Source organism: Mucor mucedo, assembly GCF_025094135.1.
Source record: "Mucor mucedo strain NRRL 3635 chromosome Unknown EV154scaffold_98, whole genome shotgun sequence".
NCBI lineage: Eukaryota > Fungi > Mucoromycota > Mucoromycetes > Mucorales > Mucoraceae > Mucor > Mucor mucedo.
This window is the reverse complement of record NW_026252382.1, coordinates 1-136,104: the sequence shown is the minus strand read 5'-3', so window position 1 is coordinate 136,104 and position 136,104 is coordinate 1. Positions and strand designations below refer to the sequence as shown.

General features: G+C 36.6%; 37 protein-coding genes across 37 annotated transcripts; 21 read left to right on the top strand and 16 right to left on the bottom strand.

Moving 5' to 3' along the window:
• Positions 1–17,280: 17,280 nt before the first annotated feature.
• EV154DRAFT_484730 (uncharacterized protein) lies at positions 17,281–19,424 on the top strand (the record flags this gene model as incomplete). Its single annotated transcript, XM_051598684.1, has 4 exons — positions 17,281–17,356; positions 17,380–17,631; positions 18,220–18,443; positions 19,332–19,424. The coding sequence occupies 4 exons, from the start codon at positions 17,281–17,283 to the stop codon at positions 19,422–19,424; spliced, it is 645 nt and encodes a 214-aa protein (XP_051454243.1).
• Positions 19,425–24,722: 5,298 nt separating this feature from the next.
• EV154DRAFT_484729 (uncharacterized protein) lies at positions 24,723–25,214 on the top strand (the record flags this gene model as incomplete). The annotated part of the gene is made up of 1 exon (XM_051598683.1): positions 24,723–25,214. One exon carries the CDS (start codon positions 24,723–24,725, stop codon positions 25,212–25,214), a length of 492 nt encoding a protein of 163 aa, XP_051454242.1.
• A 7,786-nt stretch (positions 25,215–33,000) lies between these two features.
• On the bottom strand, positions 33,001–35,639 carry EV154DRAFT_519821 (uncharacterized protein; the record flags this gene model as incomplete). The annotated part of the gene is made up of 3 exons (XM_051602766.1): positions 33,001–33,365; positions 33,984–35,528; positions 35,609–35,639. 3 exons carry the CDS (start codon positions 35,637–35,639, stop codon positions 33,001–33,003), a joined length of 1,941 nt encoding a protein of 646 aa, XP_051454241.1.
• Positions 35,640–38,961: 3,322 nt separating this feature from the next.
• EV154DRAFT_426813 (uncharacterized protein) lies at positions 38,962–39,909 on the bottom strand (the record flags this gene model as incomplete). Its single annotated transcript, XM_051596319.1, has 1 exon — positions 38,962–39,909. The coding sequence occupies one exon, from the start codon at positions 39,907–39,909 to the stop codon at positions 38,962–38,964; it is 948 nt and encodes a 315-aa protein (XP_051454240.1).
• Positions 39,910–42,449: 2,540 nt separating this feature from the next.
• EV154DRAFT_484726 (uncharacterized protein) lies at positions 42,450–44,131 on the bottom strand (the record flags this gene model as incomplete). The annotated part of the gene is made up of 2 exons (XM_051598682.1): positions 42,450–42,960; positions 43,461–44,131. 2 exons carry the CDS (start codon positions 44,129–44,131, stop codon positions 42,450–42,452), a joined length of 1,182 nt encoding a protein of 393 aa, XP_051454239.1.
• A 682-nt stretch (positions 44,132–44,813) lies between these two features.
• EV154DRAFT_595183 (uncharacterized protein) lies at positions 44,814–47,046 on the bottom strand (the record flags this gene model as incomplete). The annotated part of the gene is made up of 2 exons (XM_051606995.1): positions 46,841–47,046; positions 44,814–46,306 (listed from the first exon to the last, which is right to left on the bottom strand). The coding sequence occupies exons 1-2, from the start codon at positions 46,884–46,886 to the stop codon at positions 44,814–44,816; spliced, it is 1,539 nt and encodes a 512-aa protein (XP_051454238.1). The 5' UTR covers positions 46,887–47,046.
• Positions 47,047–60,021: 12,975 nt separating this feature from the next.
• EV154DRAFT_484724 (uncharacterized protein) lies at positions 60,022–61,061 on the bottom strand (the record flags this gene model as incomplete). Its single annotated transcript, XM_051598681.1, has 5 exons — positions 60,022–60,117; positions 60,325–60,385; positions 60,473–60,507; positions 60,637–60,715; positions 60,952–61,061. 5 exons carry the CDS (start codon positions 61,059–61,061, stop codon positions 60,022–60,024), a joined length of 381 nt encoding a protein of 126 aa, XP_051454237.1.
• A 275-nt stretch (positions 61,062–61,336) lies between these two features.
• Positions 61,337–62,430, top strand: EV154DRAFT_554355 (uncharacterized protein; the record flags this gene model as incomplete). Its single annotated transcript, XM_051605184.1, has 4 exons — positions 61,337–61,650; positions 61,704–61,769; positions 61,827–61,888; positions 62,369–62,430. The coding sequence occupies exons 1-4, from the start codon at positions 61,421–61,423 to the stop codon at positions 62,428–62,430; spliced, it is 420 nt and encodes a 139-aa protein (XP_051454236.1). The 5' UTR covers positions 61,337–61,420.
• A 301-nt stretch (positions 62,431–62,731) lies between these two features.
• On the top strand, positions 62,732–64,894 carry EV154DRAFT_519804 (Nedd8 activating enzyme E1 subunit 1). Its single transcript, XM_051602765.1, has 10 exons — positions 62,732–62,832; positions 62,883–62,986; positions 63,052–63,215; positions 63,278–63,467; positions 63,536–63,846; positions 63,897–63,956; positions 64,025–64,340; positions 64,400–64,489; positions 64,543–64,669; positions 64,721–64,894. Exons 1-10 carry the CDS (start codon positions 62,783–62,785, stop codon positions 64,878–64,880), a joined length of 1,572 nt encoding a protein of 523 aa, XP_051454235.1. The 5' UTR covers positions 62,732–62,782; the 3' UTR covers positions 64,881–64,894.
• On the bottom strand, positions 64,895–66,997 carry EV154DRAFT_519798 (hexokinase-domain-containing protein). Its single transcript, XM_051602764.1, has 4 exons — positions 66,634–66,997; positions 66,412–66,567; positions 66,180–66,289; positions 64,895–66,109 (listed from the first exon to the last, which is right to left on the bottom strand). Exons 1-4 carry the CDS (start codon positions 66,851–66,853, stop codon positions 65,150–65,152), a joined length of 1,446 nt encoding a protein of 481 aa, XP_051454234.1. The 5' UTR covers positions 66,854–66,997; the 3' UTR covers positions 64,895–65,149.
• Positions 66,998–68,673: 1,676 nt separating this feature from the next.
• EV154DRAFT_539598 (P-loop containing nucleoside triphosphate hydrolase protein) lies at positions 68,674–72,117 on the top strand (the record flags this gene model as incomplete). The annotated part of the gene is made up of 7 exons (XM_051604354.1): positions 68,674–68,920; positions 68,975–69,636; positions 69,692–69,842; positions 69,898–69,960; positions 70,235–71,280; positions 71,344–71,808; positions 71,878–72,117. The coding sequence occupies 7 exons, from the start codon at positions 68,674–68,676 to the stop codon at positions 72,115–72,117; spliced, it is 2,874 nt and encodes a 957-aa protein (XP_051454233.1).
• Positions 72,118–72,168: 51 nt separating this feature from the next.
• Positions 72,169–74,098, bottom strand: EV154DRAFT_519795 (surface antigen-domain-containing protein). Its single transcript, XM_051602763.1, has 6 exons — positions 74,048–74,098; positions 73,918–73,986; positions 73,494–73,820; positions 73,329–73,421; positions 73,024–73,241; positions 72,169–72,954 (listed from the first exon to the last, which is right to left on the bottom strand). Exons 1-6 carry the CDS (start codon positions 74,060–74,062, stop codon positions 72,234–72,236), a joined length of 1,443 nt encoding a protein of 480 aa, XP_051454232.1. The 5' UTR covers positions 74,063–74,098; the 3' UTR covers positions 72,169–72,233.
• A 389-nt stretch (positions 74,099–74,487) lies between these two features.
• EV154DRAFT_605324 (nucleolar protein 14) lies at positions 74,488–77,628 on the top strand. Its single transcript, XM_051607466.1, has 4 exons — positions 74,488–74,845; positions 74,945–75,355; positions 75,431–76,711; positions 76,799–77,628. Exons 1-4 carry the CDS (start codon positions 74,534–74,536, stop codon positions 77,573–77,575), a joined length of 2,781 nt encoding a protein of 926 aa, XP_051454231.1. The 5' UTR covers positions 74,488–74,533; the 3' UTR covers positions 77,576–77,628.
• A 1,285-nt stretch (positions 77,629–78,913) lies between these two features.
• On the top strand, positions 78,914–79,879 carry EV154DRAFT_426819 (uncharacterized protein; the record flags this gene model as incomplete). The annotated part of the gene is made up of 2 exons (XM_051596321.1): positions 78,914–79,394; positions 79,464–79,879. The coding sequence occupies 2 exons, from the start codon at positions 78,914–78,916 to the stop codon at positions 79,877–79,879; spliced, it is 897 nt and encodes a 298-aa protein (XP_051454230.1).
• A 2,866-nt stretch (positions 79,880–82,745) lies between these two features.
• EV154DRAFT_545198 (nucleoside phosphatase family-domain-containing protein) lies at positions 82,746–87,111 on the top strand. Its single transcript, XM_051604641.1, has 12 exons — positions 82,746–82,954; positions 83,092–83,152; positions 83,217–83,289; positions 83,360–83,446; positions 83,523–83,540; positions 83,607–83,721; positions 83,792–84,067; positions 84,150–84,240; positions 84,326–84,980; positions 85,057–85,252; positions 85,507–85,709; positions 85,784–87,111. Exons 1-12 carry the CDS (start codon positions 82,776–82,778, stop codon positions 87,016–87,018), a joined length of 3,189 nt encoding a protein of 1,062 aa, XP_051454229.1. The 5' UTR covers positions 82,746–82,775; the 3' UTR covers positions 87,019–87,111.
• A 745-nt stretch (positions 87,112–87,856) lies between these two features.
• EV154DRAFT_539592 (uncharacterized protein) lies at positions 87,857–90,983 on the bottom strand (the record flags this gene model as incomplete). Its single annotated transcript, XM_051604353.1, has 13 exons — positions 87,857–87,911; positions 87,970–88,040; positions 88,118–88,570; positions 88,851–89,021; positions 89,241–89,533; positions 89,604–89,640; positions 89,727–89,750; positions 89,812–89,937; positions 90,003–90,106; positions 90,165–90,256; positions 90,458–90,596; positions 90,817–90,919; positions 90,969–90,983. The coding sequence occupies 13 exons, from the start codon at positions 90,981–90,983 to the stop codon at positions 87,857–87,859; spliced, it is 1,683 nt and encodes a 560-aa protein (XP_051454228.1).
• Positions 90,946–92,212, bottom strand: EV154DRAFT_329253 (uncharacterized protein). Its single transcript, XM_051594987.1, has 5 exons — positions 91,795–92,212; positions 91,587–91,709; positions 91,365–91,479; positions 91,180–91,301; positions 90,946–91,096 (listed from the first exon to the last, which is right to left on the bottom strand). The coding sequence occupies exons 1-5, from the start codon at positions 92,100–92,102 to the stop codon at positions 91,039–91,041; spliced, it is 726 nt and encodes a 241-aa protein (XP_051454227.1). The 5' UTR covers positions 92,103–92,212; the 3' UTR covers positions 90,946–91,038.
• A 217-nt stretch (positions 92,213–92,429) lies between these two features.
• On the bottom strand, positions 92,430–93,153 carry EV154DRAFT_519778 (S25 ribosomal protein). Its single transcript, XM_051602762.1, has 2 exons — positions 93,135–93,153; positions 92,430–92,841 (listed from the first exon to the last, which is right to left on the bottom strand). The coding sequence occupies exons 1-2, from the start codon at positions 93,135–93,137 to the stop codon at positions 92,497–92,499; spliced, it is 348 nt and encodes a 115-aa protein (XP_051454226.1). The 5' UTR covers positions 93,138–93,153; the 3' UTR covers positions 92,430–92,496.
• Positions 93,154–96,390: 3,237 nt separating this feature from the next.
• EV154DRAFT_605318 (uncharacterized protein) lies at positions 96,391–98,540 on the top strand. The gene is made up of 2 exons (XM_051607465.1): positions 96,391–96,496; positions 96,568–98,540. The coding sequence occupies exons 1-2, from the start codon at positions 96,481–96,483 to the stop codon at positions 98,496–98,498; spliced, it is 1,947 nt and encodes a 648-aa protein (XP_051454225.1). The 5' UTR covers positions 96,391–96,480; the 3' UTR covers positions 98,499–98,540.
• A 1,081-nt stretch (positions 98,541–99,621) lies between these two features.
• On the top strand, positions 99,622–100,781 carry EV154DRAFT_554343 (uncharacterized protein; the record flags this gene model as incomplete). The annotated part of the gene is made up of 1 exon (XM_051605183.1): positions 99,622–100,781. The coding sequence occupies exon 1, from the start codon at positions 99,651–99,653 to the stop codon at positions 100,779–100,781; it is 1,131 nt and encodes a 376-aa protein (XP_051454224.1). The 5' UTR covers positions 99,622–99,650.
• Positions 100,782–101,658: 877 nt separating this feature from the next.
• Positions 101,659–103,496, top strand: EV154DRAFT_519775 (uncharacterized protein; the record flags this gene model as incomplete). Its single annotated transcript, XM_051602761.1, has 2 exons — positions 101,659–101,674; positions 101,747–103,496. 2 exons carry the CDS (start codon positions 101,659–101,661, stop codon positions 103,339–103,341), a joined length of 1,611 nt encoding a protein of 536 aa, XP_051454223.1. The 3' UTR covers positions 103,342–103,496.
• Positions 103,497–104,250: 754 nt separating this feature from the next.
• EV154DRAFT_484708 (uncharacterized protein) lies at positions 104,251–106,075 on the top strand (the record flags this gene model as incomplete). Its single annotated transcript, XM_051598680.1, has 2 exons — positions 104,251–104,266; positions 104,343–106,075. 2 exons carry the CDS (start codon positions 104,251–104,253, stop codon positions 106,073–106,075), a joined length of 1,749 nt encoding a protein of 582 aa, XP_051454222.1.
• A 1,088-nt stretch (positions 106,076–107,163) lies between these two features.
• On the top strand, positions 107,164–109,136 carry EV154DRAFT_519771 (uncharacterized protein). Its single transcript, XM_051602760.1, has 2 exons — positions 107,164–107,220; positions 107,296–109,136. Exons 1-2 carry the CDS (start codon positions 107,205–107,207, stop codon positions 109,032–109,034), a joined length of 1,755 nt encoding a protein of 584 aa, XP_051454221.1. The 5' UTR covers positions 107,164–107,204; the 3' UTR covers positions 109,035–109,136.
• Positions 109,137–109,836: 700 nt separating this feature from the next.
• On the top strand, positions 109,837–110,876 carry EV154DRAFT_329075 (RmlC-like cupin domain-containing protein). Its single transcript, XM_051594986.1, has 2 exons — positions 109,837–109,947; positions 110,035–110,876. The coding sequence occupies exons 1-2, from the start codon at positions 109,872–109,874 to the stop codon at positions 110,844–110,846; spliced, it is 888 nt and encodes a 295-aa protein (XP_051454220.1). The 5' UTR covers positions 109,837–109,871; the 3' UTR covers positions 110,847–110,876.
• Positions 110,866–112,368, bottom strand: EV154DRAFT_519768 (pseudouridine synthase). The gene has a single exon (XM_051602759.1). It carries the CDS (start codon positions 112,338–112,340, stop codon positions 110,907–110,909), a length of 1,434 nt encoding a protein of 477 aa, XP_051454219.1. The 5' UTR covers positions 112,341–112,368; the 3' UTR covers positions 110,866–110,906.
• A 139-nt stretch (positions 112,369–112,507) lies between these two features.
• On the top strand, positions 112,508–113,017 carry EV154DRAFT_605311 (uncharacterized protein; the record flags this gene model as incomplete). Its single annotated transcript, XM_051607464.1, has 2 exons — positions 112,508–112,823; positions 112,864–113,017. The coding sequence occupies 2 exons, from the start codon at positions 112,508–112,510 to the stop codon at positions 112,923–112,925; spliced, it is 378 nt and encodes a 125-aa protein (XP_051454218.1). The 3' UTR covers positions 112,926–113,017.
• Positions 113,018–114,162: 1,145 nt separating this feature from the next.
• EV154DRAFT_605310 (uncharacterized protein) lies at positions 114,163–115,609 on the top strand. Its single transcript, XM_051607463.1, has 6 exons — positions 114,163–114,397; positions 114,460–114,897; positions 114,971–115,005; positions 115,090–115,142; positions 115,205–115,353; positions 115,414–115,609. The coding sequence occupies exons 1-6, from the start codon at positions 114,284–114,286 to the stop codon at positions 115,600–115,602; spliced, it is 978 nt and encodes a 325-aa protein (XP_051454217.1). The 5' UTR covers positions 114,163–114,283; the 3' UTR covers positions 115,603–115,609.
• On the top strand, positions 115,610–116,558 carry EV154DRAFT_519762 (uncharacterized protein). Its single transcript, XM_051602758.1, has 3 exons — positions 115,610–116,059; positions 116,136–116,299; positions 116,396–116,558. The coding sequence occupies exons 1-3, from the start codon at positions 115,771–115,773 to the stop codon at positions 116,468–116,470; spliced, it is 528 nt and encodes a 175-aa protein (XP_051454216.1). The 5' UTR covers positions 115,610–115,770; the 3' UTR covers positions 116,471–116,558.
• Positions 116,559–116,747: 189 nt separating this feature from the next.
• Positions 116,748–117,309, top strand: EV154DRAFT_567079 (signal recognition particle, SRP9/SRP14 subunit; the record flags this gene model as incomplete). The annotated part of the gene is made up of 4 exons (XM_051605994.1): positions 116,748–116,816; positions 116,888–116,956; positions 117,032–117,128; positions 117,188–117,309. The coding sequence occupies 4 exons, from the start codon at positions 116,748–116,750 to the stop codon at positions 117,307–117,309; spliced, it is 357 nt and encodes a 118-aa protein (XP_051454215.1).
• Positions 117,310–117,412: 103 nt separating this feature from the next.
• EV154DRAFT_426794 (30S ribosomal protein S21e) lies at positions 117,413–117,810 on the bottom strand (the record flags this gene model as incomplete). Its single annotated transcript, XM_051596318.1, has 3 exons — positions 117,413–117,444; positions 117,521–117,699; positions 117,761–117,810. The coding sequence occupies 3 exons, from the start codon at positions 117,808–117,810 to the stop codon at positions 117,413–117,415; spliced, it is 261 nt and encodes an 86-aa protein (XP_051454214.1).
• A 184-nt stretch (positions 117,811–117,994) lies between these two features.
• On the bottom strand, positions 117,995–118,688 carry EV154DRAFT_519757 (uncharacterized protein). Its single transcript, XM_051602757.1, has 3 exons — positions 118,476–118,688; positions 118,166–118,412; positions 117,995–118,109 (listed from the first exon to the last, which is right to left on the bottom strand). Exons 1-3 carry the CDS (start codon positions 118,561–118,563, stop codon positions 118,058–118,060), a joined length of 387 nt encoding a protein of 128 aa, XP_051454213.1. The 5' UTR covers positions 118,564–118,688; the 3' UTR covers positions 117,995–118,057.
• Positions 118,689–121,975: 3,287 nt separating this feature from the next.
• On the bottom strand, positions 121,976–122,274 carry EV154DRAFT_519754 (uncharacterized protein; the record flags this gene model as incomplete). The annotated part of the gene is made up of 2 exons (XM_051602756.1): positions 121,976–121,997; positions 122,100–122,274. A coding segment is annotated over one exon (175 nt), but the record flags the coding sequence as incomplete, so codon positions are not given.
• Positions 122,275–122,657: 383 nt separating this feature from the next.
• Positions 122,658–123,656, bottom strand: EV154DRAFT_328962 (uncharacterized protein). Its single transcript, XM_051594985.1, has one exon. The coding sequence runs from the start codon at positions 123,410–123,412 to the stop codon at positions 122,942–122,944; it is 471 nt and encodes a 156-aa protein (XP_051454211.1). The 5' UTR covers positions 123,413–123,656; the 3' UTR covers positions 122,658–122,941.
• Positions 123,657–123,816: 160 nt separating this feature from the next.
• Positions 123,817–125,284, top strand: EV154DRAFT_554334 (uncharacterized protein; the record flags this gene model as incomplete). The annotated part of the gene is made up of 9 exons (XM_051605182.1): positions 123,817–124,005; positions 124,059–124,118; positions 124,210–124,356; positions 124,420–124,436; positions 124,493–124,756; positions 124,784–124,795; positions 124,947–125,020; positions 125,053–125,179; positions 125,254–125,284. 9 exons carry the CDS (start codon positions 123,817–123,819, stop codon positions 125,282–125,284), a joined length of 921 nt encoding a protein of 306 aa, XP_051454210.1.
• A 3,384-nt stretch (positions 125,285–128,668) lies between these two features.
• EV154DRAFT_426817 (uncharacterized protein) lies at positions 128,669–129,001 on the top strand (the record flags this gene model as incomplete). Its single annotated transcript, XM_051596320.1, has 1 exon — positions 128,669–129,001. A coding segment is annotated over one exon (333 nt), but the record flags the coding sequence as incomplete, so codon positions are not given.
• A 748-nt stretch (positions 129,002–129,749) lies between these two features.
• On the bottom strand, positions 129,750–132,356 carry EV154DRAFT_554333 (uncharacterized protein). The gene is made up of 6 exons (XM_051605181.1): positions 132,018–132,356; positions 131,841–131,956; positions 131,354–131,444; positions 130,354–130,438; positions 130,001–130,127; positions 129,750–129,977 (listed from the first exon to the last, which is right to left on the bottom strand). The coding sequence occupies exons 1-6, from the start codon at positions 132,075–132,077 to the stop codon at positions 129,833–129,835; spliced, it is 624 nt and encodes a 207-aa protein (XP_051454207.1). The 5' UTR covers positions 132,078–132,356; the 3' UTR covers positions 129,750–129,832.
• On the top strand, positions 132,104–132,338 carry EV154DRAFT_519734 (uncharacterized protein; the record flags this gene model as incomplete). The annotated part of the gene is made up of 1 exon (XM_051602755.1): positions 132,104–132,338. A coding segment is annotated over one exon (198 nt), but the record flags the coding sequence as incomplete, so codon positions are not given.
• Positions 132,357–136,104: the final 3,748 nt, after the last annotated feature.

The following is a 136,104-nucleotide window of genomic DNA, read 5'->3' as shown; positions in this document are numbered from 1 at the left end:
GCTGGGTTGAAGTTTTATTCCAAGAAAAGAATTTTATCAGAATAAAGGGGTTGTAATGTGGTGAGGTCACAGTGACTGATATGTGTAACTCAAGCTATCCAATCGGTATCACAGCCAGTAACAAAGCGTAGAAGAGCCTCTGCCAATCAAACCACCCCATCCCCATATTAAAATATAATCATACAAATAGTTTCAGAAAATGAAATGTAAATTAACCAAGTTCAAAATAAATAAAATTTAAGTCCTCTTACACCCCAATTTCTACGTTTATCAATACTTTCCTTGTTAGTTGGAGAGTAGATTATAGTCAAGAAGGTGCTCAGATAGTTTGATTTATTAAGCCAATAGGTAATTAGAATCCCGTTACAACACTGTGTAATAATCGGACTTATTGGGACTATTTTTAGAAATAGAATTGAATAAGAATTATTCTTTTATTGATATAGAAATGAGCATAATATATATGGTGTTTTTCATAGGGGTAATTTGGCATAGGTTCGGCATAACGGTATTTATATAAGTGAAGATAATAAGTAAATTATCTTCGGCAAAGTATCTGGTAGAACGGGTGATACTTAAACCTCGGCATATATAAGTACAATTTATCCGTGACTTCCTATTCATTACAATCTGACAATATCTACTTTGTAACTAGCTAACGGTTTCTAATTAAACGTTGTTTTTAATTACACCAATTTGCAATGATATGTAAAAGGATATAGTCTCGAATTTATATATTAGGTGCTCTCAAGGTAAAATTCGAAAAGCCGGTGGACCCCTTTTTTGGGTGTGAACGGATTTTTTTTAAATTGGACAAAAAAATGAATTCATCGATCAGGTGATGCCGTGACGGTTCTTCACTTTCAAATTTACTAAAAGACCTGACGTGATTTAATTAAAATAAACAAAATAAAAAACGGTGTTGTAAGGTTTTTGGTATGAAATTTAAAATAAGGGATAAAAAGAAGAATAACAGATGTTTTTATAGTGAGCACCAGAATGTGAAAGTAGTCAACTTATTTAGAAATAGTAATAAAAGGTTATAGCTTTGGATAACTTTAGCGACGAAATCAGTTCAATGCAGAATTCGAAGGAGTAGTAATATACAACTGAATCTTTAATTTGATGATTTAAGTAGGAAGTTATGTTCAAGTATAATTAAAATCTTATTAAATTCAATAACTAGAAATAAGGATTAAGGCGAGACTTAATGACAAATTCAAAGTAAAGTAAAAACTGACTGAAGAAATGTTTATTTGTTTTTTTAGGGGCCCCTTTTATAGAAAAAGGGGAGAAAAGCAGTCAAAAAAATTGGGGGGAGTTTGGGGAAAAACCCAAAGAAAGGAAAAAAGATAGTGTAACAACGGAATATTCCTTTTCGCTTATCTTTATTTTTTTTTAAAGTACCTATTTACCATGAACCCAATTGACGAGACTTTTTTCGATATAATGCAAGATCAACTTTGGATGGGAAATGGTGCTGACCGTTTTGAAGACGAAGATCAATATTTCGATGCCGTGATGGAAGAAATCATTAGAATTGACGAAGAGTTCGATTTAGAAAAGGAAATGCTTGAACAAGAGGTTGCCATTGCCGAAGAAAACATTATTACCGACTATGCTTGTCTTGAAGGCAACTATGACGTCTTTTATTACATCTTCATAAGCAACCCTGGGATGATGACCCGAGAATCGCATAGAAGGGTTGTTAGAACCGAGCGTATGGACACGTACGAAACATACTGGACGATAAAACATCCCAACTTGAACGACAATCGTAACAGCCGCCATAGCTATCAGTGCAAGAAACAGTGTCTATTTGCATGGAACTGGTGCAGGATTTTTAGAAAATTCGTACCTCTTTTTTTTATGAAAAAAGAGAATCCGGTTAAATGGTTTAATCCATCAAAAAATGAAGAGAATGATGTCGTACGCAAAAAGTACCTATGGTGTATGATATCTAATAATGGTTCAAATGGGTATCGCGTTGTAGTGAACAGATTCTTTAAATTCAATATTAAAGTAGTTTTTGGAGACCGTAGTATCAATAAATTCTAATCGATGATCATCTGAAATCACAAAAGGGGTTAGACCAGAACAGTAAGAGCTCTGCAGCAGTTACACTTAAAAAAAACCCTTACACTTAAGAGCACTAAAAACGTAGTGTGTATCTGGATAGATATTTTTTGTTTTCTCTGTACGATTTCTTCCTTGTCAAAATAGCTGGCATTGTTTATTTTATTGAAAAAGGAAAAATGGATGATTGTTGCTACATCAATTTTCAACTTTGGAAAACGTGAAGGCAAGACAAACAAAACGTTCAGGACATTGCTCGAGGCAAAAACCTTAATTTTACATTTTAAGCCCCACTGCTAGGTGCTCTAAAAGTAAAACAGGTTGTTTTAATATGATATGAAGATATCATGAATAATGTAGACTTTCGATAGCAAATGCACTCTTTAATAACGAGGAAAGTAGTTCTGGCGGCAGCTTTATTTAAAAAAAAAAGCAAAAAAAAAAAAAAAAAAAAGGTTCACAGTTAAAAATAAAATTATCATCTCATCATAAAAAAGGTCTTTTTTCCCCTTTCAGATTTTTTTTATTATTTTTTGCCAAAATGATTCTTCATCTTTGTAAATGCGACCAATGCTTAAGAAAAAATCCTCAAGGAGTCGAGCTCCGTATCACCAGCTACAACTACCATTTTGAAAGACAAATGCGTTTCAATGCACTGATGTCTGGCAGTAACAACAGTAAGACATGTCCTTACTTTCTTCAGGTCAAAAACAAAAAAATATTAACAGCCTAAATAGAACGTCGAAGAACGAATGAGGTTGAAGAGAACATTCCCAAAGTTGAGGCAATTGCCGTTGAACAAGGTTCATGCACATTGTTAAAAAAAAAAAAACTTTCATCGCAAACTAATTTTACAAACAGATATCATGAATGACATAAGCAGCAGTAATGTCGAAGAATATGAAGACAATATGGAAGAAGCCGAAGATGTAAGCATGGTAGTTGATGGGGAAGATGACGATGACGATGACGACGAAGGAGAAGAAGAAGAAGAGGAAGTTTGTGCCGATGGGAATATCGAAACAAACGTCGAGAAGAATGTCGATCCTAAAAAAACTGAGGCACAAATCAGAGCAGACATGTATGGATTATTTGCTGCCAGTTTTAAGGTTAAGGAAGGTCTCACCGATAAAGCAGCTGATACCCTTCTTCAGTTTTTGAACATCGCTTTAAAGGACGCCAATGACAGTAATCAACCTGCTTTGCCAAAGTCGTTCAAAACAGTTGAGAAAAAGTTTAATGGTGATTGGGATGCTGGTGTCACCAGATATACGGTTTGCGAAAAATGCCATTCAATCTATGCTCCTGAAGTGACCAAGGTATGATAATTCACGTTCTTAAAATCAACGTCTAATCATTATAATGCAGGATAAAACACCCTCTCAACAATCATGTTCTTTTGTCTCGCTGGATGGTGATGTTTGTGATGAAGTTTTGTTTGAGCAGGTGAAGAAACGTAATGGCAACAGCATCTACAAGCCCAAATTTGTTTACCCCTACAAGTCTCTCAAAAGTTCGTTGCAAGAGTTGATGCTTCGCCCCGAATTCGAATCTACAATGAATGATTGGAGATTAAGAGATGTTGTTCCAGGAACGTATTACGACATATATGATGGTAAAATGTTCAAAACATTGATGGATAAAACCGGCTTTCCATTTTCAACATTGCGAAATCCGTTGTTTCCAACGTTAAATGTCGACTGGTTCCAACCTTTTGATAATGTAAATTATTCTTGTGGTGCTATTTACATGTGCATCAATAATTGGAAAAGAGAAGACCGATTTAAGGAAGAAAACATCATCCTGGTTGGGCTTATGCCTGTTGTAAAAGAGCCAAAACTGGACCGAATCAACACGTACTTGAAACCCTTGGTTGATGAACTTTTAGAATTGGAAAGAGGAGTGATGATGAAAACGGTGGCGAAACCTGATGGGATTAAAATCCATTGTGCTTTGTTGATGTTGGCATGCGATATCCCTGCTTGCAGGAAAGTAGCTGGTTTTGCAGCTCATTCCAGTGGCCATGCGTGTAACAAGTGTGAAGGTCAATTCCCCTTGGTTGAAGGTAGACCTGATTTTTCCGGAATCAACACTGTTGCCAGTAAATGGCCTGAACGATCGAAGGCAAGCAACTTGCGAGCGGCGTTGAGTTGGCGCAATGCCACTACTGAGAAAGAAAGAGAGGACCTCGTGAAGGCAAATGGAACAAGGTATTCCGAACTGCATCGATTGGGGTACTTCAATGTTGTTAGACAAAGCATTATTGATCCCATGCACAATCTTCTTTTGGGGACATGCTCAAGATTTGTGAAGATTTAGAAGGAAGAAGGGTACTTCACCAAAGCCAACTTGGAGAAAATGCAAGTTCTTGCCGACTCGGTTGAATCACCTGCTGGTTTTGAAAGTGTTGATCAAAAGATTGCAAGTGGTTTTACCAACTTTAAGGCTGACAACTGGAAAAGTTGGTGCCTGATGTATTCCCCTTTTGTTTTGACAGGTAAATCTTATTCGTCATAAAAAACGTCTTCTTTATTAACTTTGTAATGCACAGGTATTTTGCCCAAAGAAAACATGAGAAACTGGATGGATTTTGTAAATGCATGCAGATATATTTTGAAAACCGGCATCAAACAATCCGAGGTTGATAAAGCACACGAGCTCTTTTTGGATTTCAATAGAGTAGCGGAAGGTTTATACGGTACCAATTGTCTTGCAATGAATCAGCATCTTCATGGGCATCTTAAGCAGACTATTGAGGATTTTTCAGCACCACATGCATACTGGCTTTTCTCTTTCGAACGTTGCAATGGATATCTGGGATCGTTTAAGAACAACGGAAAAAATGTGGAAATTACGTTCATGAAAAAGTTTTTGGAAAAATACAATCTCCAGCATAACACAATTCGAGCATACAACAAGGCCATTGAATCGCCATCACCATCATCCTCATCCTTCCAACTTCAAAACTAAATGGAAACGTTCTTGCATGAGAGGATTATGATTGGTGGACGCTCCAGTGACCGGGTAAAACGCCAAATTGAAGAAGGGTTTGTTGCAACTGAATTTGCCGAATCTTGTGTCAATTTAGACATTAATGTCACCGGGTCTGAGCCTCTTCCTTTGGGTGTTGTTCCCATGAAAGTTTTAACAAAAACAGTGATGGATGAAAGCCATTATGAATGTCTTTTAGATTTTTATGATGCCGCATATCCAGGGGCTATGGCACTTGGACTGCTGAACTCTGACTTTGTCGCGCCCCCTTTTGGAGCCAGATGGCCAACAACCTCAGTGTATATAGAGAAGTTTGCATCCATTCGGTTAAGTGGAAAAACAATCAACAGTGCCGAAACAAGATAACCCTCTGGCAGCTGCATACAAAGTTTGTTTGTCGGTCAAAACCACGAGAAAGTTGAAGCTTGGCCTGGTAGAGTGCTCTACTTTTTTAGACATAGCCAAAGGGTTTATCAGGGTAATGAGGTTCAGGAAAAGAATCATGTTTTTGCTTTTGTTAGATTTTTCAAGCCTTTGAATAATACGTTCTACAGTAACAAGTATAAGGATCAAGGATTGGAGGTCTGGCAATCTTCGTATAGTGACCTGTGTAGAGATTCTGTGGTTCCTATTTCCCGGATATATTCTCCAATTGCTTTGGCGAAGAAGCCTTCAAGGGATACAGTAGATGACCATAACAATCATATTGTCATTATACCTTTACAAAGGAATGTATTTGATTAGTCTTAAAGGTAATTAAAAAAGAAATAACTATTGTGTCTTGGGTTAAATTATTAAACATTATTACTTTGAATTAGAAATAGAAAAAAGAATTGTTTATTATAAATCATATATATAGTCTTCCTCGTCCCAGCTCCACATATCTTCTGATTCACATCCTTCATGGCTGGGAATATACCCATTGTCCGTCATTGGCGTAGTTTGATTGACTGCATCATAGTCAGGACGAACCATCCACTGATCTACATCAGCAGGTGCTGCTAAATTATGGTAATAGATGGATCTCTTTCTACTCCTCTCATTGACCTTTCGTCCGTGCTTATCAAGAACTTTTAAGATATTCGTAGCCTGTAAAGAAAAAAGGTAAGGAAGTTTGATATAGGAATTATTTCAACTCGAATAATTAATATCTTTATTACCTTATTGCTACGATACATGGGTTTTTTGACATACAACGGCTTCTCGTTATTACTGTCGAACATACCCAATTGATTGGAATCATTATCAGTCTCCTCTTCAGACATGTATTTCAATACAATGAACCGGTTCACTTGTTCCAAAGTCACATTGTTATTTTCAAATTTATCCTTGACGGCAGGCAGATTCAATGCAAGTTTTCTACCTTTCAATTTCTAAATTATAAGGTAAGTTCATGATACGGATCATTTTTTGTCTCAAACTAACGTATTCCTTTCTTTTGTAAAGCTTTTGCTTCACCTTCTTCTCTTCGGCTTTCTTGGCTTCCTCTTGTTTTTCCTCCTCTGTCAAAACGGGGTTAGCCTTCCCACTGTTTTTCCACTCGCGACGCATACTGTTAAATCGAGTTTTTATTCTCATCTCAATTTCATCCTTCAGATCTATCATGCTAGCTTTGTCGTTGATATCGATCATTTTCCCTGTGATTTCAGTATACTTGGACAAAATATGTGCACCAACTATATCGGCAACATTGGGATTATCTCCTTGACAAAATTGGATTTTGACATTAAACTGGTCCTGGTCCTTTAACTTCCTTATTTGTTTTCGAATAGCAGTCTAACAAAAGGTCAAAGTTTGCTCATCATGATATATTTGATTTTACTTACTGTCAGTCTGGTATTGTTATCCTTCTTTTTCTTTTCGATCTCACCGAACTTTTCCACCAAAGTTTCAGTATTAACGGCGCCACCAGTGCCAGTATCTACATTTATTGCAACATCTTCAGAATCAACAAAGTTGGTTGTCTCGTCCAAAGTTTTATTGACAACCATGTCGCGTGGGCGCAATTTGCTGATCGCAGCTGTCTGGTGCTTAAACAAACCTTCAAGTTCTTCTAGTCGGTTTTCCATCAATTGGATTTGATTTTCTGCCACTGATCTGAAGTTATTGTAAAAACCGTCTCGAAGCCTTTCTTCCATGGGATTGAAACAACGTTCGAGAAGAGCTGCCATTTGGTTTCTAAATTTTTCTTCAATTTCCATCTTCTGTTGTTCGAAATTCTGATCAAGTTGAGTTGCAGCTCTATTCATTTCGGCTCTGATGGTTTCCTGAATCAAATTAACAAGTGAACTGTTATCTACCTCGTCACGCGTTCTTTTTTGTGTTGCTTTTTTCATATTTTTGATAGTAAGGTAAGTGAAACACGGTAGTATTACTCTTTTAGTATAATTTATAGTTAAGAGCATCCACGATGGTCACACGTCAAATGTAAAATAAAGTTTTTCGCCTCGAGCAACGACAAAAATGTTTTGTTTGTCTTACCCCAATAAGACCAGTTAATCTTTAATTAATTGAATAAATCATTCCTTCTCCCTTCTTCAAGGAAATAAACATTATTAACTATTATGACAACGACGAGTAAAAAAAAACAACTTTTTTATTGTTTTTTTAGACAGATGCGTATGTTTCTATCAACTGCTGGAGTTGATTTAAATTACTGATTGAACCTTGATTAAACCTTATTTGAACGTCAATTGAATGTCCCTTTTTTTTTCTGATGAAAAAGGATTTATTTTATTTTTCTTTTATTTCTCTTTTATTTTCCTTGTATTTCTCATTTATCTTCCCTGTTACATCTATTACATCTATTTTTTTTTTTAAAAAAAAATTGCTATCAGACTTGCAAGGTAATTATTAAACCACTGTTCTTTTATGCGCTCTAATTATATCATGTATTTTAGATTATGAGGTTGATCAACCATACATCTGTGGATCGAAAGGTGACCTAATATTTTACAAATACTTTTTTTTACCGCTCTGTCTATCCAAAGGTATGGGGTTATGATTACAATTGCCAAGTTTACACAACTCATTGTTTTATTTTCAGTGTCATAATAGTTGGTGTAGGGGATATGTATCCTGATGTATAAATGTCTAACATGGTATGTGATAGAAACGTTTAACTGATGTATTTTTATTCTTAAGTCTAGGAACGGCTGTCGAGAATATCAAGTGAATAATTATGGCTTAAACATGTATGAAGTTCAGCCCTTTTTTTCTAATGTCTTTTACAAACATGTTCTTCACTTTTGGCTGTTCCGACAGGTAACTAATCGGGGGGGGGGGGAGGGGGAGGTTGCGTAAAATAATCATAAAAATAAAGATAAGATTCTTTGGCAATATAAATTGCTAGACCCAAACTGTTCTTTAATCGAGGATTACATTTATAGATGCAATCATTTATTCTATGGCTTTAATATTAAATTTTTTTATAATAAATCGTTTATTTATACATACCTAATTTACCCACTGTCCACACATTGAATTTTCAGCGAACTGATATTTGATCCCTTTTTTTTTTGTCATCCTATTCATCATCTATCTATTTTTATCTCGGAGTTATCTAATCATTATTTTATAAGCAGCAAAGCTTATTCCCAATGCGTCATAGACTACTGATGTAAGACTAACAATAAACTCAATAGATGGGTTTCATGTCCAATCGGATGGCCTTAGTATATCGTCATATATCTTTGTTTAAAGTCAATATTAAAGTTTAAAGTTGTCTTTTCCATGAACATATCCCAAAAATTTGAAAAGACAACTTTAAAATTACATGAAAAAAGTAGAGTATCTCTTGGTTTTCTTTGGGAAAACGACTTGTCTTTCATGGTATTTACTGTAATTATTCTTAAGGTAAAAGCCCTGTTTCTTGCACTGTATAGAGCTCATTATCGAGTCAACAAGTCGACCTTCGAGTGGCTCGTCAATCGTTTGAGTAGATGTGCTGCTTATCTTGGGTCAATTCTGCGTGGTGGTTACTCTGTAGAAGTTCAAGTTGCGTGTGTGCTTTGGAGATTTGCTAACACGCATTTTGGTTATCGAATTGCCGAAACTCATCTTGGAGTAACTGCCGGATCTTTCAATAATTTCACTAACCGATTTATTGATGCCATGTTAGAGATTACTCCCGAACTTATAACATGGCCCATCGAAGATAGACAGAGAGCTTTGAACAATGCTCATGAGTTTGCAGAACTTGGTGTACTTGGTGCAATTGATGGCAAGCTGGTTGTAATCCAAAAACCAGCAATAAATGGAAACGCTTATGTCGATAGAAAGAGTCATGCATCCATGAATTTGATGGCAATTTGTGATGCCCGTACTCGGTTTATGTACCTAAAAACTGGGCATTCCGGTAAGTTCATGTAGAAGGATAAAAAAATGACACAGCAGCTTACCGTTTGTTATTATATTAAGGCAAAAACCATGATGTCAGAGTATTCACAAGCAGCGTGATTTACCACAAAAGTTTATTGGATGCGCCCAGATGGTGTCCTGCAAACACTTATATTTTGGGAGGTAAGTTCATTAATTATTTCAAGGTATACTAAGCATTAACGATGAGACCTAGATTCGGCTTACCCTTTGCTGCCAAATCTCATTGTTCCATTCCATGGCCGACGTGAAAGCACTGCGGAAGAAAACATTTTCAATGCAACCTTTTCTTGTTCTCGAATTAAAATTGGACATGCATTTGGTGGGCTCACGTCCAGGTGGAGATTCCTTTGGAAGCACTTGTATATGCTCAGCGTTGATAGAATGCCTAAAACCATCATATCTTGCTGTGGTTTGCAAAACGTTTGTATAAACCAAAACGATATCGAAGAGGCAATTTTGGATGGAAGCTTGGATTTTGAGGGATTTGCGGAGGCAGACCATCGAAACCAATTTGAAAATGAAGTGAACTTCGAAACTCCGCTTCCTTTCCTCGGTACCGATGCTACCATTGATTCTGCAGGTATGGGCCGTATTAAGGCAATGTCTATCTTAAGAAGAAATAACATCATGAGGGGAACAGATAGACTTGCTTAGTTTTCAAAAGGTTTTATTATATTAAATATATTTTTTATTTAACTATTGTTGTCAGTAGAAGATGAACCAAGATTGGTATCACTATCGCCTCTTCGAATGGCTGCAAGTCTATTCATAATAGTCTCCATATCAGAGATACGTTAACGTCTATCCTCTTCCAAATCGGCCTCTCGTCTACTTCTTGATTCTTCTAGCAGTCGATATCTCTCTCTGGACTCTTGTCGTCTTTTTGTTTGCATATCTTCCAATGCAGTTTGTCAATTACGACTGACCCTTTGCAACATACTGTCAAGGTCACGAATTCTTTGTTCCCTTTCTTCACGTTGCACCGCTGCCATTCGATCCATCATCTCTACACCGAGTTGGCGGGCATGTGCCATATGCTCCTCTGACAGCTGACGAGCAGCCTCGATGGGATCAATAGTTGACGAAGACTGCTCGCCAGAAGTTCGATTATTTCTCGAAGTGCGGGTTGATCTTGGTGGAGGTGGTGCAGATGTAGGTGGAGGTGGAGGTAGTGCGGATGTAGGTGGAGGTGGAGGTAGTGCGGATGTTTGTTGAGGTGTAGGTGATGCGGATGAATATGGAGGTGGAGGTGGTGCGGATGTATATCGAGTTGGGGGTGTTGTGACTGTCGATGCTGGTTGTACTGCGGATGCTGATGTGGGTGTTGGTGTTGATGGTTCGGTTGCTGGTGTTGATGGTTCGGTTGCTGGTGTTGAGGTTGGTGGTGGTGGTGCGGATGAAGGTGTTGATGGTGGTGCAGGTGCAGGTGCTGTTGATGATGATGGTACTGAAGATCCTTCAGGATCAACAGAATCTTCAGTGGGGTATCGATCGGCAAAAGCTTTTTGGATCACAAGTTGATCGACTTCCGTAGGTGTCAAGTACGTAGTTTTGGTACCATTGGATCCAATGGCATCCATTAAATCAACGTCGTTTGATCATCTATATGATCGAATGCCATTTTCCTCCATGTTGACGCTTTCGTAAATTACCTCAGGTTGGGATGCTAGGATCATCCTGAGTGATCTTGGCAATTTCTTCATAGTATGGTACGTCTGGGACAGTTCCACCAACTCCTGTTTCTCTTGCTGCATTTCTGGCTCTGGTGAATCTGCCTTTCATGTCTTTCCACTTGCGTTGCATACTGAGATGCGTGACATTTGCTATGAAAGCTTTGACTGCATCGGTTTTTGCATATTCAGCCAACTTTTCGTTCAAGAGAGCTGCCGAATGACCCAGATAAACTGTTTCAAGGCAGTATCTCCTCTTCTCAACCAGTGATCGTAGGCGCCTGCCATGATCTCAAGAAGGATACAAATTGCAACCTCAGGCCATACGTTGTATGGACGTGAACGCCCATTGTCATCTTCGACATTAGCGTTGCTGTTCTCAGCTTGGGCATTGCTGTTGTTGACAGGAGTGGTGTTGTGCTGAGCAGTAGGTTCAACAAACACAAAGGTGCCAGCGTGTCTGCCACGTCCGCGTCTATCTCCACGTCAATTTCCACGACCACGTCCGCGACCACGTACGTTGTTGGGTGTGCTGTTATTTGCTTCAGTGTTGTTCATAGTAAGGTAAGTGATAAAAAGTAGTAATAAAGTAAAAGGGAGGAAAAAAATAAATAATAAAAATTGTGGATTTAAAAACTTTTGTTATTTTATCATTTCCTTTCAAGCGAATAATTATGAATGTACCTTGACTTTGATCAGATTTTTATATCCACCCATATATGTACGTGTGTTATTTTGCTGATTTTTCGATCGCTTTTTCAAGCAGTTCTTTTACATTTTTTGTAGAAAAACTTGGCAATTTATTTTCGGTTTCCGATCTTGAGAGCACCTATAGAAAACGAACAAAAGAAAACTTTATTTAATAATAAAAATAGTGAATTTATGAATAAGGATCTGTAGTACCTAGTACTACAGTAGTTCCTCGACCATTAGAGAAAGATAGAATCATACCCTTCTCACACCCCATTTCAGCTTGTGACCGCTTGTATCATTTTGTTTACTAAATATCTTTCTATGACTGCTCACCACAATATTGACACAACGGGAAATAAAATATGTCGTACCTTTTCGGTCTCTTACTAATAATTAGAGATAAAATAGAATAGTTCATAATTGTAATTAAATCATCTTTTTGATCTCCTAACTAAATATCTTGTATCTTGGATCGTGTACTATAAGTCTTACGACAAATGTAATCTACACAACCACTTGAAAATCTCAGCTTTTTGGCCTATTAGACGGAGTATGTAATACGTAGTGTAAAAGCCTAAGTATTGGGATGAAAAAAAAGCCAAAATTACCATATTGGGACATGTATAGTATCAAATACTTCTTTAAATAAAAGCATACATCTGCTAATTGAATTAAAGAATTGAATTTTGAAATACTTAAAGAACATATAAAGAAAGAAACAAGGGAATAAAAAAGAGACAGGGAATCTCATTTCGCTGTTTTAGAAAATCAGATTGAACAATGCAACCCTGGTCAAAGCAATTACTAAGGATTTGAAATTTAGACACCCCCAAATTAAATGGAGGGGACCTTATCAAGAACCGATACAAGGAATGGTTTGCATAAGCAGATCCTGAGTTCAACGTCCCATTAAATCATGAATCAAATGACAACTAAGATGGGGTACATGTCGCTCATCGTTCCTGATTTTCGGCTCAATTTCGTGTTTATGGAAAAATAATATTTGATACTCAACTTCTTCGGTGGCAGTTTTTTTATGTAGTCATTTAGAAAAAACATGGCTTAATGATCGCAAATACTATTTTACTCCTTTAGTTGACCGGTTACAAAATAAAGTATCATACTATTTTTGCCACCGCCATTGTTTGGGTGGCATTATTTTTAACTACAGCCTTATCAGGGTAATCAGCTAACCATCCAATCTGACAGGATAGGCATTTATAGGTCTTTTATGTTATTTTCAGTTTTTTAATTTCGGTTTTTTTATTCATTAACGAAGTAATCACAGCTACCAGTGTCCGTCACTGCGGACGCTCGAAATGCAGAGAAATCACACACGGGTTATAAAACCTATCGCGGTATACCTGCACTAGAACGTTTACAGCCAACTATCGTATAACCTTGTCCCTTAAACGTATAGTATTGCCCTATAACTCTTCATTTTCTTGCTTTGTAATTGGATAGATTGTTAATGACAACCCTAATGGTAGGAAACGATTGCCTCCTTTTTTTTATTCCGACAAAAAAACTTTCTCAGACCCTGTTTTGTTGTTAGTCAAAGCACAAGTTTACAATACTCGTTTTAACCGAGAGGGTAGAACAGTCATTCAAAAAGTAAGGAAGAGAAACTATACCAAGAGGTTGAGGAGACTGTTGAAGACGAGCATGCTCGCAATTAAGTTTAATTTAGTAGACGCTTAGTCAGTTTGCTAGTACGGACAGTTTCAAAATAGATCCTTCCAACACTTTTCTTTCAATCGCATTTTGTCGCTCGTTGCTTCTTGGAAAACAGCCTTGCCTCAAGAAACATATTTGACGAGCGAGTGCCGTGACTTTGTTGATATTATCCTTAAAATTATTTGCTAGTGGGTGCTGATATAAGTTTCCGTTAGGATACGGTTAGAGTAATAACAAATCAATACATTTAAGACCACATTAGCTGGACTGTATAGCATTCTTTATATCCTTTGAAAGCTGCTAATGAAAACAAACAGATTTGAAAACAATGTATTTATGCCCCACCATTTATAGAATTACATTCTTAACAATGGTATTTAGGCAAAAGTGGTTGATAAGCAAACTATCAGACATTTTGCTGTTACGCAGTTTTCTCGACTGACGAATGGAGTATTTATGTGTGATGCTCTTGTTAATAAAACCATACAAGGTACATTTAAGCCATTTTCTTCTGCATAATTACTTAGTAGATATGATATCAAAATAAGGACACAGTCCAGATGGAACCTGTTGAGAATTGGCTATTTCTCTACCACTTTGACTGTAATGTTATGCTTAAAACTATTAATGATTGATTCGAATCGAGTCCTTTCGACGTTTACATTTGTGGTAATATCCACATAATTATTCAAAACTTGCAAAAAAAAAAATTTGAATTTGCAGAAGAATGTATCATCACATGTTTTGTTGTTTCGTTGCTGGAGCTGGTAGACCAAAGACATGAAAGATAAATGTTTATTGGTATTTTTTGGATTCAAAATAACTCGTGTTGGTGTCTCTTGAAAAGTTTAAGATACGAATAAAATATTACCAAAGTAGGATTAGAAGAGAATAGTTTTACGGAAACAAATTGCATAAAAAAAAATTGAACTAGTTAAATTTCTTGTTTAATTTGATTGATGTTAAAGTTAACTGAAGTTTTAGAAGTGGAAAAATAAAAATTATTTATAATCAATGGAAAAAACAATGCCGAGGATGCTACTCATAACAACTTTAGTATGCTATCATTAACAATATCTATATGTTGTATTCAGTGCTACGCAAAGTCACTGGCGAAATAACAACGTAACATGTCTTACGTTTGGACACTGGCGTTTTGATACCGTGAGACTTTACATAAGTGGCCGTCTTTAACGTTTTTTTTATGTAGTCCATGATATAGCTATCATTTATCAGTAATGTCAAGATATGAATTTATCGTATGTATAATTTTTTTGTGTGATTTAGCACACTCGTATTGTTGGTGTAAATTTTAAAATTTCCAGTAGTGCTTTGAGGTAATTTTAATTACAAAGCAGTTAAAGAACTAATTGAGATTCTGCATACTATGTTTATTTCAAGAAAAATAGCTTTCAAGTATCTATATAAAGTATCAGTGACTTTGCAACTGTCCTTAGATCAAACGTTGCTAATATCATCCGAATATTTACGTTTCTATCTTTGTTGCCTATTTCATATATGTGTTGTATCCACAGTAATTTTTATTTTTAGACACTTGTATTGTTACTTTACTTTTTTTTTTGTTCATAGTCTATTCAGCCTTACCCATTGTTTTTTTTGACTGCAATCTTATTCTTTATATATATATATAAAAGGACTTCAAAAATATTAGTTTGTTTCTTACATAAATCTGAGTAAGTCTTAATACTTTAAGTCCTAATAATTTAATTTTTATTATAATTACCTGTAATAGTCTTCCGTAAATCAGCATTGTTAGCTATTCCATCTTATATTTAATTATACCCCTAAGAATACCACTCTTATCTGATTTTGTCGTATAAATTACCCTGTTATACATATATTATCTTTTTTAGTTGACAACTGTACTGTTTGGTACTCACTTTTTTAAGAATTTTTATCTTAAACTCTATCTTTATTTGATTGTACTACTTTCAGTGAAACTTGCCAGTAACAGTATTGTTGCAGCCAATAACAATGTGGCTAGTTGTTACACAGGATAGGATCTTTCCTATAAATACGCTTGTTTGTTTTCATTTGTTAATAAATATTCTTTAGTTTTGTCTTCACCTAAATTTGGGATTTATCTTGTAATTGATACTAGTAGTATTTCCTCCGCTTTTTGTTGCTGTTTGTTGTCTATTGTAAATTATACAATCACATCATCTTCTTGCATAAACCCGTCGTAAACTCTTTTCTCTTTGACATCTAAGAACTATATTCTCTTCTCATCTTTTACTGTATTATTATCGATTTGCATATTATTGTCTTATATATATATTTTCTCGTCTAAGATCACTACAGAAATACTCTTAATAAATAATAAAACTAAGTTGACAACTAAAAGTCTGGTGCTCACTATCACAATTGTTATATAATAATAATTGTCCCTTTTTAAATCTAAATCCGTACTAGCCCTATATCATTTTGGTGCTCACTAACAGGGGTCTCTCTCTTTAAATATCTGTAAACCTTAAAAAACCTTAATTCGAACAATCATGAACTCCTTTTCTGATAACACTGTGTTGGGGTATCAACATCATGCTTCCACCACTCATTCTAATAACCCCCGTAATCGCTTAATTGAATTTTTTGGTGATGAAGGAGAGGATTATCGTCATTTTGAAAAAAGACTTGAATCTTACTTTGCTTTATCGGACATTACTGCTGACAGGAGAAAGATCGTTATTTTACAAACCCAATTACAACATGGTGCTCGTGTTTTCTTTGACAATTTGATCGAAGATGATTCTTCATTATCTACCAGTACTTATTCTTCCTTGGCTGCTGCTTTGCGTGAAGAATACATTACCCCTCAACTCATTCGTCGTTACCAACTTGCATTCAATAGCATGGGACAAGGTACCGAAGAACACCCTCGTGTCTATCTTGGTCGTTTGAAAGAAGCTGCCAAACTTGCTGATATTAAAGATGCTGTTCAAATCAAAATGCGTTTCCAAACTGGTCTTTTGCCTTCTATCATTATCCAATGTAAATTAATGGGTGCGGAAACGTTTGGTGAATACTTGAAAAGTGCTGATGGTTACTGGAACGCCTATCATCAAAAGACAATTTCTATTGTTGATAATCCTTTTGCTGTTCGTACTCCTGTTCGTCCTTTGGAAGTTATGCAACCTAATGCTGCTGCTATCGTTCCTGTGTCACCTGTCCTAATTGAATCTCCTTCCATTCGTAATCTTACCAATAGTATGAGCGGATTGCATTTGAACAATCTCGAAAGTAATACTGTTACCGCCTCTTCCGATGTGATGAAAATTGAAGATGATAAAATTAAGTCTTTTATTGAAGAAGGAATCAAACGTCACTTTGTGCCGCCACTATTAAGCCTACTGCCACTTACAATAATTACAATAACAATGATCACCGTAATAATTCCCGTTATAACAACAATGACAATTACCGCAACAATGACAATTATCGTAACAATGAGAACTATCGTAATGAAATTTACCGTAATAATGACAACTATCGTAATAATTCGGACAACTATCGCAATAATCAAGACAATTATCGTCAAAGTGGTTACCAAAATCAACGTCAACAGTCTGATGCGCCTCGTCAGGATGGTCCTAGCAATGATGCTCGAAGAAATCCAAGACCGCCTTTTCCCTCCAATGATTATCGTAATAATCAACAACAAGGGTCTTCAAAAAACTAAATGGGTCGATTGCAGTTAACACTGATGGTCAATCGAACATCCCATATCAACAAAAATCCATCAACAACAATCAGTCATTACAAGTAATGCTTGACCATGATTCATCTCAACATGATCATCAACCAACCTCCTATCAGTATTCTTATGAGTCCCATCCATCCAGAGAAGACTTGTATGCTGCTTTACGTACCAAAGATAGTAAACCTGAAGCCCATGTAACTCACAAAGACAGAGGTATTCACAAGAAAGGTGCACTTCTGAAGAAACCTTCAAAGTCCAATTTAGTTAAAACCTTTGGTAATCCGAACCACATACAAAAGATTGTTTCCTTTGCTCCTCCTGCACCTGCACCTGCTCCGGTTCCCACGTCTTATCCTTCTCAAGATATAACCATGGTTGAGTTCGCTCTACCACAGGCTCCCGTATTGACAAAGGTCTTTGTTCCTAGTGATAAGAAGAAGACTAAGAGAAAGAGGGTAAAACCTCAGATCTCGTATGATATCTAAGAAGTTCTTGAACAACCCGCCAATATCAAGATTAAGGAATTAATCGCGATTAACCCTGCCATTCGAAGAGATTTACTTCATGCATGTCGTAATGCAGCTATTTCTATGGATCCCAAGTACAATGTGGAACAACACTTGAGTTATAGAGAAAGTGTTGAGGAAGAACGAAATTTGACGGCGGTGTACACTCGATTCGTAATTGATGAAATTGAAATGAAAACTCTTATCGATTGTGGAGCGTCCAAAACTTGTGTGTCAAAAGCCTTAATGGAATCGTTAGGCTATACGATTGATGGTCCTTCGGCTAGTGTATTCACTCTTGGGAATGGATTGAAACAAGCATCGATGGGTGTTATTTATGATGTACCAATCCTGGCTTATGGTGTTGTGGTCCCTTCTACTGTAGACGTTTTGCTGTATAGTCCTGTTCCTTTGGTTATCGGTACCAACTGGATGCTTCGAGCCCATGCCATTATTAATTTTTCCAAGTGAATTATGACTGTCAATTATAAGCAATAACATACTGAAGTTCCGATACAATGTGTGTTGAAACAAGACCCAGTTCAACCAGTACCCACCAAGCCTTCTACCATTATCTCTGAAAGTTCTGAAAGTGAAAGCTATGAGGATAGTTCAAGCAGCTCTGATGAATCCGGGAGTAGTGAATCTGATGAGGATCTCATGCTTATTACCGAGGATAGTGTAAGTGAAGAGTTGTATATGTTAAAGGATGATATCAACTCGGGGAGTGTGGTAATTTTAACAGCTGGCAATGATACAGTGCGTCCGCCCTCAATTGGACAATTTTTTGAAAACATTGGTCGGATTTTTGAAAAAAATTGGTCACGTTTTTGAACTTTTTTGGTCAAAAATGTGAAATTCAATTGGACACTTTTTTGAACTTCAATTGGTCACTTTTTCGAAAATCGTTTGGCCACTTTTTATAAAATGAATTGGTCATATTTTTGAAAATTATTTATTTTGGTTAGGTGTGAGCTATATAGGAATTTTTTTGAGACAATTATCGAATTGATTAACTGAGTGTTGAATAAATGCTACAAGGTGTTCAACTGGTACACTTACACCAGCTTCAGTTATGCGTGTAGTTAGGGACTCTACGTCACTAAGCTTATTGCGCTTGACCTTTCCCTTTACAATAGCCCAGAATTGTTCGATTGGATTAAGTTCTGGTGAATATGGGGGGAGGTATACCGGAGTATAACCTCTTTTTACAATTACAGGGTCAATTACCCCAGGGACGTGGATTGGAGCATTATCCATAATAATGAAATAACCTTTCATTTCAGGAAACTCATCCATGATATCCATGGTATTGATTAAAAACTGAAGATAGTGGCCACCTGTAGTACCTTTGGTGGCAGATAACTTGTCCTCAGGTGCCTTTCTTTTTGTTGTCCCTACAACGTTTGTCCTCTTAAAATTGCTGATTCTATCATACCTACGTTAACAACAACGATAGCTGATATAGCACCAATCACAGTGTGAGACTTCCAGCTGAGGGTGTTGTGATTATTATTATAAATTGGTAGTCGGTTTAAAGTGGTTTAAGTAGGAGTTTGTAAAGTTTGTAGTGAGCACCAAATCAAGTTATTAGGTTTGATTACGCCTTTTTATGTGTAGTTAATTGAAGTAGACTATAGGAAAGTAGTAATACTGTTTGAACTTTTACGTCAAGTTGAGTATAAATATAAGAAATCAATAGTTTTGATTTAGGAAGATAGATAAATTATGTCTTCAAAAGTAGAAGAATAATATATAAGAGTTAAGGGATGGTTTACTTAGACTGTTTGAAGTATGTATGTTTCTTTTATCAGATGTCTACTATACAAGGTCTAATAATTTATAGAACGTTTCTTTTGACAGAGGTTTTCTTATAAATTAGAATAAACAAAATAAATGGAGGAACTTAATCTCGACTGTTTAAAGTATGTAGGTTTCTTATTACAGAGGTTTACTATACAAGATCGAATATTATACTGAAGGTTTCTTATTACAGAGGTTTTCTAGTATATATGTATTTAAGTTTTTATGAAGTGAAGTTTTTATTACGACTGGTTGAAGTATGTAGGTTTCTTATTACAGAGGTTTACTATACAAGATCGTGCTATATATTGAAGGTTTCTTGTTAAAGATGTTTTCTAATATATAAATAAAAGAGAAGAAAATAAAGAAGAAAATAAAAAAAGGAAAAGAAAATAAAAAGATAAAGAGCGATAAACGACTCTGAAGGAAATAAGTATTAATTTGAGATAAGAGAAGTCTGAATTTTATTATTTGAATTTTGGAAGGATATTTATATTTGTTATAAGGGCTTGTGTGACCACATGTTGTTTTTGATAAGGGATTTAAAGGGTGTTACAAAGTCGCAGACTGGATCTTTACATTATTGCTTCAGTACCTTTTTGAGACCAACTAGGACTACAACGCATGTTGATATCGAATTTTGTTTCATCGACAAAGATACAATTGTTCAGATAGTCCGTACCAGTTCCGATCCACTGCTCAACCCAGTTAGCACGAGGCCGAAGGGTTGCTTTTTTATTTATACCAACTGGATGGCGACTAAAAACTTTGATGCTTAGATTGAATTGTTCCCTAATAAACTCGGCTACTCTTGTTTTTTTAATTTGTAGGCCCTCCAAGGTCGCTGTCAAATTCTCTACTGCATCCTGGATTGTTGCAGAAGCATCTTCATCAAAACATTGTACAAAAATACGTTTTATGCCTTTCGTCTAATTGGCTAAATGGTCTGTCGGAGCAAAGGTTCATTTTTATTGCAGGTATATTTCTTTCAGGACCGTCCTCATAAGCCTTTTTCCACTTGCGTGCCGTGTCATAATTTACGTTTGCGGCCTCAGCTACCTGTTTAGGTTTCATAAGTTTCTCTTTCAAAAAATAAACATATCGCTTACGATCTTCAATAGTATAAACATTGTATTGAAGAGTCCGTTCTTTTTTAGGAGAAGCCTCCTCCATCGTAATGTCATTTGAGATTGGCATTTCAAATTGAATGTCTTTGCTTTTGATAAATTATCCAAGATCAGTCAATTTCTTTAAACGAAAAAATGATTCTTCAACAAAAGAAGGTGCTTCTTGACCTCTATCGTCTCTAATATTTCCAGTACCGTCTTCATAAAAAAATTGCATGTTAAACTAAAATATTTAAAGTATATGTGAAAAATGACCAAATAATTTGACCAACTCATTTTCGAAAAAGTGACCAAATGAAATTCGAAAAAGTGACCAATTGAAGTTCAAAAAAGTGTCCAATTGAATTTCACATTTTTGACCAATTTTTTTCAAAAATCCGACCAACATTTTCAAAAAAGTGTCCAATTGAGGGCGGACGCACTGTATGTTTCGAATTTCTACTTCAAACAGCAAGTGTCTCTTACCGGCCAAAACTCAAAGAACTTTCTTTGTTGATAAACCCGTAGAGACAACTCCTGATTTAATTTACGATTTCCAATCACAACATTCTCAATTTGAGAGTAGTTTAGATAGATACAATGATAAGTATCTTATTAAGTTTTTGTCTTGGATAATCAATTCCAAATTACGATCATAAATAATTCAGGAATAAGCATTGAAATACCTGCGAATGAAATGCTTGGGTGTATCAATTGGTATGATCCTGCTGTGGATTCGGCTGTTGGATACGATATGCTCAACATATTGACTCAAGAAGATCAAGACCTTGCTCATCCTTATACTGAAGTACTTACGTCGTCAAAACCCCTTATTACTCTAGAACAAATTAAGGAAAAGATCGAAGTTGGCGATATCAATGATCAATTGAAGGAACGTTTTTTCTCCTGGGTCCAAGAATTCCAGGATATTTTTGATTGGGATAAGAATACCATTGGCCGTACCATTCTTATGAAACATCGCATTATTACTGAAGATGTCATGCCCATTCGCCATCGACCATATCGTTTGAGTCCTGAAGAAAGTGACTATTTGGAGAAGGAGTTGAAGAGGTTCTGTGACTTGGGAATCATCCGGCCTTCATACAGTCCTTAGGCTTCTCCTGTCATGCCGGTCAAAAAAGCTAAGAAGATTGTAAAGGATGGTCAAGTACAACCCCCTCAAGAGTACCGGTTGGTGATTGATTACCGAAAGTTGAATGCAGTTAGTAAGCTTGACGCGTATAGTTTGCCTCGGGTCGACGGTTTGTTGGATTAACTCGGTAAATCCAAAATCTTTAGTGCTTTAGATATGACCTCGGGTTTCCACCAAATTCCAATGGAGGAGGACAGCATCGAAAAGACTGCGTTTGCTACAAAGTTTGGTAGTTTTGAATACGTGACGCTGCCAATGGGTCTCTGCAATAGCCCTTCGTCTTTTCAACGTCTAGTGGATATCGCTTTTAGGCCACTAATTAACAAGTTTCTGGTGTGTTACATTGACTATCTTAATATTTACAGTAATACGTATGATGATCATGTAGATCATATTAGGCGGGTCTTTGAATGTTGTCGTGTTGCCAAGCTCACATTTAATCCAAGCAAGTGCAAATTCTTCAAGACGTCACTCAAATTTTTGGGTTACATTGTCACCTCTGAAGGGTTGAAGACCGATCCTGCAAAATTGGAGAAGATTGCAAGCCTCCCTCTCCCAAAAACTATAACGGATGTTCGTAGCTTCATTGGGATTTGCTCTTATTACCGTAGGTTTGTACCTAACTTCGCGGCGATTGCTAGGCCCTTGCATGAACAGACCAAGAAGGACAACAAGAAGCCATGGTCTGAAGAAACTACTTTGGCGTTTGAAACTTTGAAGAAGGCCCTAATCTCTGCTCCGGTACTAATGAGACCAGACTTCTCAAGAGAGTTTGTTTTGGTGACTGATGCCAGTATCAAAGGTCTTTCTTGTATTCTGACACAACTCGATGATGAGGGTCGTGAACATCCCATCGCGTACCTTAGTCGTGCCGTCAGTAAAGAAGAAGCAAACTATGGTATCTCTAAATTGGAATGTCTAGCTGTAATCTTTGGTGTGAAAGCATGCAGACCTTATTTGCTTGGCCGACATTTCATGATCATTACGGATCATTCCGCCATCAAAGGTCTCCTTAACACGAAGAATCCCTCTGGTATCTTGATACGATGGATTAACCTACTTGGCGAATATCAATACACTGTCAAGTACCGTCCTGGAAGAGTGAACGAATCAGCCGATTTCTTGTCACGTCTTGGTTATTGATCCTGATATTCAACTATCCGACCAACGCGTATAATGTCGTTAAACTTTAAACCCAAGACCAATAAGCATTATGTCTCAAAACTATTTTTTCTTCAACCACTTTCAGATAAATTGTTGTAAAACTTTACATTGACAAGACCAATAAGCATTATGTCTATAAACTATTTTTTTCTTCAACCAATTGTAAATAAATTGTTGTAAAACTTAATTTTTCATCATGACCAATATAACTGAAGTCAATAAAAGCTTCTGTTACCTTCTAATTTTAAAACCCCTCAAAAACCAATTCAATAAACAGTACAAAAATTATAAACCAAAAACATCAAAACCAACCAAAAACCCAACTTAAAACAAGTATTATACAATGAATTACAAACTACAAGCCTTATCCGATTATCTTACTACCCTGGAGTTTCCTAAGGAAATCTCTAAGGATCTTTCTCAATTCATCAAAACTCAAAGTAAAAATTATTTAATCATCGACAAGAAGTTACACCGATATGGCTCTAATTCAAATTCAAATCAACCACGTTTGGTCCTACTTACTAAAGAACAACAAGATGGTGCTCTCTGGGCAAATCATTCTCATCCTTTAGGAGGACATTTCGCTTTCAAGACCACTTTAAACAAAATCTCATTAAAGTATTACTGGCCCACCATGGCAAAAGAAGTTCAAGAATACGTCAATAAATGTCCCCGGTGCCAAAAAGAAGGAAAACCTACCTTACAAGAAAGATTAAACCCAATTCCGGTCTCCGCTGAACCCTTTAGTAAAATTGGCATTGACGTTAAACAGGTATCTACTTCTAGAGGTGGCCATAGATATATAGTCGCAGCTATCTGTTATCTCACTAAATGGGTCGAAGCTGAACCATTACGGGTACAAAATTCCAGCGAAATAGCCTTATTCATTTACAACCGTATTATTACCACTCATGGGTGTCCTCACACTATCATTTCAGACAACGGTAAACCCTTTGTCAGCGCTTTAATCAATACGGTGGGCGAAAGGTTCGGTATTACTCACAAGACTTCAAGTCCGTATCATCCGGAGGGTAATGGATTAATCGAAAGATTTAATCGTACTCTAGGACAGGTGTTACGAAAGCGACTCGATGTAGAAAAAAGGATTGGCACATTTATTTACCCGCCACCTTATATGCTTACCGAATTATGAAACAGACCACTACTAAACAAACTCCCTTCAAGCTTACCTATGGTCGTGAAGCTTATTCTCCCTTTGATCGGTACCTTCAAAAATCAATGCAAAAGTTGAGTAATCAAGATGGTGACCAGATGAGTCTCCTTGACATTCCTCTTAGCCAAGATATTGAAGATGAAAAATTAAAATTTTTAATCAACCATCAAATCACCCAGTTACAAGCAATCCGATTAGAAGCCACTGAGTCAATTCGACTCTCCTAAGAAATTCAAAAAAAGGCGATTGATAAGAAGATCCTAGCAAAAGGAAAACTTTTGAAACCGCAGTTCGAAATTGGTGATTTGGTAGAAGTCTATAGATCCTTTCTACAAAATTCTTGGTCAGGTAAACTTCAAGATCAATACGAAGGCCCATTTATAATATCCGAGGAGTCACACAAGGGCACTTACAAGATCAAAGACCCGATCACTGCCAAAGAACGACTGGTCCATGGCAACAAACTACGCATATATAAACGGCCTGATGTAAAATGCCCCAATTTGAGTGCTCTTTCCTTTACTCCTATCCCAATTCCCAATATATATAATGGCTCCCACTACTCCTCTCCAGCGGCCAAGAGACGCGCCGAATTGAACCTGCAAGTCATGACTCCAGTCAAAATGAGTTCTTCTCACAAAGTGACTAAGATCTCCCCAAAGGACGTGTTAATTACGAAGACCTTCCTGGAAAAGACCTGCGACAATTTGTATCTGGAGATAATGCAAGAAGCATCCCCTCCCTTATCCCCCATGTCTCCTCCAGAGTGCGAAATACCTGGTCCAAGACTAACGGAAAACGCCTCTTTGAACTCAACGAAAATGGTCAACGACAACCAAGTGCCAATCATGGAGATTCTGGTAATTCTCGAAGACTTACAAAAGCAACACTTTAATGCTGAAGCCAACATAAGGCACAGTCATCGTCAATTGGCTATTCTAATCATAAATCAAGCTCACGAAAAATTTCTTCTCAAAAATAACAAACTCAATTATTCTCGCTTCCGGTCCATTCTGGTCAAATCTCAAGTACCCTTATCCATATCCAGGTCCAGACCGTTTATGAAAACTCTACAAGCTCTAGATCCATGGTCTCGTTAATATCAATACTTCTCCGTAAAGAGTATAAACTATCATTTCTCCGTAAAGAGTATAAACTATCATTTCTCCGTAACAAGTATAAACTATCCTCTTTCCGTAACGAGTATAAACTACTCATGCTCCGTAACGAGTCTAAACCTACTGGTTCTCTCTACTTTGGTTCCTTCTCTTGTTTTTTTCCACGTTTTCTTGTGGTTTTTTCTCTTTCTTTTCCTTTTCCTTGGGTCCTATTCTGGTACACTGGTCATATTATCCAAAACTGCATTCATATTTCTTTTGACGGTAAGGTTTACCTTACTCTAATCGGGGGGATATGTTGCAGCCAATAATAGTGTGGCTTGTTGTTACACAGGATAGGATCTTTCCTATAAATACGCTTGTTTTTTTTTCATTTGTTAATAAATATTCTTTAGTTTTGTCTTCACGTAAGTTTGGAATTTATCTTGTAATTGATACTAGTAGTATGTCCTCCGCTTTTTGTTGCTGTTTGTTGTCTATTGTAAATTATACAATCACATCATCTTCTTACATAAACCCGTCGTAAACTCTTTTCTCTTTGACATCTAAGAACTATATTCTCTTCTCATCTCTCACTGTATTATTATCGATTTGCATATTATTGTCTTATCCATATATTTTATCGTCTAAGATCACTACAGAAATACTCTTAATAAATAATAAAACTAAGTTGACAACTAAAAGTCTGGTGCTCACTATCACAATTGTTATATAATAATAATTGTCCCTTTTTAAATCTAAATCCGTACTAGCGCTATATCAGTATTTATAATTATGTTGTGTAGTTTTATAATGTCGCATTTTTCCCTTTTTATACCCATCAGCTTCGCTTGGAGAAAAGGAATTTCAATGGACAAATAAGAATTCTTCCACGTGGTTATCACGTTATACTTTAAGTTTTAATTGTTTGGTTTCCATCTGTTTTGCATTCTTTCGAAATATTGTCAACACACATTCAACATTAGAAGTAAGTCCGGTAGAAGAGTCCGGTAGTTACGACTATCACGAAATGATGGAATTGCCCAAGCCCAAAAGAAGGTTCAAACCTAAACAACCGAAGACCAGACCATTTAAGAAATCAAGAATCAATATCGTAATGGTCACACGAGCAAAAACAACATAAATATAAATATAAACTTTTTAGACTGAAACAATTACTTAGCCATGATATAATCCTATAAACTAAACAATATAAATATCTCCCAATATTCTATGAAATAAATGTTATCTTTTATCTTATACTCTAAATTCCTGTGCTTCAAAGTACTCTTAAGGCTCTTGTTAAAAAGGCTATCTTACCAATAAGAACAGGTTCACGTGACTATCACGTGCAGGAACTATTAGGTAAGGCTAAGGGATACATCTGAGGATTACAATTGGTAGCACCAGGCGTTTAAAAGAAACAAGAAAACAATATGGCTGAAAATCAAGGAAATACGGCGTCATATAATGACATGGCGGAATTAGTAAATAACTTAGCAAGACTGATGCGTGAAGTGAACAAGAATAAAAATGTCAAGGCAAAAGAACCCGATGAATACTTTGGTGATCGTGATGCGGTTAAAATTGATGGATGGGTATCTGCGGTTGAGAACTATGCTCGTGTCCAAGGAATGGACGATGAAGAACTTGGAATTTATGCTATTGGACTGCTTAAGGATAAAGCTGACACTTGGTATAGAACCATCGAAAAACCAAGAGAAGGTGAAGCATCTCTGGGCTGGCTAGAACTGAAACTGCGCATTGATCGAATTTTTCTGTCCTGAAAACTCGGATTTGATAGCAAGGGATAAAATTGCAAAACTGAAACAAACAGGTGATCTAAATTCGTATATCAATACATTTATGGACTATAAGCTCGCAATCAAGAACATGACGGATGAGGAAGCATGTGACTAAATTCATGCGTGGACTAACTAATGTAAATACGGCTGCTTATGTCCGACAATATTACGATGGTACTTTAAGAACTGCAACAAAATCAGCACTGACTTTCGATAGTGCCCATCACTAAGAAATGTTGTATAGGCCCTTGGTCCGCAATCCTGTTGTCAAACCTTATATTAATGATCCCATAGAACTACATTGGATTGACAGTCGCCAACAAAACAATCGGTTTTGGTGGAAACAACAATAATGGTTCCCGATATGGAAATAGCCGCGGCGGCTATAAGAATAATAGGTCTCGTGCTGGAGGAAACCCTAATTCTGGTGGTGTTTTTTTTTTCTGTAACAAAAGGGGTCATATCAAGCGTTTTTGTAAAGAAAGATAGAACGAAATTAAAAGGTCGGATGATGTAAACAGTCGTCAAAATGGCCACTCTATAGATCTGATTGATATGGAACATGATGTCAGTAATAATGAAAAACAAAAAAAATAAACGTATTGATTTGGACCCTTATGTTTCTGAACCTAGTGACATTGTAGACTATCCTACTTTGGAACCTCAAACAGACAATGACAAAATTGCATATGTTCAGGACCCACATCGAACTATAACAGAATTAATCCCCATCGTCTACCCCAGTAATGATTTAAAGGAAGTACTTGAACATTTGACGGAACTAAACACTCTCGGTACGACGTTACCCTAATATGATGGTAGCTGCTATGTCAATCATTACAAGTGTTAATCGACTTCAGGCGGAAGTGAAAACTATGTATCACCACACATAATTCACGATGACCAAGAACTCATCCCGGTTATGAATCGAAAGGTGGAAACTGCTGGTGGCGAAGTATCCGAAATTAAGTACAAAATAAACTTAAAGGTAAACTTAAACGGTTATGCTACTTCTATTCTGGCGTATGTGTTCCCTACCAAGTTTAATCTCATTTTAGGGCGATCAAGGATAAAACAAGAAAAACCTATTCCTGATTAGGATACCGATACCTGGCTCATCAATAAGGGAAGTATACAATTAAAACCTAAAACACATACAAATCATTCGTCACTCACTTCTATATCCGACCTTAGTTACTTAATATTACATAAGCAAGCTGACAGATATATGAAGAAAGGGGCGGATAGTTTTTACTCTGCATTCGAGACATTGAAAAACCTGATGTAACATACTCAAACAAAGCTGAAGGCAACTACTAGAAATAACTGGTTGAAGAATTTGATGACATTTTCAAGACCAACTTGCCTTGTTCACCTCCGGATCGTGGAATCCAACATATCATCAACACTGGCGACGCGCGATCTATTTCAAGACCAACTTTCAAAATGTCCCCGTTAGAATTAGATGAGTTGAAAGCGCAAATTCAAGAATTACTTAAATTAGGACTAATCCAGCTACGTTGCTCCACTTGGGAAGCACCTGCTCTATTTGATCGGAAAAAAACCAGATCCAGGATCGAAAAAACCGTCTAAACTAAGAATGTGTATCGATTACAGAGCTTTGAACAAACTCACTGTTAGGGATTTGTCGAGTATACCACTACCTGATGAATGTTTAGAAAGACTAGTTCGTGCCAAATACTTTACAAGCATTGATCTCAAGTCAGGATACCATCAACTTCAAATTGCAGAAGATGTTGACAAAACTGCTTTTGACACCCGTTATGGTAAATTCGCTTTTCTCGTACTCCCTTTTGGGTTATCAAATGCTCCGCCCACGTTTCAAAGGTTAATGAACAATGTCCTTGCTGATTGTCTCGATAAATTTGCCTTGGTTTACTTGGATGATATTCTCATTTGGAGTGACAGCCTAGAACAACACAAACAACATGTACGACATGTGTTAGAACTACTACGAAAAGAAAAGCTTATTGTGAATCTGAAAAAATGCAATTTTGGAAAAAAGGAGTTGACTTTTGTGGGTTTTCACATATCAAGTAATGGTGTAAAACCAAGCCCCGAAAAAGTGACAGTTTTAGAACACTGGCCAAGATTAACCAACGTTCAGGAAGTTCGACAATTTATAGGGTTTGCTCAATTTTACAAAAGATTTATTAAAGATTTTGCTTCTATTGCAGCACCTCTTACGGATCTCACTCGTGGCACTGGTCATAAGAAACGCCCTATCACTTGGACTCCGGAGTGCCAACAAAGTTTTGATACATTAAAAAAGGTGCTTACTTCTAATCCAGTACTAAAACTAGTTGACATGAACAAACCGTTTAAAATCGAGGTCGATGCTTCTGATCGTGGATGTGGTGCGGTGCTTTATCAACCTGATGACAATGCTGAATTACAATGGCATCCTATCTGCTTTGAATCTAAAAAGTTTACATTAGGTGAATCACGTATGCCTGCACAAGAAAAAGAATTGCTTGGTATTATTCATGCCTTACGAAAATGGCGTTGTTACGTTGATGGTTGCCCTGCCGGCTATACGGTGTACTCGAATCATATGCCTCTGCAATATTTTCGATCAAAAGAAAATCCTGCTAGTCGACTCGTACGGTGGATCAATGAAATCGAGGCTATGGGTCCCACTATTGTATATAAAGCAGGAAAAAACAATCAGATTGCTGATGTTTTGTCACGTATGAATTATGCATCCGAAGAAAGGCTCCTGAAAACGAATCTTTAGAACCTGATATGTTATATGCTGCTTGGGATAAATTACCTCCGTTAGTTCGTGCAGACTGGCCTTTACTATATTTGTTACGGGATAAGGTAAAATCAGATGAGATTAATAACGTGTTAAACAAAGAACAAGATAACTTCAGCATTCTCTCCAATCGTATCTCTAGACATGTGAGACTCCCTAATGATGATCAAGTTCATAATGTACCGTATCTACCCTTCGAAGATCGTGCGGATACACTTGCAAAATATCATGAATCGTTAGGCCATGCGGGAATCAAAACCACGCTGTACTATATGCTGGCTCGCTTTTGGTGGCCTGGAATCAAGCAAGACATCGTTGACTAGTTGAAACTCTGTCCCGCGTGCCAATTAAATAGTCGAAAAGGATTAGCTCACAAAGATGTCACGCACCCATTGAAAGTCCCAACTGCATTCGACCGCTGGCATTTAGTTTTTTTGGACCTGCCCACATCTACAAAAGGTAATCGTTGGTTGCTGATCGGTGTTGATTATGCCACAAATTGGTGCGTTGCTCGTGCTATGCCAGTTGCATCAGCGGAAAAGGTTGCCGTTTTTTGTATGAAGAAATTGTCCTGAACTTTGGAAATTTTTCTGAACTGGAAACAGATCGCGGAGCTAACTTTTGTTGTCTATTAATTAAGGAGTATGGCAAACATGTTGGTGTTAATCACAAATCGACATGTGCATACTATCCCCGAACGAACTCCAAGGTTGAACGTTTTAACGATGTCATCAAACAGACGCTTAGAAAATATACCAATGGTGCCATTCATCGTTCGGATGATTTCGTTCACGCTGCTCTCTGGGCCTGTCGTATTTGCGTCCACACTACAACTGGGTTTAGTCCTTATTATTTAACATACCGTAGACAACTGCGCTTACCTGGTGATATCATGCGGCCTTATATTGATTCATCGGTATATAATGACCCTCGCACTGTAGCTGATTTTACTTCACGTGAGTTAGCTTCCCTAGGCCAAGACCGTGCTGCTGCAGAGTTCAGAATAAAAGCTATGGCGGCGAAAGACAAAATTCGGTGGGATGCTGCAATTAAGCGTGTCTCTTTTGAAATTGGTGACATGGTAATGTTAACAAACGAAGGTAAATACGGGTTGGAGCCAACTTTTAAAGGTCCTTATATGGTGGTGAAAATTTTTCCCGAGTTTGGCACTTACAAATTGGAAACCATTGCTGGAGAACCACTGAAATCACTCGTACATGTCGACCGCTTGAAGGCTGTTAATGGCCCGAAGCCTGACAAACCTTGGTTTAATCCAACTGAGACAAAAAAAGTTTGGCGAAATTTTGAAAAAGAAAGTGGCACCCAAGTCTTACAACCAAACATTATACTACCGCCTATTATTGAAAATGACGTCATTGATCATGACGATCCTGTCAATCATACGCCTCAAATGCCTGCCTTTAAACAGTCCTCAAGTCCCATATTAAATGCTGTGCCTGAATTACCTACGGATAATATCACACCTCCGAATACGGATATGCCTCTGATTGATGATATACTCCTGGATACAAATTTTGCAAAAGCTGATTCTATGGTTGACGGTGATATCTCTATGGATGACTCTACTTTTGGTGGCCCCAACTTGATTGGCTCTCCATTATTAGGTGCTCAGAAACTCGCACAGAGCCTAGGGGGGGCTAATGTCAACGCACATCCAACTATAGAAGTAAGTCCGGTAAAAGAGTCAGGTAGTTACGACTAACACGAGATGATGGAATTACTGAAGCCCAAAAGAAGGTTCAAACCTAAACAACCGAAGATCAGACTACTTAAGAAATCAAGAATCAATATCGTAATAGTCAGGCGAACAACAACAACATAAATATAAATATAACTATTTTAGACTGAAACAATTACTTAGCCATGATATAATCCTATAAACTAAACAATATAAATATCTCCCAATATTCTATGAAATAAATGTTATCTTTTATCTTATACTCTAAATTCCTGTGCTTCAAAGTACTCTTAAGGCTCTTGTTAAAAAGGCTGTCTGACCAATTCGAACAGGTTCACGTAACTATCACGTGCGGGAACTATTACGTAAGGCTAAGGGATACATTTAAAGATTACAACATATCAGTCTTGTAATGGGTTATAGTCAGGTTAAGATTCAACTCTCAGTGGTTAATCAGTTAGTAAGTTGATAAGTACTTAAATATATAAAATAGAAGATAATGTTTATTTGATATAAAGCTAGGAGCGGTTTATACTAGTTTGGGGAATATATAGAATGTGATAATAATGGGATAATAATGAATATGTTGATAATGTAATGTTGATATGTATGGTGATAAAATAATAAAAGTATGGTGATAGATATAAAGATTGATTGTGATAAATATAAGTAATCAGGTTGTTGAATGTAGAAGTACTGTTGTGATATTTATAATAAAGTGGTGTTACTTCTTTGGCTTGGTTATCTTGGGTACAAACTTCCTTTTTAAAAGTTTCGCTTTCTTTAAGCGTAATTCGATCTCCAGAGGCATTTCAACATCCGTAATTAAGTCCGGGTCGGGTACAAGAGTCCGGGTCGGAATTTGGTTTAGAGAAGCATCAGACCATCGACAATTGTGGGCTTGACAAGTATGGCAGCGTTCGTCCAGCCAATGAAATAGTTCGGGTCCAAGAATCCGGTACCGAGAATTACTTTGACGTAATGGAGCTCACACGACCCAAAAGAAGATTCAAACCAAAATTAAATAAGACAAGACCAACTAAGAAAACAAAGCTGTATGTCATAAGACCAACAAGACAAAGTTATAAACTACTTTAGTTTATAAAACAATTACGTATATACACACCCAGAGCAGCCATTGCCTTTCTAGGTTTAGTTACACGCGGAATAATGATAATCCTTAAAATAAATGAAAACCATTGGAGGTTTTTTTTTTCGAAAAAAAAAAGGTGCATGGCGTCCCCCCAAGGTTCCTCATTAAGGCATATTTGTGCATCATTGTGATTGTGTTCACTCCCCCAAGCATCCCCACCACCCCCAAATTATTTTTGTCTGACGTGAACGGCTTTTCAAATGGACTTGGCAAAAAAAAACACTGTTTTATTTCGTTTGATGTGTAAAAAAAATATATTAAATGTATGGCAATCTTACGATTTTTTCCAAACTACAACGTGTGTTGAGGAGCCACCAAAAACTACCGAATTTTGACTTGTTGATACTCAAAAGTTAAGAATTATTATTATGCCGCGAGTCAAGCAAAGGAGGTTGCGACATGTCCAGCACGAAAACGACACGATTTTGTTCATGACCAGCAATAGTAAAATCATCGTTAGGGAATCTACGAGTTACAACATTGCCAGCAAGATCTAAAAGGCAACTTTCGTAAATACACATGTCTTGATCATGTGGAATGGCGTTTCGAAGAACAAAATCGTACGCCTCGATTATGAAGTTTTGACCTTCTTTGAAAGCTACCCTACCAAGAGTTAAACCGCTTGACTTGGAGCTTCTAACGTTATAGAACAAGCCGGTGAGCCCTAAGACCAGTTTTATTTTGCTATTATTGTTGTCCAGCAACTCAAGATCGTTTTCTTATAATGTCGAATCATAAGATTGGATTACACTACTGCCGCATGTCTCATAAACAGAAGAAGAAGGGTCTTTCTTGAACAAACCACCTTGACTAATATGACGAAGCATACACTCCTCTGCAAATCAGATAGCAACATCTCTGCCACCATTTTGACGGTTGGTATGGCATAATAGTTCTCGCATGAATTTATGCTGCTGTTCGCCCCTTACAGTTTTAGTGTGTGGACCACCAGCGAAACGTTCAGTATCTTGGGAGATATGAACCAGCAGATGAGACTTCAACCTATTACAGAGAGACGAGAACTTCATCATTGAGATAGCCGCGGTTCCTCCATTTGCTGACCTTCTTCTCGTTATTGTGGTATGGTGGAGAGTGTTGATTGAAGCGATAGTTTCTGACACAGTATGATTTAGCATTTCTTGATAAAAATGAAAATTGTCGATCTTTTCGATATAAACCAAGGAAGCGAGTAGCGACAGATGATCGAAGCAATGGTAGACTGATGAAAAGGAACCTTGATTGTCAGCAAAAATTGTTGGATCTTGAAGCTTTGCCTTTTGGAGAATCGATGGAAAAAGCTGTACGAGAATTTTAAAATCTCTGCCAAGGTAAAAACGATAAGCTGTTAAAGAAGAAGTCAGATTACGATGTAACGCCTTTGAATTATAGTTTCTAAACAACTCTGTAAGCTCTTTCAGCTGGTGATCGTTTAAAAAATAGTCATGCGCAATCTTGAAGCAATACTTCGTCATTCCTAGCAGTAAAGTGTGCAAAATTTCAACAGGCAGATCCTGGGACAAGTCCACAGCCTTCAATTTCAACAACTCCTCGGCACCTGTTATTTTGAATCCAAGATCACTCCAGTTGGTGGATTGCGCGGGATCTTTTATAACCCCTTGATTTGTTACACGTCCTCTGTTCGGAAGAAAGACTGGAGTATCACGGTCTGTTTTTTCAGGATTTATAAAATCGTTGAAATCTTTTGACGTTCTTGGTGCAGCGGCGTATGTTTTGGCAGTATAATCTAATGCGATGGGTTGCTTCCCGGTTGTCAATGGCTTAGCTGGATCAGATTGCCAGTAGCAAAATTGGCAAGGGTGGTTGGCTCTTGAGCCCTTATTGATTGCAAGTTGAGCTTGACGAACATTGTCTCCTCGAAAGAAAAGGACAGGTGCAATCACAAACACATTTTCTTGACGTTTGGAGTCATACATTACCACGCCTTTTTCTAATTCCAGCAAATCTTCAGTTAATGGTTTTATCATTTCCATTGCAGTTACTTTATGGTTGTTAGTGCACAAAAAGAAGTGGTTCTCGTATATGTTGCTTTCGAACAAAGGAAAAGCAGCAACGCTCATGATCCAGCTGTCAAAACAATTCCACTTTTTTGATCTATTTCCACTGCTATCGTCTGAAAACAAAGAAATAGGTACTATGAGAACTGACATCTGTTGATTTGCGGTGATGTATGGTACTCGTTTACGGATCGCAAGACTTTCAACAATCATGGTATGGTGTGGATGTAACAATTGGTTGAAGGGCGTGAATGCAATCTCACCATCGTTACGAATAAACTTGGACAGTAATTTTTGATAACATTGCTCTAGGAGCTCTGTTATGGACATGACCAAAAGAATGCTAGACACTGGAACGTTCACCCTTTTGGAATTAAAAGCCGCGATTTGAAAGTTTTCGAGAAACTCCATGGGGAAAGCATTGACAAAGAGTTGGCCATTTGCAATGAAGAATTTGGCAATGATGTACATTTGTTGCTGACCACCAGAGGTTCGAACAACGTCGCCAATCCATAGATCATCACGATTGTTTGACATCTCTTTGGTTATCATGGGTGATTGAAAGTGAAAATTATCTTTCCATTTACGTCCTTGATTTGGATGGTACCGCTGGTTTGGAGTGAAGTCGGGCAAAGATTGGAGAAGATTGACCTTTTGGGTATTAGCCATGATCAATCGTAAATGACTTGATGGTTTGATATAGAACAATTGGACTGACCGATTGTCTCCTTTTGGAATGATGGCTTTGTCAACCTCAAGGCGAGGGAATTTTATTTTAAGATCATGGCTTTTGCAAATCCGGTCATCCTTAGGTACGCTACTAAGAGGATCGAAACCATCTGATCTTCTTTGAATCAAACCCCTTCCTTGGTGTGATATAACAATTAATTGACGCACCAAATGCATACTTTTTTTTACTATTCTGTTTGAAAATCTATCTTGCGACCCCTTGAAGAACTCAGGACTTTCATTTCCATTTCATTTTTAAAAGGATAAAAAGAATTAGAGCTAAAAATGGATGTACTTTGATAGGTATTAGATCTCTCGATTTCATCATCGCCGGACTCGGAAAGAGATTCATCATCAGATTCAAACGGGTAGGCAAGGTTATCATTGTCATCTTCATCCAAGCTGTCAAACAAATCATTGTCATCAGCGATTTCATCTACTGGATGACGGTTATCGTTTGTAGGAGTACTATCAATGATATTTTAATAAGTATATGTATTTGTGATTTCATATTCATTCTTACTCAACATGTGGATTACTTGCACGCTCATGGACGATTTTTTGATGGCGGTTAAGGTTACTATTGGTCGTGAAATCTTTTTTACAAATAGTGCAAAAAGTATCATTATTGTGAATAGAGAATATGTTAACAGACATTCCTTCGCGTTGTGAGTATAATAAAAATTATGAAGTTTGGCAAAAAACTTTCACTGCCTTCATTTATAGATTTGGTCTCATGCAGTGTAACAAAATTCTAATGCTTTTAAATCACTTTTTTTCTCCTTTCTCTCTTCTTTCTCCCTTTTTTAATTAAAAATACAATTAACTTGTATTTTGTTTTTAAGAAGCCATCGTCTTAAGGTAATTAATACACATATAATAAGAACCTCATTAACAGTTCATTAATCAACAGGAAATGGAATACAAGTACTACCTTGTGTACGATGGGTAACAGCTAGGTAATATACACGCGTTTTTTGTTAATTTTTATTTTCTGTGCATTTATTAACATATCATATCTTGCTTAAAGCTGCTTTTCACTCTTGGCGTTCTGAATTCTAGTAAGGTATGATATTTCCATCTTATTCATAACGTTTTTCTTTCTAAAATAATTTTTTCAGTGTATTTTTCTCTCTGTTTCTCCCTCTCTTGAAATTACAAGGTACGCGTGTTTAGGATAATAACAATACTACCTTTAGGTTCTCTAACATGCTTTTTTACAATAGTATCTTCCTCTTTTTTTTGGTATTTGCTTTTATCGCGTTACGACTGGACATCCCCATCCAAAGCAACCGTTTTTTTATGATTATTTATATACATTTTTATCCAACAAAATTTTATTATTTTGATGCTACGTAATCGCTTTTATAACGTTTTTTGACCCCCAATGGACCCCCATAGACCCCCCAGCTCAATTCCCCCCATTCCCAAAATGGTTCGAAATTAATCACCGATGTTTACAAATAAACCTGCAAAAAATCCTCTGGGTGCGTATGAAATAACAACCTAACTAGATTGTATAAATATCCCCATCATATTTTAAATAAAACAGTATCTTTTATCTCATACTTTATTTTGTACTTGTACTTTAAGAGTACTACTTCTGGCCAATAAGAATAGGTTCACGTGATTATCACGTGTTGTATTATTACGTAAGGATTAACTGGACATCTGAGGTTTAAAATCTTGTCAGTCTTTTTTTCGTAGGTATAGAGCTACTATTTAAAACACGTACTACATATAGCAGGAAGATACTACTATGAGTACAGTCGTATTTTAAGTAAGACGAAAGATGATTTTATTTATTTATGCGCTTTTGGTATTTATACTGTACTATTTAATAGGGCCGAGCCGGACCAAGGACGAGATTCAATAGCCGCTGTCTTTTATAATGCGCTGGCGTTACTGGCTTGAAACTAGGACGCGTCTGTAGCTTACGCGGTATATTTGCTATGACCTCTGGATCTTCAGGACCGACAATCTTATCTTCTTCTTCGATAGTATAACTTAAGTGTTTATTGTTTGAGGATTTATGAGTGCTAATTACTCCCTCGAAATGTTTCATTAATAAATCGTACTAATGTAAATTGTTTCGGGTGGGGGGAAAAGCTTCTGTGGTGTAAATTATTCTATATTATATTTCTAGCCTAGATTGTTAATTTGTTTCGGGCGGCACGTAGATAGGGATACTTAGAAATGGTCATATGTTATAATTTTATACCAACTGGCGTTAAAAACCTAGAACCCATTGTTACTTGTATGAAATGAATGTGTTCCTGTCGACAATTGAACTCGCGCTGTGCTTAGGGGTTTATATTTTGGGCATATGTGTTAACTGTGGAGGTATGAAGCTGTCAAGCCTGTAAATGTCGATGGATCTGATGCCTCCAAGAATTACGTGACTAGCCGGGTTAGTCCGACCCGAAGTCCGGACCTTGACGTAGACATGCCTCTAGAAATCGAGCTTAGGCTCAAGAAGACCAAGAACCAGAAAAGACGATTTGTACCACTCAAGAATAATCATATGAATCGGAAAAGGTCAAAGCTGAATAACACCACTTTATTATATACAACATAACACCACTTCGGGTTCACCTGTTTCATATCGATAACCTGTTTATATTATTCATCATCATTATCATTATCATCATCATCATATTTATTATATTTATCACATCACCTATATCTTTACATTTAGTATATATATCCCTTAACATTAGAACAATAAACCATTATCTTCTATTTGAATATTAAATACTTCTTTACTACTTTCCCATTCTAATTAACTACTAAGAGTTGAATTAAAATAACATTGAACTTACAAAGCATTATCAGTCTTGTAATAGGTTTAATAGGGTTAAGATTCAACTCTCAGTGGTTAATCAGTTAATAAGTAGATATATACTTAAGATATATAAAATAGAAGATAATGTTTATTTGATACAAAGCTAGGAGCTATTTATACTAGTTTGGGGAATATATAGAATGTGATAATAATGTGATAATATGATGTTGATATGTATGGTGATAATATAATAAAAGTATGGTGATAGATATAAAGATTGATTGTGATAAATATAAGTAATCAGGTTATTGAATGTAGAAGTAGTGTTGTGATATTTATAATAAAGTGGTGTTACTTCTTTGGCCGTTTTCTATCGGCATTGGTTATCTTGGGTACAAACTTCCTTTTTAGAAGTTTGGCTTTCTTTAATCGTAATTCGATCTCCAGAGGCATTTCAACGTCCATGGTAGAGTCCGGGTCGGAATGTGGCTTAGAGTAGCATTAGAACCATAAACAATTATGGGCTTGACAAAAACTATCTTTCTTCGATAGTATAACTTAAGTGTTTATTGGTGAGGATGATGAGTACTAGTTACTCCCTCTTATGTTTCGTTTTAAATAATGAAAATATAGTAAAAAATAAAATAAAGTAAAGGTGTGTCTAAAAAACTTCATATGTGATGAAGGAAAAAAGTAAATTATGGGAAAGGGAAAATGTTGCATGAATTTGTTGTTATTTTGACAGGTGATCTTCAGGGTTTAATTTCGCTGATTATATAATCACTTTAATTTGCGGTTGGTGGTTTTAGCCAATGAATAAGCGGGGAGATATCCTCAGGGTCTGGATTCATTTCGTCTTCTGTTGTGTGGCAAAGTGTTTCTATTTTGTTAAATATTTTTGTGATTTGTATCCATTTTTGAATAAAGTAATTTTGCTTTATTCTGTTGCTGGTTTGTTTTGTTGGTAGTTGGTTCAAGATGTAGTCGATAGGTGATGTGACGATTATCGGTACTTGTAATATTTGATGTAACTTTAGACATTGAGTTAAATGATTTCTAGTGGTGTTATTGTTTAATGTTGTGTCGCAGTTTTTACATGTTGTTGGTCGTCCGGGTAGCCATCCCATTCTCCATCTGATTATTCTGCTTCTTTCGAAATTATGCATAGGTAGATACATAATGGGATCATTTGCTATATTTGATCTGCACATGCCTACATAAAATTGTTCACATTGTTTTTGTATCATGTTTTTTTTTAAATACTTATTTATTGCTTCTCGCAGCAATTTTTCGGTAATGAATATGGGAAGGGTTCTTGAGTTTGCTGGCGGGAGTGGTAGAGATTGCCAGATCTCGTTTCTTTTTTGTAATTTTTTGAAATGAGTGTCGCGGGTTGTAATGACTTGTCTCAGCATTGTGTAAATGAGTGTGGTGTTAGGTAGCTGGAATGTGCGGTATATGTTTTTGGCTTGTAACACCATTTTTCGCTCTTCCATTGTTGCTATTTTGTTCATATGTTTTATTGCCTGTGTTGATGACGTTGCATGTCCATGGAATATTTTCCTTATTGCGTTGTCCTGGGCTTTTTCTAGTAGCTTAAATGTTTTTTTGGTTGTATTGATAATAGATAATCCATATTCAAATACTGGTCGAACGAATGTTTTATAAAACCTGAGCGTGAGAAATTTGTCAAACCCGGAGTTATTTGCTCCTATTTGGTGTATCGCTTGCATTGCCCTTGTTCCTTTTGCTGCATTATTTAAAATCATATTTTTATCATCTATACCTGCACTGTTAAAATAAATTCCCAAGTACTTGCAAGATGTTTGGATTTCAATTTGTTGTTCATAGATTGAGTATTGTTGTTCATAGTAATTAATATCTTCGATGTTGCGTATGCTGTTTGTATCTGGTGATAAAATTAAGCTTTTGGCTGGGTTCCATTTATATCCTTTTTCATATGAGTGTTCCTCTGCTAGCTTCAACATTTGTTTTATTTCTTCTGGTGTTCCTATACAAGCTACATCATCTGCAAATAATAATGAATTAAGTGAGTAGGATATATTTTGTATTTCTATTTTTGTTGTATCGGCACCAGTTGCAGCTCTTAATTTTTCGGGTAAAGAATTGATGAAAATAGAGTATAGATGTGGCGATAAGGTTGATCCCTGTAATACACCCGTTTCTGTAGTAAATGGTGTGGTTGATTTTAATCCATTTTGAATAACTTCAATTTGTACTTCATTAAACATTTTTTTCAGTAGTTCTATGAATGGTATGGACATGTTGCTTTTTGTTTTAAGTGTGTTCCAAATGATATTTCTATCTGTTACGTCATAGGCGGATTGTATGTCTAATAGTGCTACAACTGGTGCTTTACCTGTTTTTTGTTTGTGTTTAATAATTAGTTCCTGTAATATTAGCGCTTGGTCTATTGTGGATCTTTTTTCTCTGAATCCCCCCCTGTACTGGATCCAATTTGATGCTTTGATTCAGTAGTGATGCATATATTGAGAATTCAAATATTTTTCTTGTAACACATATGAGACTAATTGGTCTATAGTTTTTTGGATGTTGGGGGTCACCCTTTTTGTATATGGGTATGACTTGGGCTATATTCCATTTTTCTGGGAGGACTGTGTATTTCCAGCATATTTTGAAGATGGCGTAGAGTATTGGTGCTATTGTTTCGGCTATGGGCTGGAACATTTCTGCTTTGAGATGGTCCACTCCTGGTGCTTTATTTTTGGGTAATCTATTAATGGCATCTATAATTGTTTCCACTGTAAAAGGGGGTACTTGTGTATAACCTCCTGGGGGTGGTGCATGATCTAAAGTTAAGTTTTCTATTTGTGTATTTCTGATGTTACCATTAAACGTGTTTTTCCAATTGAGTGTTAGTTTATCGACTGCGTCTTGTGGTCCATCTATGCTTTCAAATGCCACGCGAATTCCTTTATTGGATTTGATGTTTTTAATTTTATTTGTTGCTTTGCTGAATTCCGTTGAGTTTAGTGTGTTGCAGAAGTTTCTAAAGTGTTTATTTTTTTCTGATCTTATTTTTTTTCGTACTTCGTCTGCTAAATCTAGGTGTTCTTTCCAGTATTTTGCTTTATTGATTCCTGTGGCTCTTTTCCACTTTCTATATATTTTTTCTCTTTTTTCTGAAATATTTTGTAATTCTGCCGTCCAAAACCATTTCCATTGTTTTTGTCGTGGTGTTTGTTTATTGATAGTGGCGTCTAGCGATTCATATATTGACGTGCATAAGTTGTTTTCGATGTCATCAATTTTTTCCTGTATTTCATATGTTGGCATAGTGTTGTTGTTATTTATTGTGTCTATTAATGATTGTATGTGGGGTATTTTCTGACGCATGATTGTCCTGTAGTCTAAAATATATTTGTTTTCATTTGTATTTGTTTCTGTATTACCTTGGGTCGTCCCCTGTGTTGGGATTTCCCCTTTTTTCATAAATTTATTTAGTTGCCATAGTTTTCTTGGATGTTCTATTTTTTCTGGTGGGGCTGGTAGTGAGTGTATAAAAGAAAAAAATACTAGTTTGTGGTTGGATCCAAGGGATGCATCATCGTGTATTTCCATATATGGGTCGATTATGTCCTCTTATTTGTTGCTTAAAAATAGATCGATGATGCTTTTTTGATCTTCTGTATTCATGTGTGTTGATCCTTTTATATAGGTTGGTTGTCCATAAGTTAGTTGTTTGTTCCATAAATGTAATCCATTTTCTGCTATAATATTAAGGAGAGATGTACATCGTACATTGGTGATGGGCATATAAGTGTTATTGACTATTCTTCTGTCGCCTAGGTAATTTCCCATTCTGCAATTAAAATCGCCGCATAGGATTATTTTGTCATTGTTCATATTGTGTTTTCTTATTTCTGTGTTGATTATATTTTCGAACTCTTGTGTTGTTACTGTGGGGTTAGGTGGTATGTAAAAGCATATAATGATATAGTTTTTAATTCTGCATGTTAGTACGTATTTGTTTGTAATTGGATCTGTAATGACTGTATGGGGAAATTTCGGGTTAATTAATAAAGTTATTCCGTTTATACCCTTATATCCATTTTCGGCTAGCTGTGCATAATTATTTTTTTGTATCCATGATGTTTTAAATGATTGTGATTCTAGGAGCCATGATTCTGTGATGAAAAAGAGTGAAGTTGAAGGATTGATTTGTTGGAGTGTGAAATCTATTGATTCCTTGGTCATTCCTGTTGCGTTCCATAGTGTGATGTTTAGTTTTTCACACATTAAATATTATTTGGTGGTTTGTTTGTGTCTCGTCGTCGCCTTGGCTTTCTCCAACTGGGGCGGTTTGGTTCTCTTCTGATGTTGATTCTTTGAATATATCCATTGCTTCGACTACGTTTCGTCCTGTTAGTATTTGCTTCAATTGGTCATCACTAATTATTTTTTGTCGGTGAAAACATCTCGCAACTGATTTTTTTACTGGCTCTCTTATAAAGTCGAGTGCTCTCATTGAGCAGTTATTTCTAATTTGCTCTAATTTTGTTGTCTTTTCTTCTTTCGATAATCCTGTAAGTCTGCTATCTCTCAAATGTGAAACATGTAAGTAGTTATATTCTTTTGTTTGTATACCAGCCTGGTCTAATTTTTTTTCTGCCGTCTCTTTGTATTTTTCATGTATTAATAAAAGTACTGTATCCCAGTCAGGGCAGTATGTGTCCAGTACTTGTATGTTGTCAATTCCCACAAAAGCCAGTTTTCTTCTTATTTCTGATGGTTTCATTCTTCTTTTGCAAGGTAAATAATGTTGATGAAATTATTCTCTTCTGTTTTTTCTTCAAATGTTCTTGTGGCTAATTCTAATTGTTTTTTTGATGGATTATTTTGTCGGAAAAACTGGTTTTTTCTTCTTTTGGTCCAGTTGTTGTTATTGTTACTGTTGTTGTTTTGTTGTGTGTTATTATTTTTTGTAGCTTTTAGGTAGGGGAACTCTTCTTGTGAGTTCAAATTGGTTTCCTGGTTGTTTTTATCTTCTGTTTGGTTTATATTGTTAGTGGTTGTTTCATTTTGCTCCTCTGTGTAACCGTTATTATTTTCTGCCCTTCCTTTTCCTTTATCTTTTTTGTCTATTTTTTCCTTTTCTGTTATGTTATTTTTTTGTATCTTTTCCATTTCCCCTAGTTTTTTTTTTAATTCGTTGTTTTCCTTTTTTAATTTTATGTTATCCCTTATCAACTCCTGCATTTTTTTTGTTTCTTTTTCCGTTTTTTCTACTCTTTTTTTTAACATCTTCAATTCAGTTAAAATATCAATTTTTTCTTCTATTCCGTTCTCCTCCTCCTCCATTTCAATGTCTGATATATCCGATATTTCATTTTCGTTATCGTCCTCAAAATCATCTTCCTCTCTCATGTCTAGTTCCATTTGTTCTTCACTTGTTGATTGTGTTTCGTATTTTAAAATGGTTTTCATTTCGTCATATGTTGTTCCTTTTTCGCATTTTTTGCACTTGTATTGTGGCTTAGGGGGTTTACTTTGGTTGCTTCCATTTTTTTGTAGGCTTCCAATTGTGTTACATTTCTTGCATGATATTTGTCCTCTGTGCAATTCATACTGTACTACTACGGCTTCTATTTCTTCCGTATATTGTACTCCCTTTTTTTTTCCTGTTATTGTGTTTTTTTCTCCTATTTGTCTTTTTTTTTCCTTTGTGGCTCTCGACATAATTTCTTGTACCTCTTCCATTGCATAGTGTTTTGTGCATTTTTTGCATGTTAGTACAATCTCTGTACTTTCTTCATCTCCTACTTCCATGTGATCTATTCTGTTGATGTTTATCCATGCTCCTTTGCATTCTTGACATTCGATTTTTTTTTGGTGTTTGTTGAATTTATTAATAAATTCAATTTGATGTTCATTCAAATGCTCCTTGTTTGCTAATTGTATTTCATTGAGCATTTCGTCTATTCCTATTCCGGGAGAAGTTGATGCACTCCTTTACTTTCCGGTAGTGTTCTCCTGATCGATGTTCATTATGCCCAATGCAGATGATGTTGCATTTTCTTCTTCTCTTTTTTTTTGTTGTTCATTTTCATTTGTTTTAGTATTTTTTTGTTGATTTTTGTTGATTTTTCTGGTGCTGGTGGTTGTTGTGTTTTTGTTTAAGGTGGGTGATAGATAGGGGATACCTATCTTGACCTCCTGGTCGGTGGGCGTAGGTTCCTGCGACATGCGTTGTTTGTCCAGGTGATATCTACTGCACGAATTTTTTTAATTAGTTCTTTTTCTAGTTTAATTGCTTTGAATACTGCTTTATCGCGGATTTTAAGGGGGTGGCTTAGTCGAAAAAAAGTATATAAGAACGCGGATTTGCAACGCGCGATAAAACTATCTACTCTTCGATAGTATAACTTAAGTGTTTATTGGTGAGGATGATGAGTACTAGTTACTCCCTCTTATGTTTCGTTTTAAATAATGAAAATATAGTAAAAAATAAAATAAAGTAAAGGTGTGTCTAAAAAACTTCATATGTGATGAAGGAAAAAAAGTTAAAAATGGGAAAGGGAAAATGTTGCATGAATTTGTTGTTATTTTGACAGGTGATCTTCAGGGTTTAATTTCGCTGATTGAATAATCAATTTTAATTTGTTGCTGGTGTTTTTTGAGATCCTTCCGGATTACCTCCGATTGGTTGTTCTTCTGTTGCTGGTTCCTGAAAAATGTCCATTGCTTCGTTCATATTTCTTCCTGTCAATATTTGTTTCAGTTGGTCTTCGGTAATAATGTTTTGGCGGTAAAAGCATCTTGCTACTGATTTTTTTACCGGCTCTCTAATAAATTCTAGTGCTCTCATTGAACAGTTGTTCCTAATTTGCTCCAGTTTTGCTGTTTTTTCTTCTGTCGATAATCCTGTTAATTTGCTGTCTCTTAAATGTGAAATATATAGGTAGTTATATTCCTTTGTGAATATACCCGCCTGTTCCAATTTCTTTTCTGCTGTGTCTTTATATTTTTCGTGTATTAATAGTAGTACTGTATCCCAATCTGGACAGTATGTATCAAGTACTTGAATATTGTCGATTCCTACGAAGGCTAATTTTTTTCTAATTTCGGATGGTTTCATTCGTCTTTTGCATGGTATATGTATGTTTATAAAGTTGTTTTCCTCTTTTTTTTCCTCGAATGTTCTTGTTGCTATTTCCAATTGTTTCTTGGTTGGGTTGTTTTGTCGAAAAAATTGATTTTTTCTTCTTTTGGTCCAATTGTTGTTGTTGTTGTTGTTGTTGATTTGTTGTTGTGCTATATTGCTTTTCGTTGCTTTTAAGTATGGGAACTCGTTTTGTGAGTTCATGTTACTGTTCTGGTTGTTACTTTGGTTTATTTCTTCTGCTTGATATTTGATGTTGTTATTATTTGTTTCCTTGTACTCTTCTTCCTCATTTTCTTCTTCCATTTCTCGCAGTTTCTTTTTTAGTTCAATATTTTCTTTTTTCAGGTTGATGTTCTCCCTAATCAGCTCCTGCATTTTTTTTGTTTCTTTTTCTGTTTTTTCTAATCTTTTCTTTAACAGCTTCATTTCGTTCCAGACATTTATTTCTCCTGTTGATTCATCCTCTTCTTCCATCTCTGTGTCTGTGATATCTGAAACATCATTTTCGTTGTCATCTTCAAATTCACTTTTATCTTCTGTATCTATTTCCATCTGTTCCTCGTTTGTTATTCTTGTTTCATATTTTAAAATAGTTTTCATCTCCGCAAACGTTGTTCCTTTTTCGCAGTGTTTGCATTTGTATTGTGGCTTTGGTGGTTCTCCTTGGTTTCTTCCATTTTTTTGTATAGTTCCAATTGTTCCACATTTGTTGCATGCCATTTTTTCTCTAGCTAATTCATACTGTTCCATAATGGCTTCTACATCTGCTGTGAATTTTAGTTCCCCTCCTTTTTTTTTGTCCTTCCCTGTTGTTCTTGTATCATCTATCTGTCTTTTTTTTTCTTTTGTTACTTTTAATGTCAACTCCTGTGCCTCGTCCATTGTGTATTTTTTTGTGCATTTTTTGCAGGATAGTACTATTTCTGCATATCCTTCTTCTCCAATTTCAATGTAATCAATTCGGTTTATGTTTATCCATGCCCCTTTACATTTGTTGCATTCAATTTGTTTCTGATGTTTATTGAATTTGATGATGAATTCAATTTGTTGTTCGTTTAGATGCTCTTTGTTTGTTAAGTCTATTGTATCCAATGCTTCATTTGTTCCTATTCCAGGGGAGATCGGTGCACTCCTTTTTTTCCTGTTGCATCGCTGTTTGGTTTTTTGTTATCTTGTTCTATATCCATGATACCTAAAGCGGTTGATGGCGTACTTTTTTGTGTTTCCTTTTTGTGTTCTGTTTCTGTTGTTTTCACATTTTTTTGTTGATTCTTATTATTTTTTCTGGTGCTTCTGTTAACTGTTGTTGTTTCATTTAAGGTTGGCGATAAATAAGGGATACCTATCGTAACCTCCTGATCGTTGGGCGTAGGGTCGTGTGACATGCTTTGCTTGTGCAGGTGATATCTACTGCCCGACTTGTTTTATAATTAGTTCCTTTTCTGGTCAAATTGCTTTTATCGCTGATTTTAACGGGTGGCTTGGTCGAAAAAAAGTATGTAAGATGGTGGATTTACAATGCGCGATAAAACTATCTGTCGGTCCTGAAGATCCACAGGTCATAGCAAATATACCGCGTAAGCTACAGACGCGTCCTAGATTTAAGCCAGTAACGCCAGCGCGTTATAAAAGACAGCGGCTATTGAATCTCGTCCTTGGTCCGGCTCGGCCCTATTAAATAGTACAGTATAAATACCAAATGCGCATAAATAAATAAAATCATCTTTCGTCTTACTTAAAATACGACTGTACTCATAGTAGTATCTTCCTGCTATATATAGTACGCGTTTAAATAGTAGCTCTATACCTACGAATAAAAGACTGACAACTGGTAGCACCAGGACGCCGTATCTTACTCTTTTGGTTGAATTTATCACACTGATAAATTGGTCAGGAAACTTAGAAGAAAAGGTGTCCAATACGTACAAGTTTTATTACAAGATTGCAAGTCATTCCGAACATTGAGAGAAACATTCAAGAGCAATAGTCAAGGAAACTTTGGGGATTTATCAGACAGATAAATTTGACGACACTTTAATCGGTGCAGAGAGTTTTACCCACACTTTTTTATCCTTTTATTTTATTTTATTTTTCGTTTGTCTCATTACTCATTTCGACTATAATGGACAACAACAATACGCAAAACGCAAGTAGCAGTAATCCAAGGGCACAAGAGACAGGCAGCTCGTTCTCGACCATGGAAAACTGTTTTATTCAGCTTACCGCAGCAACTTTAGAGAATCAGAAAATGACACGTGAATTTTTTCTGAACCAATCAACAAGACAAGCAAAAGTCACGGAGCCAGACACGTATGATGGTACGCGTAACGCGAATATTATTGACGCTTGGACTAGGGGTGTTGAAAAATATGGCGAATTTTTTACGTGGAACACTACCACAGTTTACAAGTACGCAACGACACTTCTTCGTGGCCGAGCTGAACTATGGCATAGTCAACTGACTCCTGCGGTCGAGGACTGGGATACTTTCAAGGCGCTTTTGGTAACCGAGTTTAGGCCCACAAATGCCGATCTCATCTACCGTGATCAACTTGCAAGCATTAGACAAACCGGTGACATGGAAGGTTACGTTAATGCGTTCATGGATATTTGCCTATCTTTACCGGATCTAACGGACGATGAAAAATGTGATAAGTTCATGAGGGGGGTGGAATCAGATGGTCTTAGAGCCGAACTAAGAAATATTGATCGACGAACAAGAACCATCGGACAATTCTACTCTATTGCAACGAACTACGCTGGCGCACGTGTATTTGTAACACATGGTCAACATAAAGCATCATCATCATCTCAATATGATCCAATGGATCTTGATGCTATTCAACAGAATCGTCGCATCAACTCTTATCAAAACAGTCGTGGTGCCAATCAAGGACAGTACAATCGAGGTAGCAATAACTACAGAGGTGGTCGTGGTCGTGGCCGTGGCCGGGGTACTCAAGGTTATCGTGGAGGGTATCATGGTGGTGGACAACAATACCAAGCGAACTTAAACCCTAACATACAATGCTTTACATGTGGTAACGTGGGTCATTACGCCAGGCAATGTGCTCTAAACAGCAATGCAAGAGCTCCTCTAACCCAAGCACTTCAACCAACTAAGGCTGCTTCTAGTGAACACCCTTCTGCTTTACCATTGAACCTCATCGATTTGGACATATCAGATAATATGGAAAAGGAAGACAATAAAGCTCATAACTATTCTCGTTACGCCTATTTTGATCCTATGTGTGAAATTGAGAATGATGGTAGTCAGGATGTAAACCTTGAGAACCCTTACGTGTGTTATACCTATAATAATATACATACGGGGGAACGACCTTTTGAGCTAAAATCCATATGTCATGATACAGATCACTGTGCTTCTATCCATGTTCTGGACGATACCATGTCGTCCGACCTGATGTACATTTCGGAGTTGACGGCTCTGCGTACAAAAACGGACCTCCCACTATATGATGCTTCAGTACAACTCTATATGAATCATAAGTACGTCCCTATACGAGTACTTATTGATACAGGAGCCACAGAATGCTACATATCTCCGGGTTTGGCAGAACTGGTGGAAGGCAAACGATGTCAGGTGGATCGTCAAGTCGAAACTGCTGGTGGTACTATTGATAACATTGATGAACAAATGTGGTTTGAACTAGATTTACAGGGCTATAAGACACATGTCCCTGCTTTTGTGTACGCCACAAAATTTGATGTTATACTCGGAAACTCCTGGCTGAAGAATAATAAAGCGCATATCACATGCGAGGATGGCTCTATTATTTGTAACAGCAACACTCAAGGCCATAGGATAGTGCCAAATAAAAGCATCAAGGGTGAACCAAATAGCAACGTTGAACTAAACAGCATATATGACGCAGTTGGTAAATACTTGATATCTTCAAAGCAGGTACACCATCTTCGTAAATCAAAAGATGTAGATACGTGTCTTTTGTATGTAGTTGATAAACCCGAGACGAGCGGAGGAGCAGACGATTTTTCTTCTATCATTATCCAGTCATTCCCTTCAGTATTCAAAGATGAGCTGACAGGACTTCCACCAGACCGTGGTTTTCAACACGTTATTGATACGCAGGGTGCAAAACCAGTGAACAGACAAGCATTTCGCATGAGTCCGTTGGAGCTGGATGAGCTCAAGAAACAATTAAAACAACTGTTAGACCTTGGACTAATTCAACCTAGCTCATCACCATGGGGTGCTCCTGTGCTCTTTTGTAGAAAAAAGACAGATAATACTCTTAGAATGTGCATAGATTACCGGGCTCTTAATGCTCTTACACTGCGTAATTCTAGTCCTCTGCCAAGAATTGACGAGTGTTTGGACAGATTGAAAGGTGCTCGCTACTTCACCAGTCTGGATTTAAAAAGTGGATACCATCAGATTCGAATTCAACAAGACGATGTTCCGAAGACTGCGTTCAATACGCGTTATGGAAAATATGAATTTCTGGTATTACCCTTTGGACTCAGCAATGCACCGCCCAGTTTTCAAAATTGGATGAATGATCTATTAGGGGACTTCGTAGACAAATTTGCTCTCGTATACTTGGATGATGTGCTTATCTACAGTAACACTCTAGAGGAACATTTAGAGCATGTGAAAGAGGTATTAAAGAGATTTGAATGTGCAGGACTCATTGTCAACCGGGCGAAGTGTCACTTTGCAAAAGAAAAATTAATTTTCTTAGGGTTTGAAATCTCTGGCCAAGGCATATTACCCTCATCAGCTAAAGTAGCAGCAGTAAGGGACTGGTCTATTCCTCAAACGGTACAGCAAGTACGGCAATTTTTGGGCCTTAGTCAACATTATAGAAGATTCATACCTAATTTCAGCTCAATTGCATCACCGCTTACAGACCTGACGAAGGGAACAGGACACAAAAAGAGAGCCGTAGCTTGGACAGAGGAGTGCCAGAAGAGTTTCGACAAAATCAAGAAATTACTTACATCAGCACCTGTACTTCAGGTACCGGATATGACACGCCCTTTTGTTATCGAAACGGATTCAAGTGATTTTGGTGTTGGGGCAGTGCTTCTTCAACCAGCAACAGAAGATATCCATGCAACAGTTGACAGCAAACACACGACATGGCATCCAGTAGCGTATGAATCGAAGAAGCTATCCGCGGAGGAACAAAAATTTCCGGCCCAGGAGCGTGAGCTTATTGGGATTGTGCATGCGCTTCGTACTTGGAGATGTTTCATAGATGGATGTCAAGCAGGTTATGTCGTATATTCGGATCATAACCCTTTGGTCTACTTTCGTCAGCAAGCAAAACCTACACCACGATTAATCCGATGGATCAGCGAATTGGAGATGTATGCACCTGTCATCAAGTATAAGCCCGGTTCAAGCAACATTGTAGCGGATGCTCTTTCTCGAGCAGAGATTGAGGTATCAACCCAGGGTGGATCAGTACGTTCCTTGGAATCAGACTATTTGTACTCATTATGGGATCGATTATCACCGGGGATGGTTGCGGACTGGCCTTTGCTCTATATCAATAAAGGGGAGGAGAAGGCATCAGATGCTGAACTCAAGGATCTATTACTGAAAGAGCGTGATAAGTTCGTAGTCAAGCATAATCTGGTGTTCCGAAAGATCAAAGTCCAAGATGCAGATAAGAAACTTTGTATAAAAGAAGCCAAGTTTATACCTTTTTCCGAACGAGCTGATTTAGTTCAGAAATATCACGACGATTATGGGCATGCTTCATTCAAGTCTATGATGAACCTATTCACGGGCAGATACTGGTGGCCAACAATGCGTCGAGATATCGAGGAATGGATTGCACCTTGTCCTTCATGCCAAGTTAATAGCAAGAAAATTGTAAAGCATCAGGAGCCAATGCACCCTCTTCCGGTACCACACGCTTTTGAAAGATGGCATATCGATTTTGTAGGTGAGCTACCTTTGACTGTCAACGGAAATAAATGGTTAATTACAGCAGTGGATTACACAACAAACTGGCCGGTAGCTCAAGCGGTACCAGTCGCATCGAAAGAAGCAGTAGCCGACTTTATCTACAAAGAAATTGTCATGAAATTTGGCTGTCCAAAGGAGATTATCACGGATCGGGGCCAGAATTTTTGCAGTGGCTTAGTGGAGGCATATTTGAAACGAGTGGGCGTTAATCACAAGCTTACCTCCGCTTTTCACCCACGAACAAACTCGAAGGTAGAGAGATATAACGCAATCATCAAGGGTATGCTTCGAAAATACGTCAAAGGTAGCATTCATCGCTGGGATGATTATGTGGACACTGCTCTTTGGGCTACCCGTGTACGTGTGCATTCGACCACCGGTTTTTCGCCATACTTCTTGACTTACGGACGAGAACCTAATCTCCCAAGTGATCCAAATCAGCCTTATATTTGCAACGAGTCAATCAATGATCCACGCACTATCGCAGATTTAACCGCAAGGGAGCTAGAATCGTTAGAACAGCATCGAGCAGCAGCAGAATTCAGGTTAAAGGCAATGGGCGAGAAGGATAAGCAAAGATGGGATGCTCTTGTACAACCTATTGACTATGAAATAGGAGATATGGTGCTGGTTTCTCACGAGGGAAAATTTGGTTTGGAGCCCAATTACAAAGGTCCATATATAGTCACTCAAGTCTTAGATGGGTATGGTACGTGCAGATTGGAAACTATTCAAGGTGAACCTCTCAAGTCATTGATTCACAAAGATCGTCTTAAGCCAGCTAAGGGTCCTAAACCTACTGAGGATTGGTACAACCCTACCACTAGTCGCGCGGTAGTCAAAGAAATTACATCCACACGTAGTGGTCGAGGAGGAGGGGGACACCATGTGGTCGTGCCAAATCGTAACAAACAAGATCATGTTGACCCAATTGTAATACCAACACCACCAAGCAACCAAAATATGTCAGCAGCTCATCCCCATCAATCACCTGTGGTAGATTCATCAGATGACAAACCTGAAGTGGTGAATCAACAAGCAGATGCTTCGAGACGGGCGGGTCACACAAAAACCCAAGATGAAGAAGAAAAATGGTTCGAGGCTATGGAGGCAAGTAACATGGACGAGGTAGTTGATTCAAATACCGAGGTAAAGCAAGATACCATCAAGCAATACGATCCACTATCATCATCGTATAGACCGGATGAAGAGAAGGGAGCTACTGGTAGTAATGATTTTCAGCATATCCTAGATGGATACGAAAGTATATCTTCTGGTGACAATATCATCGATGAACACATTTCTGAAGTCAGCTCGCAAGGTCTAGAATCGACCCATTCATCACCCAAGAGTAAGCCAGCTAGGAGAGAAACTACTGAGGACAGCATATCACACACTCAAGCAGCGCCAGTAGCAGCACAAGTTGAGGAAAAGCCCGTAGTACAAGTAGCCAGCTCATCAAAGGAAAAACTAGTTACACCTGGTAGTCCACACGCAATTAAAATGCAAAGTAGTGTCGATTTTTTAAAACAAAAACAGGCCAAGAAACGTGTCACACCTACAAAAATAATGCCAATCAAGGCCACTCCAGTAGCAGTACCTATTTGTGTACCCACAAACTACCCAAGTCAACCGAAAGAAAAATTCAAATTGCCAAAGGAATCAAGTTTCACCTACAGGTCAAAACCGCTATTGCCAGCAAAATTCCATGGTAATTCAGCAAGTATGGGCACTCCAAAGAAGTTTTTAGCCAAGCCAACTACAAACTACAAGGACACAACTAGTAATGAGTGGGGACACTCAATGGTCTCGGAAGGGGGTATTGTCGGTCCTGAAGATCCACAGGGCATAGCAAATATACCGCGTAAGCTACAGACGCGTCCTAGATTTAAGCCAGTAACGCCAGCGCGTTATAAAAGACAGCGGCTATTGAATCTCGTCCTTGGTCCGGCTCGGCCCTATTAAATAGTACAGTATAAATACCAAATGCGCATAAATAAATAAAATCATCTTTCGTCTTACTTAAAATACGACTGTACTCATAGTAGTATCTTCCTGCTATATATAGTACGCGTTTAAATAGTAGCTCTATACCTACGAATAAAAGACTGACAGATTTTTTAAACCTTAAATAATACAAGTACGCATATGTTTAAAAATTGTATCACGTGACTATCACGTGGATCTACACCTACTGGCCAGAAGAATACTCTTCAAAGTACAAGTACAAAATAAAAGATACTGTTTTATTTAAGAGTGGGATATTTATACTATCTAGTTTGGTTGTTATTTCATATATACGTAATTGTTTTATAAACTAAAGTAGTTTATAACTTTGTCTTGTTAGTAGTGTTGGAACTTTTCGAGCTTGCACCGATCTTGCGCCAGTTCGAACGAAGCTCGAACCGAGTTTTTGTACTCAAGCTTGCGCCACTTTTTTTTGGGTTAGAGTGAGCATCGATCGAAGCTCGCTCGGCTAAAATGTCGATAATAGTCACTTTAAAGTTAAGGTCCTTGAAAGACTAGTGATGGTATTTCCCCTTGATTTTAATCTTTTCTTCCCTTTACCATTTTTTTTTTTTTTATTTATGCTCTAATAATTCCAGCTAAAATGCTTTAGACTTAATTGTACAACCAACAAACACATTTAGCATAGAAAATGATACAGTGTTGCACACTAAACCCAACTAAGCCAAATTTTTACAGCAACCATAGTAACATGACGTAGCAGAATTTGTCGTGTTTCCTCCAATAAAGATCGTATAGAATGACCTTCAATATGGTTAAATTATAATATTCGAGTGGTACTCTCATATTACCAGTATAATCTTACAGATTATGTATTGGGAATTATATTATTATTGGTTGTTATGACTCTCTTTAATCTGTTACTGAAGTATCAGCAAATGAGAAATTTTCACTTAATAATTCGGGCCAATCAATATGATAAAATATTGATTGACTTGAGACCATATAATTCTAATTGCCATGTTTCAGAAGATAGAAACAAGCCACTTGTGATATTTGATAAAATGCACGTATAAAAATAATGAGATAAAACGAATATTTTTATTAGGGTAAAAATAGACTAAAGAACTCTGCTGCTATGAAATAATCAATCCTTTTTATATTGCCAACATCTCCTGGATTTATGATGAGTCAACCTTTCTGGTTTTGGAATAAATCTATATTTTAGTCTTCCATCTTGTGTTATCTAAACTCTACTCGTTAGAATTGATTAAAGGTAACGTTGTCCCAGATGTGTGAAACGGGAACACGAGTATTCTGACAAATACTTGGTGCAGTGGCACACTTCTTTGTAAGATCGTGTAACGGATACTGTTAAAAGATACATACTTGTTTGTCAAGTGTAATTGGCAATAGAACATAATAGTTGTAATTGATCATTTATGCTTTAATTTTCTAATGCATAAAATACGATCCCAAATATAGAATATCTTATCGAAATTTGTATATTTGGTTGTAGAAGATAGGTAGCCATTAATTCATACACTATTTCTTTATACTCTTTATAGGCAGTATAATTATATCAACATATAAGTAAATGAACCATTTATACTAATAGCTGTTCTATTCTCTCTATGGGTAGCTAAGCCATTGAGAGAACTATTAATATTAAGTTTCTCTTTCTTATAATTCTTGATTTGATCTGAGAAGATTCTCTTCTCGATCGGTGATATCGTAACTCAGCGGTATAGCTTTCTGTATCCAACTGTCATTCGTATATCGTATTTAGGCCAATCATGTAATCTTTAATATAGAAATATGTACTCGAAGTAGGAGAAGTTGTGTAGCAGTATACATGTGTATGCTGGTATGCAACATTGAAGGTTCTTTTTTATTTCATAATTTAATTATTTGAATGATTTGCTTATTTATTCTTAAGTGAATCGTACCCAAATACGACACCACTACCTATTCTTTACCAGATTCAATCTCCAAGATGTTTTGATATAAAAAGCGTCCTCCCTTTTGCGATGACCTTCTCTCCATAACTTTAATAAAGGATTAACAGAGACTCATTTCTTCAATTCTTTTTCTTCTGTTTTTATCTAATTTTATTATCTCAAAACATCACAGTAGCAGAATTAATTTAAACTTTCATGTTCACAAATTCAACTGTATTATATTTATAGATTCAGTAACAGTTCCGAATTTTGTGTTAAGGCTGATGAAAAAAAAGTTTTTTTCTTTTTCTTTTTCCAACTTCTATTTCTATAAATAACGATTTTATTATCATAACTTTCTGTAATTAACATCACTTTGACGTGCACTTTGTGTAATAAAAAGGGCGAGCGAGTTCGAGCTATCGTATTTGCAACCGAGCTAGTGTTCGGAATGAAGATCGAAACTCCCGAGCGAGCTTCGATCGTGTTCCGGTCGAAGCTCGCTCGAATGCGTTTTTTTGCAGCTCGAGCTCGCTCGAAGTTTCTTAAGCTCGGCTCGGTTGCAAATACGATAGCTCGAACTCGCTCGCCCTTATTATTACACAAAGTGCACGTCAAAGTGATGTTAATTACAGAAAGTTATGATAATAAAATCGTTATTTATAGAAATAGAAGTTGGAAAAAGAAAAAGAAAAAAACTTTTTTTTCACCAGCCTTAAAACCAAATTCGGATAAATCACAAATTATAATACATTTAAATTAATTCTGCTACGTCATGTTACTATGATTGCTGTAAAAATTTGGCTTAGTTGGGTTAAGTGTGCAACACTGTATCATTTTCTATGCTAAATGTGTTTGTTGGTTGTACAATTAAATAAAAGTCTAAAGCATTTTAGTTGGAATTAGACCACCCGATGTCTAAAGAATTTTTAAAATTTCACTAAACTTTTCGTTATTTTTGTGTCACCATTTCCATTTTAATCACTTGTCGTGTAACAAAATAAAAAGCATTACGAAATTATTGTTCAATAAATTCGCAATTAGTGTATTTATCAATTTCGACCCATAATATTGTCCTTTCTTTTTTATTCTTCTAAACATTTTAAATGAACTCAAAGAAAGAAGCCAATAACAACAAAAACAATCAAGTAACACTCTCCTTTGTTGATGCCGACCCAAAAAAAAGAAAGACAGACGGCAGAAAACGTAGAAGAACAGAAGGAAAGAAAGAACAGGAAGAGGATAAAAAACAAATCTCTGATAAAGGAACAAATAAGAGAGGGATATGGACCAAAAAACGTGAAATGGCCGTTTTGACATCATATGTAACCCATAGGCCATTTGCAGTTCCATATAAAACCAGAGGAGTATATTGGGAACGAATTTTGAAAGAGGTCAATGAACAGGACGAAAGTGAAACTCCTTTGAAAAGAGTGGCAATGATTGCCAAATTTCATGATTTACTTGACCAGTATAAGCATTTGTTTTCAGAGAATGTGGTTAATAAGTCGTCTGGAATCAATCGTTTTAATTCGGATATTGAGCGAGCTGCTTATAATGCTTGGAATCAGGTATTTATCTTTACTGAATTACTGATCAGTGATATGACATATTAATAATTTACCTTGTAGTACCAAGAAGATATCAAGTGTTCTGCTGACGAGAAGATAAAGAAACGAGAGGATATAGAGAAAACGGAAAAAAGGGATAAACGTATGCAAGGACTGGCAAAGGAAGGCAAATGTTTTCATAAGAACAAGGGGAAAGAGAGAGACGATGGCCCTTCTACTGCAATAACAGGTTCAGCAATTAATCCTGTAGAAACAACCACTACTGTAGAACCTATTCGAATGATAGAAGACGAGCCGGAGTCTATACTCGAGAGATCAAATGGTCTCCGTCGTAAAGAGCATTCAGAAATAATGAGTGCTCTTCAAACATTGCATGAGGATAATCAAAAGCTTCAACAAATGTTTATGATGTTTTTAAATAAATAAACTTTTAATTATTCAACAATATCAAATTGGCTTCTTTCTCTCATCAATCCTTGTATGTATTCCTCGAGAGATGGTGGCTGCAAATCAAACATCGAAGATACAGTAGATCCATTAATGCAGGTGTGAAAATTCTTGAAAACTGTACTGAGCATATACTTTGTTGCTGGTCTTGTCTGCGAAACAATATTTCCATACTTCCATTTGCATGCTCTAAACAACTGAGAGACTTTGCCGAATTCCATCTCAATTGCTACTCGAACTTTTGACATGGAAAGATTCACTTCGCCTTCGAACTCATTTCTTAGTGGGTTACGATACGGTTGGATGACATGCATTGTGGACCAGTAAGCCTCGTCTCCATAAATACAATACTCGTATTCCGGAGAAATATGCCCAAAGTGCGCTTGAAGACGTTGAAGCATTTGACTTTCGTTCAACATACCTCTGTCATTTCGTCGACCAACGTAAGGACCGGATAAACTGCTGGTAATTCCGTCAGGGGTAGAGATTGCTTGGAACTTGATACAGTGTTGATGCTTCCAACCATTAAATAATGCCTTTTGGTCTGCGTTGATTTTTGGACGGCATGTTTGTTGCATGGTTCCATCGATAAAACCAACAATGTTTGGATAATATGCCCCTTTCTCTAGAATAGCTCTTGAAAACTTTTCGCAATTGGATTTGGAAAACTGTCTCTCGTCAAACTCGAGGCCATACCTGAACTTCTGAAGTAAAATATCTGACAGTCCATTGACAGTTCTTCCAATGTTATCTTCAGCCATACCAAAGATGTCAACCATATCTGATAAGCGACGTGGAAATGAGAGTCGATAAAGAAGCAGAGCCATAGCAAACTCCCTGGTTACCTTGATGCTATTAAATCTTAGTTTATTATCCAAACCGATGAGTTGGCAAATTTGACAAATCTCTTTGTAGGTAAAACGAAACATTTTATAGCACTTTTCTTCTGTCCATGACTCTAAATCAGGTCGCTGATACTTTGCTCTGGTTTTTCTACTGTTGCGCTCCTCAATACGTCGTCTATCAAACATGTACATAGCTATATCATCCATAAAAGTACGAGAGTTCATTTTTAAAGTTTACAAAGAACAGATAAATAATTTGGAGTAGCAAAAAAGGACTTAATGTCGTTATTTTTGTTATGCATTTATGAAATACTAAATGACGCAATTACCATATAATTACGTTGCACTAGTACAAACTCTGTAACACTACGCTAAATGGAATTTTCAAAAATTCTTTAGACATCGGGTGGTCTATTATTAAAGCATAAATAAAAAAAAATGGTAAAGGGAAGAAAAGATTAAAATCAAGGGGAAATGCCATCACTAATCTTTCAAGGACCTTAACTTTAGAGTGACTACTGTGATAATTGAGAATAAAAAGGGAAATGTAAATTGGAAAATAAAGCAAGTAAAGAAATGAGACTCTATAATCCTTTATTATAAGTTGGAGAGTTTGTCATGATAAAAATAGAGGTCCTTTTTATATTCAATTATTACTTCAAGATTTTTCCTGCGCAGATCGAATTGACTATTTACCCGCAAACTGGGAAATGGCAGAATTAGATTTAGAAATCAGTTACATATGAAACATAACTTATTGTTATTTACAAGGAGCTAGTTGACCCATATCCGGCACTTCTAGAGCATTATAGTTTATCCATTCAATGACAGGGTCCTTGATTGGATTACTAAAATAAATTTATGAGAAACTAGAAGATTCGGCAGCTACTCGACCAATCCAGGAACGATTATGAAATCTGATCTCAGTTTGACATATGAGGGAGCTGGTACTGTGTCGTACCAATAGGAATGTATTCGCAATATGGTACTTATAATACATAGGTTATATGTATTATAATTGAGTGACAAGATAAGAGTAATTATATTCGTGGAATTAGGCGTCAAATACGACACATACAATAAAAATCATCGGTAATCCAAATTTATATAAATTATCCAAATTTGGAACTCTGACACATTGAATACAATGGAAGAGCCGATAGAAAATATTACTAGAAATCATTGAAGCAATCTGTCGGCGACAACGTACCCTTGAATTCATGTAGAATTCAACAGTCAGGATAAATTTATGGACTAGCAATTCTAGTAACAGTCAGCTTTCAAAAGAGTATAAATAGACCCCATTATTTCAGTTAAAACTTCAGTCAAATAAGGTAACAAGGACTTATAATCGTACTTATCGTACCATTGTTTTTTTATATACTTTATATTTTTTTATCAAATCAGAAGTAATTGATTTGTAACAATAAGGTTACCATTGATTCATAGTCTTTTTTTTAAGTGAGTTTAAGAAGAAAGAAAGGAAGAAAATGTAAAAAATAAATATTGGGCTTGTGGTGTTTTGGGATAATAAAAATTCAGACAGAAAGGAAATAAAACAAAAGTAGGAATACTTTGAGACTGTTGATATGTTTTATTTAGTTAAAAGAGAATTGGGCATTATCAAGGTCAAAGAATAAAGGATATATATAAGATGTCTGAATTTAAATTATAAAATTATTGCATAATGGAAGTACACTATTTTAGTACAGTGTCTTCTTGCACTATTTTAGTTAAAGACGTGTAGAGACTAAAGAAGTGTATTTTCTTTATCAAGTATGGATGCTGAGATATTTATATTTTAGTGTAGAATGTATGATGTAAGTGTATCTGATGTTATTTTTATGATGATGATTTTATTAGAAGTAAGCCAGATCATCACAGGGCTTACGCCAGTTTTATTTGGTTTTGTGACCTAAAATCCGAATTCTATCTAGTGCATCAGATAGACAACTTATCTCTGCTTTACAACGGTACTACCGCAGAAAATGTTCCGGTTCCCAGGAGCTTGTCAACACAAGTAATGGTGTAGTCAATGGCGTTGTCGGACCTGGTTTGGTGCTATGGTATATATTGTTGCAGCCAATCTAAATTGACTTGGTGTTACACAGGATAGGATCTTTCCTATAAATACGCCCCCTTTTTTTTTTCTAATAAATACTTCTTCAGTTTTATCTTGACTAAAAATCTAGTTTCTTAATAATTTGTAATTGACTCCTTTGTGTTTCCCTCAACTTTCATACTTCTTGTTTATCTTAAAGTCTTTACTTTACATATAACAATTAACTCAAAGTTCATATTTTCACACTCGACTCGAATCTCTTTATTACTAAAACCGTATATAAGATATTGTTTATAATAACATAATTACTTTTCTTTTTAATCTTGGCAATTCGTTTATATTTATATTACTTACGCCCTCTTAAAATCATCGTTGATTATCTTCTTATCCTAAAAAACTTTATATTATAAGATTTCTTAAGTTGACTACTTCCAGTCTGGTGCTCACTTTCATAACTACTTTACTATTAACCTCAGTGTTAATAACCTATCTCCACCTTATCCTTTAAGAACTATTACCAGTGTCTTAACAATATCTCCACTTTTTTCAAAGATCATATCAACGAGTCCAGAAGAGGCAATGAATGTGTTTTGTTTGCTGCATCCCACCTAAAGTAAGATTGGTTGTTTATCGTCATTATTTAGTTATACAGACAATTTTTTTAAGCCTTTATAGCCACTACAACAATTTAACGAGTCAACTTTGTGTCGGTTCCGTCACCTTCTTTTTTGAGACCACATTTGATAGCGTGAATGATTTTCTTGTCTTAATTGACGTGGCTGAATCACATGGAAAAATAGATTAAGACAGATGCATGCCAAAGGGGGTCTTACGTCGCCCTGGTCAACATAAGTATGTTGTTTGTCGTTTCAAAGATATCGTTTATAACGTAGGTCTTGTCCGATACACCGTGTCTGAAAATTATTACAAAGTCATATCGCATCACATTTTCAAGGAATTTCTTTACTCGAAGATGGTGAATGGCAGCAACAATACTTTTTTATATAAAAAAAAATGGTCAACAACTTTGTTGACAAAATCAACAACAGTTGTTTACAACAAACAATCCGCCATAGTGCAGGGTATCAACCCGTGAACTGAATACGTAAACTGTATTAATTAGCCAATAGTATTATTTGCCAAAACCATCGTTTGTACTCGTCAGTGTCGGTCCAATATTTCGAATGTTTTCTTATAAAATCGGTCCAATTTCTTTACCGGTATTGTCGGTCTAACTTTTTCAAAAATTGGACCGATAAAAAGTTTCAGGGTGCATTTCTGGGGAACTGGTCCGGTATTGCTATGTTTATGAATGGTTATACTAGGGAAAGCATAAAAGCAGTAATTACAGGGCTTCGAAAAACTGAAAAGAACAAGTTTAGGGCTGTTGATAAATATAAATCAACTATTACCTGCACTTTATGGTATGAAACTACCACTAAGCAAGTGGTTAGAAGAGGGGACTCCATAAGGAAAATAAAAGGCACGGTAGTTCGTGTCAGCAAAAATTGTTCGAGACGTGTATATAACAGGTCCGTCACGTCCAATCGAGACTAAAACGATTCATTGAACATTGCTCTAATAGGATTTTCAGCATAAGTTTCAGACGATGTCCTAACTTCTCCGCCTTTTTATCGTGGTATGCAAATAAGTAAGTTACTAAAACTATTAGATTAGATATATTTTTTACTAATATAATCCGTTCAAGGTCTAACTTATCTGATAATTTTATGCAAGCCAGATTAGCTAAACAAGGAACTGTTGGCGTCTGTAACTAATTTTGCTCTTTGACTGATCACCAGATATGTCATAAAAGTCAGAAAATGTGCCGATAAAAATACTGCTACAAAAGGAGGATATATGTAAAAGAGTGACCCTTTAGTGGAAATGAGATAGTAGAGTAAATGCGCTCCATACTTCAAATAACATCAAAAATTTAGACATAAACTACTTGATAGCACCACAAAAAAAAAAATTTCAAGTAGACGTTCCTTAAGACCTTGTCGAGAGGAAATATGAATAAGCTTTATATAATTGGGAGATAAAAAGACCAAATTGTGGAATTTATTTTTATTATTACACCAACTTTTGTACACAACCAGCTACAAACGGGTTGTAACTTTTTCTTCAAAAAAAAAAAAAAAAAAAAAAAAAATTTGTGATACATAAATTAACAATTTTACTCTTGTTCATTTCAATAACAAAACGGGTGTACACTACACAATCTTACTATTATGTACAATATGACAGGCCAAACCAATATTCTTGTCATAATCTTACTGCATCGATTTAAGAATCAATGCGCACTTTAAGCTGTAAATAATTGCTTCCTATGTCAATTTTTTTTTTTTTTTTTTTTTTTTTTTTTGATGCTTTTATTGTTATTTGCATCAAATATATCGACTAAGGCTGCCTTCGAACTTGAGTTTTATTTGTGTGAAAAGTCGCCCATGGTTACCATCTAACAAATAAACAATTACGTGAGTTACATAAACTTAAAGCAGTCTATACTGCGTATACTTGTTAAAAGGAGATATACATCACAATGATAGCTGAAAAAATCGGGATCTACTCGACGTCACGAGCTTACTACGCGTCAAATTAAAAAAAAAATGCAGCCATATTATAAAAAACACCTTCTTTTTTCTTCCTTCGTTCCTCATTATGTCGAATCCTGTTGACTTAAAAACCCAAAAATACGATCGTCAATTAAGGTATGCTTGTAAGCAGTTGCTCAAACTTAAATACTTAAATCACTATAAAGACTTTGGGCAACAACCGGACAGCAAGCTTTGGAAGAGGCCAATATTTGTTTACTCAATGCTACTCCAACTGGGTGTGAGATTCTCAAGAATCTCGTTTTACCAGGTACGTTTTTTTTAAATATGCGCGGTTGAGTTTCCAATGATTCTTATCTCAATTACTGCATGAAGGCGTTGGCCATGTAACCATCGTAGATGAGCAAAAAGTTACGAAGCAAGACATACACAACAACTTCTTTTTAGATCCCGACAGCACAGGTCAATCCAAAGCAAAATTAGCGGCAGAATTGCTCCAGGAGCTGAACGAAGATGCTTCTGTTGTGCACATAGAGAGGGTAAGTCAAATTACGGGGAAAAAAAAAGTTGGTATAATTCACTAATATGGTGATATTCGTAGAATCCATCCGATCTTATTCATAACAGTCCTGAGTTCTTTGATCCATTTTCCATGATTGTCACTGTAAATATGGTTCACGATGATATGTTAAAGCTTTCGACTATCTGTAATGAATCCAGTAAAATTTTGATTGCTGTTAAGAATAAGGGTTTGGTCGGAGTCTTTAGCATACAATCACCAGAGCATACAGGTAAGAGGGAAAAAGAAGAGAAGACAACGAATATGATTTTGGTTAACAATTGTGTTAATATTCTGTAGTGATCGAAACGCACCCTGATAATGCAACTGACCTTCGCCTAGCAACCCCATTTCAGCACTTGGTTGATTATGTAGATACTTTCAACTTGGATGAGTTAGATCAAACAGATCATGGCCAAGTACCATTTGTTGTTGTGCTTTTAAAATATGTCGACGCATGGAAAAAGGAAGATAATTCAATCCAAATTCCCTTGTCATACCAGCAGAAAAAGGAGTTGGAAAAAAGGATTGCAGCAGGAAAGAGAACGCCGGATGAAGAGAACTTTGATGAGGCCATTTCCAATGCTTGGAGACTTTGTTCAAATGATCATGTAAGGCAACATTTCTAACTAATGTTCCTCATACTGACCCAATCACTTAGATCTCAGATGAAGTCCGTCATATTTTTGAAGAGCCATCATGTCAGAGTGCCCATAGTGACGTAAGTATTAAAAAGAAGATGGTTTTGTATTGTATTAAAGTAACTCTTTTTTTTTTTGAAAAATAAAGTCACCTCATTTTTGGATTTTAGCCCGAGCAGTACGCGATTTTGTAGAGAATGAAGGCGGTGGACATCTTCCTCTTTCTGGAAAGTTACCTGACATGAAATCTGATACATTAAATTACATTGGTTTACAAAATGTTTATCGTGAAAAAGCTTTATGTGATTTGGAAGCTGTAAAAAAAAGAGTGAGAGGATTTTTGGAAGGTTCTGAGGTTAGTATTCCTGATGAGACCATCGAAATATTTTGCAAAAATGCCTCCAACGTGAGAGTAATCCAATACCGTCCCCTTACCGAGAATCATGTGTTAGCGGAAAAACTAGGTAAAATTTAACATGTAGGATGATGTTTTTTGTAGTTTCTGACCTCATTTTTTGATTAGTTAACTGGGTAAAAACTGATGAGAATATCTGTTATCTCTTGGCCTATTATGGAGCTGACAAGTTCCGTTCAAAGTATGGTCATTTACCTGGTAAGTCTATTATGTATTTAATATAACATTGTCTGATTGTTTTGAGGATAAAGTCTCCCAGGTGGATTTCAATCCATTCAAGGAGGAGGTACAAGCGTATATTGAAAGTTTGGGCGTGTCCTCTGCAGATACTCAAGAGGTCATGTCAAGTGAAGCAACGGATAAGGCTATTCTAAATTTGTAAGTGTCAAAATTTAACACATGCATATCCCGCTAACCTAAAGTTGGCAGTATAAGATTTGGCGATATGGAAACCCCGAATTTGGCTGCTCTTATTGGTGGCTTAGCGGCACAAGAAGCGATTAAATTGATAACTCATCAATATATCCCAATTAATAACACGTGTGTATTTAACGGCATTACTTCAACCAGTAGTGTATTTGAAATATAGTTTAAAATAAATAAATAATACAGGGATAAACATGTAAATTTTAATCGAGGGGAGAAACAATGGTGATTATATAATCACAAGAGATAAATCGGAGGAGAGAGAGAGAGGGAAAGATAGATGACTGTTTTCTAAAAATAATGTAAAAAAAAAAAAAAAGAGAAAAAAAAAGAGAGAGATAGAGATGCTTATAATAATTAAAAAAAAAAATAGGATGAATACAAAAAAGAACATATTTAGGTATTATGTTCCATAATTTCTTGAGGTTTGATTTACTTGGCTCGTTGTTCCTTTTCCATACGAGCAGCAACACAAGCAGTAAGGGCAGCGCCAACACCACTACCATCTCTAGCAAGACCAAGACGAATGGTATTACGGATGTCATTGATTTCGGGTAACATTTCATGAAGAGCTTCATACATTCTAGACTCGAAAGAAGGATAGAATTCATACAGAGAACCATCGATACCAATATCACAACCTCCTTCCTCAATACCGGTATGTTGAACAATAGCAGCAATTGAAGCAGCGGCAAGACGAGCAGCACGCTTACCGACAAGTTCACAGATCTTCTTGATAAATTTAGCCTCGATTGTTGTAATGTCATGTAAGTTGAGATTTGTGTCCAAGATTTCTTTGGTGTTTTCAAAGTCCTTTGAATCATCAGCCTCAATATTGGACATAAAAGCGGTTTCAAAAGACCAATGTCTGGAAATTTCCTTAGACCAAGCAATAGAAGTATGTTCATCACGCTTAAGAAGAAGTTCACGATCAATCATATCGGTTAAGACGTTACGAGAAATTTCACCAAGGTACATACCCGAAATCATTTTTTCATAAATTTGAGCATGAGGATTAATAGATTCACGATCTAACTTGTTATCAAAACGAGTAAGAGGAAGAATTTTACGCTCATTATCAAAAGCCCCAAATTCCATATTAATAATCATCTCGTCAGCAGTGGTCTTACCACCATTCCACTTTCCAATTTTATCCATTTTCTCAATATATGCACCATTTGCACCAGTACCTAAAATAAGACCGGCTAAAGTGGCTGGCTTATTATACGCGTTGGACAAAAGTGTACCGACGGTATCATTGACGAGGGCAGATACTTTCACGGGAACATGTTTTCTCAAAAGGGCATCTTGTAACAACAGGACGGGATCTTTACCGACGGCTCCCGTACATGCAAAACCTTTAGTCCAGGTAGAAAGAATACCGCGATTGATCTAAAAAGATAAGCAAATGTTGTCATTAATTTTAAACGTTATCTTTTTTTTTAAAAAAACCTTAGCTTACCTTGGATTGGAGAACGGGGAAAGAAAAAGTATAGCCCAAGTTGAGTTCAGTTTCTTGATCCTCAAGGCCCTGCTCAGTTAAGAAAGTATCTACACATTCGGCAATATAATCTGTTTACGTAAAAAACAATAAAAAAAAAAAAAGCCATGTTAATCGGAACTCTAATAAGTTTCATCTGGTAATATAAAATTGTTGGGGGGGAAAAAGGAAAAAATAACAAAATAAAACGTACCACACAAGTTACGCATAGGACCAGTCTTTAATTCTTCGGAAACCCGAGACTTTGAAGAAACAGTCTTAAATTTTCCTTGGCCTTCAAGAGTGACAAGAACAACACGCAAATTGGTTCCTCCTAAATCGAGAGCAAGAAAGTGACCTTCTTCCTTACCTGAAAATTACAAGAGAATCTGTCTTGGTAAACCTTCAATATGAGATTAAATGCCTTGGACCTTACCTGTTAAACGACCTTCAACATAAGATGGAATCATCGCCAGTGTTGCGCCTTCCTTTTCCAGACCTTTGTTCATTTCGATAATAAATCGATCGCGAATTTGCTCGAGGTATGTGGTGTCAACTGTAAACTGTTCGATGATATCACGCATGTAGGCTTCTTGTTCGGGAGTTCCACCGAATTCATTCACTTCGAAGGCTTTAGGTGCTTTGATGCCAGACATGATGATGTAATAGGGTTTTTTTGTTTTTGTTTTGTAATATAAAAAAGGGAAAAAAAGAAGAATGTTTAAAAAAAAATATCTAGTTCCTTTTATGCAGCGGACTTTTTTTTCCCAGAAACCCAAAGAAAAGTGGAAAATATTTCAGTTAAACTACCGCAGTGATTTGCATGATAGGGTAACATGCCATAGTGGATGAAGTATACTGACAAAGACGTGTTTTTTATAAATTTTTTTTTAAAAAAAAACCCAAGGGTTGGGATCTTTGTTAAATCTTCTCTCATAGATTAACATCTTGACGGATATATTTATTTACTTACCAAACGATGGATATTAAAAACGGTCATTTAAAATTTAGTATCTTTCTGATCGTACAATGATTACAATTTATAAAATGTTTTTTATTTTAATGCGTGTATGAAATTTCAATTCATACAACATATTTTGACACAAAAATATTGTCTAAGTGTATATAGTATATTTAATGTTACTTCAACGGTACATGTTTATATCTTTTAAACGCCAGTCTAATCATTTATTATAATGACATCGTGATTACGGAGTTCGTACCACCTAAAAAGCTTGAGAAGATCAGATTTGGGCTTTAAAAAAGAGGTCACTTAATTCCAGTCACGCGCAGTCTTTAACCAGTGGCTCTCTCAGGCCTAATGTGATGGCCTAATGACTATCAATGTTTACATATTGTAACCTACTGGTCAGTTTTTTACGCAGATGAGATGCGACAATTTCTCATTTATTTTACATAACAATGATTGCAGTACCCAGTTCAAGATACAGCATCAAGGGGGACTCTTATATCGTTACTCTTTGGGAAGTTGCACCACGTAATTGTGTGTGATTAAATAGCAGTAATGACACTGGTTTCGATGGCGTAAACATTTAACCTCAGACATACCTTCATACAGGAATTTTAGGTTTTTTTTAAGCTTTGCGCGTCTTCTTTTCAAGTATCATTTCTCTAGCTAAAGCTTGCCCGGTTTGTATACTTGACACAAAAAAAAAAAGAAAAAAAAAAGCGAAACGATCATATATCTTTGTAAAAAATATGTTGGTATACAAATACGAACGGAATGTTTGTGAAAAGACAGCGCAAAAGAAAGTTATGTGAAGTCAGATCCCCTACATGGCATAAAGCAATATTACCTAATCGTAATATTTTAAGGAGCTTCAGGTGGATGCTTTATAATTACGCTTTTCTTAGCCTGCGCGAATAATTTATGAAAATAGTGTATAACCCTTCGTCAATGATTGGAATTAGAGCTATTTCAACAGCTATAAGTTGTTAGGTACCAGAGATGTGTAAAGGGCAATAATTCGAATGACTGACATAAGTATATGAAGAATAGCAAGTTGATCTCAGTAAAGCATAAAGACTAATAGTTACTGCGCAATGGATAACAGAATAAAACTACAGTTACTATATATATTCCTGCGTATTTAAATAACAAGTTTCATTAAAAAATTTATTCTTTGCTAATTGTTGTACACCAAGTATTAGCATGCTGTAGAATAAACTCTTGTTGTAGGGTGGATTAAATGGTTATGTCACAGATAGTGGTATTCACCTATTAACGTATTTCATCTAGTGGTTTTTGCCACATACAGAGCAAGCAAATTAAAGTATCGAGATACGATAATCATCTGCTTATTAGAACATGTACTGTAGGTATTACACCTCTATGAGGTATTACATCGTATCACGGTTTTTAAAAAAACGGTCGTCAGTCGCGTCTTTTAAACCAGACGCGGCCTGAAAAAAAAAAAAAAATTATTCTAATTCTTTTTTACCTAAACCTTGCACAATGTCAAAGCGTCAAAGAGAAGAAGCCAATATTGAGTCAATTAGGGCCATCCTTGGAGACATTCCTGTCAAGACGATTGAAGATTTATTGCACAGGTCTAACCAAAATGTCGAGACTGCGGTCAATTTGTATTTCTCGGACCCTTTACCAATTATACCAACACAAACTTCAAAAAACACAAGCAAGCCTAAATTAGAAAAACCAAAAGGAGAAATCAAATATTACATTGGCGATCTCGTTATTACAGGTAATTAGCGATTGTATTGAATAGACGAACCTATTTCTCAACACACACACTTAGGATGGTCCTTATTAAAGGGACCTAGTCCAGTCAAAGAAGGCAGTGTCATTAGCATTATGCGAGATAAAGTGAATAATTACTCCAACAAAATTGTTCGATTTGGATCTGGAGGAAAGGAATTAGGTCGATTACCAAAAGAGGTTGCAGACTACATTGCAGCCCTCATCGATTTTAACCTCTGTAAATTTGAAGGAACACTGGTATGGTGTCCACCTCAGTTGAAAATCGGTGAAGATATGATTATTCTTCTCAAATGCTACATGTTGCCTGCCGCCATGCACACCAATACTTTCATGTCAAGCGTCATTCCAAAAGCGAAGAGGGGCTTCAACAACAGGTCTGTGGAGGAACCATCGACTCTGAGAAAAATAGCGCTTCTCCAAATCTTCAAAAGCTTGGGTTTAAGGCCTGCTCGTTCTTCTATCCAAAGAATGAATGTGGGCAGCGATGACACTTGGGACTTGCTTTTACAAAATGTCGAGACAAAAGCGGAAGAGCCCGAAGAAGACGAAACAAATGAGTTTGACGAAGAAGAGAAAAAGGAAGTGTCAGACGATACGCTTGATCATATATACGAAAAGGCTCAAGTGTTTGATTCACATATTCAACCAATGGAACAACCTGATACAATGGCACTGGAATTGAAGGAATATCAAAAGAGAGTAAGATGCGTATATCAAGTGAAGTAGTAGTCACTAAATGGAAGATAATATATAGGCATTGGCATGGATGACAGCTAAAGAATCGACAGACGCATACGATGACGGGGATATCGATATGCGCGCAATACATCCTTTATGGGAAGAGTATGAGTTCCCAGCTGAATGTGAAGGCGATAACCGTTTCTTTTATTTTAATCCCTACAGTGGTAAAGAAAGGCAAACATGATGAATATGTAACAAAAATAATAATGTATACCGTAGGCGAATTAAGCCTGGAATTTCCAGAAGCATCCTCACAGGAAAAGGGTGGTATTCTAGCTGACGGTAACATGAAACTCCCACCTTTTTGCACTATCCGATTGATTGATGTAAACTGATTAATTTTTTTTTATAGAAATGGGACTCGGTAAAACCATCGAGATACTTAGTTTAATTCATACAAATCGATTTAATCGAGCCACTGACAAACCACCCACACCATTATTTACAAACGAACCTGTTGGAAAAAGTGCGAAAAAGATCATTAAAAAATCGCCTACCACACTTATCGTATGCCCAATGTCTCTACTGGCCCAATGGCGTGATGAGATTATTAGAGGATCTAAGCCCGGCACTATCACAGTTGAGGTTTTCTATGGAGATGAAAGGAGTCATAGCACGATCGAAAAAATGTGCCAATGGAATGGATCTGCGCCCGATGTGTTACTTACAACTTATGGTGTCGTGATGGGCGATTGGAGTAAAGTGCAGACCAATAGCTCGCACGCTTCACCATTGTTCGGCGTTGAGTTCTGGCGTGTTGTTCTTGATGAGGCTCACCAAATCAAGAATAAAACAACGAAAACATCCCTTGCTTGTAGAGACATTAAGTCGAAGCGTCGTTGGGCCGTTACAGGCACACCTATCCAGAATAAGCTTGACGATTTGTATTCACTTGTACGATTCTTAAGACATGAACCCTGGGCCAACCATACCTTCTGGAGAACTTTTATTTCAATACCCTTCGAAAAACAGGACCCTCGTGCTTTGACAGCTGTTCAAAGTGTATTGGAGCCAATTGTTTTACGTCGAACAAAAGCTATGCGCGATAGAAAAGGACGACCTATGGTGCCATTACCACCAAAGACGATCCATATTGAATACTTGACATTTTCACCAGAGGAACAGGATATCTACGATGCTATCTACAATGACTCACAAATCAAGTTTTCATATTTCTGTCAGGCTGGAAAAGTGGGTGTGAATTATGCCTCCATCTTTCAACTCTTGACTCGGTTGAGACAAATCTGCTGTCATCCTTATCTTGCACTGAAAAGTAAAGGAGATGACGAAGAAGTCAAATCAGAAGGCGGAAAGGGTATTCGTTTGGAGGATCTCATTGCAAAACATAATACAAGTAAAGCTTTGACCAACCAGGATATCCCATCCGAACATGGTACTTATGGATTGAATGTGTTGCAAAACATGCTGGCTTTACAAAAGGGGTCCTCACAGTCTGATATGGAGACTCAACACAGTTCACCCATGGACGCCTTATCAACAATGACGGAAGAATGCCCAATTTGTTTCGAAACACCCGAGACAATGATTGCATTGCCTTGTATGCATATGGCCTGTCGGATATGCGTGATGGATTATTTCCAGGTAAAGTAACCTTTATGTGTTTGTGGGAGTCATTGAATTTATGCACTGACCTATTATTTATAGAAAAAAGAAAACGAAGGAGCCGCTGGAGAATGTCCTATCTGCAGACAAGGTCCTATACTCCAAAGCGATTTATTAGAGATCGGACAGAAATCAAATGGGACAGAGACACCAGACTCCCAAAAGGGTAAAAATGTCAAATTTGATATTCGAAAAGCAGTAGGAGGGTTTAGACTCTCTACGAAAATGAACGCGTTAATCAGCCATCTGCGGCAGAATGAAAGGGATAATTGTAAGACTGTTGTGTTTTCACAATTCACTAGTTTCCTGGATTTGATTGGTGAAGCACTCGATTATGAGTGTATTCACTTTACACGATTAGACGGCACGCAATCTCAGGCTCAACGCGAAAAGGTCCTCTCATCATTCTCCAAAGCAGAAGAAGGCTCGGCTTCAGTCTTGTTAATCAGTTTAAGAGCTGGTGGCGTCGGTCTCAATTTGACCTGTGCTAACCGAGTGGTCATGATGGTACAAAATTCATGAGATCATTGGATGGATTTTTGTAACTAAAACGATCTCTTTCCTTTTTTTTTATAGGATCCATGGTGGAACTTTTCGATTGAGGCACAGGCTATTGATCGTGTTCACCGTCTTGGTCAGTTGAAAGATGTCACAGTGACACGATTTGTGATGCGAGATACTGTAGAAGAACGTATCTTAACGATCCAGAACCGTAAGCACGTGCTTGTCAATGAATTATATCAATCTCGAGATCATGCAAAGAACCGAAAGATGGATGACCTTCAATTACTGTTTAGTAAAAGTGGTGCACTTTAGACGATTTTTTTTTTTTTTAAAATGCAGTTGTAAATTGTTAATTTTTATTATGTATATATTATTCATATAAATACATGTCGTATTTATCATTAAAAACAAAAAGTTTTTTTTTTTTTTTATAAAAAGTTCAAACCAAGGCCTAACTGTAAGCCTCTCTTAATTTGGTCACCCTTTGCAGCAGTTAATGGTACACAGTAGTTCAATTCTATACGAGCTATACTATGACGATAAATCAAGCCGAGACCAGCCGAGATACTTGGTGATTTCATAAGTGCTTGTGCGGTAGATTGAAGGGTTGATCCCGAGGGTACATTTGTACCTGCGTTGATGAAGGCATGTGCTCTAAGTGGTTTACTTTCTAATTTAGGTAAAGGAGCAATAGCACTGATACCAGCTGCCCAATACATATTACCACCAAGAGCGTCACGATAGTCTCTAGGACCGACGCCCGCATTTCTAAAACCACGGATAGACAATGGGCCACCCAACAAGAAACGATCGGATACGGTAGATGCTTTCTTAGGGTCGTCATCGTCACTTAAATTAGCCAGCCAGCCAGCTCTGAAAGTAGTACTCATGACAAATCCTGGATGAAGGCCCAAAAACTCGTCAGTTTCTTTATCTTTCAAAATCTGTCCTCCTCCAAACTGGTGACAGAATTGGGATTCAAGCTCTGTTTTAAAGAAATGAGAATCGCCTAATCCCAAGACACCAGATAACTCCTGAGAGAGACGAAGGTAATGACCATTGGAAGGTAATAATATATCGTCACGACGTTCACGAACAAATACATGGTTGATGGATGACTTGAGAGAATGTCCAACTTCCTTACGAATACTAAATAGACATACATTTTAAGTTTTTTTTTTTCTTTCTTTCTTTTCGCATTCATCATGTATTCTTTACCTGAGTGAAGCACTGGGCGACACACGGTCAATTGAACGCCATGTCATATCGTAACTGAGTTCATGATAGCCAAATCGAGAAAGTGTCTTATAACGTAATCCTGCACCTCTAGCTAACTCTTCATAAGAGGATGTCAATGTATTATTACAGAGGACACGATGTGCATTAAAGTCAATATTCGAATCAGGCGATGCGTTCACAGGTTTTCCAAGCGTAAACTACCCTTGCTGCATTAATAACTTCCCTCCTTTCTTTAATAATCCAACAATCCTTCCTTTTTTTTTTCTTTTTTTTTTTATTTTTACCTGGAATGAAGAGCTATTTCTAGTACCAAAGGAAGCTACAGTTTCTAATAATTCAGCTCCACCAAAAACGTTACGTAAAGTAATTGATCCATTCTTTTTTTCGTTTGTAAATAGAGGTTAGATAAGTGCATTTTTATGAAAAAAAGATCGTCAGTCCTTTTTTACCATATTTCCTTCGTTGTTTCCAATCTCAGTGCCTGTCTTGATAAAGACACGGCTCTTTTCTTTGACTTGATAGACGACATTGATGGATCCTGGTGCAGCAAGAGGATCACTGTCTGTTGCGTTATCCAATAAGATATGAACATGATCAAAGATATCGAGACGCATTAAAGTTTCGGCCACGTCTTGAGACTTATTAATGACATCTGCGACATTTTTGGCTTCTAAAATTTTATTGGTGGCGGTTTGGAGAAAGGAAGGTCGTGTGCTTTTGGTGCCGAGGATAGTGACTGCATTGATATGAGCTTTAGAGCCTGCTGATTCCTCCAACTACAACAAAAAAAAACAATGTTAACATAAAAACTTCGTCATGGAGCTTTTATTAAAAAAAAAAAAAAAAAAAAAAAAAAAAAAAAAAAAAGCATACCAAAGCAAATAAGCGTCTTGAGGCTTCTGCTTGTTGTTGTCTAAAGCGTTGCTCCTCTTCAGTAGGTAACTATCAGAAAGAAAATATATAAATAAAACAATGAATTAGATGCAGCTTGTTTAAAAATTACTTGTGTGTCCTCCATTATAATTGTTTTTTCAACAAAAAAAAAAAAAAATCAACCGTGGAAGGGGGAAAATAACAGCTGGGGAATCTTATGTTTTGGATAGGCCAAATTTCCTGTTTGGGTTCAGCCAGTAAATTCAACAGTCACTGGCACCCTATATTTTTTTTTCTACAGTGTGATGGTATTTTGAATAATTCATGTAACCAGAACATGTAAACATTTATGAGTACTCTATTGTCTACATATATATAAAAAAAAATTGATGCGACATAAATAGCTGTCATACAAACTATTCACAAGGGGAATCATTTACGAAAGCATAATGTAGAATTTACAAAGTTTCCCAAAATTGGTAATAAGTGACGTCGATCGAAGAATTTTTCAAAAAAAAAAAAAAAAAAAAAAAAAGCTGTCAAAGAGCCAGATTTCTTTATATCGCAAAAAAAAAAAGAGAGATCTAAAATAAGCCTTCTTTTTTATTAATCAATCATGGTCACAACGAGTCAACAACAAGGACCTAAAGGAAGTGGAGGTTCAGCATTGAAGAGACTTAAAAAGACACTCCAGGCAGCTGGTGTTGTTGGACAAACCTCCAAAGCGAGTCGATCCAAAAAAGATCGTAAAAGAGGTGCACCTACCGAAGTGGGTCGTAATGATTCTGACAAGAAGCTTTCACTTATTCGTGGTGAATTCAACCCTTTTGAACATAAAATTCAAAAGACAAAGTTCGAAATTCTCGGTCGTAAGATGAAGGGTACCTCTGGTAAACCTAATTTAAGTAAGCAAGTGGGTGAAGAAAACGTAAGTGTTTATTTTGTCATGGATCTGTTGTCGCGCGCAAGAGAGAATCATGTTTGTCTCAAACCTCCCCCCACTTTTTTTTTTTTTTTTCATATATAGCGTAAGAAGACATTGCTCGTAGAAATGAGAAGTAAGAATCGTCGTGGTGGAATTATCGATAAACGTTTCGGTGAGAACAATCCTTCCTTGACACCTGAAGAAAGAATGTTGGAGAGATTCACCCGCGAAAAGCAAAAGTCCTCTCGATCCACCTCCATGTTCAATTTGGACGACGATGAAGAGGATTTATCACTTACTCATTATGGTCAATCCCTTTCTAATATGGACGATTTCGATGATGCTGGTCTTGGACTCAGTGACGATGAAGAGGACAAGAAGCAAATGGACGGTAAAATCGTATCTAGATTGCATTTCGGTGGTTTCGAAGATGAGGGAGGTGAGGATGGTGATAGACATAAATCTAAGCATGAAGTCATGAAGGAGATTATCGCCAAGAGTAAAATGCACAAGGTAAAAAAATAGGTCTCCCAGGAAGGCAGTCTCTCTTTTTTTTTTTTTTTTTTGTATATTAACCTTTGAGTGTAGCTTGAACGTCAAAATGCCAAGCAAGAGGATGATGAATTACGTGAGAACTTGGATGAAGAACTTGACGATATCCGAAGCCTTTTAGAAACAAAGCCTCGTAGACCTTTGCCCTCTCAAAACGCTGTTTTCAAGAGAAACGAAGACGAGAACCCTAGAAACGAAGTATTGGAAGATTACTCCGAGTATGATAAAGCCATCCGTGACCTTGCTACTGACCAACGTGCTCAAGCCACAGACCGTACCAAGACAGAAGAAGAAATTGCCATTGAAGAGAAGGAAAACCTCGAAAAGGCTGAGCGTGCCAGAAAGAGACGTATGGAAGGCCTTGATTCTGAAGATGAAGAAGATAGTTCCAGCAAGAAGAAGTCGCACAAGAAGAGAAAGGGTGCACCTCAAGCTGATGATCTTGATGACGATTTCCTTGCTGAATTAGAAGACGATGTCGCTCAACTTGGTAAAGGTTTGACTCTTGAAGATATCAGAAACAGTCTTGTTGATGACGATGAGGAGGACGATGAAGATGAGGAAGGTGAAGATGAAGATGAAGAGGATGAAGAGGAGGATGAGGAAGATGACGAAGAGGGTGAAACAGACAACTCGGATATTGAAGACATTGAAGAGGACGATGAAGAAGCACCTGTGTTTGGTGAAGATAATGGCGATGATGATATGAATGAGATTGGTAAAGCCGGTGTAGTTCAAAAGAAGAAGGTTGAAGCACCTGTCAAGGTTGAGAAGCGTGAAATTCCCTTCACTTTCGAATGCCCTACTACTCACGAAGAGTTCCTCACTATTCTTGAAGGTCTCGATGCCGAAGATTCCGTTGTGGTTACCAAGCGTATCCGTGTTTTGTACCACATCAAACTTGCCCATGGTAACAAGGAAAAGTTGACCAAGTTTTTGGGTGTTTTGGTCGACCATTTGGCCTATGTTGCATCTACAGTGTACCCTTTGCCTACCTCTGTTCTTCAAGATCTCGGTACCCATGTATTTGAGCTTTCTCAACAATTACCTGAAGCTGCTGCCGAAATCTTTACTGCCAAGTTGAAGAAGATGCACGGTGATATGGCTAAAAAGATGAAGCATACCAGCTCTTCATGGCCCGATGTTGAAGATTTAACTCTTCTCCGTTCTATTGGACAAATCTTTTCTACTTCTGATTTGACTCATCCTGTCGCCACTCCCGCCTTATTGTTCATGTGTCAAGCTTTAGGACAATGCCGCATTTCTTCTGAGATCGACCTCGGCCGCGGTCTGTTTTTGACATTATTGACATATGAGGTAATGTTTATACGGAATTCACACACATTTTACGAGAGGGAACTAAATTTTTTTTTTTTCTTTTTCTGTAATTTTTTTTTTTTTTAGTACCAAACTGTATCCAAGCGCTTTATTCCCGAGAGTCTCAACTTTTTAAACAGAGCTTTGGTGGCACTTGCACCCCAGGAAACCTTCGGAGATCATATTCCCGGTTATTTCCCCATGCCTGAAGGTACATCCGAACTCTCGATTAAGGATACGGAAGCCAAGGAAGCCGCAGTGATTGCTCCTCTTAAATTTGAACAAGTCAATGTTGAAACAGAAGAAGGAAACGATGGACTTCGTCTCTCACTTGTTCAAGGTACACTTCGTATGTTTGAACGTTATTTAAAGCTTTATGCATCTACACCAGCCTTTTTAGAAGTGTTTGAAGACAGTTTAAAGATTGTTTCTAAATTGAGCACACTAAGCTGGCATCAAGAACTGGAGACATTGATCAGTACAGTGCAAGGTCGTCTTGAAAGACAAATCAAATTCTGTAAAGAGAAACGTTCAAAGACACCACTTAGAATGCAAACACATCGTCCCATACCCATTGCTCAACACTTGCCCAAGTTTGAGAAGGCATACTCTATGGATCGTCATTATGATCCCGATCATGAACGTGCTCAATCTCATAAACTCGAGTCCCAACTCAAGAAAGAAAAGAAGGGTGCATTGCGTGAGCTCCGTAAGGATAACCAATTCATTGCTAGAGAAAAGGCTAAGGAGCGTAAGCAAAAGGATGAAGAATATAACAAGATGGTTAAGGGTGTTATGACAATTTTGGAAGGCGAACAATCTGAAATGAAACGTCTGGAACGCGAGAAAGATAAGAAGCATTAAAAAAAAATATAATACAATAGAATAAAAACAACGCACGGCATATTTTTTTTTTTATTATTAGCTTTTTTTGGCATTTTTTTTTTTTTTTAATGAATATTTAGGAAAGATATAAAAAAGGATTAGTAGTAGAAGTTTTTAGAAAACGGGGTCTTGTGACAATATTTAGTTCTCAGGTGTGTAACCTACTATTGGGTAGAACCACTAAAGTGCCATCCCAATATTCAAAACCCCCATGCCAATATTCATCAGGAGTGGTTAGCACCAAAGGGAATAAGGCAGATGGTACCGCACTGTCGTTTATTGGCAGATTCGCCGCGTACTTTCGGTAAGGTATTACGGATTTAGCAGTCTAAGCGGGTTAGGATGGAATTCGTTCTAGTTCTTTTTAGTTTCTATAAAAGGCAATTTTTACCATTCCATATGATCTGGACACCTTTCGTTTTTTGCTCAGGGTAATTTTTGATATTCCGAAACTACCTTGGTGATTGGGTATATTCCACTGGGGCGGTAATAAAGAAATGCTGTGTTTGAGACGATTCCAAATATCTGGTAATTTCATGTACATGGAACTTTTATCATGATATGTAGTTACTGGGAATTCCTTCATGTTATTAATTTTTTCTTTTTTATGTTGCGCCTGATTCCTTCTTTATTTGTGATTTTTTGTGTAATTATTATCCAATGTTTTTCTTCGGCGTTGTACGAAAACCGACAAAAATGCAAAAGGATCGAGAAAAAAAAAACAAGTTTCTATTTATACTAAAAACAGTTGTGTGGTATTTTAATAGAATAGAAAAAAAAAAGATGCAGTTTCTTTTCTAATTAAAACAAATAGCTTATCAATGCGGAAAATTAATAAGAAAATAAGCTTTTTTTTCTAAACACAAACAATTCTATCGGTTCTGACATGTCTTTTTTGCCCTTTTGTCTAGAAAACGTTACACACCTAGCGGTGATATCATAAGATGGCCTAAATAATCTGGATTCTAAATTGTCGTATAATTAGTCATGATGTCATGTCCGACCTGATTCATTTTGCACCAGCATTGACCTCTGTTGATCCTGAAAAAAAAAAAAAAAAATTATTTATATAAATAGTTGGGGTTGCTTGTTTCTTTTTTTTTTCCTTTTTTCTTTTTACTACTCCACACATACATTTCCTTTTCATAAAACATGATGACTGAAGGTAAGGAAATGATAGTCACATCCTTCATTAACACATGGACTAATGAACCAACAGTTGATAATACTATTCCTCTCGCAACTCCCACTCGGTTTTTAATCGAAAGTGGAGAATGGACACTCACGCCACATATTGGTGGCTCAATTCATAACGAAATGAACCCTTTTGATTGTAATTTTCAACAACGCATCACAGCAAAGCCCACTACTGATAAATGGACCCCTAGTCCCACATTAAAATCTGCAGTCATCTATACCTCTCCCGAACCTGAAATGACTTTAGATACAGTAAGATCACCCGAAACTCCACCCATGTCTGCCAGTGAAAGCCCTTCAAGTGCATCTTCTTTCAGCTCTATCTCTGAACAAACCTCACTCCCATATTCTCCTCAACAATCACATACCATGATAAATCCTCAATTCAATAGTTTCTCTCCGGAACAACAGGAGCAAAATCGTCGCAGTAGCCGAATTCAAACTAAGCAACCTTTTTTCTCTGAATATTTAAAAGAAAACGATGGCGATTTTAGCCCTAGATCTGCATCTGTCCAAAGCGGTCGCAAGAGACGCATTGTTTTTGAAGGTGATGATGCAGAAGATCGCAGAAAGAAATTTTTAGAACGTAATCGTGTTGCTGGTAAATAACTGAAAAAAAAAAAAAAAAGTTTCTGAAGTGTTCTTTGACTAATTAAAATTATATTTTTAGCATACAAATGCCGCCAAAAGAAAAAGAACTGGATGCAAGATCTGGAGCAAAAAGCTGAAATTCAAAATCATCACAACGAAGAACTCCGTTCACTGGTGGCACAACTCAAGGAAGAAAGCATGTACTTGCGCAACTTATTACTTACTCACGGTAATTGTGATTGTGATTCTGTACAAGCATACCTTCGAAAGACGTCAGTTGAGATTACTCGAAATGTACAAGTGTTACCGGTGGCACCTCCTATTAGAAGACATTCTACATACGCTCCTACTATGCCAGCCTTTGAAGGTCCCTTTAATCCTATGCCACCATTCCAAGAAACCTCTACAGGTTTAACACCATTTCTTAATACTGTCATTAATAAGTCTGAGCCATCAAACGATTATTTCTCCCAATCCCATGCGGATTCTGCTTAAGAATACGACCTTCATTATATTAGTTCATCGTTTATCCCTCCCTTTCTTTCATATTATGCTTTTTTTTTTCTCATCTCTTCTTTTCTTTTTATACAACATATCTCATGCAATAATCTATCTACCTACCCTCTTTTTTTTTTTCTAAAAAAAAAAAAATAACACTTCATATGCTATCCTTGTTTCTTTCTTTCTCGTTTAATCCATCAGCCTATTGTACATACAAAAATAAAGAGACCTTCATTTTTTTTCTTTTTCTTTTTTTTGTTCTTTCTTTTTTTGTCAATATTCCAGCAATTTGACTAATCGAGGCATAGATATGTTTACTCGGGGTCAGCTATACGAGTTCCGATACCCAATTACAAAAAAGCTTTTTTGTTTCTGTGATGGCGATTATGACATGGTTTTTATTTTCGCCCTAAAATGTATCACATAACCAGCAGTTTGGGTGGTCTTACTTGATTTGGATCCCAATGAAATGAGCCCAGAATAAAAAAGAAAAAAAAAAAAACCAAGATTTGAAAATCGCGATTGGCGGGTGATATTCATTTATCCCAAAAATAATAAATCGAGATGGGCCCGGGTAATGAGATATTAACCATTCATGACGTTTTGTTGATATTTCCCTCTTTTGAAACACTGTCACACAAGAATAAAAGAAAAAGTGTAACATGTAACCCTGTTGGGGGAACAGCTAAAAAAAAATATGCATGGAAATCACTTGATCCTCCGCTCATCGAAATAAAAAGAAAAAAAAAAAAGTGTGATGGTGCAATCAATTTTAGACCGTTATTTTTTTTATTATTATTATGGTGACAGAGTTCTTTATTTTTATTTTACAGTGCGGTCGATGAATGTTGTCCGTTTTAAATTGCCGTCATGTCAGTTACCAAGGGGATGCCACTACAAAAAAAAAAAAAATATCAATTTCTTCTTTCAATCAATCAATCTTTTTTCTTCCTTCCTTTTCCATGCCTGCTAAATAACTAAAAAAAAAAAGGGGGACAAAGATCGATGGGCTAAACTCTCATGATTTGCATTCCCACTGAATATCAAGGAGACTCTTGATTTTGCAGAAAGATGACAATAGTTTCAGGACTGACTTGAAATGTTTCTAATCCAAGTATGGATTATTTTAAGCTTGCCAATATGTTTTATAACAATCAATCAGCTGCCAACTCCCCCATTTAAGCGAACTTTTTACAAAGGTTTGAGCAATAATATGGTGATTTATTATCAATATAGGGTTACTTCTCAGATACTAACTTAGTTATGGAGTTTGGGAGAAAGTACATAGAATATTATCACAAGAGGGCTAATCAATCAAATCTAAACAGATGCTTAGCCCTACAAAACACTCAGGCCCTAGAATTACTAAATCGACTTTACGAAATAGTCAGATTTGCAGAAAAAGTGTTAGTTTTTAATCTATACTTTAATGTTTGCCAATTCGTAACAGCTACACTTTTTTTTTTAATAATAAAAAAAAAAGGGGGGGTCCATAATACAAAGAGCGTATTGAATGAAGTAACCGAAGAAAATTATGACAATCATGCCGAAAATAGTATGATACGTGATGAAGAAAGCAGCATAGGCATAACTTTTACGACAAGCTGAGTGGCACTCGCGTCTAATCTTTAAGTACTTTTTCGTGATGATTTGATCCCATCCTTGTACACAGTGATGGATGTTTCCGTTGAAGTGAGAAATCCGCTATTTGTAAGTAGTGCAACAAGAAACATTTGATTGTTATCTAATCAGTTATATCGTCAATTAATTATCCCTCTCCAGTAATGATATTACAGAACTTGACTGGTTAGAAAGAGAGTTTTTTTTTTTAACGGACAAAACAAGATTTGATGGCATCCTGTTTAAGGCAGATAATAAATCTGTTTCTTCCGCACTTGTTGAATTCGCTGGAGATGTCAACGACAATACTTCATATATAAAGGACACCAATGATATTAAAAAGCTGTACGTCAACATAGGTGTGGATCCATCTTTGCTTGGAAAAATGCTATCATAAACGAAATAGCATGACTGTAAATTTGTTTGTATCATAAATCACAAGCTTATCTTGTTTCTCGTATGCTCATCAATTTAAAACGCTGGCATAAATAGAGTCATACTTGGTAAATCCATTTTCATTAGAGCGAACTGGCTTTAAGAGTTTGACCAGAATAATTTCCCTATCCTAAACAATTTAACCTCACATAAACCTCAGAAAAGGTAAGTCTATAGTATGCATACTCTGATATTACACTCAAGTGTGATTTCCGGTTCGTTAAATGGTGTTAAAAACTATATTGGAATCAGTGATTTCAGTGAACACGCTTCCCGATAAATCGTGAAGACATTTTCTAAATCTTTATTGTAGACATTCTCGCATCCATCTTTTAAAAAACAAGCTGTGGTTTTAAATATATTATTAAGCGTAAGAAATCGCCAATAATTATCCAGATGAAACGACAATTCGACAAAGTAATTTATCAAATTTGACAACGCAATGTTGGCTAATCATTTTTGATTGGGCGCCATTTTTTTTTTTTTTTTTTTTTTTTTGGATTACAGCGCACATATTTGAAAATCGCCAAAAAAAAAAAATCGTATATCCCAAAATTATAGTAAGTCGAGGTGGGCCCGGGTAATGAGATACTAAACATTCATGACGTTTTGTTGATATTTTCTCCCCTGTTGAGACACTGTCGTACATGAATATAAGGGAGTGTAACATGTAACCCTATAGGGAACAGCTAAAATATGCATGGAAATCACTTGATGCACCGCTTATCGAAAAAAATTGTTCACTGGGTACAATCAAATTTAGACTGTTTTTATTTATTCCCTTTTTTTTTTTTTTTTTCTACCCTTTTTTTTTTTTTTTTTTTTTGGTTACTGGATGAGAGTTTTTTGTATTGCAACATTTGTTATTGCTTTTAATAGTGTCGGTTGCCACGTTATCGGACTTGGAAAGCGACAACAGGATGATGCTATAGCTACCCCGGGTATTTCTGAATTACGCCCACTTCCATGGGGAAAAGTAAACTTTATCCATACTACGGATACGCACGGTACGTTGTATTCATCATCATTTATACAAAAGAAGGTAGCTCTGACAAGAAAAAAGTTGTTTAGGTTGGTTAGAGGTAAAAAAAAAAAAAAAAACTATACTAGGTCTAGTAAAACGTGTGTATATTATTGTACTCAAAAGCTTTAAAGGGTCACTTGCTTGAAGGTGCTTATAATGGTGATTTAGGAGACTTTTATTCATTTACGGTAGGATAGGGTCTTGTTTGTATTTTACATAACAACATAGGCTGATATATATATATGTTTATAGATGAGAATGAAACAAAAGGCTCGTCATTTACAAAGGGATTTATTTATTGTCGATACGGGTGATACACACGATGGTAAAATGCAAATAATAAATTGACTCTTTTTTTTTTAAAAAAAAAAAAAAAAAAATCTTTTTCTTTTTAGGAAATGGTCTCAGTGATGTAACGTCACCCAGGGGAAAATTGTCCCAACCCTTGCTTACACACATACCTTATGATATTTTGACTATCGGTAAATTATATTTTTAATGTTTTCTTCTATGGATTTCTTTAAACTTCAGAGACTAACCATAAATAATTAAATCTAGGAAACCATGAGCTTTACGGTAAAAATTAGAAATTAGCCCATCATTCCCAAAATATTATTAAGGTTTTTTTTTTTTTTTTTTTAGTAAATGATGTCACTCAGGATGTGGTAGAAAACTTCAGACCACATTGGAAGGATCGCTATCTGACCTCCAATGTCTATTTTAAGGATTTGAACAATAACAGAACCGTGTCAATTGGGTAACATAATCAATGTTTACATAAATAAACTGACAACTCATCAAAACACAATGATTGATCTACGATCTAGTGAAAAGTATACCTACTTTGAAGGCGAATTCGGTACACGAGTTCTGGCATATGGATTCTTATTCGACTTTAGAAGTCATGGAAATAGGTCGGTCGTAGAAACAGTCCGACATGAAATTGAGCAAGATTGGTTTCTGGATTCTTTAACAGCTCATGAGCCGGATATTATTACTTTGATCGGTCATATTGGTCTTCGGTTTAATGAATTCTATATCTTAATCGATGCTATCCGAAAAGTGTATCCAACTATCCCCATCGCTATTTTGGGCGGGCACACGTAGGTCCCCTCCCTTTATTATTATTTTTTCGGTTAATCATTCTTCCCCTCCTTCGTTTTATATTAAGCTTTTTATTTTTAGGCACATTCGAGATTCTGTAAAATATGATCCTTGGGCCGCAGGTATAGAATCCGGAAGATATTTCGAGACCGTCGGATTCTTTTCAATGGACGCAAGTAGACTAGGAGAGAGAGAGAGGGGGGAAGGGCTTTTTATTTAGCCATAATATGGATGCTGATTTTTTTTTTTTTTTTTAGGATTTTTCAAAGGACAATGTCACTTTTGCCAGACGTTATCTTGATCAAAATAGACAAACCTATATATATCATTCAGTCAATAATAATGAAACTGAGTTTGACACTGAAGTTGGACGCAATATTACAAACACTATTTTTGACCTTCGCAAGGAAAACAGCTTGTCTACTATCTTGGGTTATGCACCGCAAGATTATTATTTAACTGCGGCTGACCCAAAAACCAATTCAAGCGTATTTCATTTGATTATGCAAGGTATGATTCATATATTTATAAGGATTAGAATGTCAACTTTGTCACTAAAATACTATTCTAAAGAGGTATTACCGAAAATTGTGGCCAAAGAGGACTTAAAGAACCCACCTTACTTCCTATTGAATTCGGGTGGTGTTCGCTACGATGTTTACAAGGGGGCATTTTCCAAGGACAACATGTACCAACTGTCGCCCTTTGAAGACGAGTTTTTCTGCATTGAAAATGTGCCACGTGACATTGTTCTGAGACTATTGCCTATTTTAAATAAGGAAGGTGAGGCATTGAAGAAACGAGGCGTGTGGCCTTACAATGAGAGGGTTTCACAAGATCAGCAAGCGTATCTTCATCAACAAGAAGTGCGTACGCCTGGATATGCTACCACAGACGATTTTGGAACCGATGGTAATTTAAATGACCCCCCCCCCCCCCTCAATCACTTTTTTTTTTAAAATTTACTAAAATATGAACTCTCTTATAGGCGATGATACGGTTCATGTTCCAATCCCGTATTTTGACTTGCCTGCATTTGTAGCCAATGATGTGCCTTCTACGGCATTCATTGATATTATCTATGCAGATTTCATTGACTCTCAATTACAAGACTTGTTGTTCCAGCTTTCACACAAGAACTGGACCGTGATTAAGCCGTATGGTAATGTAACCAGCAGTACAATGTGGGTTGATTTCGCTAGCAAATATTGGAGTCCCTGATTGTCTTTTTTTTTTTTTCGGCTATCGGTATATTAGCTTCCCACAGTTAAAAACCGGCCCGAGATTTTTTTTTTTTTTTTTTGCCCTTAATAATTCTCAACTCCCCGCAAATATCTTCACTTATAAAAAAAATAAAATAAAAAATTGGTTCTAATTTTTCTACTTTTTTTTTATTTCTATTAAAACATTGCAAAATTAGGTGAATCATGGCGTCTAGCTCAAAAGACACACCTGGTGTCGGAAAGAGATCTTTAAAGGCACCTCAACTCCGAGATGCTGCTAAACAAAATGCAGAAATAAAGCAAGCTTCAGGCACGATTCGTGTCGGACTCATGCTTATCGGTATTGTCATTGCCGCAGTTGCTTATGCCTTTCCCAACTTGTCTTCCATTCTTAATGGCGAAAAGATTGTTGATCAATGTAAGCAAACTTTAAATCTAGTCCCTCCTTTTTTTTTTTTAAAAAAAAAAAAAAGCTAAACCTTTTTCGTGTAGCTTCATGTCAAAAGTACGCCTTAATGATTGACGCCGGTTCAACAGGATCGCGTATTCATGTGTATCGATTTCACCAATGCACACATCTGGAGCCCGTAAGATTAGAAGAGGAGGAACTTTTCGCACAGACCATTCCCGGTTTATCCGCCTACCCCGACAACCCACAACAAGCTGCGGAATCACTTGACGTTTTATTGAAAGAAGCCCAAGCGCTCGTCCCAGTGCAACTTCAAAAAAGGACACCGATTGCTGTCAAGGCAACCGCTGGTTTACGTCTCTTGGGCCAAACCAAGGGACAAGATATTTTGGATGCAGTGCGTCATCATCTCGAGACCCATTACCCTTTCCCTATCGTCGGTGGTAAAGAGGGTGTAGCTATTATGGATGGTCGTGATGAAGGTGTCTTTGCTTGGATCACCGTGAACTTTTTGTTGGGCAATTTTGACCCTTCCCCTATCTCTCGTCCTACAGCTGCCGTACTGGATTTAGGTGGCGGATCGACTCAAATCGTGTTTGAACCTGATCTTTTAGAAGACGGTACTTTACCCCCACTTCCCGATAACGATTTTAAGTATGTTTTGAACCATGAAGGTCGAGATTACCTGTTGTATCAACATTCCTATCTTGGTTATGGCTTGATGGAAGCCCGTAAACGTATTCATCAACAGGTTTTAGATCAAGCTTTGGAGGATGACTTATCACATGCTTGCTTGCCTCGTGGTCTTGCCTGGGATTACACCAAAGGCACGGACCCTGTCCAATTTCTCGGTGCTGGTAGTTTCTCTGACTGCTTGGGCGTAGCCGATCTCATGTTAAACAAACACAAGGAATGTGATTTCTCACCTTGTTCCTTTGACGGCATTTACCAACCTCCCATTGCCGACACTTTCACGAAGGGACCCATCTATATCTTTTCTTATTTCCATGACCGTACCATTCCTCTTGGTTTACCCGCCTCTTTTCGACTTCCGGAACTGGCCCAATTGACAGAATCGATTTGTTCAGGTGCCTATCTGGAAAATGTGACGGATATTGCATTGAAGGATGAGTTATTGGATCGTCCTGAATGGTGTCTTGATCTCTCGTTTATCTACCGATTACTCTCCTTTGGTTATGAGATTCCCGATGATCGTGAATTAACTGTGGCTAAAAAAATTGATGGTGTGGAGACAGGATGGTGTTTGGGTGCTGCCATTGCTATCTTGGGTGATAATTCTCTTCGGGACTTGACATAAGCTTTTATATATACCAACGATTTTTTTTTTTTTTTTTTTAATATATATATATATTTTTATATATAAAAAAAAACTCCAAACTTACAAAACATATTTTTATTATAATTATTACTCGTTTTTTTTTTATATCACCCAACCGGGAGGAGAGAATACATAGACCATGTCTGAATCCTTGAGGATCAGAGAAGGAACAGGATTAGCATATACAAAGGGTAACTCGTTCCCCAACTCATTATCTGGAGCACGAAACAGACCGATCGACAAGACCTCATGTTTGATCAAGAGGGTTTTAAACAGTGAAGCATAGTTGCGACCGACAAATTCCATGGGCATATGTATGCTGGTGAGATGGGGGGCTAAACGTGCAGCGGCTGAAGCAGTCTTGATTTCGGGCGTGGTGGAAAACAAGTAGGCAGCAGAACCATCATACAGAGGACCGGGCATCCCACACAAGGTCTTGATGATGGATACAATATCTGGCTTATAATAAGTTTGACTGAGCAAGACATTACTGATGAGACTATCTGCAACCACGTCACCTGCTGCATAGGCAGGCGTGTAGAATACATCAATTTCTTCCGCCACATCTTTTCCTTGCAAAAGATGCATAAATTTAATATTGGATTTCTCAACTATTTCAAATAAGCGTCAGTACCTTTATATATATATATATATTGCAAAAAAAAAAAGGGGGGGGAGGAGACTTACTGAGGTTGACAATGGTATATGCATCTTTAGGCCTTTCCTGTAACAACAAGTCTAGGATGTGACTTGCCATGCTATAAACAATGATGCGTAAGTGATTGTTAAAATGAGTGGTCATTGCATAGATGGTACTTTACACAGCAGGACTATCTGAGTTACGTTCATATTGATCCAAGCATTCTTTCTCGCTAAGATGGGTAAAAATTAGAAAATAGAATAAATAGAACAGTTTTTTTTTTTTGTTACCTCATGACTACCACTTGTTTGGCTCTTTTTGCACCTGCTCGAAGAAGATCATCTGGATGCCTACAATTACCCTATTGAAATACCTTAAGTTTTTTTTCTTTTTTTTTTTTTTTTTTGGACCAATATAAACAATCATCGTAATACAAACCTCCATGAAGTAGACTTTGGGAAAGGTATTGATCAGATCGAATATTTTGGGCGACGGCTTTTTCGAGCAAAGCAAAACAATGTCCTGAAGATCTTCAGGTTTAATGTTGGGCGATCTTAGATTATAGATAAACTTAAACATGTTGATCACTTCACGATGTAAGCAGACGAGAACATGTCCATTCATGCCCTCTGTGGAACTAATCGTGACGTCTTCCAGCTCCACAGGTTTTTCAAGCAAATAACAGAGTGGCAAGGAGGTATCATCATCATAATTATCTTCAGAGGAAGAACACTTTCCAATGCGTTTAATTAAGGCACGGCTTCCTGTCAAGATGGCATGTCGTTTCGAAGGGAGTTTTGAAACTGCATAGGATTTTTCGGAAGGAGGTCGGTCGGATCGAGCACTTTTCTGAGACATGTAGGATCGGACCGTGCTTGTGGAGGTAGACGGCTTTTGTTGACCCTGTGGTTGTGGTTGCTGCTGCCGTTGCTGCTGCTGATAGTGAGTGCCAAGCACTTCATGCGTCAGATGATCCTGTTTAGAAGTAATAGGCATAGTGGCGGAAGAAGAGGGCTCATTGTGTGAGATGACATAACCTCCCTGTTGAGTTTCATAAGCTGTTTCAAAAGGGTCCTTATTGTATTCATCTGGTTTACTCTAAACAAATATGAATTAGACAATTATTTTATCTTTTTTTTCTTCTCTCTCTTATGCAATGCATCTATTTTACCAGAGTAGAAATATCTTGGACTTCTTTTGGTCCCTCCGCTATATAAACACACTTATCAGAACTTTGGATTACATATGAATTGCTTGGGTTCAACAGAATTTCAAAGTCATTGCGTGAAGACATGAAGGTCTTGATAGCAAATAAAATCACTTGAGCCTCTTCAAACAAAAACTATTTATAGATAAGTACCAGAGTTTTTTTGTTTTTTTTTTTTTTTTTTTTTGTTTATATTATTACCAATGCCGCTTGTCCAAATGTTAGACCAATGATACATTCAGGTGCGCTTCCTGTATAGATTTCATTACATGATCCATCATCTACGGGAAAAAAAAAATTCCAAGGGAGGGATTAGATGTCTATGCTTTTCCCCTTTTTGGGGGTTGAAATTACGTTACCAAACTGAGCTTGCCATCCTTCATCATAACTATTAATAGGTTGTCTTTGATGAAGCAAATTTGTGAGTAAAGTAGAAGCACCTCTACAACGACAATTCATGGCCAGTAAATATTGTTTAAATTCTCGTACACAAATGATTTCTTTAGCCACTTTTTGATAGATGGCGGTACTGGGAGATAAATTGTAAGTGTAGATAGGAACATCGTGACTAACAGTATGGCAATACAATGACCAAAGTCTAACTGTATTTCGCTCATCTTCTTTGGATGGATCTGAGGCATTTTGATCTTTTTTTTTGGGGGGGGGAGGGGATTAGATGAATAATCATGCGCGCATAATAAAAACAGTAGTAATTACCTGATATTGTAAAGATAGCTTCGGCGTATCTTGCTTCCTACAGATATAGAGAGAGAAAGGTGTTATGATGTTTCATCCATGTGTAAGTATACTATTTTTTTTGTTGTTGTTGTTGTTGCTTACGACACGCAGTAAAGTTTTTTCGTCCTACAATAAACAGATGAGAAATAAAGACATCATCAATCGTAAAAAAAAGTTTATTATTTACCAAAACAGATCCGTGAAGAAATTGCACTCGATGACCCCATATTGAATTACGTTCCATCATTTTCAATTGCTCTGTCGGTCGATTGATATCCAGAAAGACTACACTTAGATGAAATTCTGTATTTTCCTATTCAATTGTATAAGTAAAATATAACCCCCCCCCCTTTTTTTTTCCCGCATTATTTTACTCACTGTATTTAAAAATCCATCAAGGATCTCAATCACTTGGTCTGGTGTGAAAGAACCCACGATAAGAATAAACGGCGTAGATCCTTTACTAACATGACCTTCACCATCTAAGCGCTATTTAATATGCGTACCATGGAGATGCTTTCATTAAGGCGGGGCCCTTACCTTTGCGTTTCCGAAAAGTCTCGGATACATCGCCAATAAGACCAGGCAGTACAGAAAGTGCAATTACGATTAAGAGCATCATTACTACTCTGCTGCCTTGTGTATTAGGTGTGATATCTACATTGGCACTATTTTAGTAATAATGAGGTATTTTTTTTTCTCTCTCTTTCTTTCTTCGTACCACCATAACCGACGGTTGACAGTGTCACCATCACGACATACCTAAAAATAAAAATAAAATAAAAATCAATCCATTGAGACCTAGTTATAAGAGAGTTTGTCAAGAAACTTACAAGGATTCCAGAATGGTATAATTATGATCGCCAAATGTTACTTCTGTATATTGAAATGCACATGTTCCATTATACAATAGTACAACTAAAGTACTAACGAGGTGTATTAATTTCGTTTTTAAAGGGTCGATGGGCTTATCTAAGGTTTTTTTTTTTTGTGCGGGGTGCGATGAATGTTTTGTTTATATGTTACATGTTTGTCTATTTACCTGTGATTTGTAAATTGATTTTAATTTTCATGACACTTTTGATTCTCAAGAGCAAGACCCAACTTCGAATGAAATACGGCACTGATGATAAGGGGAGGGGAGGGGGGAGGGTTAGATTTTCATGAAATAAACTGGGTAAAATACGTTTACCATATATATATTGACCATGAGGGATATAAGTTGAGATTAGAAAAGGAATTGTAGTCAGCATCTCAATGCAAAACCTAAAACTAAATAAGACCGCTGTAGGATGCTTTGTGATGAAAAATCCTAACAGAAATAAAAATTTGATTAAAGATTACATGAGTTGTGTACATATTTTATAAGCGCGCGCGGTACGCGTGTGTGTGTATGTGTGTATGAGGGCTTTATTCACTTACGGATGGCAAATGAACACAGATCCCAATAGGTCAATGCTAGACACACTAGCCTAGTTATCAAAAGAAGGAAAATCATGTTATATTACTTTTCCTCTCATGAGTCACTTATTAAAAAAAAAAAAAATTAATATACCATAAATCATAAGATCTGTATTTATAAAGCCAAGGCGGGTACAGATTCACATCTGCTTCTTCCTTCATTTCGACCAGATATGCAATACAAAATATGAGATCAACTAATAAATCTAAATTAACCTAATATATAAACTCTTAATGACTTTTTTTTTGCTTATGCATAAATATAAAAAAACTTTTTACAAATAAAATGATGGTCTTTTTGGCAAAGAGCAGGCTTTTCATAAAGGCAATGTGTGGATTATACATGAAAAAGTGCTGCATGCGCTCTGTAAAAGATCTTTTCTGAGTGTCATGTCTAATAATAATAATAATAAAAAATAATTAAATAACACTTTTTCCCCCCCTAAGCTAATAGAGAATACAACAACAATAATAATAAAAAAAAAAAGGGATAAGGTTTACCGAGCTTTTCTTCTTTCATATCTGTAATTTGCACGAACTGTACTTAAATTGACATGAGACTGACGCATAAACAATCCGTCCAACGAACGATTTGTTGGTATTGATTCAATCACTTCTTTTGCCCTATATATAAAAATTATATATACAAATAATAAACAATCCAAATCATTCCACCTTCTCAATCACACACACAAACAATAATAATTACTTTGGATCTAGCGCAGGTAAGACAAGATCAGTGGGACGTTCGTCTTCATCGCAGGAAGAAGAACCGTTTCGTTTGGGTAAAATTGAAAGTCGCGCTGACAATTTAGGTTTGCAACACTGTCGTTGTTCCATACGCCGTTTTTTTCGCTTGACAATACTACTACTGTGATTACTTGCTCTTTCGTCTGCATCACTGTTGCCTCTCGACGACGATTCATCGCTGGAAGGTGGGGGAATGGTGCCGTAGTTGGTTGTTTCAACGCATAAACTATTCTCTTCATCGTTCGCTTTCTGTCTACCAGAGAGCATTTTTGGTTTTTTTTTTTAAAAAAAAAGAGAGAGTTAAAGAAGAGAAATAAAAAGGGGAAAGGATAAGAACAGTTCTTGCTTATAAGCCTTCACACGTCACACACATATACACACACACACACACACACACATAATAAAAGGTGATGCGGCATTTTTTCTATTGAGGGTAATTTCACTTTGACCGCACGTGGAAAAATAGAGAACATCCCCCCTCAAAACACTGTGCAATTTTTTTTTCTTTTTTGGCCGGGGAAAAGAGAAGTGATAGACCTTTATAAGATATATAATCATGCACAGCTGTTTATCTCTCCCTAATATGGTCTAGACTTTCTGTTTAAAAAGTGAAAACTGTATATTATTTATTTTTTATTGATGAATAAAAAAATGAAGGAGTTTACTCTTCAGCAACAACAGGAGCAGCCTTCTTGGGCTCATCACCAGTAGCTCTGGTGTAGATAACTTGAGCGTGATGGCGAGAGATGGCCTTGATCAAACCTTGGGCTTCGAGCTCACGGATGGCAACACGAGCCAAAGAACCGTTCAACTTAAGACGATCAACCAAAACGGATTGAGAGATGAGCTTGTAGGTAGGGACTTCCTTGAACAAACGATCGTAGGTAGGCTTGTCGAGAATAACAATGTTGTTAGACTTATCCTTAACCTTCTTAGCGGACCACTTCTTCTTGGCCTTCTTTCCACCAGAGGATGAGCTAGGCTTACCAGCAACGTCTTTTTTAGCCTAATTGTTTAAACACATTGTTAGTTTAATAGTTCTTTTTTTTTTTTCAAACAGTCGAAATGTAAAAAAAAATAGAGAGAATGACGGAAACATAAGCCAACAGTAAAATATCCCATCCACCTTCACTATCTGATTTTTTTTTCTTTTCATCTTCTCCCACTCCTTTTCATCCATCCATCCTCTTCTTTTAAATCATGTTGCATCGGTTAATCGTCATTTACTGTTGTTGGCTTCCATCATCTCTTTCTTTTTTTTTTTTTCAAATCTTCTATAATAGTGCTGTATGTACGAACCATTTTTGATTAGAGGAGGAACAAAACTATGGCAGCCTGCCACACTTGTTCTTGTAGCTCGCTTTTCGCCGCGGAGATCCTTTTTCCTTCCCCGCAAGTCACACTTTCGGTCCGGACATTTTTTTTTTTTTTTTTTCTTAAATTTCTGAGATTGGGGAGAAAGGTGACTTTGAAATTATCAAAAATCGTGCTAAATACCTTTCCCATATAATTTTGACAGGTAGTCAAGCGGAATTAGGGAAAGCTTAAATTTTTTTTTTTTTTATAGTGGTTAGTTTCGTTTTGATAGAACCCTGGTTTTGATGCATGCACAAAATCAGTATTGTTGAGGTGTAGAATAGTTACTAAAGAGCCAAAAGGATACAGGAGAGTTGATTAAAAATGATTTCAAAAGCTTCGAGAAAAAACAAAAACCCATCTTATAAGTGAGGCTATGAGTAGAAAGTTCACTAATAAATGAGGTTTAGTCCCCCATGCCGAAGTTTATCCCCTCATATATGCATATTGTACTAAAAAGCAATGCTTTTCATTTATATCAATCAGATCCAAGCTAAGACAAGTGAGATCAAAAGTCAAAACTTGAGAGAAATGACTGCATTACTTTCATGTCATCGAAACCTGATCTACTAGACATGTTTAATATTGGAAACTTATCTGCGGTACATAAAAAGAATGCACACTTGAAAATAAAGAAGGCCTTGTCATGGATGATTAAAAAATGTCAAGTGTTTAAATTATTCCAATGATATTAAACCAGAGACATTTAAAAGAAATCCTAAACCCTTCGAACGTTACAACCAGCACTCGAAAGACAATAACCTTCTTTTTTTTTTCTTCTTCTTCTTATTGTAAAATAATTATCACTTCCATCTTGTCCAAACTTTATCTTGTACACTACCAAAATTAAAAAAAAAAAAAACTGAACCCTTACATGGCCCCATAATGATGCAAATAAAAAGAAAAACGTGCTTTTCGGTTTGACAAAGAACAGATGGTTCCGGCCTGATACATAATCAGTAGCTGATATCAAAAGCTGCACTAACGTCATCCTTCCCCAAATGTATAATAATCTAATAACAGCAACAAAAAAAAAAAAAGACGAAAATGCAGTAGATGACGTTTCTAATGAAAATGTCGTATGAAAAAACGTGCCCTTTGCTTTTGTAACGATTTTGACATATGTTTGCCACCCTTATTCTGTTTATTTTAAACTCTCTTTTTTTATTTAAAAAAAAAAAAATCTTAATTTTCTTATTGCTCATCGCATCATGTAATGCACTCTGCGGGTTCACTTTGTCGGCAATATGACTTACAGATGCAATGTATGAGGATAAAAAAAAAAAAGCTCATCTGGATGATGATGCCTCATACACACGATATCATATCGGCATGATGAATGGCAACATAAAAAAAAAAAAAATGAGCTTATGCCGGTATTTTCGGTATACTATTGCAATGACATCCTCATTTTCTCTCTCTCTCTCTTTTTTTTTCCTTATACAAATGTATAAATATGAATGCATTTAGTTATTTCATTTTTTTTTTTATTATTATTATTCTAAAAAACCTCATCTCTTTACATACTTATCTTCATATGCAATTCACTGCCACATTAACTCTTCTTGCTTTAGTAGCTTTCTTTGGTACAGCCATGTCATCACCTACACCCGATGAATACCACAAGGAAATAGGATGTTTCGCTTATCCAGCCACCACAAGAACCCCTTTCTGCACTCCAAATTAAAAAAAAAAAAACCTTGTTCCCCTCAAATTTTTTTTTCTTTTTATATGCGTTGTAACAGTACACTCTCTTCTATTTATATCTAGTCATTGACCTATTTATCATCCCTTCCCCACACTTTCAAATCATATAATAAATTATTATATTTTAATGACCAGTCTACTTTTTAGTAATAAAGCATCTTTTCCTGTCAATAAAGTGTTGTATTTAGTCATCTGGTATTTTTTTTTTTTTTTTTGTTTATCGTTAACTTTCCAACATGTTTGGCCGATACCGTTGTTAGACCGAATGCAAAATAATTAACCGTCCTTGTAAATTTGACTTTTTTTTTCCCGCTTATAAAGGTTAAAGCTATTAAATTCACCATTCTCACATCTCTTCTGCTGTTTCTTTCCTTTCAATCTGTCATCAGTGGTAAATGTTTTGTAAAATAGTCGAAACTACTAGTAGGTAATTAATACTTGTCATAATATTAGAGGCTGCTTTTCTTTGAGAACTTCATTCGATTTTTTACAGGCGTATAGTATATTAGAACGATGTTACCGTTTTATAGGTACAAAGTGAGATATTTCATTTAAAATTTGTTTTGTTTACCAGTAAGCTTACTATATTGTACAAGTCATAATGCGGAGAAAAGTTGCTCCATTAAAGAATTTCTGTAGCATCAATGATAGTTACACAGTAACTGAGATCTTAAAAACCCAAATTCATCGGTTGCTATTGTAAAAAATTTAAAGTTTATGATTTGCAAATAATCAATAACAACCTTATTTCCTGTCTTGCTGTACAACCAATGATTCGAATAGAACACGTTAACCTTAAGCCCCACTGCTAAACTTGCCGTTTCTTCTCCTTTTCTTTTCCTTTTCTTTTTCCTTTGTGATGTTCTTCTCTAGTTATATGGACTTATTTCAATGGAATGGTAATAATGTGTGTGACATTTATAATAATTTAAAGAGTTGTGATTTGTTGCTACTATTAATTTAAGGCAAGTATTCAAGATATTTACAGAAATGTCTTAAAATGGCTTGTATATTCATGAAGCCTGTTAATGGAATGATGATTTAATAACGATCAGCTAATGTTGGTAATAATGGATGAGCGAAGCATAGTTATTATACCTTGATCGAATCAAAGATTACAATTGGCTTACAAGTCGCTAGTTAAATAAATCGAATCTGTCCATCTCAGAACGTTCTGATTTAGCGAACGTTAAACGCTTTGTTTGTACAATAATAAATACGTATTATTTATACGCCGTAATGCGGGAGAATTAAAGTAAGATGAAGGAGGAGGAGAGGGGGGGAGACATAAACAGGTGTAAGATATGCATATAAGCACTGAAAGTCAAGTATTATATTACTGAGCAAATGTATATCATGACTCCAATAGTTTCCCGCCTATATTACGTTCGTTACGACCAACAAAAAGAATAAAAATAACTCACTTATTGCTCCTGCAACACTTTAGGGTTTTGATCAGCAAATAACACATCTCTCTTTGTTGTACAAACCAGAACTAATTTGGTTTTATGTCTTTGTCACCCTTCTCTGTTCTTTCTCTTCTTTTACTTGACTTTTTTCATTATTCTTTACGTCTCATACAATGTCAGACACTTCTGGTTAGTAAATTTTCACATTTATCAATCGGTATTTTTTTTAAGAACCAATCTAAAATGTTAAATTGTACTAGATTATAGTGCTGAACAGCTCTATGAAAGAGGAAAAGAACTCTACTGGCGCGAAGAATTCGACTTGGCCTTGGAAATTTTTATGGATGCCATTGATCAATATCATCACCCAAACTCTTATTACTATGTGGGGATTATGCACCGCAAAGGAGAAGGCACCGCGAAGAATTATGCCAAAGCTCTAAAGTATTACATAAAAGCTGTAAAAAAAGGAGTAACGGCTGCCGTAATGCCTATCGCCCACATATTTTATTCTGGCGGATTTGGCGTTCATCAAGATTACAGAAAGGCAATGAAAGTATATCTATTTGCTGATTCAATTGCGTCCGAGTTTTATGATTCTGACATATCCAAGGCACATTATTTTATTGGAACGATGCACTATAATGGATATAGTACTCGTATTGATTATAATTCGGCTCTGATGTGGTTCAAATCTAGCGCAAATAATGGACATATGAAAGCTGCTTGTGGAGTGGCTATAATTTACCTAAACGGCAATGATGTCCCACGACAACCCAAGTTAGGCTTCAAATGGCTGTTAAAAGCAGCTAAAGGAGGAATAACAGAAGCACAAGAGGCTATGGTATATTTTTATCAAATGTACAATGATCCACGCGACTATAAAAAGTTATTGTACTGGTTTAAAAAATATGCAGATGCCCCCAAAAAAAAAACTAAGTTTTATCGCAGTTTCTTTGAAATGCAATATATGGTTGGAATTATTTATAAACGCGGACTCGATGTTCCTGTTGACTTGAATTTGGCTTTGCATTGGATCAAAAAATCTGCGGCTGGTGGTTTTGAGTCGGGTAAACTAGAATTAGGTTTGATGTGTTATTTTGACGGAATATTTGGCCCGAAGCAAGAAGTAGCAGGCATGGAGTGGCTGATAGAGTTAGCAATTGAGGGGCATACGTACGCACAGACTGAGCTAGGCAATCGCCTTTGTCAAGATTCCTCAGTATTTTGTAACTATGAATTGGCGATGCACTTGTTTAAAAGAGCGGAAAAGCATAACGGTAATAGCATAGCCCAGTATGGAATAGGAAATATGTATAAACAAGGCTGGGGTGTTGTAATAGATTATGATATTGCGTTCAAATGGTTTAAAAAGGCTGCAAAACAGAAGAATTCAAAAGCACAACATGCACTGGGAAGAATGTACGCTGAAGGCAAAGGCATACTACAAAACTGGAAGAAAGCCGTATATTGGTACAAGACGTCTGTAGGAACTGATGATAATCCAGAGGCTCAGTATGATCTTTCACAATGCTATTACCAAGGTCAAGGTGTTCCAGAAAACACAAGTTTGGGGTTAAAATTACTTAAAAAATCGGCGGAACAAGGAAATAGCAAGGCCCAAGATAGACTTCGTAAGATGTATGACAAAGGAGAGTTTACAGAAACGAATTCGCGTGAAGAGTTGGCGTTGCTTCTAAAACCTGCTGAAAATGATGTAAACAGTGATTCTTTATACACCATTGGAAAGATGTTTCACAGTGGTTCTATTGTCAGAGAGAATTTCGTCTTAGCTTTTGAGTACTATGCGAGGTCAGCTGAAAAGGGCAACAAAGGTGCCATCGAAGGATTGAAACAATTGCAACTAGATGAAAGTATAGCTTCTGTAAACAAGGGTCCAGACGACATAGATTTTATATTATCATCTTTAAAAATTATTTCCAATCAAAATACTGCTGCACAGAGAAAAATTGATAAAGCCATATTCTTCCGTGTGGAAAACACCCGTAGCGCTATTCTGCTCGAAACTGAAGAGAGTCCCAAGTTTTTCCATGTAGAAAATACGAAAACTACCGTGATCAATAACAAGGACGAAGGAACCCACTTTTTTCATGTGAAAAATGCCAAACCTGCCATCGCTAAAACCAGATCAAGAGCTTCCCTGTTCTCCCGTATCACTAAAGTTAGATAATAAAAGCCAATATTAGTCATAGCTCAACAGATAAAAAATAAGGGGGGGGGGGGTTGAATTAATAAATATTTATAAAGCTGACAGTTTGATTTTTTTTCAAAAATGCAGCAGCATATACATTAGTTGTACCTTCTAAGTGTTAGTGTGACTTATATTAAATCTCAATGGAAAGATAGTTATAAGCTTGGCGCGCTTTCCGAAAGGTAGATGACGAGCAACAAAGTATTCTTACTATTTTTTGTAAGTAATGCTTCGATCCGCTGATCATTGGTAATCGTTGGCTTTCTCCTATTGCTTTGTTGGTATATCTCAAACCGTTTCAAAATCGTTCCGGGTGCAGCGAATCATAGGAACCGGCAACTTTCCATTCGTGCACTTCTGGTTTTACGCCTTGCTACTATAATTGTTTTTTTTCTCGTTTCTAAAACATGTTGAGCTTCTTTAGTAAACTGAATTTATTGGGACGAGACGGTTCAGAGTCGTCTGACATCGTACTTAAAATACGCAAAGGAGTTTATTCGTTAGTGCTGTTAATAAGCCAAGTATTTTATATCTTTACGGTAATATATTTATGAAGCCTGGTAATTGGATGATAATTTTATAACAATCAGCAGATGCTGGTAAAGGGGGATCAGTGAAGTATAAATCGTATACCTTGACCAAATTAGAGTTTAAAATAGGCTGAGTAATTGTTAGTTCAATAAATAGTATTTGAGAACATGATCATCGTAAATAATGGGCGTTAAATGCAAAATAAAAATGCTGATTATTTACGCCGTAATGCGGGATGATCAACGTATGATGAGAACGAGTGTGTGTGTGTGGGGGGGGGGGGAGAAGTGAGAATGGGAGAGATGGGATGTGTGTAAAGAACACGGAATCAAACATTGCTTTAATCAAACAAATGATTGAGTAAGCATCCCAATAAATCTTCACTCATGTTACATGTTGCGACGAACAGAAAGTGATGTTAAATGATTCTTTTATTGGTGTTCTAATAATTTTAAGTTTTTTTGTCTACAAGCAAGAACCCTCCCGCTGATGTACAGACGCCAATTTGATGAGCTTTATAAGCTTTGCCTTTTCTCTCCCTCTCTTTTTTTTTTCTCATCTTTTACTTAACTCTTGTCTTCATTTTTTAAATCTCATATCATGAATGGAAAAGGTGCTCAAAAACAAGAAGACTTTGACCACAGATACGCTTTGAATGCCGCTAGAGAAGGAAACTTAGATGCGCAGTTGTTCTTGGGCTCTTTTTATCAAAAGTATGGTACTCACCGCGATTTTCAAAAGTCCTTATATTGGCTTAAACAAGCTGCCGTTGTCGACAACAGAGACAGTAATGAAGTTCTTAAGTGTTATAAAGCACACTATTTGATCGGACTTGTTTATAAACGTGGACTTGGTGTTCCTGTCGATCCTGAGTTGGCTTTGCGTTGGTTTGAAAGTTCTTCAAATGGTAATTATGGAATAGGTAGACTGGAAAAAGGTCTGATGATCTACTTCAGCGGAACATTTGGCCTAAAGCAAGAAAAGGAGGGTCTAAGATGGCTGCGAAAGTTAGCAAACAAGGGTAGTGCGTATGCACAGGCTGAACTTGGTGTTCGTCTTTGTCATGATGGCTCAAAATTTCAAGACTATGAACAGGCAATGACATGGCTCCAAAAAGCGGTAGATTATAACGGTAATACCATTGCTCAATGGGGAATTGGAAACATTTATAAAAATGGCTGGGGTGTTGAAATCAATTATGCTGCTGCTATCGAATGGTACAAGAAGGCTGCAGATTGTGATGAGTCAAGAGCAGAGCATGCGTTGGGAAAAATGTACGCTGAAGGCAAAGGCGTAACACAAGACTGGGAAAAAGCCGTATTCTGGTACAAAAAGGCTGTTGAAAATGATGGTTATCTGGAGGCTCAGTATGATCTTTTACAATGCTACTACAGAGGTCAAGGTGTTCGAAAAAACACACGTTTGGGTTTGGAGTTAATTACACTTTTGGCGGAGCAAGGAAATGGCGATGCTATTGAAGAATTGAAACGATTGAAACCAAACGGAAATATCGGTCAAACAGATTCTATGTTATCTTCTTTAAAAATTAGCAACCAAGATGATGATGCCAAATTAACCCATGTAGAAGACCATAGTAATGACACTATGTCCGAAACTGAAGAAGAAGAAGAGCCCAAGTTTTTCAACGTAGATAACACACAATCCAAGTTTTTCCATGTAGAAAATACACCAAACAAGTTTTTCCATGTAGAAAATACGTCGTCGTACTAGTTCCATGTGGAAAATTCCAATACTACCACCGTCAAAACCGGAGCAAGAGATAGTTTTAATTAAAAAGCCTGAAATATAACCATTTATCACCCATAGATCAACGGTCAGAAGGGGTTTTTAAATAATTAATTAAAGTTAGGTTTTAAGATGATTTTATTGATTTTAACATAAAGCAGCATGTACGTTAGTTGTATCATATTTGAATTTTTTTTTAAAAACAAGGCAGCTGAAGTTAGTGTATAAATAATATTAAGTCACTATGAAAAGATAGTTACACTATTGATGTTCTTTCCAAAATGTGGGATGACGACCAACATGACAACGTTATTGTTTCAAGTATACAATACCTAATTTTACTGGTCTTTGGTAAGCATTGATTTTATTCTATTGCTTTGACGAGATACCTTAACCACATCAAAGATGACAATTGACCTATCAGTCGCTAGTTAAATAGCGTATCTGTGGACTTACGCACGTTGATTTGGTGGGCGTTGAATGCTTTGTTTATACAAATGAATACTCAATATTTGTACGCCGTGATGCGGGAGAATTAAAGTATGATGGCGGGGGGGGGGGAGAGAGGTGTAAAATGTGTATATGACACTGAGAGTCAAATAATGTTTTATTGAGCAAATGAATACCATGATTACAATATTTTACTAAAATTATGTTAAGTAGTGTGACGAACAGAAAATGACGAAATATGATCCTTTTTATGGTGTTCTAACAATTTTAAGGTTTTGATCTGCAAACAAGAAACCCCTCGTTGATGTACAAGCCAATTTGATGAGCTTTTAAAGCTTTGTCCTTTCTTTTCCCTTTTCTTTTCTCTTCTTTTCCATAACTTTTGTCGTAATTTATATATATATATCACTTCATGACGAACACTTCTGGTTAGTAACTTTTTACATACATAACTCTTTTTTTTGTAAAGAATCCTTAGTTTAAATGTTGAATTTTGATAGGCTGCACTGGAAAAGATCTGTTTGTAAGAGGGATGTCTCTCTACAATAACCGCCGTTTTGGCTTGGCTCTACAGACTTTAAGAGATGCTCTTGATTGTTATGATCTTTCTACACGTGATGCTTGGAAGGCACAATACTATATTTACGTGATCCACTTGAAAGGTTATGGCACTCCTGTTGATTATAATCTAGCTGAGGACTGGCTCATGGAACATGCAAATGGAGGCAGTATATATTCACTTTTTGAAGTAGGTTCGGTTTACATGCAAAATAAACGTTGCCAACACGAAGAAGAGTCGGGCCGCGAATACGTGTTAGAATCAGCTGAAAAAGGAAACATAGACGCAGAGTTGTTTTTAGGCTCTTTTTATCAAAAATATGGTATTCACCGCGATTTAGAAAAGTCATTATATTGGCTCAAACGCGCTGCCGTTGTTGACAACAGAAAAGGTGTAGAAATTCCCCTGTGCTTTAAAGCTCACTATTTGATTGGACTTGTTTATAAGCGTGGACTGGGTGTTCCTGTCGATCTTAAGTTGGCTTTGCACTGGTTCGAAAAATCTTCAAAAGGCAATAATGGATTAGGAAGACTGGAAAAAGGCTTGATAGACTACTTCAGCGGTTCATTTGGTCCAGTTGAAGAAAAAGCGGGTATGGAGTGGCTGAAAAAACTAGCAGACAAGGGTTGTGCGTACGCACAGGCTGAGCTCGGTAAACGCTTTTGTCAAGCTTCCTCAAGCTTTTGTGACTATAAAGAAGCAATGTACTGGTTCCGAAAAGCGGTAGATAGCACCGGCAATAGCACTGCTCAACATGGAATAGGAATAATGTACAAAAGAGGCTGGGGCGTTGAAATAAATTATAACACTGCTGTATCATGGTTTAAAGAAGCTGCAGATGGGGATGATTCAAATGGACAGTTTGCTTTGGGTAAAATGTATACTGAAGGCAATGGTCTAAAAGAAAACTGGCGTAAAGGTGTATATTGGTACAAAAAGGCCATAGAAAATGATAATAATCCAGAGGCTTTGTATTTTCTTTCACAATGCTACTATAGGGGTTACATAGATGAAGGTATCCCAAAGAACACCAGATTAGGGTTGGAATTACTTACAAGTTCGGCTGAGCAAGGATTTGGAAGGGCTCAAAAAAGATTTCGTTTGCTATATGGAAAAAGAAAGTTGACAAGGACGAATTCCAGTGGAGCGTTGGCGTTGTTTAAAAATTCTATTATTATAAATGATGCAAGTAGTGTTTCTTTATACAACATTGGAAAGATGTTTTTTAGTGGTTCTGGGGTTCAAAAGAATTTTGGGTTGGCTATCGAATACTATACCAAGTCAGCTAAAAAGGGCAACAAAGATGCCATCAGAGAATTGAAACAACTACAACTAATTGAAGATAGCAAGAAACTAATGGCTTCTGTAAACGAGGATCCCGATGATACGGATTCCATATTATCATCTTTAAAAATCACTTCCAATCATGTAAAAGAAACCCGTAGCACTATTCTACTCGAAACTGACGAGAGTCCCAAGTTTTTCCATGTAGAGAATACTAGTAGAACTACCGTGATCAATAACAATGACAAATGACCTCACTTTTTTTATGTGGAAAATACCAGAGCTATCAACGTCGATTTCAATCCAAGGATTTCCAATGCATCCTCTTCCTTAGGTAGCAGATATAGTCGTTAAACAAAAGTTAAAAAAAAATAACCGTATTATCCATAGCTCAACGGTCAGAAGGGTTTTTTAAATAATTAAGACGATTTTATTAATTTTAACATGCAGCAGCATGTACGTTAGTTGTATCATATTTGAATTTTTTTTTTTTTTTTTTAAAAAAAAAAAAGGCAACTGTAGTTCGTGTATAAATAATGCGATGTCCATATGAAAAGATAGTTACACGCTTGATGTTCTTTCCAAAAGGTGGGATGACGACCAACATGACAACGTTATTGTTTCACGTAAACAATACCTAATTTTACTGGTCTTTGGTGAGCATTGATTTTATTCTATTGCTTTGACGAGATACCTTAACCACATCAAAGATTACAATTGACCTATCAGTCGCTAGTTAAATAAGGTATCTGTGGACTTACGCACGTTGATTTGGTGGGCTTTGAATGCTTTGTTTATACAAATAAATACTTAATATTTGTACGCCGTGATGCGGGAGAATTAAAGTATGTTGGGGGCACAGAGAGGTGTAAGATGTGTATATGACACTGAGAGTCAAATAATGTTTTATTGAGCAAATGAATACCATGATTACAATATTTTACTAAAATTATGTTACGTAGTGTGATGAACAGAAAATGATGAAATATGATCCTTTTTATGGTGTTCTAACAATTTTAAGGTTTTGATCTGCAAACAAAAAACCCCTCGTTGATGTACAAGCCAATTTGATGAGCTTTTTAAGATTTGTCTTTTCTTTTCCCTTCCCTTTTCTCTTCTTTTCCATAACTTTTGTCATCATTTTTATATATATATCATAACATGACGAACACTTCTGGTTAGTAACTTTTTTCATACATAACTCTGTTTTTTTTTTGTAAAAAATCTTTAGTATAAATGTTGAATTTTAATAGGCTGTACTGGAAAAGATCTGTTTGAAAGAGGGATGTCACTCTACAATAACCGCCGTTTTGGCTTGGCTCTACAGACTTTAAGAGATGCTATTGATTCTTATGATCTTCCTACAAATGAAGCTGGGAGGGCAGAATACATTATTCACGTGATCCACTTGAAAGGTTATGGCACTTCTCTTGAATATAATCAAGCTGTGGATTGGCTCATGGAACATGCAAATGAAGGCTGTATACATGCCCTTTTTGAAGTAGGTTCGGTTTACATGCAAAATAAACGTTGCCAAAACGAAGAAGAGTTGGGCCGCGAATACGTGTTAGAATCAGCTGAAAAAGGAAACATAGCTGCACAGTTGTTTTTAGGCTCCTTTTATCAAAAATATGGTATTCACCGCGATTTTGAAAAGTCATTATATTGGCTTAAACAAGCTGCCGTTGTCGACAACAGAGAAGATGGGGACAGTCCCGAGTGCTTTAAAGCACACTATTTGATTGGACTTGTTTATAAACGTGGACTTGGTGTTCCTGTCGATCTGAAGTTGGCTTTGCACTGGTTCGAGAAATCTTCAAATGGTAATTATGGATTAGGAAGACTAGAAAAAGGTTTGATACGCTATTTCAGCGGAGCATTTGGTCCAATTGAAGAAAAAGCGGGTATGGAGTGGCTGCAAAAACTAGCAAACAATGGCAGTGCTTATGCACAGGCTGAGCTCGGTAAGCGCTTTTGTAAAAAGTTCACAGGATTTTGTGACTATAAAAAGGCAATGTATTGGTTCCAAAAAGCGGTAGATAGCACCGGCAATAGCACTGCTCAATATGGAATAGGATTAATGTACAAAAAAGGCTGGGGCGTTGAAATAAATTATAATACTGCTGTATCATGGTTTAAAAAAGCGGCAGATGAGGATAATTCAAATGGACAGTTTGCGTTGGGAAGAATGTATACTCAAGGCAAAGGTCTAAAACAGGACTGGCATGAAGGCGTAAATTGTTACAAAAAGTCTGTAGAAAATGGTGATAATCCAAAGGCTCAGTATCATCTTTCACAATGCTACTACAAGGGTCGAGGTACTCTAAAAGACACCAAATTGGGGTTGGAATTACTTACAAGTTCGGTGGAGCAAGGAAATTACAAGGCCCAAAAAAGGTTTAGTTCGCTATATGATAAAGGAGGGTTCACTAGGACGAATTCCAGTAAAGCGTTGGCGTTGTTTAAAAAGTCTATTTCTAATGATGCAAGCAGTTTTTCTTTATACAACATTGGATCGATGTTTGTTAGTGGTTCTGGGGTTCCAAAGAATTTTGGGTTGGCTATCGAGTACTATACCAAATCAGCTGAAATGGGCAACAAAAATGCCATCAGAGAATCGAAACGACTACAACTGATTGAAGATAGCAAGAAACTAATGGATTCTGTAAACGAGGATCCCGATGAAACGGATCTCATATTATCATCTTTAAAAAACACTTCCAATCAAGATGATGCTACAAAGAGAAAAATTGATAAAGCCATACTCTTTCATGTGGAAGACACCCGTAGCGCTATTCTACTTAAAACTGACGAGAGCCCCAAATTTTTCCATGTATGCAATACGAGAACTACCGTGATCAATAACAATGACGAAGGACCTCACTTTTTTCATGTAGAAAATACCAGAGCTATCAACGTCGATTTCAATCCAAGGATTTCCAACGCATTCTCTTTCTATCGCAGCGGAAATTACCAAATTAAATAAAAGTTCAAAAAAATAAACGTATTATCCATAGCCTAGCGGACAGAAGGGGGCTCTTTTTTATTATAAGTAAATAATTAAAGATAATTTTGCATACAGCAGTATTTATACGTTAGTTGTGTTGAATTTGATTTTTTCTTTTAAAAAAAATAGTAACTGCAGTTCGTGCATGAATAATATCAAGTCTTAATGGAAAAATGGTTATAAGCTTGACGTTCTTCCAAAAGGTAAAAGGACGAGCATCAAAGAATTCTTACTATTTCTTGTAAGCAATGTTTGGATCCGCTGATCATTGGTAATTGTTGGCTTTCTCTTATTGCTTTGATGGTATGTCTTAAACCGTTTCGGAATAGTTGGGTGCAGCGAATCATAGGAACCGGCAACTTTCCATTCGTGCACTTCTGGTTTTACGCCTATTTGCTACTGTAATTGCTTTTTTTCTCGTTTCTAAAACATTTTGAGCTTCTTTAGTAAACCGTACTTAAAATACGCAAAGGAGTTTATTCGTTAGTGCTATTAATAAGCCAAGTATTTCATATCTTTACGGTAATATATTTATGAAGCCTGGTAATTGGATGATGGTTTTATAATGATCAACAGATGCTGGTAAAGGGGGATCAGTGAAGTATAAATTGTATACCTTGACCAAATTAGAGTTTAAAATAGGCTGAGTAATTGTTAGTTCAATAAATAGTATCTGAGAACATGATCATCGTAAATTAATGGGCGTTAAATGCAAAATAAAAATGCTGATTATTTACGCCGTGATGCGGGATGATCAACGTATGATGAGAACGAGTGTGTGTGTGTGGGGGGGGGAAGAGAGAATGGGAGAGATGGGATGTGTGTAAACAACACGGAATCAAACATTGCTTTAACCAAACAAATGATAGTAAGGATCCCAATAAATTTTCATTCATGTTACATGTTGCAACGAACAGAAAGTGACGTAAAAAGATTCTTTTATTGGTGTTCTAATAATTTTAAGTTTTTTGATCTACAAGCAAGAACCTTCCCGCTGATGTACAGACGCCAATTTGATGGGCTTTATAAGCTTTTCCTTTTCTCCCTCACTCTTTTTTTTTTCTCATCTTTTCCTTAACTATTGTCTTCAGTTTTTACATCTCATAACATGACGAGCACTTTGGGTTAGTAACTTCTTACATATATAACTCGTTTTCTATTTGTAAAAAAACCTTAGTCTAAATGTTGAATTTTAATAGAATACAATGGAAGTCATCATTATCGAAAAGGAAAACCATTCTACAAAAGTTGCAATTATGAAGAGGCTCTAAAACATTTTGAGAAAGCTATTGTTTGTAATAATCTTTCTACAGGTGATGCTACCAAGGCACGATACTGTATTCGCGTGATGCACTTGAATGGTTATGGAACTTGTGTTGGTTTTAAGGAAGCTCTGGGTTGGTTCAAGGAAAAGGCAAATAATGGCCGTCTAGATGCCCTTTATGAATTGGGTTCGCTTTACATGAAGGGAAAATGTGTTCAAAAACAAATAGAATTGGGCCACAAGTACGTGTTAAAAGCCGCTAAAGAAGGAAACATAGATGCGCAGTTGTTCTTAGGCTCTTTTTATCAAAAGTATAGTGTTCACCGCGATTTTCAAAAGTCCTTATATTGGCTTAAACAAGCTACAGTTGTCGACAACAGAGACACTGTTGAACGTATTAAATGCTATAAAGCACACTATTTGATCGGACTTGTTTATAAACGCGGACTTGGTGTTCCCGTCGATCTTAAGTTGGCTTTGAGTTATTTTGAAATTTCTTCAGATGGTGATTATGGAATAGGTACACTGGAAAAAGGTCTGATAAACTACTTCAGCGGAACATTTGGCCCAAAACAAGAAGAAGAAGGTCTAAGATGGCTGCGAAAATTAGCACGCAAGGATAGTGCGTATGCACAGGCTGAACTTGGTGTTCGTCTTTGTCAAGATGGCTCAGAATTTCAAGACTATAAACAGGCAATGATATGGCTCAAAAAAGCGGTAGCTTATAACGGTAATACCATTGCTCAATGGGGAATTGGAAACATTTATAAACATGGCTGGGGTGTTGAAATCAATTATGCTGCTGCTATCGAATGGTACAAGAAGGCTGCAGATTGTGATGAGTCAAGAGCACAGCATGCGTTGGGAAAAATGTACGCTGAAGGCAAAGGCGTAACACAAGACTGGGAAAAAGCCGTATTCTGGTACGAAAAGGCTGTAGAAAATGATAATAATCCAGAGGCTCTGTATTATCTTTCACAATGCTACTACAGGGGTTACATGGATCAAGGTATTCCAAAAGACACCTTATTAGGGTTGAAATTACTTACAAGTTCGGCGGAGCAAGGATTTGACAAGGCCCAAAAAAGGTTTCGTTTGCTATATGATAAAGGAGGGTTTACAAGGACGAATTCCAGTGAAGCGTTGGCGTTGTTTAAAAAGTCTATTTTAAATGATGCAAGTAGTGTTTCTTTATACAACATTGGAAAGATGTTTTTCAGTGGTTCTGGGGTTCAAAAGAATTTTGGGTTGGCTATCGAGTACTATACCAAGTCAGATGAATGGGGATACAAAGATGCCACCAGAGAATTGAAACGACTACAACTAATTGAAGATAGCAAGAAACTAATGGCTTCTGTAAACGAGGATCCCGATGATACGGATTCCATATTATCATCTTTAAAAATCACTTCCAATCAAGATGATGCCTCGCAGAGAAAAATTGATAAAGCCATATTCTTGCATATGGAAGACACCCGTAGCGCTAAAATACTCGAAACTGACGAGAGTCCCAAGTTTTTCCATGTAGAGAATACGAGTAGAACTACTGTGATCAATAACAATGACGAAGGACCTCACTTTTTTCATGTGGAAAATATTAGAGCTATCAACTTCGATTTCAATCCAAGGATTTCCAATGCATCCTCTTTCTTAGGTAGCAGAAATAATCGTTAAACAAAAGTTCAAAAAAATAACCGTATTATCCATAGGTCAACGGTCAGAAGGGGTTTTTAAATAAATAAAGACGATTTTATTAATTTTAACATACAGCAGCATATAGTTGTATCATATTTGAATTTTTTTTTTTCTTAAAAAAAAAAAAAAAGGCAACTGTAGTTCGTGTATAAATAATGTTATGTCCCTATGGAAAGATTGTTACACGCTTGATGTTCTTTCCGAAAGGTGGGGTGGCATGGCATCATTATTGCTTTACGTCAGCAATGCTTGATTTCACTGGTCTTTGATGATTCTATTTGATAGAATATAGGCTATTAAACCGGAATTGTTGTTGGGACATGGAGATCCTATTACCAAGCATTTTCAAGTTGTTTTTTTTCTCTTTTGGGATTCTCTGATTAATAAAAATATCCCCCATTAATAAGGATGAAATGACTCCATCATGACAAAGTAAAGGTCTTCACATTAGTAATAGAAAATAAAAAAATAAAAAGTAAAAAAGTAACTGTTCTTATAAGGAAAGATCCTTGTGGATGGTTCTAGCGTATTTTTGTAGCTCGCAAGTAGTGTAGGTCAGATCAAGAAATACAGTGTGGTTGCATTACACCCCCTAAAAAAAAAAAAAAAGCAAAATTAAGCCAATCATGGGGTCGCAGGTCACAAAAAAAAAGTGATTTATAATTTTACGAATGGATTAATAAAAATGTTTGACAAATCATTTGGTAAGCTCGGTGATTCAAAAATGATATAAAAAGGGGCAACAAAAAATTAATTTTTTTTTTCTACAATTTCAGAATTACAATCTTATATTAACACACTACAAAAAAAACAAAAATGGCTTCTCGTATCGCAAGAAAAATTACCAAGGCAGTCTTATCTCGTGAACAAATGGATGGTGATGGCGCCAGAGGTAAAATACATACATCCATTCAAAAAAAAAAAAAAAAAAAAAAAAAAAAAATGCAACATCAATACTCATAATTATCAATCAACTTAGTGTATCGTAGTATCGGTAGTCATGCTCTTCGCAACTTGGATCCTTTCCTCATGCTGGATGAATTCGATGTACGCGCACCTGGTGGATTTCCTGACCACCCTCACAGAGGATTCGAAACAGTCACTTATATGTTAGACGGTGAATTCTTGCATGAAGATTTCAAGGGACATAAAGGACGTATCGGTCCTGGTGATTTACAATGGATGTCAGCAGCTAAGGGTATTGTACATGCAGAGATCCCCGCCAACAATAGCCGTGCACATGGCCTTCAATTATGGATCAATCTTTCCAGTGCTGACAAGTTATCAGAACCCAATTATCAAGAATACCCTAAAGAACAAGTCCTTCATGTCTCTCCCGAAGAAGGTATTGATATCAAGGTGATTGCAGGTGAATCTTATGGTGTTCAAAGTCCAGTCATGACACGAACCCCTACCATGTTTATCGATGTCAAATTGAAGAAGGGTAAGACAATGGAACAGGTCATTCCCAAGAACTATGCTGGCTTTATTTATACAGTGGCTGGTACTGCATTATTTGGTGGTGATCAACACAAGTCGGAAGCGCATCATACCTTGGTCTTGAGCGAGAATGGCGGTACTTATATTCCCGTGGAGTCTACATCGGATGATTGTCACTTTGTGGTCATTGCAGGTCAACCTATCAAGGAACCCATTGTTCAACACGGTCCCTTTGTGATGAATACCCAACAAGAAATTTATCAAGCCTTTGCTGATTATCAACATGGACGTAATGGATTTGAGGGTGCACCTGAGTGGACATCCTCTATTCGTGATCGATGGTCTTCTTAAAATATTATTATTATTATTATTATTAGAACAATAAAACAATTTATTACCCATTTTTTACTATTAACTACTACTATTTGCATTATTATCAGCATTGCGCTGTCTCCAACTCTTCCATTCTCTGGAAGGAGGTAACTCACCACCACTAGCAAGAATTTCTTGTCTCTCAATCTTTCGCTTTTTACGCACTTCGAATTTTTCCTTTTTGAGCTCATCGGAATCACAACGAGGACGATCCATGACGGACTTATATTTACCCAATCTTGATTCTTTGCCACCGCCACGAGGCACAGTTGCCATCCCAGTGGGACTAATCACACCACGATCCTTTACGAAGTCCAGCACGGTCTTTGTGGTATTATCAGACATCAGTACGGGATAATCACCTACTTTACATAAAAAGTTTTGATAGGTGATAGCACGAATCATTTGTCCAGTCCAGATCTCATGTAAATGAAGGTAGGTGCGATACGAGGCGGGTAAAGGGTCATACACTACATCGTTGAAAGAATAAGTCCACACAAGACCCTTGAATTCACAATCATACAACACCAAGGGGAGATCACTAGACATGGGGAAATCCGGTTTAGACGGCACTTTTTCGATATCCAGTAAATCACGCACGGTCTCTGCTGGTTCTAACCCTTGTCCCACCAAAAACAGAACAGACATCATAAATCGTACCTGATGCCAAAGGAAGGCTGTTCCCTTTAATTGTACCTCATAGAAATCAGTTCCTTCGCCTACCGTATCCGTTGTCGTGTGTTGTACAGGTTCAATCTTCATGGAGAGAATATGTCGTTCGTAACTGAGCACGTTTTTAGCAGGATCCATCTTACAAAAGTTGCGGAAATCATGTTTGCCTTCGAAATATGAACAGGCTGCACGCATGTGATCGATATTCATTTTGCCCTTGTTGAAGAAATACTTGTAGGTACGTGCTGTACAATGAAATCGTGCACTGAAATCTTCGGGTGCTGGTGCCCACGCAAGGACTCGAATGTCGTCAGGTAACATGCGGTTCATGGTGTCAATATAAGGGAACTCCTTCTCGGCCGGTAAGAGCTCAGGGTCTGTGTCCGTTGCAAGTTTCTTGGAACGCACATTGATGCCAATGACCTGACCTAATCCACTCACTCCTTTATCTGTTCTTCCACATCGTGTGTAATCACTGGACTCAATCGACTCCACCAGACGACAACTCAATAAAGCCTTGAACAGCATATCTTCAATTGTCGGTAAACGGTCCGGCTGGTTCTGGGTGGCATAACCACAATATTCCCAGCCAATATAGGCAACACGAAGAGCAATTTTACGGGTGGTATATTTCGACATGTCAAACGGACGCTTTTTGCTTTCGATTCTCTCTTTCTTTTTACTCTGCGTGGGTTTATGCACCAATTCCTCTTCGGCCATAGGTGAGTTTACCCTTGTTTCCAACTCATCAATGCGTGCTAGTAATTGCTCACGACTAAACTCGCTGTATTTCGAGGTCATCTTTACAGAGAGAGAGAAAAAAAAAAAAAAGGGAGAGTGAGTTAAATTCAACCCGACCCCTCTTTTTGTAATATAAAAAAAGTCGATAAGCCACAAAGAAAGCCACAAAGCAAAGGCCCGTAAATTATGCATTTTTTTTTTCTTCTTCTTCTTTTCTTCATTATACAATGTCAAACTTTGAAGAACAAGGCAAGGTGTTTTGGCAATGGCTGGAGAAGAATGGAACTGACTTGAATAAGGATATTGCTATCAAGGATTATCGTTCTGAGGGAGCGGGTCGTGGTATTGTTGCTACAAAGGATATCAAGGAAGGTGAACTCTTGTTCTCTTTACCCCGTTCCATTTTGCTCTCACACTTGACAACTTCCTTAAAGGACTTGTCTTGTGCCCAAGAATTTGCTTCTTTGCCTGGCTGGAGTCCACTTATTCTTTCCATCATGTATGAAAGTCAAAAACCTGACTCTTTCTGGAAACCTTATTTCGGTATGTCTTTTTTTTTTTTATTATTTTATTATATATACAGTGTGTATGGGTGTATGTACAACTCCGCACCGAAAATATTCGACACTTTTCACAAAAATTTGAGTTCCTTTAGTCATGCATTTTTTTAAAACCAAAAACTTGTTAATAAAAGGTATCTCAAATTCTACCAAACTTGACAAAATAGCAATATATATATATATTTTGTAAAAAGAAACTTTTTTATTTACGTTAATAAGTGGTATTTGAGCCACGAGCTTTTTTTACTGCCCGGCATCTATCGGGCATACTTTCTACAAGCTTATGACACACTTCATCCCCCAACAACTTCCATTCCTGATGAAGTGCAACCTCCAATTCATTAAGATTTTGAAGCTGGGCTCTTCTTTTAGCAATCCTTTGTCCCAGGAGGCGCCAAAGGTTCTCAATCGGATTCAAATCGGGACTTTGAGCGGGCCATCGCTCAAAGCCTGCAATCCCAGCCTTCTCTTTCCACCACCTCGTATATCCTCCTGTATGGCATGGGGCACCGTCTTCTTGGAAAATAAAGTCATGACCATATTTCTCTGTCAATTGTTCAAGCCAAGGGAGAAAGTTTTGACTTAAACAATTGACATATTTTTCTTGATCGACAGACCCTTTTAGTGTCACCAAAGGGCCCAAACCGCCTGCCCAAAAACATCCCCATACCATCACTGATCCCTTACCAAATTTAAATGTTGGTAAAACAAATCTATCCATATACCTTTCACCCTTCTTTCTAATAACTCTCACACCACCGTCGTTGTGCCTGAGTGCGAATCGCGACTCATCGGACCAGATTACCTTCTTCCAGTCATCTAATGTCCAATTCATCTTGTCGTCGACCCATTCTCTTCGCGTTTTTTTATGTCTAAGACTCAAAAACGGTTTTTTGGAAGGTCTGCAAGAATAAAAACCGTTTTTGCGAAGTGCATTCCTCAATGTCGTCAGGCTGATTGGATCGGTAGCCTTCGCAAGATTTTGCATATGAACACTTAAAGGTTCAAAGGAGTCCCTTCGAACTAAAAGCGTCAGGTGATGCTCAGCTCTTGCTGTCAGCTTTGCTGGTCTTCCTGGACGAGGTTGGACAGTCGTGATCCCTTCAGTTCGATACTTTTTTATAATCGTAACAACGGTTGTTCTAGGAACGCCCAATTCTTTGCTGATTTGGGTACCTGTCCATTTGGCATGCTCTGCCAAACCGCAAATGACTCCACGATCGAAATCTGAAAGTTCCTTGCTTTTTCTAGAGACTTTGTTAGTAATGTCAGTAAGTGGCATGATAAATTGTGTAATAAAATATGAAAGAATCGTTGAACGAAGAAAGAGTAGGTTTATTTATTTTTTTGGCTCAAAACGGAAGTGTCGAATATTTTATGTGCGGAGTTGTATATGTCTGCTAATATGCAGCAGATGTTTTGCCTCGTCAATTCTCAACACCCATGTTTTGGAACGAGACGGATTTGTTAGAGTTAAAGGGCACAGATATTGTGGCCAAGATTGGTAAGGAAGATGCCGAGGCAACCTATGAGCGAGATGTGAAGCCCTTTGTCGAGGTAAAGATACCTTTTTTTTTTTTGATTTGTTCGGTGGGCATGGAAACTGACATCCACAATAGAAATATTCAGACATCTTTGACAAGGAGATTCATAATTTGGAATTGTATCATACATGTGGTTCTTTAATCATGGCCTATAGTTTCAATGATGAGCTTCAAAAGGAAGAAGAGTCTGATGATGATGAAGAGGAAGAAGAAGAGGAGGAGGAGAATGTGTTGATTTCGATGGTACCTATGGCAGACATGTTGAACCACAAGACGGGATTCAATAACGCCCGCTTATTCCATGAACCCGAGAGTTTACAGATGCGAGCCATCAAGGATATTAAAGAGGGAGAGCAAATTTATAACACTTATGGTGATTTATGTAACGCAGATTTGTTACGTAAATATGGATTTGCAGATGATCAAAACGAATTTGATATTGTGGAGATTGATGGTCCCTTGGTCGTTGAGTCTTGTTGTCCTGATGCCCCCAAAGAACTTGTTGAACAAAAGGTAAAAAAAAAAAAAAGAGAGAGAGAGAGAGAGAAGAGGATGTATTGCTAAAATAGCCTACATTTTTATTTAGATTGATTTTTTGATGGAGGAAGGCGTATTTGACGAGTAACAACTGCGCACATTAACAAAAAAAAATCATTTACACGATCGCTCATTGGTACCTTTTTATTTTATTGAATTTAAAAATAGATGTTTTGTAATTGATTCCGACCACGAAATTCCACCCGAATTGATTGTTTCAGGTAAAAAAGAAATCATGATTTGACTCACCCTAAAGAATATTAATGATTTTAATCGTATATAGTGCATGTGTTGCTATCCTCCGCCGACGAGTTTGAAACAATGGTAGAGAAACAAAAGTTACCCAAGCCAAAATTAACGGCCTCGGTCAAGAAAGTAATCGAGCACATTCTTCACAAGCGATTGGAAGAAAGATATCCCACCACGATGCAGGTAAAAAAAAAAAAAGATAGGTATTTGTTATTGATTATCTGAGACATAAAATATGTTTAGGAGGATGAGGCTGAATTGGGAGAATTAAAGGAAATGAGTAATAAGCGAAATGCGCTATTGGTTCGTGTGGGAGAGAAAAAGATTTTACAGCAAACACTAGATGCATTCAAATCTTTACCCGTGGCTCTTGATAAGAAGCGTCCTTCCTCTCAACTTGACAACAAACAACAAAAAAAGTCCAAAAAATAATTTCTCCAAATTTGTAAATTAAACTTGTGTGAATTCTAAAAAAGAAAATATAACTATATTTAGACATAAAAAAAAATGTTATTCTTTGCGTGGGTATAAAATCGTGTATGTTTTTTATCATTCTTCTTTCTCTCCCTCTTTTTTTTTTCTTTAAACTTTTTTTTTTGTATGATTGCCATCTCCTCTATTCCAATTACTGATTTCCAGCCCAAAAAGAGTGTTTCTATTGGAGTCAAAGAGAACGACGACCACTTGATTGCGTATACAGCCTACAACGTAAAGACCTTACTCGAATGCTCCAAAGAAAAGATTTACTATCAACAAAAACTATTACCTAACCTGTTTGTGTTTGTCAAGCATGTGTTTCGTCATTGTAACCTGACACCAACCATTCTTGTGATTGCCTTGATCTATCTTAAACGGCTTAAACGGGCCCTCCCCGCCCAATCCCAAGGAGGTAAAAAAAAGATTTTATCTACCTAATAAAAAAAAAAAAAAAAATGCAATGTACTAATAAAAGAAATCTCCCTCAGAATTTGATACGCCGTATAAAATGTTTATTGCTGCCGTGATTTTAGCCTCTAAATTCATAGAGGACACCAATGCAATCGCTCATTCGATCTATCGCCTTGTATCTCCGCTCTATCCTGCCAAGGAAATTAACGAAATGGAAAGAAGCTTTTTAGGGGTTGTTAAGGTAAGATTATTTTATTTTCCCCATATTACATCATTTCCCTTTTTTTTTTTTTTTCTAAAAAGTCAAATTAACTCACACACATACGTCAATCCATAGTACAACTTGTTTGTCAGTTCAGATCAGGTGCATCAGTTCGTGCAAGAACACAAGGACATACTTCAACTATCTTAAAAAACACCTTTTTCATTATTTATTTATACCCTCTCTCCCCCTTTTGTAAATAAAAAAAAACATTTCTCTTCATATTTAAAAAAAAAAAACTCTTGGCAAATGGAAATGGTATACCTTTTACCCGTTTCCATGACAACTTGCTGTAGCACGGGCCCTTGAAGAGAGCAGTCACGTTTTGGCTGCTCTCGCTCTCTCTCTCACACACACACACATTTACACACACACGCACAATACACACAAATTTTTTATTTCACGCTCCTCCTCCCCCTACTACATCATGTACATTACAAACTGGGAAGAATTCCAAAAAGCTGCTGAAGAATTATACATTGCTTCCCCCGAATTGGTAACTAGTTCAACTAAAAAAACATGCGACCCTTGAACGAAAAAAAAAAGGGAACTAAAATAAAACTGTAGACTCGTTATGTCCATACCTTTCATCGTTCTGATGGAGACCTTGTCTTGAAAGTCACAGATGATAGAACCGTAATGTATACCTTTTGGTTTATTCTCTCAGTTCTAGTCGCATCTAACACGTCCCTTCCTACCGTCTTACAATAGAACCTGAAATACAAGACAAACCAGATGACCGATTTGAAAAAGTTCATCAGTTTGAATAACTCCTTGATGCTTAACATGATGAACAAACAACCCACCGGTAAGTGTCAGTGTGTGTGAACAGGAGAGAGAAGAAAGTTATTCAAACTTTAGTCATAGATGAGGACACAGTGATACCCGATGCTATTCCAGCGGCAGTCAAAACAATCGTTCCAGACGTAAAGGCTGCTTCACCCAAGCAAACACCAAAGGGAAAGAAGGGTGGTAAAAAGAGAAGATGATAACAACAATACAAAAAAAAAAATAAAGGGAAAGAGTATCTTTTTAAATATTTATGGGGTTTCTTTTTTTTATTGTTTTACAAAAAGAGAGATAATAAATTATTTATTGTTGGTAAGAGAAGACGTTCTTCAAGTCTAAAAAAAAAAAAAAAAGGGTGAGTAAATGGAGGCTTATAATGAGTCCTCAGAAAAAAAAAAAAAAAAAACTTACAACCATCTTGTTGAGAGAGACGGTTAAGAGCATCATCGACCTCAGCTTCCTTACGGATGAAACCACAGAAAGCATAAGTGGCAAAAGAGCTGGTGGCACGACCCTCAGCATCAACATCGGCAATGTTAATTTGGACGGAAGCGTGGTCCTTGGCAGTGATGAGACGGTTGGTGGCAGAACTATTATTTTTTTTTTTTAGTCAATTGTGTTCATTCTGTGTTCATGCAAATGCCCATTTACCACTTGCGAGGAATGTAAAGATCGATGACTTGGCCTTCAGAGTTCTCCATTTTGGTTTATTGTTGTTGTAAAAGAGAAAGAATTCCTAAATACACTTTTTCAAAATAATAGTAAAAACTTTTTTTCCTTGCTCCGTACCGCCAAGCCACCAAATAAATTTTATTTTTTTTTCCAAGCAGACAACTCCGAAACTCTCTCTCTCTCTCTCTCTCTCTCTCTCTCTTGTTACCCGCGCGCACAATGCATATATTTTTTAATGAATATTTTATGTGTATATTAAAATTAATAAATAAAAAGTTAACGTTGTAGACAGGATAAACAAAACACTTGATCCATTGACATGGAATAACTACTCCAATCATACGTTAGTACTCTACTATACAAAACACACACACACACACGTACTCTATCACGGAACAAGTACTGCAAAAGACAGACTGACAGGCTGCACACGACGCTAGACATTGACTACAAAAAGCACCCTCACATTGTGCACACGCATCGTACACACTGCCATTCTGACATTTACAACACTTGCTTGTCTTTGTTGTCGGTAGCGGCACAGTATTAAAGTATTCGTACGACGGTTCTGCTATCACTCTTTGCGTTCTTGGTTGTTGCGCCTTCATTAACAGTGCAAACGTATTTTGTGCTATCCTAACCCATGAGTTTCCTCTCTCTTTTTTTTTTCTCTGCACAATAAGAATTCTTTTACCTGCTTGTTGCTTTTGAATAGGGTCTTCTTTTATCTTTTGTCGTAATACATTAGCGAAACTACTGTCATCAAGTCGACGTTTGGTCATTTTTTTTCTTGTTATTGAATGAAGAGAGCAGAAAAAGAAAGGGGAGAAAAATTAAAAAAAAAAAAAATGTGACCCAATCAAAAATAGCATCCAGGAGACAAAACGCGTCGCGTCCAAAGTGCATTCTCGCGTATGTGTTCAGGGGGGGGGGCAGGATGTCTTTCTGAATTGAAGTACTCAAAGCGTGTATTCACATGATAATGTACAGTCTGCTTCTACAACACAATGCTTATTGATGGAGATATATAAAATGGCCTTTATTAGCATAAACGTAAATTGTTGTAGTGATCATTTTGAATGACGCTTTTCTTTTTTTTTATCTGTAGTCCAAAAGAAAAAAGAAGTTAAAGCTTCATGATAAACTAATCATAGATTAATACAAGACTCTGGTATCTTTCTTTGCATCTTTTGGCTGCGGTACTGTTTGAGCGAATGGCCTACTAACTTGTAAATTTAATATGCATTTTTCTTGATAAATAACAAATGAAACGTGGATGAGAGTTTTTTTCTTTTCTTTTTGAAAGGCTAATAAAATATCTTGTGGGCATTTTACAATAAAGCTTTTAATTTTGTTCTTATCTTCATGTTGGAAATTTTTTATTAATAGTACATCATATCCTTGTTTTTTCGTCTCGTTGATTAAATCATGAACGTCAAAAAAATGAGCCAAACATTTCTGTTAAACACCGTAAAGATTAACAACAATTTTGACCGTATCCGTGACGTATACGGTCATTTTTTTTTTTTTTTTTTTTTTTTTTACTATTCTGTATGTTGGATGGGCATGAATGTCGTTTTAATGTCCTACAAATTACTCTTTTTCATCTAAATCTTCTGTTAAACAATAAAATGTAGCATATTCTGTCAGTAACTTTAGCTTTCCTGTTGTGAATTATTATATGTGGTATTTTCGCGTCTGTGGAGGTGGGCTTAATATCTATTTGTAAATCTTCTCCTACTTTATTGTCAGTGTTTATTGAAACATAATTCACTTGTTCTCTTTTCCCGGCTTATATATTCTGATACTATTGTTTGAGATAAGATGTAAATAAAGCTCGCTATTGAGGTAGATGTTTATAAAATGACACATGTAAATGAAATATGTTAATCGCCTACTTATAATTTTGATTACATTAATATCATTTTTCCATTTATAATAATCTCATTACCAATTAATGGGTTGCACTTTATTGAATTTGGTCTTTATTTTATACTTCTAATATTGTTTTTTTAAATTACATCTTAATATCCTTTGTTATTTGTACAAATCCTTTTCGTAAAATAAATAAATCAAACATACGAAATAAACACAGCGGTTTAACAATACAAGAGTGTGATATTTTTTTGCAAAAGCAACGGGCGTTAAAGATTCTTGAAAGTATGAGATAGAACCCTGAACAATTCAATTAAATCCGTCGATATATACGGTCAAAAATGGATCCTATCTGCAAAAGTAATATATAAATGGGCCGTACCTGTTGCAGATACAGTGAATTAAAGACATTATCTGCCACGGATACAGTGGAAAAACTTACGGGTCTCTTAGGGACAGCCTAATTTTCTTAGGGACAGCCAGGTTGCGCGTAGTTGTAATGTTGGATTATGATACTTTAATAGACACGGAGAGGTCAATATAACTTATCGTCTTGAAGTAGATACAATTTATTATAACCGGAATATGGTTAGCCAGTATGTGTGTGTCATAGCTTACTTTCAGCTTCTCATTTAGCCTATACCTCAATAATTCTGCGTAAGATTAAGATTAAACGAGCTTAAAGGCGAAAGAGTGATGATAGAATTGTCAAAACAAGTATGAATCATTTAATATGCATTTATTCATACTTATCACATTTTTTTATTATTATATATTCTTGTTTCCTAGTCTAAAGAACAGCCAACCAACATATCTTACGTTGGGACCACGTACACTTTGGTTGTCCTTAAGGAAAAATTGGCTGTCCCTAAGAAAAGCGAAAAACTTACCCTCTACGTGACAGGTACTGGTATTATTCTATCGGTTCCCATTTGTGTTGGACAACAGACCTTTAGTTCTTCCCATTTGAAATCAAAATCTTTTTTGGTTCGCTCATTCGCTCATGATATGTACCTCTCAAGATCACACGAGCCTCAACTCGCTTGATTTTTCTCTCTTTAAAAGGAATGCTTAATGATCAGATTGGGAATGATGGGTGTCTCTTTAAGACTTTAGTAGGTGCCAGTAACAGAAAAGAAATTGGACTTTTCCAAAAAAAAAAAAAACTTTGCTTCGTTTGTTTTGCCATCGTCCCGCTCAGCATCATATTCGACATCAGGCTTGTTGTAAATATTGTTGTTGCGTGCGATTTCAGTGTTTGAGCTGATAATTGTAACCGTCTTGAGTTGGTAACCATCCAGCATTTAAATTCGTCTTAAGCTATGGTAAGTTTGTTAGTATTCAATTCGAAAATTACAGGTGCAGCATTAAAATTAAAAGTTCCCTTAAATAGATAAAGTGCAGATCTCCTATTGTTTGTGTTCACTTTTTAAAATTGCTTACTAAAGCATTTGACAGAAATATTTATATACATAAAAAAATAAGGTATCTAAACAAATGTTGAAACATCGTCACATGGCTAAAAAAAGTATAACATCCCTGAGTGTAAAATACACACTAGCTTCAAGCATGTTGTATTAGCACAAGAAAAGCTTCATTTTGATATTGACATTGCGCTAGTACATCGGGGTCCAAAATCTGTGTAGAGAGCTTGCTGATCGGCCATAAAGTGTCATCGGTGTAGACATATCCCCAATAATAATAATCATTTGTTTCTTTTGGTAATATGTAAACTAGAACGAAAAAAAAAACAAAATGATGCAGGAAACCACATTTCGATTGTTGGCATCCTAATAATCAAATACACTTCAAACGAGGCTTTTGATCACATCTCACTAGTTCATTATAAATGTACTTTTCCGTTTTTTTTTTTTAAAAAAAAATCCATGTTTGCGTTGGTATCCCCCATCTTATCCTCTACTCAACGGCTGTAAATGATTATCTTATTTTTATCCATACAATCTCAGAGTCGTTTGTGTAATTAATTTTAGAACCACGGTAAGCTGTCATCATCTACACTATCGGTTCACTCAAGCTACATCAATTCTTTTCTTTTGATCCAGTTCAGTTCTTCAGCTGTGTTGTTAGGGTTATTGCTGCATTTCCTTACTCCGTTGTCATAATTACTAGAAGATACACGAAAAAAAACAGTGTCGATAAGTTGCACTAAAGGATCTATGTCAATACTTGAAAGTATGTTGTATGCTGGTGTGAGACTCTGCCTAATCGCTTTAATTTTTGCTTCTACCATGTGTTTTAGCAGCAAGCGAGTCTTCGTACTCTCGAAAATAGGTATTACAGTCAACTTAGATTCAATGAAAGTCACACGTCATAATGAGAGGTATGCAGTGATAGTAAAATGATATAATAAGGGATGAGTTAAAATGCGAAGAAAAACAAAAATTAAATAAAGAAAATTAAATGATAAGAAAATTGGCTGAGTTCACGTTGTGCTGGTTGATATAGGTGTGCGCGATACCAATGATAGTACAGACAACCAGATTCGGGATAAAAGGTGTGGAATCAAAAATAAAACTCCAGTAATGTTTCCAAATACCTTCAAGGACAGAGCCAAAAAAGAAAAAAGAAAAATTGGGGGTGGTTTGAAGATGGAACATTTTACGACTGGGGAAGTTGAACGTGTATATACTAGATAGGACCTCAGACGGTTTAAGTAAGTATAAGGCAGGTAATTGCGGATGTAGATATGTGAAGGATCGTTTTCAAATCTTCCAAACACGCTGACAAGAGACAAACATATGCTCGGGGGTAATGAGAACTTGCAGAGCATAACGGGCAGAGATGAGAATTTGCTAGCTGTGGGAGATATATATGCATGGTGAGGGTCGTATTAACCTTATTATGCAGAATTTGAAACCAGATGTTTTTAGTACGAAAGTTCAACCAACTACACCAAAAGGCTTTCCAAGTAGAACCGGTGTAACGACTGACAGACGTAACTCGCTGAGGAGTGCGGTGCACCATTTCCTCCCGGAAGGACTTGGTTGAAATTTGATTGATTAATAAAGTGTATCGAAAAAAATCAGTCAATGGTTCAGTTTCAATCGACCCGAATAAGTGACTGTTGGGTGTCAATAGTCGCAGAGCAAACGGATACAGTTAGGCTAAATCAAGCAGAAGACTTTGATGAGAGCGAAATCCGAGAATGGGATATTTTATCTCTGGATCTTGATGAGCGCGCCGAATTAGATGGAAGTGAGTACTGTCGAAAGTATAGAAGTGTTTTACTTGAACCTTATTGTATACTTTGGTTTTTAAGGGACATTAATCACTGGATGTAGACCAAATATTGTTAATTGGAAGCTCTAATACTACCGCTATTGGTAATTGAAATTCTGGATGATTATGTGGATCAGGAAGAGTATTGATGCAGCTAATGATAGAGCGTATAGGTGAGAAGAGATTTAATTTCGAGGGAACTTGGGAGCGTAATTGATTTGAAAACAAAACAAAATTGGAGTGTAGCACAAGGGGAGACGAAGTTGATGAGGACTGGCCAGCATCCAAAGTTGAGGCAGGATTCATTGTACTAGAGATGACGTGCCGTAACCAAAATACCGCCATATCCAAAGAATCGATAATCTGATCTGGGGTTTGGTTGAGAAGAGGTTTAACCCAACGAAGTTGTAAAGCCTGATGTTGAATAACTGGATCTAATACACCTAGTCCACCCTCACCAATCGGGCGTTTGAGTTGGGCCACCGAAAACCTGCCGATTTTCTTCGAGTAATTCATAAAGTTACCTATCTTACCGTCCAGCTTGTTAAAAAAAAACCTTTGAAGGGTTTAACAACCGCAAAGGGTACCATAGTTTGGAAAGGATTTAAGTGTTGGTGACAGTGGCTCTTCCCCGAAAAGATAAACCCCGGATAAAATGAGGACCAAAACCTTTATCGATCATTTCCAGCAATAGGGTTTCGACGTATTTAGACAGGCAACTTTTTTTCTTCTTCTGCCAGTAAAGCTTACGTAGACACGGCTAATTAAAAACGTAAGTACCATATAAAAATGTAAAAAGAAGATACCCTACCCAGATTATTTCTGTAACGCGCTATAAACACAAGTCGATGCATATTTACTGGGTTGCTCAACATTTAAACTGTAAAAGTACTACAACCCGATAATTCCTGCATTCGGCCATGGTTCAGTCAGCCCTAAAATCGCTTGCTTGTTTTAAATTAGCAAGTCTTTCTAACGTTGACGCATTTGGTCATCGTATAAAAAGTGAGTTGCTCGTGGTTGTTGGTAACAAAAAACGAGAGAAAAGGCTTTCCATGGTTTTAGAAGGCTGTGTGATACCCTGTGACTGGATTCTTTCCAAACCTGGGGTGCGCGTTGACACTGGCCTTTTCCTTTTTTTTTTATTCTTTCCAACAAACAGACAACAAATGCTGTATTAACCTTTCCTGATGTCATGCCACGTTTGAACCCAGGTTACCATGTAACTATTCAAACACGGTACTTGATGTTTATTTTATTCTAAGCTTTCCAATCAATCTGTACAGTTCTAAATTATTGACACCGTCCCCCAGCTACCAGCTACAAAGTTTTGGTTTCGATGGAGACTTGCTTTGACTCCGTATCAGTGTAGCATGAATTTGAAATCGTCTTTTGCTGAATTTTTTGACAATCAGAACAGTGGATCAAAGCAGCGTGGTATTGGGATCACTGCCTTGAAAGTGAGTTCAGAAAATGTTTGAGCAAATGGTTATCTGTACAACCAACATATTCTCATGATAGAGAACCCGTCCTTTGGGAAGTAAAACTGGACGTCAATTTGGAATTGACGATAGGAATTGACAATAATTGCCATAGCTTATCCGCAGACGATAAAAGTGATGGGTTACGAAATTTTACTGGGGATTATGAAGAATTGAACGACGGCTTCTCTATAACAATAGCTATAATCGACAAAGGACAGCAGAAAGCAGCCTTAAAGACAAAGTCAAAAAGTATTAGCCAGATCGAAAATACAGAAGTAAAAGCAAATAGTGGATCTGTGTTGCATAAAGAAACAGTTTTTGGTGTACAAAAAAAAAGGGGGTATCTCGTGGATGATCGTAAAAATGTGTTAGAAAGGTGATGGTGTATCAACATAAATAAAAGTCTACGGCTATTGTAAGTCTGTTTCACAATGTTTAGATAATTAATGGGAGAGGATATTTGTTCGAGGATATAAAAGATTTGTGTGATGATTCTGTGTGAAGATGAGACGCCTATAGGGCACGAGGTAGATCATTTAATATACGGCATCTGAATGTGTATGGAGAGCTAGAAGCCAGCAATTGCCACGTCATATCGTCATCATCTCAAACGGGAGCAGGATTTATGTTTGCAAAAGAGGTGAGGGGTTAGTGTTTGTTTCTCTATATCAGAGTTGTACCTCTGCTCTGGCCTTGTGCTAAAGAGGAGTATATTCGATAGGGGACAGTGTATGCTTTTCCTTTCGACACTGGACCCATATTTCTTTATTCATTTGGAGAACTGTAGCGTTGGTCAAATGTAAAGCAAGTTTTTATTTACATATACAAAGCAGAAATCTTTATTTATAAAACCTTACACTAAATGTTGTGTAGACAGCTACGTTCTTACTTTGCTAAGATATAAATATGAAATTACTGTTTCTGTTGCAGTCGTATTCATCAGATCCTTCTATTAGCAACCCTAAAAGTCTGTACTCAATTTTTTTTTTTTTTATTTAAAAAAAAATTGAGAATGATCAATACTGTTCATAAAGAAATAATTGAGAAATTCGAGATATAAAATAACGAATTAAGAATGAAAATAAGAAATTTGACGAAGTAAAATTATCAAACTGCAAAAATAAATTAAAGTCTTATACAATAAATTGTGTTCCTTATATGCATATTCAGGGCTGGCTGAATATCAATCGTTAGAGTGAAACCTGTCAAATATACAATAGGCGTATTGTCAATTAAAGATCGAGCAACTCATGGCACCTTCGTGAATCTTGTTATTGACGAGCGATCATATCATTGGATTGTATTATCTGAAATAAATGTATGGCTATGGTTTTCTATATATTGATGAGTAATCAATGCGTAGTAAATAGAGTGTAATAGCATGTATTTAATTTAAAGCGCAATGCAATATGATTTATAGAAAGGTTTTTATCAAAGAAGAAAAAAAGAATTGATGATAGAGTTATATCTATATATAAGCTCGATCACAACAATGATTCCTCTCTCTCGTTTAGGTATGAAAATAAGTAACATATGGACAGACCTCATTCAATAACAGACCCTTATGCAAAACTTTTTTTTTTTTTGGTGACTATGAGTTATCCAACAATCCAACTATTTTACAGCAATTTCTAATGATAAACTTGACAGGTGTGAGCTGTCAACCAATGGAGAAAATAATACTGATATGGTACCATACGAAATATAGTGTAGACTGTTAAATCTTTAAGTAGCAAGAATTAATATACCACCAGTAAGGGAAGTTTTACTCATAACCCATCGTATCAAATATTTTTAGCATTCATGTGTTTTAAATAATCAAAAGTTATTTAATAATATACTTGTTGATTTTGTACACATAAATCCAGTATCATTTGAAACATGGATGATGTAGCATAGCACCAGACCATTTCCATCACTTCAAATATCCTTGTCGGCCTTTTATTTTTTTGATCCTTTTACTTCGCACTTATTTTATAAACATACGCACGGTGGTTCAATATTTGAAGTGAAAAATTTAAAAACAAAGCAGGTTGAATAATTCAATTTATATTGATAATCCCCCCCCCCCTATTTCACTGTATACATGGCAGGTTACCTTTTGACAAAGTGTAATGTGAATTGTACTGGGTTTATCTTTAGGTGACTTTACCTTCATAATGACTAGTCATGAAAAGAGACGTATATGTCTATAAAAAAGCCATAAATAATAGCAAACCCCATACAGCAATAGGCTATATGTATTGAATATGCTTTTTTAAAAAAAAGCTACATTGTGCAGAAAATTAGTGAAATAACAAACACGAAGGGAAGTAAGTAGTAGACAAAATAAATTTTGTCTGCCTGAGGCTATTCAAATTTTAAAAGTCATGTCAAGCCACCCGACTGGGCAAACTGCATTCTCTCGCTCAATACGCGACTCTCAAAAGAGTAAAAAAATCTGGGGACCGGGAAAAGGCTGGATTGCAATGAAAAGAAGGGCAGTAAGGAATAAAAAAAATCTGAGGGGAGTGGGGGGGCAGAAAAAGGCTGGGTTACAACTACAAGAAGGGCAGTAAAGAGTAAAAGATCTGAGTACAATTTTCAAGCATGAAAAGGCTGGGTTGCGTAACTCATTTCTCCTAAATAAGCAAGGCTTTACTCGTTGAACAAATTTCTTGAGCTTGTTACCAATTTTATAACCACTTACTTTTTATATGCGTATACAAATGCGTTATTAGTATATAATGCTTTCAGTTAGATCACCAATAGCTTTTTTAGCATGTACTCAGACACTCTTTTTATGTCTAGCTGTATGAAGGTAAAGTGACCATTTCTCCCTTTAAAATAAGTTCATCATTTACATCAGAACGTCCATCACAGACCCGAAATACTAAAAAGAAAAAATCAGGCACAATGATAGACACAGGTACAGTGTCGTGATTGAGGCTATATATTTAATATATGACTCGATCTACACTTCTTAAATCTTCAATTTGATAATCCTAAATATATCTTTTATCGAAACTTTACATTAAATACTGATCATTTACTTTATGTATAGGCTTGATCTCATATCATCCTTCATACAAGTATAAGGCATACTCATTTAAAAAATAACATTAATATGAAAATATGTGAAGGTTACATTAGCCACAATGAGGTGCCACAGCTACCTTTATTAAGAATTACAATTTCCCCTGAACAGTGTGCTACAAGATATACACAGTTTAAGGATGAATGTTATTGTTATTGACATCTCATTATGGTCTTTCTTTACGGGATCATTATATCCGAGTACGATTGTCATCAGCCTGTCTGTTATTAATGTCTGAAATTATGTCCATATTAAAGACCCCCTTTTATTTGTTTAAATCTTCATCAATTTCCACATACGGCCACTTTAAAATTTCTGGGTCATTTAGGATCGGGTACCTTTTGGCTGTCCCAAAGAGCTGGATTTTTTCAAGAGGCCCTGTTACACGCACTGGAAATATACCAAATATAAATTTCTTATATGCCACTTGTCGGATTGTGTCAGTCATTCACGGTTGAGATAAGTCTTTTAAAACTATTTTATCAGACTCATAAAACCCCTCCCCCAAAGTTTTGTTCTTTTGGGTATTGTGATACCTTTAAATTCCTGCTCAACACCCTGTTACATAGTCAGACGCGTGCCTTTTTTTTTTTTTTTTTGTTTCCATTACTGCTCAAAAAAATATTTTCTGTACTGAGCTCGTAAACGTTCATTCTCGATAGGTTGAGTATGAGAACCCCCCTCCCCATTTTCGGCAGTTCTTACTTTAATATGATAAGGACAATTAAATTTGCAATTGTCCTTTTAAAACGTTGACGATTAGTGTCTCAAAGCTATTTTCGAGGGCAAAGTTTTTAATAAAATTGGTAGTGATTTCCTTGGTGACGTTGGGTAGTAACGTTGGCAAAGGAGCAAACACTTTCAAAAGTTTCAAGTCAATATTTATGTTAATTACCAGAGAAAAGAGTTTGTTTTATTTTTACAGAGTGTAAGGCAATTAAGGGACAGCCACTACAGCATGTGATCTCTTAGGAACAGCCAATAGGTTTCCGATTCTAGGCTGTGACTACGCTCACTTTGGCTGTATCTAAGTGTAACTTCTGGCATAACATCTCCCCGGAGGGAGGGCGTAAAATAAGCTCACTGTTTACTTTGCGAAATATCTTTTTTTTTTACTCTTGCTAGAGGATAACAACATCAACTAAATATGACGTTTAAAGCAAACTTTTCCCAGCCGTTTTTAGAAGAGACTCAGTGTGTTCATCATAAAAAGTTGAGGATACTTTACACCACTTTCTATATGACTGTCCCACTAAACAAGCTATCTGGCTTCAGTGTTTGTCTACCTTCTTTCCAAACGTAACAATCGTACCTGGTCGAATACTATCCATTCTCCTTGCGCTTGACTTCGGTGATTTACACAACACAAGATCTCCTGTTGCCACTTCGTTGACGTTTATATCCGTTATAGGTTGTATATTGCAAGGGATCTGGAGATCCCATTGGCAACTAGTGTTTGACGATCAACCTTTCACTACCACCACGGTACTAACACGCTGCCTGTCTATCGTATGGCAATTACACTTTCAATCGCTGGCTGATTAGTAGTACATTATTTGCCTTTAAGAAATACGTCGACCGTTTTATTTGTCCTCATTGTCACCCCTTGACATTATGCTTTGTTACTTTACAAAAAAACTATTCAATTATAAAAATCTCACCCCCCTTTTAGTCCCACCGGGACATTAAATAAAATTTTGAAAGACAGCTGCGCTGCCTTTCCCTACAAAAAAAAAAGTTCATCATAAAAAGTCTACGGAAAGCTGCAAAACCTTGACCTTAACATTGGTCAGTCAATGGCGAAGGGAAATTCTATAAAAAGAAAAGAAACTTACAGAAATACGAAAACAATCACTATATCGTAAAGCCTTATGTAGGCGCTATTAAATGCTCTAACTTTTTTTACCAATATGCTTGCTGACCTCCTGTCAAAATTGCTTGTATTAAGAACAGCAACTGTCATAACATTACGTTATTAGAGCTTTTGTGCTTTCAATTGAAAGATCCCCCTCCCGCCTCAAGCACAGTTTAAGTTAAACAAACAGAGAAAAAAAAATCTTCGTTCTTTATGTACCGATTTTCATCTGTTGCCATTTTTTTACAGTACACCCTGTGAGGAAACTTTTAACATAATTCACACTCTCGAGATTACACCATTTTATCCCAAATCCCTTCTATATTCTCCCGCATCAATCCCCAAACATTTTGAAATAGATTTACAGTAGCCATACCTCTTTATTTTTATCGGTACCCCAAATACTTTTTCAGCACCTTATTTTCTTACTTCTTGTTCTCCTCATATCATCAAGCCGAAACATACCTCTATTTTCTTGTATATTACACCCTTATCTACAAAGTAGTCTTTATGCGTCGTATTCATCTGCCCTCTCGTGTTATGCTTCTCATGTTATACTTGATCTCGTATCCACCTTCCGCTTTTCTTTTCTTGAATTTGCTGTATTTTTGATCTCGCCCATACTTTATGACCTTGTCTCTCTTGGTCTCCTTGGTACGATTACATCTATCGTTTTTGCAATTAAGTACCTCGTCAAGGGAAGATCATCATTCAATTCTTTCATAATCTTCAATAAAATTTCATCATTATCTTCATCGTCTACAGACAGCCTACAGCAATTGGCTATAATTCCAAACTGTCGTTTGGCGATCCTTTCTCAAAGATGATGGTATCTATCATGAAAATTTCATGGCCATCAAGTTGCTGGTTTTATTATCACGTTGTTAATCCACTAGTCTGATGAACAGGCTAAACATAAATCAAAGTGAAGACCAGATACCTGATAAACGATACAGAATGATTTAAACTGTGGGAAGCTAAAAACGAAATCAGAACAAAAAGAAAAGCGAGCCCCCAATGCTTGTATAATTACCTGTTTAACCTGGTGGAATGACACTGGAAAGCTCCCTACACTTTTTTCTTGCGAGTTTGTGGGATATTGTGGGCAAAGAAAAAAAACAGAGGTGCTTTTTTTTTTAAAAAAACAAAAATAGAAGGAAATGAAGCGTTCAGTTTCTAGCCCATGGCGCTCCTTATGCTGTGACAGATAAATACACTTGTACGACTTGATGACGTGAAATGGCTCCAGCTACACCTCACGTCGTACATTCCACCTTTTCAATTTTTAGGTGCTATTTTTTAATCTTTCACCAAGAAGACATTCAACAAGCGTAAATCCAACAAAAGACAAAACCAGCAAAGGGAATAAAACGCTCCAACACCTTTTCGTTTCCATGGATAACGACAGTCACCAATAATTATGTGTTAACTTGACACAATTTTTTCCCACTCTTTTGTATTGACCACCCCACTACGCATGATGATCAGTGCTTAAAAGACAGAGACAGCACACATCAACAAAGGATGAACAGCTACAGAATAATAACATAAGCAAAGCAAAGGAAGATTAAAAGGAGTTCAGATTAAATCCAGATGAAGTTCCTGCAAAATTTTGGTCATAGCACCTCTATAACATATTTGTACTTAATTTATGTGTGATCAACAGGCATATACACACTAAATTATTTGAGGTGATTTATTTTCTGTGTTAAATGTGATTGTGATACGTATTCTTTTATTAAGCCGACTTAATCAAAGATTCGATATCAATTCTGGATGTAAACCCCATAACATGAAAGCTACCCATACATCAGTTTATTACTAAAGCATACGTATGGCTGAAGCAGAAGATTGGACATTTGTATATATACACTCGTGGAAAATGGCAGTAAGTTCATTTTATCATGTTATCTGGAAGTTTATTAATCTCTTTAAAGATCACTTGGTGATTATGACCGATGGATTACGTATTAATTTACCGTGATGTAAGAATAAAAATGGATCGCTTTTAATTTTGTGGATGGAGGAAACGGAAAACATACACGGGTAATTGGTGGTGAAGTAGTATATGAGAATGGTAAACTACACAAAGGAGCTACAAGGATGTTAATAGTCAAAACTGTCCGAAGTAAGCTAGTTTATGCATCACAAAAAAAAAAAGCAAAAATCATACGTGACAAAGTTCGGAATTCATTTTATTTGACACATGTATTAATCACCCGAATACAGAGTTTGTGTGTATAAATACTTGGGGAAAAGAGAGTGTCGTTACCTTTACATCGTCTACCTTGTCCTTTGTAAAGCAAGCCTTTTTTTTTATGGTATTATCAGTCTGATTATCAAGAGAGAAAAACCGGACCTTAAAGTCTTCTTGTCCTTTACGTCCTTCATCATTGTATCAGCTACATCAAATACAGTCGAGTTGGGTTTCCCCCCTTTTTTTTTACAACCGCAACAGCAAACAGTTGAACCTTATTTATATTTAAGTATTGTGCTTCTCTATAATCCATGGCTGTCACTAGGCTTAACCTTGATCCATTGCTTTCCAGTGTGATCACCATGAGAACTTGGTGGTTGATTGCTTCATCAAAGAAAAAACTGGTGTATTCTTTTTTCTCGACCCGGGAGTAGTCTTGAGAATTCAGCTACAGAGAGAAAAAAGAAAAGAAAAAAAAGGAACCCTCTACTCTTTGGGTCTTGCAATACCTTTAATTTCCTGCTCAGTACACTGCTACATAGTCGGACGCGAGCTTTTTTTGTTTTCATTACTGCTCAAAAGAATATTTTCTGTACTGAGCTCGTAAAGGTTCATTCTCAATAGGTTGAGCATGAGAAGTCCCCCCCCCCCATTTGTGGCGGTTCTTACTTTAATATAATAAGGGCAATTATATTTGCAATTGCCACGATTAATGTCCCAAAGCTATTTTCGAGGGCAAAGTTTTTAATAAAATTGGTAGTGATTTCTTTGGTGGCGTGGGTAGTAACGTTGGCAAAGGAGCAAACACTTTCAAAAGTTTGAAGTCAATATTTATTTTGATTTCTAGAGAAAAGAAGTTGTTTTATTTCTACAGAGTGTTAGACGCCTAAGGGACAGCCACTACAACATGTGATCTCTTAAAAACAGCCAATAGGTTTCCGATCCTAGGCTGTAACTACGTTCACATTGGCTGTATCTATGGGTGTAATTTTCGGCACAACATCTCTCCGGAGGGAAAGCGTAAAATAAACCCACTGTTTACATTGCGAAATATCCTTTTTTTTTTTTTTTTTTACTCTTACTACAATAAGGATAACAACGGCCATTCCCAAGCAAACTTTATTTTCACTCAATTTGTGAAAAAGAATAGCACACCCAGTGTAAGTACTAACTTAGAATTATACTATACTCAGGATAGCTATGTGGCCTATGTACAACCAGTAAATTAGACATGCTAGTTTAGAAAGTAGCAAGTCATGTCACACTTGTTTTTACTTTTTTGTAATATACTCCCCCCCATAAATTTTGGCTGGTAAAAACAAGTTTTGTTTTTGTTCCTAAAACATGAAGAATTTGCTTGGGAACGGCGATTATCAATCAAAATGACGTTCAAAGCACTTATTTCCCAGCCGTTTAGAAGAGACGCGGTGTGCTTATCATAAAAAGTCTAAAGAAAGCTTTAAAACCCTGACCTTAACATTGGTTGGTCATTGACGAAAGAGATTTCTATAAAAAAAAAAAAAAAAAAGCTGACAGAATACCGTATCGTAAAGCCTTACGTAGGTGCTATTGAATGCTCTATTTTTTTTTTTACAAACAGGCTTGCTGACCGCCTGTCAAAATTGCATGTATTAAGAACAGCAACTGTCATGATTTGGATTCAGTTATTAGAGCTTTTGTGCTTTCAATTGAAAGATCCCCCCGCCTCAAGCACAGTTTAAGTGAACCAAATAGAGAAAAGAAAACAAACAAAATCTTCGTTGTTTATATACCAATTTACATTTGTTGCCACTTTTCTATATTACACCCTGTGAGGAAACTTTTTACATAATTTGCCCTCTCGAGATTACACCCTTTTGGCCCATATCCCTTTTATATTCTCTCTCATCAATCTCCCAAACATTTTGAAATATATTTACAGTAGCCAAATATCTTTGATTTTATTGGTACCTCCATTACTTTTCAGCACATTATTTTCTTATTTCTTGTTCTCCTCATATCATCAAGCCGAAACATACCTCTATTTCCTTGTATAATACACCCTTATCCACAAAGTATTCCTTATGCGTCGTAATCATCTCCCATCTCGCGTCATACTTCTCATGTTATGCCTGATCTCGTATCCACCTTCTGTTTTTTTTTTCGTGGATTTGCTGTATTTTTGATCACACCAATACTTTCTGATCTTGTCTCTCTGGCTCTCGTTTGTCAGATTACACCTATTTACTTCTTGTTGCAAATAAAAACCTCTTAAAGTGAAGATCAGCATTCAATTCTTTCATAATCCTCAATGAAATTTCATCTTTATCTTCATCGTCTATAGACAGCCCACAGCAATTACTTATAATTCCGAACTATCGTTTGGCGATCCTTTCCCAAAGGTGACGGTAACTATCATGAGAATTTGTTGACCATCTATTGCAGTTATACGTTTTCTGAACTTAAGATCAAATTGCTGGTTTTATTATTACGGTGTTAATCCACTAGTCTGATCAACAGGCTAAACATAAAGCAAAGTGAAGGCCAAATACATGATAAACGGTACAAGATGTTTCAAACTTTGGGAAGCTAAAAACGAAATCAGAAAAAAAAATAGCGAGCCCCCATGCTTGTATAATTACCTGTTTAACCTGGTTTTAAAGGTGGCATGACATTGGAAAGCTTGCTACACTTTTTCTTGCGAGATTGTGGGAGAAGGTGGGGAAAGAAAAAAAAATAAAAGAGGTGCGTTTTTTTTTTTTTTTTTTTTTTTTTGTTAGCGCTTGAATAGTCAAGTCACAACAGGACATCCACCAGGCAGTCTTCAAATAATTTTACGAGCTTTTGAAAAACCTCTTTTATACCCAGAAATGGCTAAAGCAGAAGGACTTTGTTGTGTCAAGACACTTGACTGTCTATCATAGAAATGAAAACTGCAAACGTGCACTAATGATGTTCGTAAAAAGATCTAGCACGCTCTCTTTGGATGGTGGCCATTCCTTAGCCGTTTTTTTGCGCGGTGTACAAAAATAGAAGGAAATGCAGCGTTCAATCACTAACCCATGGCACTCCTGATGCTGTGGCCGATAAATACGCTTCTCCGACTTTATGACGTGAAACTGCTTCAGCTACACCTGCACCTCAGTTGGCATATTCTACCTTTTCAGTATTTGGAGAAAGTTCTAGGTGCTCATTTTTAAACATTCACCAAGAAGATATTCAACAAGCGTAAATTCAACAAAGGATAAGACCGACAAAGGAAAAGAAAATGCACCAATACCTTTTCCGTTCCCATGGATAACGACGTTTATCAATTAGTATGTGTTAAATCGACATAATTTGTTCCTCTCCTTTGTATTTATCCACCCCACTACGCATGATGGGTAGTGCTTAAAGAACATAATATCGACACTGGATGGACAGCTACACAACAACATAAGCAAAGCAAAGAAAGATTTGAAATTCCTGCAAAACTTTGGTCGTAGCACCTCTATGACATATTTAAACTTGAATTATGTGTGATCAACAGGCATATACACACTAGTAGGTTGTCAAGATATAAATCATTTGAGGTGAGTTATTCTTTGTGTTAAATGAGATTGTGATACTTACTCTTTAATAAAGCCCTCCTAATTAAAGATCGATCTCAATCCTGGATGTAAACCCTATAACATGAGAGCTACCCATACATCAATTTATTACTAAATCATGCATATGGCTGAAGCAGAAGACTAGACTTTTATATATACACTCGTGGAAGATGGCATGAATTTATTTTATCATGTTATCTGGAAGTTTATTTATCTCTTTAAAGATCACTTGGTGATTATGACCAATGGATTCCGTATTAATTTACCGTGATGTAAGAACAATAAAATGGATCGCTTTTAATTTAGTGGATGGAGGGAATGGAAAACATACACGGGAATTTGGTGGTAAAGTATTATATGAGAATAGTAAATACACACCACAAAGGAGCAACAGGGATGTTTATAGTCAAACTATCCGGTGTAAGCCAATTTGTGTATCACAAAAAAAAAGCAAAAATCATACGTGACGATGTTAGGAATTCATTTCATTTGACACATTATTCATCACCGAATACAGAGTTTGTGTGTATAACTATTGGGGGGGGGGAAGAGAGTATCGTTGCCTTTACATCTTCTACCATGTCCTTTGTAAATCATGCTTTTTTGTGTTTTTTTTTTCTTATGTTATTATCAGTCTGACTATCAAGGGAAAGAAACAGGGTCCTTAAAGTCTTCTTGTCCTTTACGTCCTTGATCATTGTATCAGCTACATCAAGTACAGTCGAGCTGGGTTTCCCCTTTTTTAAAAAAAACCTCAACAGCAAACAATCGAACCTTGTTTATATTTGAGTATTATGTTTCTCTATAATCCATTGCTGTCGCTAGGCTTAACCTTGATCGGTTGCCTTTCAGTGTGGTCACCATGAGAACCTGATGGTTGACTGCTTCATCAAAGAAAAAAACCGGGTGCATTCTTTTTTCTAAACCCGTGAGTAGTCGGGAATTCAGCTACTGAGAAAAAAAAAAAATAGGACACGCGTGAGCGGGGACAGAAAAAAGCAATTTCAGCGGTATTTGACGAGTCTCA

Bases quoted from the DNA above. Each gene is read 5' to 3' on its own strand.
- EV154DRAFT_519804 (XM_051602765.1), top strand. From the start codon at position 62,783: ATGTCGAATCCTGTTGACTTAAAAACCCAAAAATACGATCGTCAATTA. The intron at 63,847-63,896 runs GTAAGGCAACAT...CCAATCACTTAG, and splicing joins GACTTTGTTCAAATGATCAT to ATCTCAGATGAAGTCCGTCA. The intron at 64,670-64,720 runs GTAAGTGTCAAA...TAAAGTTGGCAG, and splicing joins GATAAGGCTATTCTAAATTT to TATAAGATTTGGCGATATGG.
- EV154DRAFT_519798 (XM_051602764.1), bottom strand. From the start codon at position 66,853: ATGTCTGGCATCAAAGCACCTAAAGCCTTCGAAGTGAATGAATTCGGT. The intron at 66,290-66,411 runs GTACGTTTTATT...TTACGTAAACAG, and splicing joins TCCTATGCGTAACTTGTGTG to ATTATATTGCCGAATGTGTA. The intron at 66,110-66,179 runs GTAAGCTAAGGT...TTATCTTTTTAG, and splicing joins TCCCCGTTCTCCAATCCAAG to ATCAATCGCGGTATTCTTTC.
- EV154DRAFT_519795 (XM_051602763.1), bottom strand. The intron at 73,821-73,917 runs GTATGCTTTTTT...TTTTTGTTGTAG, and splicing joins CAAGACGCTTATTTGCTTTG to TTGGAGGAATCAGCAGGCTC. The intron at 73,422-73,493 runs GTAAAAAAGGAC...AACGAAAAAAAG, and splicing joins GAAACAACGAAGGAAATATG to AATGGATCAATTACTTTACG.
- EV154DRAFT_605324 (XM_051607466.1), top strand. From the start codon at position 74,534: ATGGTCACAACGAGTCAACAACAAGGACCTAAAGGAAGTGGAGGTTCA. The intron at 74,846-74,944 runs GTAAGTGTTTAT...TTTCATATATAG, and splicing joins AGCAAGTGGGTGAAGAAAAC to CGTAAGAAGACATTGCTCGT. The intron at 76,712-76,798 runs GTAATGTTTATA...TTTTTTTTTTAG, and splicing joins TGACATTATTGACATATGAG to TACCAAACTGTATCCAAGCG.
- EV154DRAFT_545198 (XM_051604641.1), top strand. From the start codon at position 82,776: ATGAGAGTTTTTTGTATTGCAACATTTGTTATTGCTTTTAATAGTGTC. The intron at 83,722-83,791 runs GTAACATAATCA...TCTACGATCTAG, and splicing joins AACAGAACCGTGTCAATTGG to TGAAAAGTATACCTACTTTG. The intron at 84,981-85,056 runs GTAATTTAAATG...ACTCTCTTATAG, and splicing joins AGACGATTTTGGAACCGATG to GCGATGATACGGTTCATGTT.
- EV154DRAFT_329253 (XM_051594987.1), bottom strand. From the start codon at position 92,102: ATGCTCTCTGGTAGACAGAAAGCGAACGATGAAGAGAATAGTTTATGC. The intron at 91,480-91,586 runs GTAAACCTTATC...TATTATTATTAG, and splicing joins TATGAAAGAAGAAAAGCTCG to ACATGACACTCAGAAAAGAT. The intron at 91,302-91,364 runs GTAAAAAGTTTT...TTTATATATTAG, and splicing joins AAAAGACCATCATTTTATTT to GTTAATTTAGATTTATTAGT.
- EV154DRAFT_329075 (XM_051594986.1), top strand. From the start codon at position 109,872: ATGGCTTCTCGTATCGCAAGAAAAATTACCAAGGCAGTCTTATCTCGT. The intron at 109,948-110,034 runs GTAAAATACATA...CAATCAACTTAG, and splicing joins GGATGGTGATGGCGCCAGAG to TGTATCGTAGTATCGGTAGT.
- EV154DRAFT_519768 (XM_051602759.1), bottom strand. From the start codon at position 112,340: ATGACCTCGAAATACAGCGAGTTTAGTCGTGAGCAATTACTAGCACGC.
- EV154DRAFT_605310 (XM_051607463.1), top strand. From the start codon at position 114,284: ATGTTTTGGAACGAGACGGATTTGTTAGAGTTAAAGGGCACAGATATT. The intron at 114,398-114,459 runs GTAAAGATACCT...CATCCACAATAG, and splicing joins ATGTGAAGCCCTTTGTCGAG to AAATATTCAGACATCTTTGA. The intron at 115,354-115,413 runs GTAAAAAAAAAA...AAATATGTTTAG, and splicing joins GATATCCCACCACGATGCAG to GAGGATGAGGCTGAATTGGG.
- EV154DRAFT_519762 (XM_051602758.1), top strand. From the start codon at position 115,771: ATGATTGCCATCTCCTCTATTCCAATTACTGATTTCCAGCCCAAAAAG. The intron at 116,060-116,135 runs GTAAAAAAAAGA...AATCTCCCTCAG, and splicing joins CCCCGCCCAATCCCAAGGAG to AATTTGATACGCCGTATAAA. The intron at 116,300-116,395 runs GTAAGATTATTT...GTCAATCCATAG, and splicing joins GCTTTTTAGGGGTTGTTAAG to TACAACTTGTTTGTCAGTTC.
- EV154DRAFT_519757 (XM_051602757.1), bottom strand. From the start codon at position 118,563: ATGACCAAACGTCGACTTGATGACAGTAGTTTCGCTAATGTATTACGA. The intron at 118,413-118,475 runs GTAAAAGAATTC...GGGTTAGGATAG, and splicing joins TATTCAAAAGCAACAAGCAG to CACAAAATACGTTTGCACTG. The intron at 118,110-118,165 runs GTACGTGTGTGT...TGATTGGAGTAG, and splicing joins AGTACTTGTTCCGTGATAGA to TTATTCCATGTCAATGGATC.
- EV154DRAFT_328962 (XM_051594985.1), bottom strand. From the start codon at position 123,412: ATGAATTACTCGAAGAAAATCGGCAGGTTTTCGGTGGCCCAACTCAAA.
- EV154DRAFT_554333 (XM_051605181.1), bottom strand. From the start codon at position 132,077: ATGAAAACAAAAAAAGCTCGCGTCCGACTATGTAGCAGTGTACTGAGC. The intron at 131,445-131,840 runs GTTAAGCCTAGT...TGCATAAACTAG, and splicing joins CTGGAAAGCAATGGATCAAG to CTTACTTCGGACAGTTTTGA. The intron at 130,439-131,353 runs GTATGTTTTCCG...TAAAAAAAAAAG, and splicing joins CTTCACCACCAATTACCCGT to CACCTCTGTTTTTTTTCTTT.